A 121,896-nucleotide genomic window follows, 5' to 3' on the forward strand; every position below is an offset into this window, starting at 1 on the left:
CTCAAGTTATTGCACTTGGGGTGTTTGGACTAAAACAATCACCAGTTGCATCTGGATTTACCATTCCACTGCTGATTTGTACCATTCTATTTAACCAATATTGTAGGCAGCGATTTCTCCCAGTATTTCAGAGAAATGCAACACAGGTGCTGTCCCTTACCCTCACTATTTCTCCCACTACTCCGTTGTTTCTCTTTCTACCCTTTAAAACTAATTGACATGTTGTTTTAGGTTCTTATTGACATGGATCGGAGAGATGAACGGTGTGGGAGAATGGATCAGATTTATGAACAAGTGCAATCAGCATACTGCCAGGCCACTCATTCTACTCAATCCGAATGTTTCAGCAGTCATCAAGGAGACAGGGAACATGTTAGAACTCCAGAAGAATTGGAGACAGGTGTAATTTTTAATGTAATTATTATAAAAGTTAATAAATTACCATAAATGACAGTTTGCAATTGAATGATAGTATAATATCTCTTTACATTGTTTATATATATAAAAAAATCTCTTTACATTGTTAATTAGTACATAGGTTATTTTCTCTTTCACTTGAAATTAAGGATATGATAGTTTGACTATGATTATTTTTTATTTTTCAGGCAAGGAAATTAGCCAAAAAGATTTGTCATGGCCGCCAGTTCTTCGTAGTTTGAGTTTGGATAATTCGGTACTTGGCGGGAAGTAATTATAGAGTTGTTAGGCTTGCAGATGTTGTGAGAATCATCGTGATGTGCCCCCAAATAGGGGGTGGTGCATGGACAATTTTGATGATCATGAAGATAATCTGGGTTCCAAATACCTGCGAAGAAAATAGGAATTGGACTTTCCGGAAAGTTCAGTTGAGCGATAGAGTGGATATATGTATCTTTATGCTATTTATCCTATTTTCAATGTAATTGTAAATTGTAAATATGCATTATATGATAACAATACAAAGGCTAATTTTTTGTTAAGTGCTAAATATATACTGTATTTCTTTCTTATACTCAGGTTTCGTAAGAGAGATCAACCGTAAGTATTTCACCTCCCTATGCTCTTTTTAACGTAAATAAATATGCATGATAATTAAGGTAATTTAGAGAAGGCTACTTTGTTTGGATACGCGATATTGTAAGCACAAGGATTAAGAACGAAATTCTACTCAAAACATGTCAAAAAGGGAGATTTAAAGACTAACAGTTCTTGGGTTCTTTAATTTTATTTTATTGGGTATAATTCTTGGATGTTGTTTGTGTTATGTGTATGTTTAAGATTCAATCTAATATCAATTTTAGTAAATAATTATTTTAATTTTATTATCATATTTATTGTTTTATTAAATGGTAATTTGACAAGTTCATGATAAACATAACGATAATAGAAAAAGTTTTTTTTTTTAAATTTTAATTTAAATTATTTTTTATTGTTGAATTATTATGAATAAAACATTAATAATCTAGATAGATCAATATATATGTAATCATCTTTATTGAATAAAGATTAATAAATCTTATTTATTAAATTGTATATATGTACATGTGAATGTCATTCAATAGGAAGTTTTCAAAAAGAAATATAATAGTTTCCTTTGACTTAAGATTATCATGATAATTAACAAATTATTTTTTATATTTTAGTTTCAGACACCTAATGCATCATGACACTAATTGAATGAATATTAAATATGATTAAATACTTGTGAAATTAATGATTAATAAAAAAGAAATCTATCAACTCTAGATAATGAGTTTGAGCTCTATGACATATCTATGACATAACTAAGACTTTGACCTGGACAATTGAATGAAAAAAGAATATGTGTTAACTTACTAGAATACCTTAAGGAGTATTATTAGACGTCTATCTTGACTGGTAAATTAATTTAATATCGGTTTAGTATTGAACCTAAAGGATCACACAAATGAGTGTTCCAACCTTTGTAAAATAAAATAATTTATTTGATAATTAAATTAAAGAATTTAATTTAATCAAATAAATATTTTAGTGGAACATTATTATATTCTTTGCTAGTACTAAGAATATAATTAACATAAACAAAGAGTATTATTTTATATGCATGGAAATTCTCTATAAAATAAGAATAAGATTTTATTGTTACATATGAGGAGATCATGTGATTGTTTATCGTAATTAATCATGTGATTATTTAGATCTGAGATAGTTTTATTTTCAAATATAAAGATAAAAAGAAATGAAATTATTTTAAATAAAATTTATCCTTTTTAAAAATATTCAAACCCATATATTTTTAATATTATAAATAGAAGCATCTACCTCCTTAAAAGAGTGTACTAGACACAAATTAAAAAAATTTAAGTCTAATTTTAGACCTAAAAAATAGAAAGAGAATTTGCTCTTTAGATTTTTATTAATCAAATAGTTGATAATAGATATTTATCTTGATATAGATATATTTAGAATTTTCATATTATTGAAAAAAAAATTTACTTCAAGAACATGCTCATGCATCTAGATACATCAATCTATTTTTCTTTATTTATTATTTTTATATATTTTAAATAAAAAATAAATCCTGATTTTTTATCGCAAGTATTGAGAACAGTTTTATATAAGTGTCAATCTGTCATTTGTATTGCTTTAATTACGTGATTTTACTTTTCAAAATACTGGAGTTTTGCTATCGAATGCAAATTAAGGAATATTTAATATATTAAACATGATTCATTACTTAGAAGAAGAAAATAATATACATTTTCTTAAACATGATTATGCTTTTGTGTGTGTTACAGTAAACTGGATCACCCTATAGACGTGTTAGGAAAATAATGGTTATTCTTTTGACACTAAGCCAAAATTCACCAATTCATTTGCGAATAGTTAGTTCAATTGGAGAACATGATGAAAATAAATTTTCTACTGTGGAATTTGTCAAGGAACAAAGTGTACCAATTTTGACTCAGGACGAATACCAAGTCTGTTAATGTTATTACACACCATTCTCATTGTTTGTATCCCCCATTACTAAATCCTCTACTTTTGTTAAAGCTAGAATATATACACCAACGTTGGCTTGAAGCGATAAATGGATGATATAGAAACAAGGCTTTTGATGCAAACCGTACTTGGATTGTTGTGGATCTACCTCCTAATAATGTGATGCATATAGGTAACAATTAAGTGGGTCTATAGAATTAAATGGAAACGCAATGTTTCTACAAAGTGTTACAAAGCCTGGTTAGTTGCAAAGGGCTACAAGCAAACTGAAGGAATATATTTTGAGGACGAAAAATGAATAAAATTGTTAGAGGTAAAATTCAAATTATATTAACTTTATAAGAATAAAAAATACATTTTAACATAATTATTTAAAAGTTTTAAATTTAGAATAGAAGGAAAAATATACGAAAAAATTATCTTTATATATAAATAGATAAATGATAAAAGTCTTAAGGTTGCATCGTTTATAATTAGTTATTGGTGTAAAAATCATTAAAATAATAATATATCAACATAGAGTGGGTCAACGTGGGCTATCTTGGAAACGGTATTAAAAAAATAACACGAAAAATAGAGTGGGCCAAGCATTATTTTTTTTGAAGATATTAAATAACATGAGCCAAGGTGAGAAAAGAATGAATCACGATTCTAAGATATGATATATTATTTTTGGCACCTTTAACACACAAAAAATAGAGTGGGCCAACGTGGGCTATCTTGGAAACGGCATTAAAAATTGTCTGCAGCCATTCTGAGGCAATGCAAGAAATGCAATTAACGAACAAAACATGTTTGTCAGGTCTAAGGGCGAGACTGAATTTTGATATGTACATGTTAGTGAGTGTCATTATCACAACATAAACAAATAAGGCCATTTCAAATTCCAATTGATTATATGATACGGATTTAAATTTGCTTAGGATTCAGAATCCAGATAGAAGGGGACTTATTATTAAAAGAATGACAGATGAATTATGCTATAAGAGAAGTCGTCGTTTGGCTTTTGTCAGGTTTAGGGCATCCCCTTCCTATATGGCCTCAATCACGGATAGGTGTTTATTAGTTTTGTTTTGTTGTTCAATTATTAATTATTATATTTCTGTATAGTATGACCTAACTCACAAGTCAAGTTTTTAAATCCTTGTTTTATGTTGTAGGATTGTTCTTTCATATTTTTTCTGGCTTTGGGATATTCCTTTTTACTTTACAGAACGAAATTATTCATATTATAAACTTTATTTTCTAAATAATTACTAATTGCTTATAGTTTATTAAGCATGCGTTTTTTTTTAATGTTTTTTTTATTTTTTATTTTTTAGCTCTTTGACGTGCTTCAATAAAAGTTATGTAGCTGTGCAATGTTTAACCACTTGAAAGTTCAGTTACTGATGGTTATAGATATTATGTGTGCGTGTCATCAGTTAATTAGAACTAAGGCAAAAGTATTAATTGGAGCATTTTTTATAATGTGATTGAATAAAATGCTACTAGGTTCTTTCTAGAATCACTTTAACAACTCTCAAGCCCCTCATCCTACGCAACACACATACTCTTCTCTAATCAGTTACTTTAATGTTGATATATTATTAGTGAAAAGATTTATTCACACCATTAATTGAGGCTGTGAAAATAAAGGAAGGAAAGAGGATTTTAGAGGAATATTCTAAGAAATTAATTAAATTAGTATAATTATTGAAGAAGTTGGATCAGTTAATGGGACCGAAGTTTGAAACTGTTGACAAACTCATAATAGCTAACCAGTTTCACAAATATGTCAACCAATTCTAACAAATCATGACCATTACTTACCAGACAATATCCATAGTGATAAAAAATTCATCTAAAAATCATTACAACTGTAATCAACTACACATATGTCAGCCAAGATATATATGAGCTACTATATGACAATGACTGCTTTGACCTTTTGAGCAAACAAGTAAAAAATGGTAGCGGTTGGTCCATAGACTAAATATTTTGTGTTGGATGCCATATATGAGCGATGATGTAAAGCTGAATCATATCTTTGTTTCATCTATTCTTTGTTTTTCACACTAGCTGAAAGCTAATAGGCAGAATAAGTGAAAGTCATCAGCAATGGGAGGTTTCCATTCTGTGAGGATCGATGTAATGATCAAAATAAAATAAAAAAGTTATAATGTTAACATAATAATCAAAAAAAGAAAAAAAAAGTTGAGTTTAAATTTTTGTCGGAAACAAAATTAATACACCAACAGTTAATATTTATTGATAAAAAATATCAAAACCAAAAACTTTTCGTAATTTTGGGAAGTGTGTATAAAAATCAGTCATTGTTGGTTGAGTATATTATTAAAGTATCATTTTAGTTGACTCAGGTTCTTAAATTAACTTTTGAACTTGAGTATTAAAAACTTGATAAACTTCAAAACAATATATAACTGTAAAAGATGATAAAACCCGCACTAATACTTTTCTAGTATGGTGTCTTAATGATTTTTTTTTTAAAAAAAATTTCTATACTTAAAACGAGAATTGTTGTAAGCAAACATTAAGTAACGCAGAAATCAACGACTTTCGTAATAATGATGGAAACCAACTCTTAGAAGCTCCATGTGTTATCATCATCCATCAATGAGTCTTAAAATTTGAAGCACACATCACTGTTTATATCATCTATTATTTTCTCGGGGAAGGGGGAGAGAGAATAAAATACATGGGGGATATACCTTGTTTGTAGAGCATATAATCAAACGGAATTTCTCGAATTTACCGCAAATGCAAAACTAGCTAGCAATGACCGATTGAGCAAAGATACACAAATCAAGTATGGAGTATAAACTAATTAATCTGATTTTGGCAGCATTTACTATATAAATGCATTTCAATCTTGCAAAGCAAACAACCATTATTAGACGAATCTTCTTAAACTTTCAGCATTCCAGCAGATAATATACATAGCTACATGATCAGATGTGGTTGTTACTTGTTATTAGAAATATAAAATACTGAAACTTGTATTTGTTTTCGTGGTTAAAAACCATATCGTACGTCCAAATTAAAAGATAACTAATTGTGTACTTCGACTAATCTGATAAAATACATGATGAGATTAAAAATTAATGCATGCTTAGATACAGTCTCAAAGGGTAGTTTGAACTGATCAACATATGCACAATACCATTGCACTTTTACTACATGTACATTTTTTTTGTTTTAAACACTAGGATCAAGGTGTCGCATACTCTAAATCACAAGATATTTTGTTAAATTGTAGACGTTATAGGTAAAATCCGCTAATGATGTTTTTACTGTTGAATGGAAAGCTGCATCGATGTTAGATATTATATTAGTGATAATGAGGAACTCATCCCTAACAAGGTATTAGTGATAAGATAAGACTTAAGAATGATGATAGGTAGGTTAAGTTCTGTACAAAAAACCAATTATTTTCTCAGTGACCCCGAGTTTCAACTTTCAAGTTACAACTTACAACACAGCTCGAGACCACTCGTTTAGTATATATATAATGGTCTAACACAGCTTTTCATCCAAAGAAGACTACTCGCCAATAATATAGAATTAAGAAATGTATACAAGCTGCTTAATTACGTAAAAGTTACTTAACAATATAAAAGTTACTTATTGATTGCCAGAAATATAATGCTAAACAGAAATGAACTTCGTAGCATGTGCCCTTTGACCAAAAAAACCATCTTGCATTCAAGAGTCGCATATACCTATACCTACCATGTTATCAAGGGATGACTGCAGACTATATGGCACCGCCCCTATAGTGCCCCTTCCAACGATTACCTAGAATTTAATTTGATCTTCTGAAGGTAGATGAATAAATAAATAAACGTGTGAAAATAAAACAGTAAGTACATGCCAGTACGTAATAATGTGAACTAGTTTGTATACATGAATTTAGGTCCAATGCTGCAAAAGACCTAGTTAGACTTGGAACATAAAAGGATATATTTAAATGACTCTCAAGATTAACTAAATAATACACAGACAAATCAGATAATTAAACTGCACGGCCACTAAGGGATCAGCATATGTGAAAGTCTCAGAGAGCAGACATGTCGCTAGTTATATATAAATCAAGCTGATTTTATTATCTATATGGGAATCAAATACAAGCTTAATTCTCTTTTGCTAGCTTCAATTTGGATACACATAATTCCAACCTCCACCAATTGATAACAAATACTAGTAATGTACACATGCTATTGTGCCCCCGGGTAGCTTAACTCTTGAAAAACACATTCTCGTGGCATCTCTTGACGCACACCCTCGTAATTCGAAGCAACAAGAGGAGGATAAATCAGAGAACTGGTTTCACCCCAATCAGTACTTTGTCCACAACTTGAAGAAGCACAAGCACCACCCATTATCTTATCGGTAATCATTTCCTCCCCATAGAAGAACTCCAACGACCCACCTAATAACCTTTGAGAATAATCATTAGCAGAAACCATTTCCCCAACTGTAGTGGTAGTGAAACTGCTTTGTCCTTGCACCAACTCAGCACGGTACTCATTGCTCTGACCAAACTGTACTTGGTTGTTGCCAATAGAGTTCATGCACCCTGCAGAAGAAACAAAATGGACTTGCTCCTCTTGAAGAAGTTGTGTTGATGAGAGAGAACCATGTGGGAACTGAAGATTCAACCCGTCAAGGATGCGTTGATAATCATCGGAGAATCTCCCTCCAAGCTTGATTAGAAGCTTTCTAATAGAGTCTTGGTCGTTGAAACTTGGACTTTGGTTTGTGTAGGGTGAAAGTGGCAACACTGCAGGAATCTGTGGCCAACATGGATGTAATTGTTGAGCACTGTTTTCCTGAAGCAAGAGTGAGGAATTGTTCTCGTGCTCAACGACACCGTTTCCTTTGTTTCGTGCCTGTAGTTCCTTACGGCGCTTCCCTAGAAGCTTCTTCTTCAGCCTCGTGTTCCAATAGTTCTTTATGTCATTATCAGTTCTTCCTGGCAATTGTGCTGCAATGACCGACCACCTGCGTCACAAAAGGGTTCATTGCTCAAGCAAATATCAAACTCAGTTAAACTAAACCTGTTAATTACTTAAGTTCAGTTTATTTTGGAAATATAATATTGTTAATAAATTTTTAAAGAATATGTCTTTTTTTCTTTCGCACATGTATTTTTTTCTGAGACAAGACAATTATCGTCAAGAGTTTCCACCCCTTCTTAAAGTGTGTTGTGTGGTGATCTAACCCTGGACTCTTTTTGCAAATTCTGACATGCCTATGTTATCAACTGAATCGCACTCGTTAAGTTAGATTATATTGTAAGACCTACCTGCTTCCAATGCAAACGTAGAGGCTGCATATGATGTTGTCTTCTTCTTCAGAGAAACCACCGTGTTTGATATTAGGGCGGAGGTAGTTTAGCCACCTGAGACGGCAACTCTTGCCACATCGTTTGAGGCCTGATTTAGAAATGAAGATACATGAGAAGAAAAGTTAATTTGTTTGCTGAACAAGTTAATTGGTGGTGAAAAATAAATAGGGTTATTTGAGTAGTAGTGTGTAATATGTATGTGTATTATACCAATCTTTTGTGGCAAAGCAATCCAGTTCCCTCCGGTTCCGTGCTGGTCGATGTAGGATTTGAGTTTGGCATCTTCATCTGGCGACCAAGGGCCTTTCTTCACGTTTGATTTGTCACAGCAAGGTGCCCTCCCCATGTTGTTGTTGTTGCTTTCAGCTAGCTTAGATTGATTATTTGAGATAACCCTTGTCTATTTACGGCAGAAATAATTGAGAGAGAGAGTGTTATTTAATTATAAAACTAGGAGCGGATAAACATGATTCCAATTGAACATCCCATCGTACAAATTTTTTATATAAGGGTGTGGCAGAAAACAAAGGTGATTATATAGAAAATTCCAGCTATTTAGTATTGCTAGGGTAGGAGAATAAGGGTCGTTCTTCTTGTCTTTCTTAAACCGGAATCAAATTTTCTTGCACCTTTTTTGAGTCCACTCCACTCCACTCTGACCCCTTGATGTCCAAGGATATACGAGCATACGACATGCCTATAAATCTTTCTTTTGGTCACTATTTCCTGTTTCTATAGAAAATTAATTGCTATATGCATCGTACATTTTCTTCTTTTTTTTTTTTTTTGTGTAAACACATTGCACTCCTTAAACTTTTTAGCATCAATTATTGGAACATTATCTTAACATGAGATGCTGCTGACTTTTTTTATTTGGCCAGGGATCATAGGATGTAGAGATATTGATTTTATAAATTGCTTATGGAGTAAATTGTTCTACCATTTGATTCAAACAATTGTATTTGTTTTAACATTCACTCAAAAATACAAATAAACATTATTCTAGTATGGTTAGATAAACCAAAGTTCACTTTTGGCATTAAAAACGGAGGAGATCGAGTTTACTGTTCATCATATTGATTTCCCTCAACTTAATTTAGATTATTCCGATACCCAATATAGCGTTCGGATACTGGAAGTCATAAGAAATAAAAAAGATTTAACAAGTTAGAAAGTATGATTAGTTTTCTTTTATAACTCTTGCCTATATAGCCAATTAGCCATGATAAATTTTGTATCATTTTTGTTAACCACTATCCTCAATAAATCAATAGGTAAAAAAATTAAAATGTAATAAAAATGCATTGTAACATTATATTTTACATTAATAGTTATTTTTTATTCAATATTCAATTATTTGATTTTTTTTGTCCATAATTAAAATTTTTCTCACGTATTACGTTTCTGTAACGTTCTTTGAGTTGCTTTGTTGTATCACTTGAATAACGGGAAACTATAATTAAAAAAATGAAAATAAATAGAAAGATTTTTCTTTTGAGGGGGGGATTTATTAGGGGAATGAAATACAAGGAAAATACGGGTAAAAAACACTTTTTTCCCTTAACTATTATCTTATTAATTAATTAACTTTCCATCCTCCTATATCAAATTAAGTTTAATTAATACACCTTAACTTAACATAATTTATTGTAAAATTATTTTCCATCCATTTTAATAGTGAAGTTTAATTAACTAACCTTAATTTAACACAATTTATTGTAAATTTTCTTTTTCATTCATTTTAGCAGTTAATTTTAACAGGGTTACACGCACATGATATGCACATAATTTTTTGACAAAAAGATGTTAAAAGACGAAAACGCACTTATAGTATATTTGGAAAAGGGACTATGAGCTCTTTAAGCATAGGAAGCAAGCAATGCTAGAAGATATATAGATGTTGTTCTTGTAAGCTTCAAAGAGTACGTACGGTTTGACCCTGATTAATCTCCGACTAGTTTACAAGTGTAAGGGATTGAAAATGGTGACGAGTTTATGTAGATCTTTTTCATTCTTCCTTTTTTTGTTTTTTTGTTTTGTTTTTATGCCTTAATTGCAGGGAACATTTGGTAAAAGTTTCTTTTTTCTTTTAAACATATTTTTATAATAAAAAGTTATGCGCACAACATGTATATTAAATGGAAAGGTAAAAATTATAATAAGTTGAGTTAAATTAAAGTATACAATGCTTACTTTGAGACATGATAATGAAAATTAAAAGTAATTACAACGTACCTTTTAATTAATTTTTTTAAAATTTCATTAATTTGTTTCAAAAGTCCAATATTTTTGAAGCAATAGAGGAGGAACTTAGAATATAAGCGAACTTTATTCCATTGGTTTTTTTTTTCTCTTTCCATCGCCCCCCTCTTGTACGGGATAAAGACTTTCAAAAATTGTTGTGAAGGGAACTGCTGACACCCCAGCCTTCATGGGGAGGCCCTTCAAAAAAACCAAAGCCTCTTAATTCCTCTTTTCATAGCAGCCTTTTGAAAATAGAAAAGAAAAAAAAATACTATATACTTCAAAGGTTCATCTTTCTAATAGAATAAAAAATGAGAGACAAAATTGACGAACAAGGTATTACATAAGCCCATAACAACAAAACATTATAAGAGATGTATAATGTAACTCTCAAAAGGAGAAAAAGAATTTGCATGGTCGACTAAGAATTTGATAGAGAAGGAGAAAAGCCAGACTTGAGACAGAAAGAGAACTTGTTGGATGGTAATTTTGTAGGGCCAGTAACTCACTAACCAAACTTCACCCAAATGAGAAATTTAAAACTACGATGTTGAAAATTATCGTAAACTATAAAATCCATCTCTTTGCGTTTGCAATTCATGTATTTTAAAATTGGAAGGTTATAGAGTTTCTAGAAGCAAGAAATACAGGACACTAGAGGCATTGAAATTATATGGAAAATTTGTACGATTTTCTTGCTTTTGGTTGGTGAACAAATAAATGACCAACAAAGCAACAAGATAACCCGAGGCAGTAGGTTGACCCACGAGCATGCTTCCACTCTTCCCCCCTGTATACCGCCCCCAGTTGTGATTTTTAAAGTCCTAATTAACCATGACACTAATACACATAATTAAAAAGAAAAATAGGAAGGGTAGAAATAAAAAAAAGAAATACAAAAGAAATCTGTTTATTTGAATAAACGAAAAAAAGAATACAAAAAAATTATTTAAAAAATTAGTATTAATTATAAAATAATTTCTTACTCTATTAATAAAAAATATACTGAATTAAGAAATTAAGTATAACTTCAAAATTGGATTTCATTATATTTTTATTATAAAATTATTTTTATAATTTTTATATTATAAAAATAAATTATTTTTCAGTTCCTTAAATCAGGGAGTCTAAGTTTGAATCCCAACTAAAAATTTGCATTTTCCCCCTCAAATTTGAATTTTTTTTCTGTTTAGTCACTCTCCTCAAATAAAAATTTATATTTTTTCTTTCCTTCAAATTCTAGGAGAGAAAATAAAAAGAGCATTTTTTTAGAATTTAAGAAACTAAAAAAAATTTATTTAGGGAACTAAAATAAATAGATCTCCTAATTTAAGAGATTAAAAACATAATTAAATCTTACTCTTTTTATATATTTCACAAAAGGATAAAAATATCCCTATCACACATTTCTTCTCATCCGTACAATATTTCATGTCATTGGATGAGTAAAATTTAGAAAATTTTCCTTTTGGACACCCATGGATATAGACACCCATATATAGGGAGATAAAAAAAAAATACAAATTATTAATATAATTGATTATGTGATGTGATAAGAAGATAAAGATAAAAAAAAATGTCAATAGAATATATGTACTAATTAAATGTCCAAAAATCAAAACTCTAAAATATATCGAGTGCCATTTTATTCCTTTTCTCCCATTTTGATTTTAACTTTATGCTCTTATTTTACATTTATTTTTGTGTCTTTTGTTATTTTTTCTATCAAATACCTTATTTTATTTTTTTATATTAGGAAAAAAAGACACTTTGTATCTTTTTATTTTTTAAAAATAAAATAAAATAATATAGGAAGAGAGAGAATGGAAGTTATATATAAAATGAGAGTGTATTGTATACTATAAAGACAAACATGATTGACAAATAATCTTTTTCTTTAAACATATAGTAAATGATTTGATTATAAGTTTGTGCATATCAAAAAATATTAACTCCTTAAATAAATTTCAATGTCATGAGAAATAAGTCATTGACTTTAATTTGTTTGAGATATATCCTAGATTCTATAAAAAAAAAAAAATACTATAAACTATAGAGTAGTGGAGTTGTTGATGCACTTTAAAACAAAATAGATGAATAGTTTAAAGAATAACTGAAAGATTAAATTATCTAATAAAATATGTACATCAAATATGGGTGTTTCCTTTAATTATTATTAATGTAAACATGTTACCTTTTAACATTGGGTATACTGATCAATTAGCACACATTGTTATAATTTAAATTTTACTTTTCAATATGTAGTTATATTAAATGCTCGGATAGAAAACTCAGTCATCCCATATGGAATAACTTTTCATGGAAATTACTAGTGATCTCTGAAATATACATATCTTTTAGGGTGAAAAAAACATTTTTGTAGCCAAAATGGGAAATTATAATTTATACCCTATTTGGTAGTAAGGGAATAGGACCAAGATGGTAAAATAAAGAGAATGAAAGTAATATTGATTGTTTGGTGGAATGAAAATAAAATATATATTTCATCTTATTTTTGATATATTTTCATTCATCTCTCCATTTTTTTATATATATTTTCAATCAAATACTTTTAATTTCTAATTTACTTTTTATCTATTTTCATACAATTTTTTAACCACTTTATTTGTCTCCTGTGTGGCAAATAAACCCAAACTTTTCTACTGTCCAGTGGGTAGGGAAGCTAGTGTCACGCCAGGTACTCATTTTTTGGTTCTGTATATCCTCATTCCTCAGTGTTCAGGTTGGTTTGGTTTGGCCACATGTTAGTGCTTTACAGATTTGAATGAGCATGAGCGCAGCCATGTAATAGCTGCATTTGCCGGGTTTTTTTTTTCCAATTAGGATCTTTGTCTTATTAGTGACATCTCAAAATATTCTGGTATGTAACAAGCTTTGATTAAAAGCAGATTAATTTCTAGTTAGAAATTTAATCACACTTAAATATTTTTCCTCAAAAATATATTCTACAAGGATCCAGGATCAAGAATCCAAATTCTTCCTCATAAATTTAATCTATACTATCAATTCAACTATACCCATTAAAAAGTTAGTACGTATTTACAAGCTGGGCACGACGCAACAAAATCTGTTATTACACTCGCATTTCACATAAACTATTTTGTATAAGTCTAGCTATGTTTGGTCTGTTTAATCGTTTATGAAGACACAAAGGGCTGGTTGCTATGTTGACACTTGACAGCGCCAAAAAAGATTGTCATCACTATTTTCTGAAGTTTGAATTAAACAACACGTACCCCCTTAACAGATATCAAGCTAATTCATGCTTTTTTTTTCATATTTTTATATTTTTTATATGCATTAAAAATATTTTTTTATAATTAGAGATTAATTTATTTTTTATGCATAGACTTTACTAAAATAAGTTTTTATCAAATGTGACGGACTTTAATTATTAGTAAATGTCCTGTGTTTTTAACCCATAGTAATTAAGTAAGGAATTCCACTAGGACTTATAATATTTAAGTCCGAAGAGTTACCACAATAAGTCATGGCTGACACTTTTTCTTCTCCTAACGTTTGATTGTTTATGTCCAAATGAAACTTTAACGTACACAACGAATTACATAGAGAGTGAACGAAGCTATTATGGTGTCAATTAAAATAATTCATCAGACGAAGAATATCGTTGAGTAGTACTTGACTACTTGTTTTTATTGACCAATCATCATTTAAAACATAAAACAAAGATGGGGTAAAAAAAGATGCGATAGAAAAAACGATGAGATTGAGGGGAAAAAACATAAGCTTGTAGGACTTGCCCAAGGAATCCGATGGTTTAGGGGAAAATAGAAGAAAACTCTAACATATAATGGTAAATAAATAATTGAAGTGTAATGACAGAGGTCTGTGCTGACGATTTGGATTTTGGCTGGGCCATATAATCCTCGAATTTCCATGCTTGATTTGACCTGCAAGTTTGAAAAATCAGTCATTTCTTGACAATCTCATTCCTTAGTAGTCACTAGTCAGTAGTACAGCTGAAGCCAACTTTCTCTGGTTCCTTAGTAATCTTTTGAAGACTTAAGACTAAATAGTTAATTTAGTATTGAATTTATATTTTACTGTAATTTTAATCTTTAAAACTAAGGAAAAAACTTCAATAAATCTATGAAATATTTTTTTTTTTTAGAGAGAGAAAATCTATGAAATCTTCTAGAATTTCACTTCTAGTATTCCTAAAACACATATGGTTGCTTTCTGGTTAAAAGTAACGAGGACAATCATGCATATAAGTTAGTTAATTAAGAACGGAATTATGCTTAAATAAATAAATAATAATAAAAGGATTGATTGGGTCATATTCCATATTGAAGGAGAGAACCGAAGCTGGCTTAATTTAATTGTCATAAAGTGACTGCGGATTTGGAACCTCGTGGGAAACTTTTTGTGGGTGAAAATGAAGGGTTCAAGAGTCGGACAAGTTGACTTTTTCATAAAGTGACTAGTACGCTATCTATTCTACGTGACGGCTTCGAGTTACTTGGCTTTCTTTATGCATAACCATAGTGCATGCACTTGACCCAGCCAAGTTCTATATATTACTATGATTTATAGACAATGATGGATATCAAAATTCGGTGTAGGATCAAAATTCCAAATATCTCTTGGTTAGTTTTGTTTTTTTTTTTAATTATTTACACCTAGAATTAAGAATTAAATATGAGAAACATACATAATTAAAGTTCAAAAAAGAATATGATTGACATAATTAAAAGACTCACTATTTTCTAATTATATGAAGTTTTATTTGTAAAATTTGCAATTTATGTTTCCCGGCCGAGAGCGATCAATTTATTTTAAATTTCTCTTTTTAAAAAAATTGTGTCAAACATAATGTTACAAAAGATCTAAAAAGTAAAAATATCTTTATTAATTAAAAACATAAAATAATAGGTAAGCTAACTTTAAAAGCCTTTATTTTTCTTTTTTTATTCTAAATATTGAAATTCAAGAATATAATATCAATTAATTTTTTTCTTAAAAGTAAATTTTAAGTTAAAACATTATAAACGTATTGAATAGATCTATTTTATTATTTTTTACTTCAAAATAATTTTTGAAATTTAACAAAAACCAGTTCAAAACACTACACTTAAATATTGAACATGAGGAGTGTTGGAAATAAATTCTCTAACACACATTTTTTAATTGATTGAAATTTATTTAAAATTATAAAATCGGAGAAAAAAAATCATTGAATAAGATGCAAGACTACAAATTTTTATTATTTTAATAAATTTTAATTTATAAAACAAAATATGTTTAAAAGAATGTGTTTATATAACATTTCTCATTAAACATTATTACGCGGAGAAAAATCATGACAAAGTACCACCAAGCAAGCCGACTCAAGTGTTACAAGTTTGGCAGCTAGGAATCAAATTACATGTCTCATTTAAATACATTTCTTCTCTAATAAAAAATGAACACATTAGTGGGAAAAATTAGTTGATAATTAAAAGAGATAAATTGAGTAGTCAATTAAATTATTTTTCATTTAGCAAAAAAAAAAAAAAACAGAGAGATCAGGAAAAAGATAGAAGGTAATTCCGATGGAGGTTTCTTGCTAAAAAAATCCTATATTTGATCTCAATAGAAATAACTTCCATTTAGTAAGAGAGAAATACAGAAAAAAAAAATAAGAGCATGTCTGTGATTTTTTATTTATTTATCATTTAACCTTTTTATATGTATCTTTCTCATATTGAAATTTTTAATACTAGACAAAATACATACCCACTCACCCACAAAGCAAAAACATGCATTAATTAAATTGCTTATGAACCTACTGTATAGAAGTATATATCATGCCGAAGGTCGCAAAATAGATATATCGAAAAACAAGATAAACAAACTATAGTTTGGAGATATAAAGTTAATTCGATGATTGGAGAAGGATAAGGATGAAGGAAGAGGGGAGGAAAAAGAAATTATAAGTTTGAATATTTTCAATTAAACATTTCTAATAAAACTAATAGATTAATATTTGGGGGTAAAGAAAATAAAAACTATATAACTTACAAATGCCGTGTACAATTTGTGGCATTCACCCCGCGCAAGCAACAAAAATTAACGGCTAAAAAAACTTTATAATAGAGAGAAATGGAATTTAGAAAATACATTGAGGCATTAACAAAAATAGCTAGTTAGGGACCAGAGGAGATGAAATCAACTACAGATTGAGAACATGAATGGGAAACGGAAGGAGGGGTTGGAGTTGTCGCCGGGGTTGCTCACCGACCAAATGACGATATGATTGTGAAGTTGTCACTGTACTCGTGCATGCGATTATCAAGAGACAGGTGTGTGTGGAGGACAAGCAAATCAAGAGCGAAGCCCAAGAGATAAAATACCAGAAGATCATATGCGAGATGAATTTTCATATCGATCAGAAATGCTACTTTTCTACTTAATCAAGGGAAGAATGAATGTATCAGTGAGTAGAAGAAAAAAATTTAAAGGGGAAACTTATTCTGAAAAAATAAATTTCTTTTTTTTTTCAAATGTTGTGAAGCAAAAATCCCTTAATGGATTTCTAAGAAGGACATGTAGTATACGTTTTTTATTCATAAAAATAAAAGACGAATACGAAGAATATATAAAAATATATATCATATTTAACTAATTGAATTAGATTTTTTTAGTGACATATAATATATTGATACAATAAGATAAAGATATAAAAAAATGACATTTTAAGATTATATCACACAACATGATTATAATATAACAGAAAAATATTCTACAGTTAACATAAAATCAAACACTCGTGGTCTCCCAAGTTTCAAACTAACAAATTAGGTCTTTCAATTGTGTAATTATACAATTTTGATTCATTCATCAAAAGTGTAGGAGGTGATGATAGAACTAAATAAATTTATATAAACTCACAAGTAGGTAATTTTAATTTATACTACTAAATAAATTTATATTATATATATTAGTAGTTAGAATATTATTAATAATTGGTATATATTAATAAAACAATGTTTCGTATTACAAGTTGCAATTCGGTATACTTGCCAAGATTTACACATCACTTTAAAGTGATGACTATCATAAGTTTCATATATTAAAATTAAAGTTTAAATACTTTTTTCAACCTCATAAATATATCAATTTTTACTTTTAGTCTAAAATTATTTTACTTATGATGTGTGTAATGTTTAAATCTTTTGTTTTTTTTCCTATTACAAAACACTTATGTAACTCCTTAAGGGTTTCTACAAGATAATGTCACCTTACAAAAATATTTACATGATAATGTCACGAGATACACAATTGATTTTGTAACTGATACTAAGAGGAAAAGTAAAAAATAAAAAGTCTGGACATTATAATTAAACACCTTTTTTCACAAAGTTTTTTTTTAACCGAAATTAAAAAAAAAAAGTTTTTCACTTGATTGTACCAAAAGACACCATCTTTTCTCAATTTTACCATTTTCGGGACTCACTTATCTTCAACCGTGATGGTAGAATCATATTTATTAAAATGGAACCGGACACCTGAACTGATTTGATTAGGATCGATGTTTAGGACGGTCTACTTAAGATGTAGAACTAGAAATAAAAGTGATCTAATTTGATATGGTGAGGTTTAAAGAAATTTGATGACCAGCATTGGTTTGACGCAATCGACATTTTTTTTCCTTCAGTTTTTATAATATATTAAATTATTAATAACTAATTATTAAACGTCATATAATATGTTTTTATAATATTAATTTTTTTTATCTTGATAACTAATCATCTTCCCGTTCCCGTGTAACTGTGTAAGTGGCAGTGGAAAAGAGATTGAAGATGAGTATGATAAATTGAAGATGGGCATTGTAAATTTCAAGAAGCAAAGTACTAAAATGAAGACCAACTTGGCACTTGTTGAAGTTAATTTTGAATGGTTGAAGCAAAATGTAATTGCTTTCAAAATTGTAATTGTAACTGTTGCTGGCGTTATTATTATGGAAACTATATCTAAGTGACTAGGTTGGTTAAGGTAGTCGTAAGTTGAAGTGTAGATTGTCCTTATTAAGCATTTTATAACTAAGTTTAGTTGGTCCTTTAATTATAGTGGATTTTTTGTTCTGTCAGTGGTTATTTAGTCTAACGACTTGTCATGGTTTGTAATTTTGTTTACATGATATGTAATTAGAACTCAAACGTTATTGTACATCATGGTTCCTAAAAGAACCTGTATTATATGAAATTGGCAGTTTACATTTTTTGTCTTATGTTTTACTTCATTTTCGCATGAGAGAATATATATATATATATATATATATATATATATATATATATATATATATATATATATATATATATATATATATATATATGTATAAGGCAAAAGAGAGCTGACTATAACATAATAAGGAGTAAGACATGATAACATATTTTGCATATCATGAAATGTGATACTTCATTAATATAACAAGGCTCTTATAAATATAATAAGTTGTGCTTTTGAAACAAAAATGAAAGTAAAAATTATATAACAAAGAATATAGACCAATATATCATGTACCACACTATTTTTCAAAATGATATATTTACATAAGAAACCACTGCTACTAAACATTCTTAATCCACAGTCTGTATTACGGGCTTGGCTCTTCTCTTCCTCTTCTTTTTCTTTTTCTTTGCATTGTTGACTGTGTTGGCTAGTTGGTTGGAAGCAACAGTTGCATCTTGTACTTCAGAATGTGTTCCATGTTACATTTTAACATAAGCAAATCTTTAGCATGTGAATGGATTGATAAAACATCCATGTTCAGGATAAGCTATTTAAACAATATACTTGAGTGGTCAGCACAGATTGTTTAGATGCAAGTACATCATTTAGCACAGGTTCTGTATTTAAATTGTTGCCACTAGGTTGTGAAGTTGGTGGATCTTGGTTTTGTTGTCAATAAAAAGTTTCAACACATAAATATAAGTGAGATGAAATATAACTTCTGTTAAGACTAAGTAAGATTTTAGTTAATGCACTGAGATGTTTTTGAGAATTTTGTTATCTAGTAGGAGCCCTTTGGCATGTTCTATTGTTGAGACCAAATTGCTTGCAAGTAGAACATCTTACTGTGTTGGACCTTCTTGTTTGTTGGGGTCTCAAAGGTCCCTCAACATTACTTTTTCTTCTTGCTATTCTTGGACGACCTGGTTGTCTTTTCAAAGTTGGAGGACCAATATTAGGATAACCTCCCCTATCAGAATTAGCATCAACATCAGGCACAGGACGGATAACTTCACCATAAGCAACCAATAACTTGGAATTTGTAAGGGCTTCATCACAATAATTCACAACCAATAACTATGCATGCACATGCATGTTTGCATGACAATCCAGTGAGGTTCCATTGATTACATCCACACATGTTGTCCCTTAACTTAACCACAAAATTTGTATACACATCCATCACTTGAAACTCATCATTTCCAGCAAATGTCACAACCAAAGACCTCGTTGCCTGCAAAGTTTTATCCAAGTAGGTCTTCACTCTAGGTGGCATGAGATTTTGACAAGTGGTTACCCTTTCATATCTTTTTTGGAAAGTAACCATGAGCCTGCAAACTATAAATTGAAGCATGGACAATATTGTTTTCTTTCTATCGTCACCCAGCCAAGCCTTAAATACTTCACACACATTGTGACATGATCACTCCTACAAAGAGGGCGATATGTGTGCCTAGCCTACATTGTTTTTGATCTTTCTTCAGCTAATAACCAATCAGCAACCTCATTGTTGTTCTTTCTAAAAGCACAGTGTATGCCATGGCACATTCCCAAAATTGGGTAGTCAGCAAAAGAGATTTGAATCTACTCTTAAAGTCATTTAAGATCTGATTACAACAAAACCTGCTTGTTTAATCCCATTTACAACATAACCTTTGAAGTATAATTTTTTACAATACAGAACCACAATATAGCAGTATCAATATTTTTATCAGAATTTTCATGAAACAGAGACTGTACTAAAATTTCAGACCAAATTTCAGAGTGTACCAAAATTTACATCAATTTTAGAGTGTACAAGAATTTCAACCAGATTTCCGAGTGTACCAAATTACATGAAATATTTCAAATATGAGAAACAATTTCAGAATTTACATGAAACAATTTCAGTACCAAATTTCAAAATTTACATGAAACAATTTTAGTACCAGAATGCATGTTCACGACAACCAAGCATTAACTGATATATCAAAATTAACATGTCAAAAGCAGATTTAACTTGATACCACTATAACAAATCAAACTTGTGTTTTGCATATGGAAACATTTCTGCTATAGCTCGGTCTAAACCCTACAACACACAAGAATATCAGTAATTCTTATTAAACAAAATCCTTAAATTGGAAATAAAACTAGTCAAACTCAACATGTCCCGTACCTTTTGTTGATCTGACATGATAGTGACAAAATCATCCTTCCATTCAGGAACTAATTGTAAAACTTCCCTCAACAAAGTTAGAAAAAACTTCAAGGAATCCTTGTTTTCAATCTCAACCACTGTGAATGCAATAGGGAATATGCCCTTATTTCTGTCAAGCACAACAGATAATAATGTCCCTCCAAGTGGACCCTTCAAATGGCAACCATCAATGCCAAACCAGGGCCTGCACCCCCTTACAAATCCCTTTTTCATGGCATCCAGACAAACAAAAGTCCTCTTAAATTGGGAATCCATGCCCACCCTAGGTTCCAGTGCAAACTTTACAACACTCCCCTCATTTGTTTCTATGACTACACATGCCCAAGGAGGCAAAATATCATAAGATAAAGAGTGTACCCCTTTAGTGGTTTGGTGCACCCTTTGCTTGGCACAATACAATTGCATTTGATTAGTTGGTTCAACTCCATACCTGTCAAGCAAAGCTTGCTTCATTGTTGAATAACTAATATTTGGATCTGCCAAAATTCAGCTCTCAAGCTCTCTCGCAATCCATGTTGATGTTGCCTCAAAGATTTTTGTCGTTCAAATAGAAGTGTATTTAGCTCTATATGACTTGATTTGGTAGGTTATTTTATCTGCGGTTGGAGATGCATGGATACTCTGGGTGCATCCATTAGCATTACATTGACAAGTCACTCTTGATTGCTCAATTTTATGCCTATACAACTCAAATCCTTCTTGTATAGCAAAATCCTTCAAAATTTCCCTGAAATGAGATACGTTCAAGAACAATTGTCCTTTAACAAACTTGATTTTCCCATTTGCTTGCCTCTTAAAAGATTTTCCCATTAGCATTACATTGACAAGTCACTCTCTCAACATATATTTCATTCATATCATCATCCAAATGCACTTCCCTTATTACATCAACATTTTCCTCAAAGTCACTTAATTTATCACTCTCATTACCATCACTCCAATCAGCATCTTCTTCTATGTCATCATACTCATCTAAATATTTCACCTTTTGAAGGGGTTTTTTTTTTCCAGAAAAGAAGAGCCTATCAATTCTCTGAAAATCGTTCATCAAATCATACGAATTTTAATTTTAATATGTTATTCCAGTTATCACAAGGAACAAAAGTCCTTAAACAATTTTGAATTTCATGCATAAAATATAAGCAATTTTATTAGATAAAAGAAGCAAGAACATGAACGAAAAAACAATTAACTAACAACCATAAAATGTATCTAAGTTGGCTCTGATACCAATTGATGAAATATATAAAGGATAATAACACAGACACAAATTATAGCATGTAGATATAAGGCGATAATACTCAGATGGTTATGAACACTAACCTGAATTCGCATTCATCTCCATAATATCGTCGCTTCACACGATAAACCCCGAACAGGTACTTGAGAGTATTACTGCCCAATTTCTAAGGACTTGAGAGAGGATGTGAGTGTATGAATTTGTTAAATGGGATAACAAATTTATAATCTCCTAGCAGTGGGTAAGGACCTCTCAAATGCGTTAATTACTAATAATTGACCCTACCCATCACAGGGTCAATTTTATCTACAATTTCATATAAAATAATTATCGATTGATAATATTAAAATATAACATAATAATTATTGATTGATACTAATTCACAAATTATCTTAACACTACATAGAGTTCATCAGTAACACCAACATCATTAACTCCTTTTTAGTGCAGCAAACGGATTCCTAAAAACCGGTTCATAAGGGGGTAATCTACCCAACTATATAAACACTTATCATGTTCATGAATTATCCGACGTGGGACTATTCTTAATAAATTCATCGATATGAGTATTGGTCAGTATGGCCCCACAACAAAAATACTCCTCTGCACTTCGACAATGTTTGGCTTCGAACACCCTACGCACTTCGACAACATATACCCTGAGTTTCAACTCCGTTGCAATACCCCTGGTTTGACAGTTGCAGTAACCGCAAGAACCCCTTGCAACCAAAGAAATACGCTGTTTAACCCCAAACGTTCTCTAAACTGCAACCCTTTCTTCACAATTTCAGCGTCGCAATACTACTGGACCAACAATCAAACGAACCACACAGGAACCCCCTTATAGCAGCCAGAGAATCAATGCTTCTTAACCCATAACGTGGTTGTGTGATTTCCCTCTTCTTCACAGCCGTAAACCTAACTCCAATTCCAGACTCTGGGATGGCCTTTGAAATAAATAGTTGCAGTAATATGAAAAGCACACGAAGGAAAATTCCAAAATATTTAAATGGATTTAAAATTTTAGTGATTTATCAAGTCTGAAGTTATGTTTCGAAACAGAGGAGAAGTCCGTGTAATTGTTACAAACCTAGGGAGGTTTGTAAAATTTATTCTTTTTATCTTTTAAATCTAAAACTGATGTTTTTAATTTTGGTAATTTAAAAAGAAAATATGTGTGTCTCTATGCTAAATGTAATGTCATGCGCTTAAATTTGATGGTTTAAAGTGTTTGATGATAAAAAAATATAAGAGATTAAATTACACTGATGTAATTTTTAAAAAAATATTATATTATTTTATAATTTTTAATCATATAATATTTTTTAAAAAACTTATCGTTAGTCTTTTTCATAAATAATATATGTAAAATTTTATATTATTTCAACAATTATATATTATTTTAATAGAATTAAAATCAACTTAATATAAATATTTTAAAATATATTAAAATATTAATTATTTGATTATTTTTTTATTATTTAATTTTGACAATTTTTAAGACATACGATTTTAATAATATATAAATATAATTTAATAAATAAAAATTACATTTCATATACTGTAATTTTATCTCTTCTCAAAAACAAAATCAAAGTAAATTATTGCATAAACAACTTGTAGTTTGTTAGTAATGTATATAACAAAATTAATGATGTTGGAACAAAAAGACTAAAATAATATGTTTTCAAATTACACGGAGTATGATTTTCTAGTTTTTGCTTTATATAATGTGCATAACATTTTACATATATAACATGCATTTAGATAACGAACAACACAGTATTTCATTCACTTTAGGTATAGACAATCATTATAGTTTAAAATTTGTTTAATAACATTGGAATAAACAATTATAAACACGCGTTGTTAATCAACTTCAACAATCCATCCCTTCTTATCTTCAATAGTACCCGTTTGAATTCCTGAAATCGTATTGTTCAACTCTTGACAAATGGTTCCAGAACCTGTTATATATTCCATCCTGCAATTGCATATATAACATAATGTTTCATGAAATTTTGGAATCGTGTGACGCATTTATAAATTCAAATGTACATTATGAATAAAAACAAATTAAAGAAAATAATAAATACTTTTAGTATTAATAAAGTTCAAAATTCAAATTAGAATTAAATGGAAATATAACTTTAATTTGATACAATGCATCGAACAAATTAAAATAAAATAAAATTTAAGAAATAGTATTTGAAATGAATAAAAAATATATGATAAGTCCCTGTTTTTACTTTTTATTAGTTATGTATAAGCGTGGGTGTTACCATTATTTTACCTTTTATCCTGGTATGTGATACTCCCTACTGGAGCAACACCGACCGCAGTTCCTGTGCAGAAAACTTCATCAGCCTCAATTAATTCATCCACGTTAACAACACGCTCTTCTACCTGAACCAAATATTGGTCAATAATAAGTGAGTTTGAAAAAGAAAATGAGAAAAAGAATACACAAATTTCTAAGTTGGTAAAATCTATGTGTTTCTACTTTCTACTGTTTGTGTTTCGAATATCAGGCCAGAAAAAACTGCCTTATGATCAGTTTTCAACTTTTCTTTTTTTCTATTTTCTCTTCAACTAATACAAAAAAATTATCACTATTTCTATTTTCTCGCCTATATTTTCTTAGTCTCATCCAAATAGACAAATTTTCTTTTGCGGCTCATCCAAACAGACAATTAAAGAGAATTCTTTTTTAATGTGAGTAAATAAATAAAAAATTATAAATTTCAAATTAGTTTGAAGTATACCATGACTGCAATTCACCAAAATTTATAATAAAATAAAAGTTCCTACTTATTTTAAAATAAACTTGCCTTACAAGAATATTTTTCTTTTATCTATATAGCATTGCTTTTTCTTTGAAAATATTAAATAATCTTTTGTATTTTTTATTTTACTAGTTTAGACGACAAGATTAGCCTTGTACGTGTTTGCTGAAAACACCAACAAAAAGGGATTATTCAAGTTCGCACTGTATGTGAGAAAGGGTGGTCATGAACTTAAAAGGCTGATTGAGTATTAAGGTCCCGTCATCATGTGGTAGCCACATATATGTAACTAAGTAACACCTGATAGCCATGATCACGAGCAATTTCAATGACACTTTTTCGAGTAATTCCGGAAAGAATAGTTCCATTGGTAGCAGGTGTTGAGATGCATTTGCCCTGTGAAATTGGAAGCAAGTTAGATTGACCAGTTGATACACCTGATTAAAGGGGAAAAGATAAATAATTGGAAGAATACCTTGGCAATAAAAATGTTACAAGAAGAGACCTCCTCCAGATTTTTCTTTGTGGCTGAATCAAGGTATAGCACATCCGAAAATCCTCTTTTCTTGGCTTGAATTTGTGCCATCAAGACCTACACACGTCAAGACAATAAGTAAAATCGAGTACGTTAATCTGCATAGGATTTGAACCCCATCAAAGTCATCCCCGCTCCTTTTATTTTGTTATGTGTTTCATAATTAGATTAATTAAGGATAAAACTTATATCTAGTTTCATAGGTGTTTCTAGTGTTGTCTTTTTTAATTAAAATTTGAGTTTCATCTAGTAAATTTGTATTAACATTAAATGAAAATCTCACAGTGTTGGCCATTGTGGGTCATTTTATAAGTAAAATATCAACGTGAATCTCATTCAAAATAATTTACTAATACGAGTCTTTTGATCATTGATAGACCCATATTAATAATTTAACGGGTAGATTAAAGGAAATCATGACATGTAATATGTTCTTTGAATATGTTGGTTGAACATATAATTTTAACCGGTAAATGGTAAAAAAAAATAAAAATTGAGATACCGGTGCATAATTGGAAATGGTTTTAACGTTTCCAGTGCCGCGACTAGAAGCACGGTCAAAGTTCTCCTCCACGTACAAGTTGAGTGGAGCAGAGCCCTCCTGCATTGGAAATGTTGAAGTAATTGTTAGATATAGCTAACTAAGCTAACCAGAACGAGCACAAGAAAGAAATGACCTTGAAATAGTTACGAACAGGGGAAGCAAATATGAGGAATGTGTATTGAGGTGCAGGAGCCAAACCCAAAACTGGACCAGTTCCTAGGAGCAGAGGCCTAAGGTACAAGGATCCTTTGCCCGGTGGAGGAACCTGCATGCTTAGCGGTTACAATCATCAGTCCTACTACACATTTATTTTAGAATTGAAACTCGAGATGAATTAATATTAATTTATACCCAACGCTTATTAGCCAATACAGTTTGCTTCAAAGCATCAACAAAATTATCAATGGAAGGGGATGCCATGCACATTCTTTCGGCTCCAATCTTCATGCGAATGGCATTTTCTTCTGGACGGAAGAGTAGCAAGCCCCCATTTTCTTTTCTGTATGCTTTCGTGCCTTCGAATAATCCCTGTTTTCAGATTTCCATCATTGAAACATAAAAGAAAATAGTGTAAAAAGATTTAATATTATCTATCAGTTCATGCAAGAATTAATTGAGTTTGCGTTACATGAATCGTACGATAAGATACGTTTTTTCCTCTCTAAAATTCTAAAAGTTCGTTTTTAGACTCTAATTCTTAAATGTTAACTTTTCGTCTGTTTTGTTTAAATCATTTTTCATCCTTCTGTAAATTGTTATTTAAAATACTTTGACGAACAAAGGTAAAACATTTCAAATTTAGAGAAATAAAAAACAAATTAAAAGTTTTAGAAGAACTATAAGTGCGAGATTCCTAAGATAATCATGCATGGCTTAAGTTTGTTTTTTTTTTTTTTCATTTGTCAGAACGATTTGTTCCAAAAACTGAAGCTATCGTTCTTTTGGATTAATTTCTTGAAGTCTTTAACTGGTATACGTCCATATTCAACAACCATATATGATTTGACACCTTTAAAGTTGAAGTAATTATTTTCTTAATACCAAACCATACCTGACCATAGTTTAGGACCCCAGCTGATGGACTGAGTTCAATGTTCCCATAACGACTGAGCTGTCCTTGTCCAAAATTTTGGCCCTCACAACATTTAGTAATGTACATATAATCAGTGGTCATCAGTCCAAATCCAAGACTGTCCCAGTCCACATCAGCATACTCGTCATCACTGCTATTTAAAAAATAAAAACAGAATGAAGAGTAATTTAATACACATTAATCCCCCAAAAAAATATATTAACTTTTGTTTGAATAAATTTTGTATATATATTTGTAGGAGAAGAAAATAAAATAATTCAAGCTTCTCTCAAAAATTAAAATCATTGTATGTATTTAACTAACAGAAGCTCGGTTCATTTTGTATTCTTATTTTTTTTTTTCTTTTTTCTTGTATGAGTATATGTGAAGAAGTTATTCTAAACATAAACAAAAGCATAATCATTACTTATGTATTAATATTGTTAGTAGGTACTACTTTACTTTACCTGTGACTCCGAAGAGGGGAGGGCTGAGAAGCAAAGCAATTGTTCGTTCCGATCTGTTGCAATATAAATTTGTTTAGATCACAGTCTGAATTAATCTACCAATCAACTCCACGATAATAAGCAGACTCCTCAATCCCTTCCCTAATTGTTTTATTTTCTTATTTGGGTGGTGGTGAGTGGAAGTTCGGTAATTAATTGTTTTTTAAAAGAATATAGAACAATAATATTTTCTTTTTAACACGAGTGTGTATTTTATAAATAAAAAATAAAAAAAAATTATTTAATTAAAAGGGTTATAATAAATTTTAATAATTATAATTTATTGCGTGTGTGAACGCACACATATATAATTTTTAATAGTTAGATTTATAAGTGATGATTTGTCTAAGAGTGTCATGAGTTGGATTAATTTAAATTTAGGATAAATTTGGATGTAAAGCGACCATATTTAATTAAAATTGGATCTAGAATGACCAGTCTGATTGAGGAGCATTATTAAGTATAAAATATCAATATATATAGTCTAAAATATCTTTATTTAATGTAAGATGCATATAAATGTAACATATGATTTATTGAAGTGAATTTTAAATAAGATATAAGTGATTAAGAGTATTTCTTATTAATATCAAATCTAGTTGTTTTAAATAACGTACTATCGGCATAGTAATAAAGGTTAGGTATACATAAGGACTTAAGTTCCATCTTTATTATTGCTATTATACACACACAAAAATCTAATGTGGGTAAATTTTAAATAAATATAATTAATAAGACTTAAAATTTATAAGAACATCACTCGTTAAAGAAAAAAAACACTAAAACATTTTTAAAAAAATAGAATGGAAGAAGTAAGATAGAAGTAACAACAGAAACGTCTAATTAAAAAACACAAAACAATTAATAAAGCGAGAAAAGAAAAAACACTCGAAACGTCTTCCCAACAGATGAGGATAAGGGTGGTGGAAGCATCGTCATCCCCATGCCAAGTGAGGGAGCCTACCAGGATTAACAAGATTATCTGCATTCTGATTTGTCGATGATAATAAATTTCTCATTTGATTTTGTTCTATTGATTAGGTGCTCCACAGAAATAAAAAGGAATTCTTGAATTGAACGTATTCAAATACTTATTTCAGTTCAATAATAAAGAGATAATGACTTATTTTAAATTTCTTACACAAAATTTACCCACTACTTTGATGCCTAAGTTTGCCTTTTCCAAAAAAAACTTTTAAGATAACAATTATTATAAAAGTAAAAAAAAAAAAACTTAACATATCTAATAATTCATAACTAGACGATAATACAAAAAAATACAATATCAGTACATATATTATTCTCTTTAATAGTTAAATGACCAATGATAAAAGTTAACTACTAGTATTAGTCATAGGATCAGTAAAAATATTTATATTTTAATTTTGACCATTTAATCTAATTTAATAATAATTTATTTTTGGGACTAAATAGAGTTTTTATTTGATAAGGTTCAATCCAAATGTAAGATAAGGACAAATCTGTAAGTAGAGTTCAAAACGACAACAAGGTTCTGGTTCCACTTTAATTCAAGAAGCATGGGTATGCAGTCCTGTCTATCCTCCGGAATTCGTACACTTGTGCCCATATGCGCCTTACCAACCCATATTTATAAGACTTCTATCGTGTTTGGAAAAAAAACATCACATGCGTGTTTGGAAACACGTGGTATACTGACATAGTGACGTTATTAAGTGTATGCTTGAAAGAGTAGAAAAAAAAATTAATTTAAAATAAATTTGATTTTAATTATAATTAATTTTAAAATGATGTAATTATATTTAGATTATTTTTTATTAAAATTGATTTTAAAGTAAAATTTAATATATATATATATATATATATATATATCCAACGTTGAAATTACTCAAAATGTGTGTTTGGATAATTTTTAGCAAAATTAATTTTTAATGAAATTGATTTTAAAATAATATAATTTTATATTTAGATGTTTTATTATAAAATCAACTTACTAGTATAATTTACTATACAATTTTAGATCCACACAAGAGTTAAATTAAAATTGTTTCAACTTATGATGAAGCTTTAATTTATAATCAATTTTAAATTATTTTCTAAATTAAAATCAAACATATAAAAATATATTCAAAATAAGAACTTAAAATCAATTCTCTACTAACAAACTAAACACACATAAAGTTAATTAAGCTGATAATAAATTTTAGAGTTATAATCAAATATAAAATCTTATTTAACATAAAATCAAACATTATCAAAAAAAATTATTTAAAATCGATCAATTATGAATTTATAATCAATTTTATAACATAAAAACAAAGAGAGGCATGTCACTAAAATCACGTTCAGCAAGCACAAGTTACTTGGATTGACTCAACGTGATGCGGAATCAATCGTGTCTTCTTGCATTTATTTCACTACTCGACACAGAAGCTATTGAATGCTTCTTATATTTAAATTTAGAATGAGATTTTGAGTCACTATTATGGAATATGGACTGTAGTGGATTTGAGTTTGAATATAAGCCACCAAGGGACAGTGGTTTAAATCTAATGCATAAAAAAAAGTTGTATTGTTTTTATTTATTATTAATTTAGGTGATAATTTTGACTTTGATAATGTGTATTAAGCATATATTTTATGTTATCTTAAAATTAAATACCAATAAGTGTATTTTAAGAAATAAAAGTATAAAATAGTTATAAAAAATAATTATTTATTATATTAAAAATATATTTTTTATAATATATTAAAATATATTTAATGCTTACTTTTTAAATAATTAAAAACATTTATGAAGATCTGCATATTTATTAGTCAATGTCTTAAAATCACTTATTAGCATGGTTTTAAAACAATTCCTTGGTCAACATAATGAATAATGCTGGTTTTGAATCTTATAAATAAATTATTGTTATAATTATCTCAATAAATTATATTCTTAATAACTATTTTAATTATTATTTTGAAGCATTGTGAGCTGAAAATAATGCGAAATTATTTCAGTCGTTTTGACCTCTTCTTAAACTTAATTATTGTCATTAAAAATATGAAAGATAGAAATGAAATGAAAAAGATATACTGTATTATTCAATAAATAAAAATAAGAAATATAAATATAAAAATTTATCTCCACTAATGTAGATAAATGAAAGAAAATACAAAAAATATATATATTAAAAAAACTAAATTTTGCTCCGAAGTTTCTAAACTTTTATCCGGTATTCTTTTAGCATAAATTTATTATTTTTATTTTTATGCTATAACAAATAAAAAATTATTTAATTTTTAAAATTTTGAAAGAAAAATAAAAATAAAATACCGCCTACCGTTCTGGTATTTTGGGATTAAAAATGTTTTTTTGTGGGACCACCCATTATTAATTCACTCTTCGTATTTTCTTCAACACATCCAAATAAGAAGGAAAGTACTCTGTTTTTTTTTTTTTTTTCCACTTCTCTCTTCTTTAGTTTTGTTTTTCTTAGTTCAACACATCCAAGCAAACTATAAAAAAAGTTAAAATAAAAATCAATTTTATATTAATCATGGTTGGATACATTATTAGTTATTTACTTTAAATAATCCTGAATATTGAGAAGATAGTTTATATATATTGATAATGCAAAAAAGTTACATTATAATACAATCACAAATCATTATACAGGACAGTTTTTTTTTTTAAATTTTTAATTAACTAGAGTAATAGTACTAATTATTATTACAAGTTAATTTGTCATCGTTAAAAAACAAACGTGCCCATGCAACAGACAAGGAACAGCGGAAAACAGAGATAAGAATGTAACGTATTTCAATTTTCAGCCTTAAATGATAAATATGGATAAAAGAGAAAGCGTAAAAAAATAAGACATGGATCACCTTGGACGAAGCAGAATTAGAACCAGCCCGAAGAAGCAATTTCCTTAAACTGGGAAAGTACACAATTCTTTGAATCATTGTGCCCTATCCTTCTGGTAGGAGAAGCCCAACTTTAAAACGCAGTGGTGGTGGTGAGGTGTATGTGTCGGAAACAGGTATGAATGCGAGAGCATGCACACCAAATAATGGAGAGAAACTAAGAAAGTGATATGCACTATATATAGGAGTAAAGGGTAAAGCCAGCTCTACAATCTGAATAGCCATTTATACAACCTCGAGTGTTTTGCTCATTTTTTATTTTTTTTTGGAACATTGCATATGTAAAACATTATTTTCAATTTTATATTAAGGTTAGGGGCCACTTAAATACTTTTCCTAAAACAGGACTAACGTATTAATATCTTTTAACTATTAATAGTCCCTTATATATCAATGTAAACTATTCATATTAAGAAAGTGAATTGAATTTTGAGTGAATCCTTTTCTAATATAATTGAAGTAAGGATAAAGAAAAGTTTACCATCCAATTCGCTTGCAGGTTAGATACTAAGATGTAAAAGTAAAACGATGAATACTAGAAGGCCAGCACTGATAGAGGTGGCAGTACCTATCCAAAGTCGATCACTCGATCCATATCCTCTTTTAGCCGTTAGTGGAAGTTAATAATGCACAAATATAAATATCTGAATATAAACATCTTTTTATCAATTTTAATTTTTTATTGTCATTTTATATTATTATTTTAATTGAATATATGAAACAAAATTTATTACTACGGATTAAAACAAACACTTTACCCCAAAAAAAATACCTATCCTGCTCCGTCAAACTCTCTAACGATGTAGTGAGGTACTCAGCTACCAGCGTAAATGTTAGATCATAAGTTAACGGACAAAAAATATTAGACCTTAATTTATTTTACTATATCATTGAATATGATTGAATTAATAATTCATTAATATCAATTAATCTGGACCAAGTTTGATCTATGCGCAGGCCCAATTAAAATGAAGCAAAAAATATGAGAAGACAAGAAAAGAGAAACGCATGCTCAGCCCGACTTGTAGGTTCTAGCGGCGCAAGAAATGGGCTCTGATCCCAATCACGTGTTTCACAAAGAAAATAAGGCAAATAAATGGTTATACAAAAAATTAAAAAAAGAATAAGAAAATGAAATAAGCAGGGATGATGATGTTGTAGGGACTGGAGTTCAGTTTTTGTGTGGGCTTGATTGGATCGTGGCTCACTCAAGCGTCTCTGTTTTGTTTTGTTTTCTTTTTCTTTTTTCATTTTTATGTCTCTGTATTCGTGTGTGTGTGTGTGAGAGAGAGAGCAAATTTGAGATTGAAATTACAAGTACATGTATACACACAAGGATTAAAATAACGAGAGTTGTGTGTTCCAAGAATTCTTTACCATATTGTGGCTTTAATTTTCTGATATTTTTTCAGAGTCCCCAACCTTATTTAATTCAATGATATTTATTTATAGGCTCAAAAAGTGCCCAGGGTTAAATACGGTAAATTGGAGAAACGATTGGACAATTTTTCAGGATTTATTTTGGAAATTGAGTGAAGTTTGCAGGTAAATTAATGGGTGAAACTGAAAAAGTGTACGCTGCAGCAAGGAGTCGGTGAGAGCTGGCCTTTGTACCAGAAAAAAAACTGTTATTAATTTTTTTTGTTACAATAATAAAAATTAAACTTAATACCTTACGCAATTAAGCCTAGTTCATGGATCTGTTCTAAACACATGTGCAACTCGTTTTCTTTATAGTTTGGAAAACAAATTCTTCATCAAGGTGTCGTACGGTACGGAATTACGAATAGACTCCTCACTGAAAAAAGAATGTATATCAAGTTTTAAACGTTCTATTAATTTACAATGTTTTAAGCAAAATCTACAATTCAACTGTCCTTAAAATAATAAATATTGGAGATTCTGCACCTAATGTGGGTAGATAATTTACTTGAATGTGGAGGAAACTGCAGGCTTGTTTGGTAGTTTTGGTGTGGAAGTTGTGTTTGCAAACAAGTTGTAAACTTGTAATTCACTAGCGGCTCTTTGTATCACCAACCATGTGAAATTATTTAAGTTTAATCATTTAAATGTCTAGGATTTGAGTTTGAGACATGTAGTTATGTTAAATAGGTGAGAAAGAATTTTATTGTTTATATTAATATTATTCGATTTGAATAAAATTATTTCTCGTGAAAAATACTTATATTTTAGATAAAAATAACTAGTTACTCTTTATATTTTTTTTAGAAATTAAATAATAATTCTAATTTAATTTTATAAAATTTTAGTTACATCACCAATCAATGTGTGTTATAAGTTTAATTCAACTTTATAAAAATTATAAAATAAGAATTACCCTTTACTTATAGACTATTTTGACCATCCTCAATATAAAATCTCCAAAAATCTTTTTCCCAATCTTTTGTTCAATTTGTTGAATGAAAATGTGGTGGGACTCGTGGCCCTAGGCTATTGAGTGCGTGACTAGTGTGGGTGGTAGTGTATGGACAATTTTTTTGGAGACAATCGAACTTGAACTATGCAGTGGGATGTTTTTCATGAAGAAACAAAGTAGCATGATGCTCTGTATTCAACCTTGGAGTGCTTAGGTTGCTGAGATTCATTTGTTAGCGTATGGCCTGCGAGTTGGCGCGTAAAATTTTGGACAAGTGAACCCGACTCTGGGATGGTAAGCCCAATATAATCAGGCCTAATATATACTGAAAATTACCTAGACTAGAGGTACATAGAAGATAAAAATACTTGTATATGTTTCTTCATTGATTGGTTCCTTTCCAAAAAGATATACTCTTACATAAACCTAATTTGATGCCAATTAATGGATAATGCTCAATCATTTTTCAACATCTCATTATTTAAAATAAAAAAGTAATATAATTTATAATATGAATATCTAAGCTTATCCGATGGTGTCTTTTAACTACTTAAGTCATCAATGAATATTAGTAAGCTCATGATATTACAATAAAGCCAAGCTGTGATATAAACTCTTGAGTTGTTAAGGAATTTTTTCAAAAGAAAGTTACTTACCTTATTCTTAACCACTTGTGCCAACCTAGATTCACACATTACTGAATTATATGTATAAACACATGCTTTTTTCTATATTTAAACAAACATTCACTAGGTATTTTCAAAGTGATAATTTGAATTACAGCCAATGCAATCATTATTATAGTTGGTGACACATGCAAAAGTATTTGTGCAAATTTAATATAGTTATTTATAGTTATAATGAATAAAATATTTAAAATTGTCTTGAATAAGATTGCCTCTTAAAGAAGATATTTGTAAAGTTCAATTCATTCTATTTCAGAAAGTCCAATCCAAAATGGATTTTACATTCCCATTGAGTTTTCCAAAATGTAATGGGATGCAAGAAAAAAATTTAAAGGTGTAGAAAGCAATAGTCAACACGAGTAGTGTTTGCTTTTCTTAAAGATAGTACCAGCCTCCCTCATTAAAGAAAAAAATAGCTCCGGCCCAAAACGTAATCGTCTCCTAAACATTGAAGCTTATGTGTTATTTTAACTTATTTCATAAACTTATTTTCTTTTTTTAAAAAAATATTTAAAAATTTATTTAATTAATTGCATTTTCCAGTCTCTTTACTTTAAATTATTATATAATTCCGGTCTTCTAATTTTTTTAGCTACCTAAACCTTTTTTTAAAATAAATAAATTTGGTCTTCTCATTGATTTTTACTTATTTAAAACTTTCAAATTCTCATTTTCTAATCAAATTATTTTAATTGTTTTTAAATTGCCCTCTTTTACTTTAAAGTCACTATAGCCTTTCATATTTTCTTCATCTTATCATCCAATAAAGAAATGAATTGTCTCATGTTAAATTTTTAGATGATTTTATGGGGTGAAAATTTTGCATTTTTATCTCTTTTATAAATATTTATAAATTTCAATAAGGACTTGCTTATTTAAACTTTACAAGGAAATATATAAACTTTTTTTTTTTTCGTGAGATGGTGTAAAAATTTAAGTCCATTTTCATCTAATACTATTATCAGAAGGGACACCTTTGATCTCTTTTATATATTCTACATAATTTAGTGCAAATTTTACATCATAGGAACAGACATGGATTGAGAATTGTGTCTAGTATCATTTGCCAGTGATTAATGAACTTAAACACAACCTTAGTTGAAAGACAAACCTTTTCAACATACTTTTCTCTATTTCCCATGCCCACATATATATGACGCGTTTTGTGTATCCTTTTTACTCAATGAATGGGGTAGTGGATCCAAAGAGAAAGAACCAGATGCTATCTGATTAACGACAATAATGCGCAAAGGTTATACAGATGATTGCGTAGATTGCAATCAAAGCGAAGACCGTATTGTAAATGCAGACAAAAGTGATGGCTTTGTGGACATGGACTGTTAGTAAGGAGGAAAAGAAAAAGTGGAGATGTTGAAAAGCCTAACAACAAGCACAAACCCGATTTTCCACTGGTCGATGGAACATATCTGAAACCTTATCTAAAGCACTGTCTCTTCCTTCCGTCCAGATCATCACTTGTTTCTGATTCTACGTGTGTGATGCACATACAAGTTTTTAAATTTATGAGAATTAATTAATAATGCTTAGCTATATGTAATAAAGAAATTAGTGAAGACTCTTATATCACTCAATACTTTTTCTTTATTTTTCCTCTATCTGAATCTGGTATCTTTTCGTTGGAAATTAATAATTAATATCTTAAAATACTGAAATTTATTTAAAAAAATTGATCTTTAACAACAAATATTTTTTCTTAGACCAGAACATATGATATAGTATCTCTAACGTCCTATTTAAGAAGACAATCATGCCAAACCATATTAATTGGTTTTTCCTCCATCATTGCCAACTTCTTCGCTCCATAGTCATCATCAATTCATCGTCATAATCCTCCTTTAGAACCAAATACCCAATCATGCCAAATTATTGGTTGGTCCACCTACTCTATCCCTCGCACCCTGCCAACGTGGCACCGCAAATTCATTTTCATCTGTGGAACTAAAATCTAAATAAAAAGAATCAATGTGTACATGCTCCTTACTTTGTTCACCAACTTGCTAGCAAACTGCAAAGGAAATCAACATTAATTGGAGAACCAGCATCAATGCCATATATAGGACATCGATCCTTCAATTTGAAGTTATCTTATTTATTTTCTCTCTAATCTAGTTCAATCTTTTTGGTGTCTACTTTAGTACATTTCGAGTATCTTTTTTTTTTTTTTAATAATCCCAATTATTCCCAATCATACTTTGGTTTAATTAATGCTTTTAATTCTGTCGACTGTGCTTAAGTCAATACCTGTCTAATCGGGCAAGAGGTTTGTCGATATAGAGACTATATATACACTATATATTTTCATGATAGGAAATCCTTAGTTCACTTAATTAGTTACTATTCTTTATGTCTTAAAGTCTATGAAACCTATTTTATAAAATTTATTTCCACACAGAACAGTTAAAGGTGAAGAAAGTTCAAATAATTAAGGGTAACTCGTCATTCCAATTTCAATTTCTCAATCATGATCCATTGAACTAATTGATTCGTCGGTGATTCATATCAATCATGTCCTACCAAGTAGTATATTTTTTTAACCCGTATTATTTCGTTTCAACTATGTATGCATTGCTTTTCATTAAATTATCATAAATTCTCTTAAACTACATTATTATAAAGCATTAAATATACTATGTATTGACCTTTCTACACGGACATATTAACAAAAAAAAAATCATACATGAAACTAAGTAGAAAATCATATCCACAAGTCATTTTAAAGTAAGGTCTCGGTGACCTAAAAAAGCTAGAAAATCTTGCATAAACTGGGCTCAAATCTTAAAAGGGATCGATACTATTGTCTAAGAGATTTTTTTTGTGTAAAATAAAAGGAGAGTCATTTTCCATGCAACAAAGGTTGAGTGCAGTTTGGATAGACCATTGTTAAACGAACATCTATATAAATTGTGACAACATTGATTTGAAAAACACAGAAATCTGTAATACTACTGCCGAAGACAAAATTGAAGCAGATTTCCATATGTTCATATAATAGCTATAAATCATTTCTTTATGTTTATGAATTGTGTGTTTGTGTTCACTAGAAGTGAAGGATAGGATCATAAACACGAACATGATTGATGGCTTAATTTTGTGAATTTCTTTTATTTCGAATTTTCATTCACACCACCACTACGAAACGCAATATTCTTAACATCCTCTTCACGTCTCTTCTCTACAATATTTTATAGTTCTTTTAAAAAGAAACATTATATAGTTTTTCAATTTGTGACATTTAGATTTTACCATATAGTTAATTATTAGATGTGAAGTTCCTGAGGATCTCATAATTTCATATAATAATGGCTGTCTTTTTCTAACCCTAGAGAATTGAAAACAAATCACTGATGCTAGATTGCTAGTTGACTTTAATTTCACTCACAAGCAACTTGGCCTTGGTAGGAAATGCATATAAATAAATAAATTTGGTAAGAAATACATATAAATTATAGAACTTTATTCAAAGTAGTTAAATAAGTCCCCCCCCCCCCCCCCCAAAAAAAAAAAAAGAATTAATGATGATGATTCTGAACTGTTGGATGCAAAGATTAAGAGTGGGAAAACAAATGATAAACTAAGATGTGATCTGAAAGCTTGAGAAGCATGTTTCATAGTGGACGTTGCTTTCGTTTTTCACTTGTCATTCCTACTTGCTTCCTTGATGGATGGGTGCGTAGCTGCCTTTCACCTCTAACCACAACTCCGATATTTAATTAAAAAAATAAATAGAAATTTAAAAACCCAATTGAAAAAATAATAATTTAGAGATCTAATTAAAAATTGTCAAATAATTTATAGATCTAGGTTAATTTAACCAAATTTTTTTTCTGTGAATCCTCCTCATTAATAGTCCGATTAATATTTATGAGGCACAAAAATGATCAAAATAACTTATATTTTTTAATAAATTATGTTTTGATGAATATATGTTTAAGAGACTTAACTATTTATTATTTTTGTCAAACTATATTAATTAATAATATTTTTGTAAGCATATTAACAATATTAAATTTAACATTAATATTCGAGTATGTGCACAGCAAATTTCAATACATGGTGGCATAGATATAATTTTTTTTAATAAACACTTATTTTAGTTTCTAGAATTATAATTTAATTATTTAATAATTGATTTTATGAAAAAGATACTAAAATAAATATATAATATTTTTTATTATAGAAAATAAATAATATTTTATAAAATAAAGTATTAGTGAGACTTTATAAATTTAAAATTAAAGTAATAATTACTCCATGATTTTCTGTTATACACATTCGAATATGCACAATTTGTACTCTCGCATGTGCCGTGTGGACAAGGTTATAAGATTCTATACATCTTCTTTTAAAAAAAAATTATATATCCTATATTCTTATGCATGAAGCAAATTGATAAAATGTTTTAATCAAAAAAACACTTTTTGTGGTCAGCCAATTGAAGCGACCGTTCTACTGGTCAACCCACTATCGTCAAAGACAACGTTGTCCTGTCACACAGACAAACATTATAGAATGGCCAATGAGTGATTAGGGCATTCACAATGGTGGAACTTATTTTTTTCTTCTATTGGATACTACGTGTACATATTATTTATTTTATTATTGTCCAATACCAACACCTTTTAATCTTTAAATCTTTACAACTGTGCAACTTTCTTTTGATATTTCTAATGAGTCCTAAAAAAAACTCATTTCATTATATTTTATTAATAACCTATTTAATAGTCTATAATTATCTTATTTATAAATAATTAAAAATTCTAAATTAATAAACTTTTGAGACTATCATTACGTAAAATATTTTTTAACCTAATAATAAAATAAAAAAGGAAAAAAAAATTGACCTCAAATTTAACTACTGATTCACATGGAATGAATTTTGGTTTGAATCTATTGAATGAAAACAAACTAAAGTAGAAGTTGAAATTTTTTTAAGAATAAAAATTAGATAAATTTTAGAGGTTTTTGATTGTGTAAAAAAATTGAATTATATTCTATTTATATTATAAAAGAATATATCCGTCTCCCAATAGTATATTTGTTGCCAATACATCCGTTGGCAACAATATTTTTGCACTAATTAATATTAGTATAGTTGTTGAAATGAAATAACATTATAATAACTTCTGTTTTTTTTGCTTTTCTGTTTTAATTTTACGGGCAAAGAAACATTGTTTCACGAAGTCACTGTTGTCACCGAAGCACCCATTTAAATGTTGCAATATGAGAGGGTGTTATCCGAGCACATTGCTTCCTCTGACACATTGTTTCTAAAGCAACCCGTTGAGGATGGTCTTAGATAGGAGTAAGTTTAATAAAATTAATTTTGAATTATAAAATTTGTCAAAAAAAATTAAATCATAAAAGATAATTATATTTTTACCTCCAAATTAATTTCAACTACTTCTTTTACTTTCAAACATGTGCACAATGTAGGAAATGATTTTCTATGTAAACAATGAAGCCATAGGCAGGGACGAATTCAAAAGCCTGTCAAAGGAGTATTTTTTTTTTCTTTATAATTATTTAAATGTCTAACTTTTAATAAGTAATAATTTTTCAAGAAAATTATTTACTATTTTTACAAATAAAATTAAAATTAAATTTTATTTTAAATAATAATAACCTTAACCATTATCATAAAAATAACAACCAACAATTAATTTTACATGGTTTTATTTTGGTTATAAGCTTAATCATTACAATAACAATAAGAAACACAAATACATAACTAATTTTATACTAATTAATCTTAATCATTATGATAATAATAACATAGATAATTAATTTACACAATTTTACTCTAACTAACTTATATTTATGTATACGAAAAGTGTCAAGGGAGGAGCGAGGGCTCAGCCCTGCTTGTCCGTCCCTGGCCTTAGGTTTTTTTTTTTTTTTGTTATAACCCTAAACATTTAGTTACATCAAATTACTTTAAATAATTCTGCTAAAAAATCTAAAAGTAATTTTAGTAGAATTATTTCCTTTAATTACTCTTTTAATACATATTACATATATATAGTTAAAGTTTAATAATGTGTACGTCAAATTACAAATTCTTAATAGATAGATAAACAATTTTAGTTTTTATAAATTTTAATAATTTTATATTTAATAAATAAATTCTTTTTAATGTATAATATTTTAAAAATATATAAAAATGTAAACTATAAAATTATATAATTACAAATATCACATTTATTTAAAATTTGATATACATAATCATCGAGATTATATATAAAAAAATATTCAACAGTTGAAATTCGGAAAAAAAAAGTCAACAGTTAGATTATGAAGATTATATATATATATATATATATATATATATATATATATATATATATATATATATTTGAATTGCTACAAATTAATAGAAAAATTTAATATAAGAACGTGCATTTATTTTATTAATCTTTACTAAATACCTTAAGAAAAACAATTAAAAATCGATATCTATTAATTTTTATTAAAAATTACTAGAAACTAAATTGATAACATTAAATAATTTCTGTATAAAAATGTTATTTTTTAACCATCACTTTAAAAGTAATGGTTAACAACAAGACTGATAATTAATGTTGGTGAACCTTATAAAAAATGCTATAATGTCCTAAAGATATTAATTAAAAAATTAAAAATCATTATTAAATAGTTTAACTTAATGTATTTTTAAAATATTTTTAATAAAAATTTCTCTTTTTAGTTAATTCTTTATAATATCGGAGGCAGAAGTAAGACTTTGTATTTTTCTTTAATGCATTAACCATTTGGCTTAAATATAATTTTAATTTGTCTATTTTACTCAATAAATAATTTTTATTCCTTCATTTTACAATAAAGATATTTAATCTTTTTATTTTTAAAAATTCATAATTTTTATTTATTTTTCAATTTTATTTATGTTTTATTTATTTTATTTTAGTGCAATTAAATCATAAATTTAACATATTCATTTAAGATATTATTAAGAAACAATTTATTATTTAAAATATAAGAAATAATTTATTAATTAAAATATAAGAAATAAAAAATTTAAATGTAAACAAAATTAAAAATTTGATCAAATTTAAGAATTTTCTAAAATAAAATACCAAATTCAAATATTTTTTTTTAAAATAAAAAATTAAAATTATAAGTTTAATAATATTAAAAAATTATAATTATATTTAAACTTAATTATTTAATTTTTATTACTTAAAACATTCATCAATTTTATTAATAATTAATTTTTACAGAAAAATCTATCACCACCAATTGAACCATTGGAATTTCATTTCTGTCTTTGATAAACAATAAATGAGTCCCCACAAACCTATTAATCAATTATAAATTGTTCTCTCCGGACCCTCCCACAACTCTCTCCATTCTTTCATCTTCTACCTCACATCCTAGCTCTTTGCTCGTTATTACATACAGTATATACTATATTCAGAAGATTGCTAGCTACATACTGCATCAATTCAACGTTGTTCTTGTTCACCATAGCTTCTGTCCCCAGAAATATCATGGGCTTTGATATCTCTAAACCAGGGCTTCGACTTGGTCTTGGTCTCCATGATGATCACTCATCAGAAAATTGCATGATGAAGACCAATGAACAAAGGCAAAGGCAAAGACAAAGACAAAGCCAGAAGAAAAAGGAAGCAGATCCATGTAACAAGGCTTACCCATCACTTAAGTTAGGACCACCCGATGATGAGGCAAACAATAATAATCAACAAATTACAAATATTGAATCCGATGAATATTATTATTTCCACCCACATGCCTCTTCTAGATCTCCAAGTGCAGTGTCTTCATTTTCCAACTCATCTATCATCATCAAGAGAGAGAGAGAACAACTTGAGTTAGAGGTAGAGAAGATTTCGCTATCAAGAGATTTTGTCGAGGTTGACGAAAATGGTAACCCCAAGAAGAAACTTAGGCTCACCAAAGAACAATCTGCAGTCTTAGAAGATAGCTTCAAAGAGCATTATACTATCAGTCCGGTATGTTACATTTCTAAACTAATCAATAAATAACTCTAAATCCACCTCCAACATCTTTTTACTATTTTTTCCAACAACAAAGATTTGAATTATTTTTATGATTTTAAGATATTATAAATAATTTATTTAAGAATTAATAGGAATATAAGATATTTATGGCATCCACATAAATTTAAGGGTAGTGATACTGTTGTTGTTGTTGTTGGGAGTAGTAGAACAAGTTTTCGTTTAATGAAGTCCTCTCTCTCCCGATCTCTTTCCCTTGCACATCTCTATAAACTTATTCAACTATTAATCTAGATAATAATTGTACCAAAATTCTTAGATTTTTCTGGCTATCATATATAGCAGCTCTCTTATAATTATTTTTAATTATTACTAATGGATACTAATATGATTTTGAGTCTTAATTTCGATGATCTTGATGTTTTAAAATGATTATTGGTTTTTTGATCTGGAGTCTGAGGCTCTTTTAACATCCTTTCATTTACTTTGAGATTTGCTTCAGAAACAGAAGCAAGAATTGGCAAAGAAACTGAATCTTCGGACTAGACAAGTGGAGGTGTGGTTTCAGAACAGAAGAGCGAGGTTAACTAGTTTCTCAGATATTTGGACTACTTACATATGCTTTTATATATATATATTACAAATCTACGCATGATGCTCCCGTTCACAGTAGAGAAATGCTCACAATACACACATTCTTATACATTTTTTAAAACACACTTCTTATTATGGATTGACATTTATTAGAAATTATAAATTTATCTAAATCTCACATCATTTAAAAATTTCCAGTAAATTTTAATTAACCCAAGACAAAGAATATTGTGGTGTACTATAACAATGGTGTTGACAGTATATATGATATTATATATTATTGTTCTTGTATTAATGTAATTATATTAAGCATATACGTTTACATTACATATGTGTAGGACAAAACTGAAACAAACCGAAGTGGAGCGTGAGTTACTGAAAAAGTGCTGTGAAACTCTAACTGAGGAGAACAAGATGCTGGAAAAAGAGTTGCAAGAGCTCAAATCGACGAAAACATCGATGGGACCCTTTTATATGCAGCTTCCAGTGGAAAGCCTTAGAATATGCCCTTCGTGTGAGAGAATAAGCGGTGGCAACAATGGCTCCTCTCCCACAACGGCTTTGCTTGAAGCCCCAAAGGCCCATAAAGATCAGCCCTTCTATAAAAATAACTACACATTCACCCAATCATCCGCAGCTTTTGCTAGCTAGCTAGGGAGGCTAATGCAACTTCATATTTTACGGCAATCATTTTTATTATTCTGTTAACTTCTGTTTTAAAGATATCAATTAAGCATTTAATAAATATAACTTTTTTTTTTATTAAAAATCACGATCAGAATACATTTTAAATTAGAGTTTAATCACTATATACTAACAATATAAAATAATTTTACAGTATGATCCAATCATAAATCACCATTTAAATTATTTTAATATAATTATTTTAAAAATAAATAAATTTATCATATAATTATACATGTTAAATTATGAATAAATTATTATATAAAAAAATTACACTATCAATATATACTGCAATTCTTTTTCTCTTAAAATTATGATAAAAGTGTATTGATAACACTTTTGTGTAAATTGTTTTCTAATTTTAATTATTTTCTTAATGAGTATCTTATGTATACTTGTAGAAAAAAATTCACTAATATTTCACTTTACCAATCATGTATAAAGCATAATCCTTTATTAATTTAGATGGCATCTATCTTTGAATTATCAGAAAAGATATGTTTTTAGTACAAAACGAAATTCGTATTAACTTCTGATTGATTATTTATTCTTGTCTCCTACCCTGAACCTAAAATCCCTCCTCCCTTCATTTGCTACTGCTTTCATTTTATTAGTTATGATTTGCTTTGTGTAAATTCAAACCTGAATCATTTGTACTATAGCACTTCTCAAGTGCATGTGATTTACCTACAAGAAACTTTATCAACTTACCTGAATCCCATTGGTTATGAATTAATTACAGAGTAAGATTATCCATTGACCTTTAAATGGCCAGAACGATTTACTCACTGTATGTACCATGTCCCACTCGTCAAAAGTTGTACATAAACTTTTCTCTAATGTCAATTAAAGTTGGTACAAGTGATTAACAATTAAATAAAAAAATTTATTTTTTTATGTGTTTGTGTAGGTTCGAACTTTCTTATAAATACTTTATTCCCTCAATCCACTGAAAGAAATTCTTTGAGGCTTAACTAAGTCTAATTGAATAGTTACAATTGAGTGTCTTTTTATTCTAACTATTACTTTTGTGAATAAAATAAATATGTTTGGATTGGTAATAGATAATAAAATGTATTAGAATATAATGAAATAATTATGACTGATTGGAATGAAATAATAACTCATTCCATTATTTGGATATTTTATAACAGAACAAAATAAAGATTTAATTTCACTGTTTTAAAAAAGATAAAATAAAAGGAGTTATAAATTTTAATTATCATATTATTCTTATTTTAAACATATTATCCTTAAGAGATTGATAGTTAGGATAACTTTTGTATAGATAAATTAAATAGCCTTTTTACAATTTAAAAGTTTTATTCCATCAAGTGCACCTCAAATTTGGGGAGAAGAGAATTGAGGTTAAACAATGGAATGAAATTGATCAAAATCCATTTTCTTCAAGTATGTTCCATTTCTATTTTTAGAAACCAAATAAGGAACAACTTCTCCTTCTGCTCCATATATCCCTTTCCACTCCATCCTTTATTGCCACCAATTCAAAGCCAAAATATCCTTAAGAAACAAGTCATACAAATTTAACTAGTAATTATAACTTCATATTTGCTACTAGTTCAACAATTGAATCGTATATTATATTTAAAAAATAAAATTATTACTTTTTAAAAGAAAATACAATTATTATATTATATTATTTATTTATTTATTTCTACAAATGCTACATTTTTGCATTTTAAAAATTATTTTATAAAATAATCTTTTGAAAACTAATAAGAATAAGGAATATTAAATTTATAATTTAGAAATGACAAATCCAGAATTTTTTTAACAGTAAGAAATAATTTCTAATATTTTCACAACAGTAAAATATCACAAGATATTATAAAATATATAATATCATTGATAAAAGAAATCTAAATATTTAAGTTTCTACAAATTGTAATTATTATCCTTTACGTTTTTTCATACTTTAAAAATATTCTATGACTTTTTTTTATTATCAATACTATAAAAAATATTTTTCTTTATGTATGTAAGCAAACAATCATTCAATCATTTATCTTCCATACAAATCTGTATTCTATTATTCATTGCAGAGAAACATGTCTCCACTATAGTAGTATATGTTTCAACTATTATAGTTGTCACCGGCAAAATCAAAGCTAACTTTAAGTATATCATTTAATACAAAATATGCTTTTTAGTTTTCCTCAACATTTGAGAAAGATCAACAATCCCTTTTAACTTTAAAAACTGATCATGAAATTAAACATCTTTGATAAAAGTTGACTTTCAAGTCCTATAAGTTTCATACAAAAAAATTCTATTTTTCCTACATTGTATCCTATAGTCAATAAGAAAATTCTTCTAATCTCTATTTATACTAATTTCTAGCAATTTTAATTATCTACTATCAATTGCATCTTATCTTATATATATATAAAATAAATCTAATATCTTATCTTATATATAGATACAAAACAAATCTAATATCTTATCTTATTTTATTTATCTTATATATAAATATAAGATAAACTAATATTTTTTTTTAAAAAAATAGGAGATAAAACAAAAGTTATATTTTGTCTTGTCTAAACTATACATATGTGTTTTCTTTTTTGTCAATTTTTTTATAATAAATATTATTATTCTTTTTTGGGATGTTATATGAAATAGTATGCTTTATATAGTGTGATATGTATTTTTGTGTGTTAATGTAACAATAATGAGAACTGAACTAAATGATTTTAGCTTGAACATGTAGTTTTTGTATTAAATGACTTATGTTTGTTTGAGTTTTAGGTTAAAAAAAGTCGAATGGACAATGTATAATTTTTTAAGAGGACAATTTTTTTATACACATTAACAAATAAAAAAAATTTGAGGCCCCCCATAGCAGGTAACCTACATCCGCCCATGTGTGTGTCTTAAAATGTTATAATAGAAGCTTTTTATTTAATAATGTATTTTGAAAAATCCATGTGTAAAGACATTTAATTTTTAAAAATCCTAAATATTTTTTAATATACACTTGAATTTTTCTGTTTTAAAATATATTTAGAAACTATTTTTTCCAAAAATTAGTAAAGGTAAGGATATATTTAATGTACTTATATATACATTTCTTTGGGTATTTAGTTTTTTAATAATTCCTTTTTATTTAATAATATTTTTAACATATATAGATTCATATATTTAATATATATATATATATATATATATATATATATATATATATATATATATATACACACACACATGAATGTTAATTAAATATTATATTTAATAAACCAATATTATTATTATATAATGAAAAATCTAACTAGTTACATATTTGCATAAATGTTACATTTTTTGTTTTAAAATATATCTTATAAAGTAATTTTTTAAACAATAATAAATTTTTAATTTATATTTTACTATATATATAATTAATATACAGGTATTAAATCATATAATGTTAATTTTTATATAATAATATATTTTGAATATACATGTGTTCATAAGAAAATTCATGTTTAAGGTTAAACTACTTTCAAAGTCCCTAAATTATTTATCAATTTTTAATCATGTTCCTAAATAAATAAAAAATTAATTAAGTCCTTGAAGTTATATTTGTTTTCTAATTGAGTCATTTTGTTTAATTTTCATTACAAAAAATTAACTAGATACACCTAATTAATCCTTGAATCCACTATTGTCATCTTTGTAGATTTGTACTGAGTTTTCTCACTCTTGCTCATCCTAAACCTGATATTTTTAACCAGATTCTTTAACCAGTATTTTCACTTCCGAAACTCTACTCAACCCAACATTTTTTACAAACCTCTACAACCTTATTGCAAACTCCCACAATTGACTCAAGATGTTAATTTTTTTATAACGATTGTTAAACAAAAAAGACCTAGCTAATTAAAAAACAAATACAAGTTGAAAGATTCAATTGCAAAAAGAAATCAAAGACTTAATTAACAATTTTCTTATTAATTCTAACAAGATTGCATCTCATGTAAGATACTTGTGGTGTCGTAGAAAATAAACTTAACTATTATATTATAATGCACTTAAATTCTCTATTTTAAATTTCAAACTAATTTTTTTATACAATAATAAAAATGAGAAAATCTTTAATGTACATATATACATTTCTTTGGGCGTTTAATTTTTATTTAATAATTTCTTTTTAACATGTATAGATTCATATGAAACCGTTATACATTTAATAATAATTTAATATATTCATTAAATTTAGTAAATATAATATTTAATAACTATAAAATTAATTTTATATTATATTTAATAAATACAACGACTATTATAATATAAAAACATTTATTTACTTATTTATTTGAATAAATGCTGCACTTTTTAAAATATGAAAAGTCATATGTTTAACAAACATCTCAACTATATCATCGAATGTATAGATCAACGAGTATCACATTGTTCTAATTTAATTAGTGATATTTAGTTTGAGTCCTACATATAATTTCTAAGACATCTTATTTAGTGGTATCAAATTTGAGTCCTAAGCATAATCTCCAAGGCATTATGTTATTTTATAATTAGTGTGGTATATCAATTTAGGAGAAATGGTAACGATATTTTCTCTAATACTCTTTTTATAATGGGCTTAATAATCATCAATTTTGATAAATCTCATATTTAAATTAGGATATAAAATGATTAATAATAAGCGAGACTCATCAAAATTGTTGATGTTTAACATATTTCGGTCAATCACAGAAAAAATGTTAAAAAGAAAGTATTAGATATTATATGGCTAACATTTCTCAACAATTTTGACATACTAAGAAACATGCAATAATGGTCACTCTATTTCTAGTATAAATAAGAGATCATCACAACTCTTGATCATGAATAGGTACCGTTTTTCCTCTTTCACCGTCCGTGTCTTTCTCTGTATCTTTCCTCTACCACCAACATAGTCATTGTGTGCTGCCTTTGTGATATGTGACTTGTCTTTAGTTCAGTTCTAAATGTACGCAACTCATATGCTTCTTATGAATATCTTTGGTTAATATGCCACGGCTATTATCATCACAACTATTTAGAGAAATTTGCTGATCATAATCCATGAATAGTGAAACTTCTCTAAATGTTAGTCAAATACCATGGACTACGGTTCTCAAATTTCTCTTAACGATTGGTGTTATAATATCTAGGGTATATCCATCAAAGATATATGTTATTTGTCTGCTACATGGTGATTGTCCAATTTGCCTTCAAATTTTGCATACTAGTCTCTGTTTGACTAGCTTAAAGTACTCACAAGAAAGCAGGTCAGTTCAAGTACATTTAGAACTAGAACTAGAGAGAAAACACACCACAGGCGAATATACCGTGACTCTATGGGTGATAGAAGAAGATGGAGAGTTGTAATTATTCACATCTCCTATTTATACAAGAGATTCATAGAGTGGCCATGTTCTGATGCTTGTTTGCTGGTAAGCATAAATTGTTATACCACACTAACTATAAAATATTCAATGTCTTGGGAGATTATCTTACTACTTTCACTTTTTTTGTATGATCGAAACTTGTTGATATTATCATGTCATTGAAAAAAAAAACTATAACCATAAAAATTATAAAAGCATCGCCATGGAAATTATCATGGCAACCAATTTTGTACCTGCAGCAACTTAATTTGGGTTCATAATATATATTAAGGACATAATGGCACGTGTTTCTTTACATAACCAAATTTGTCCTGTTCATATCTTTTTTGGTTTAATTCTAGTGGTACTTTTTTTTATATGTCTCTATATAGATTTATCGACCCTTTTAATTTCAAGTGACCATTAAATTTAAAGGACTTAGATATTTGGAAACAGAGCTTTTTGTATTACCTCAATGGCATCTATTTACTGACCCCAAGCTTGTTCCTTTACTTTGTATGACAGAGGCATCAAAAAATTGATCTTAAATTTTTCTGCATTAGGAAGTGTCCACAATGTGATCCTATTTTCCGCATTAGAATTAGATGTATCTGAACATTTTCCACAAAACGCATTGACATTTTTGTTGAACTAACATGAAACTTGGCCTATTCTTTTCTGTTCAATAATTATCTCTTTAAATGTCCAACCCAACCTAAAGTAGTTACCAAGCAGTTACTCGGGTGCTAACATACACAAAAAGAATCCTTGGACTGGGATTATTCTTTCCTAGTAATTTTGAAGTTCAATTGAAGGGGTATAGTGACCGTGATTGGGCAGTGATCCTGAAAACTCATCACAAATTTCTCAATTTACCTTGTTTCCTCTTTGATGTCTTTGAAGTCAAAAAAGCAATTGACAATTTCTTGTGGCTCCTGTGAAGCCTACATATAGAGTCATGCAATTGCAACCTGTGAATTGCAATGGCTTACCCATCTCCTCACTAACTTGTGCATACCTTTCAGTATTCCTACTTCACTGTATTGTGACAATTAGTCATCAGCTCGTCACATATTAACAAAACAGAGTTTCATGAGAAAACAAAAAACACATTAAAATTGATTGACATAATGAGAGAAAAGGTAACTCAGGTCTAATCAAATGACTACCAGTTTCCGATAGTAATGTTCCAAGATGGAGCCACTAAACTTGCACTACCCTGCTTGAGGGGACTATTAGAGAAATAAATATTTGGGTGTTCTAATAGCTAGTTAGCTATTGTGGGCAAGTTAGTTGTCTAATGTATAAAAGTAGGACTTATTGTATCTTTTTGGTTTTAGACCAATGAATTTCTCTCAATTTGAAAATATCACGAGATTCATTTTCTCCGTTCATGGTTCTTGATTTCAATTCAAGGTTCTTGAATCTTTTACTTCATTGTTTTTAACCCTTTTCAATTTTCATTTTTGTTTGGCGACATTAATACATTCATTTCACTATAAAATTGTGTACAAAAAATGCATGCAACCAAGGTGTTAACATGGCTTCTAATTTATGAATATTATAAAATTGCATAGCTATGGTACGTTTATATATCTTTTTTATTCCCTCTTTTTCAACTTTCTTTATCATTAATGACATAGATTCTCTTACATGAGTTATGTAAACATGATCCATACAACAATATTTCCTAGAAATGAATGAGGATCACGAAGAAGCAGGACTTGCAAATGTTGAATCACCGTAGGATTCAAGAAGAATTTATTAACGTGTTCCTTGTATTCAATTAAATATGGTGCAAAAACTGTCACAAATTTTCTCTTCAATGAACTGCAAGCAAACAAAATTATGCACTAAACTCTAGTCAATGTACGATTGAAGAAAATCACAGGCGATCATGGTTATCAAAATCACAATTTAATTCGTAAAATTTGTATGAGTTTATGATTCCACAGTGCCTCCACAAATTAATCGTGAGTAGATTCACAAATCGAGTAGAATCGATAATAAACTCGATAGAATAGAATTAAATTCGGAGTTAAGTTATGAACTTCAATTTTCTATGTTATTTATAGGTTCATACAAAGAGGAGTTAGCGCTTGCATCAAAAGAAGATGAATGACTTAATTTATATAATGTACAACTTGAAGCTGAAAAGTAGACAAATAAAAAAAAATTATTGCTCCATTTTTCATTTGAAGATACAGAATCTAATAATGAATGGATAACAAAAGAGGGAGATGTTATTTTTGATGAAGACAATGTCCAAGTTGAGCAACCTCTAGGTGAAAGTGGTAGTGGAAGCAATAGTGACTTGGTTGGAGGAAGTTTAAGTGATCCAACTTTAGATGCATTTAATATTGACAATTTGATTTTAAATGATAATGTTGAAGATCACTTCTCAAACAAGGAAGAGTTTGAAGATGATGGAGATGAAGATGATGGAGATGAAGATGATATTGAAGTTGATTTAATTAGAGGATTGATAGACATTTGAACTATTTTTATGTTTTTTAAATGTTTTTATTTTAAGTATTTATGTTTTGTATTGTATGAATTTATGTTTGATTGGGTGTAGACTATGTTAGTTTATTGAATTATTTTTAAAGTTTGTTATGTTGATTTATTTTAGGATTGAAATATTTAGTTATGATTTTATATATATGAATATTAATATATTTTTTATATTGAGTAAACTGTTACGAATTTATGAATCGATTCTATGAATCGATTTTACAAGATCTCTACGAGAGAGCGAAGAATTATGACGTGATGAAAACCTGATCAAGATATTGAACAACGTGACATGTCATGAGTTACGGTTGCTACCAGATACTATTTACATACTTAAAACAATTGTAACCGTCATTAATAATTAATAAAAAAAAGGACCACCTTTCGCAACCTTCCCAAGTACTATAACATCTCACAAGCAAAATGGCAATGGCGTTCAACAAGTAAGTCAGACCAGGCAAATGATAAAGAGACAAATAGAATATCATCTCACACGTATTAGTTCATAAAATCAAATTAAGCCGGATGTGGTTCGAATTAAAGGGACTCTAGAAAAATAAAAAACACAATTGATCTAAAATTTAAATTTAAATTAACAAACTAAGTTTCAGAACAAAAGGGGCACATGAAAATTTATGTTAAAACATAGAATTCGATCAATGACAAAGATAACTAGGACATAGACTTCTTCAATGATTCATGTGATAAATGAACTCCTAACTAGTTCAAACAATATCTTATGACTTAAGACAGATTTCTGCTTGAGCAATTAATATCCAATTCCTAAGTATACAAATCATCTTGAACTTACACACAGATTAATTCCTCAATTTATCATTAAAACAAAATATGAATAACAAATTTACATCAAGCATTATTTCCCAAAAAAATCATATCGATCAAGCATTGAAAACGGATATACAATTAAGTTGAAGATCAAAAGAAAACCTAAACTAGTATTAAGAAAGTCATTACATACTATGCAATAGTGCTTATCAAACCCTATATACTAGTTATGAGTTTTGACTTGAATGTATAATTGTTGTTTTTAGAAAGGTATGAAGAGTAAAGATAAAAGGAACTTATGGAATATTTTGTAACTGCAGAAGGCTTTTTTTATTGATCTCAAAAGCATATTGCCTTTTACAAAGAGATACTAATATATATATATATATATATATATATATATATATATAAACTACTACGGGATAGTTGTCTAGAAGATAAACTAAAAAAAATATAATAATGGTCCTAAAAAATAGCAACAACTTATAAAATTTGTTTCAAACCGTCAACAATAATATTGGGCGGTTATGGCCATAAACGGTAATGGTCATTAGCCATGTAGTGGCCATCCATATAGAGAGTTGCATTCTGCGCATGCAAGCCATCCATAACCATAAATTGCATGTCTTCCGATGGTTTCCAGTGCCGTTTCCTTTGATTTATGAACCAGTTATTTATTTGCTTCTGATCCAAACCAGTTGCTTCAGCCAGCGCCACCTTCTCTGATTCCTAAGGTTAATCGCGGAACAATTTATTCAGAAGATCTAGAGAGAGAAATTGATGAGTTCTGAAGGATGAGTTATTCGTTAAAGCTATTAGATTAAGAGAAAATATATAAAAGGTGAAGATAAGAATAACTCGATAACATATATATATATATATATATATATATATATATATATATATATATATGAAGCTAAAAATTAGAAATTTACATACCGAAGGATATGGCCATTTGTAATGTAATTCCCACCAGCTAAGTAGCTTTTGCCTAGCATCTTTAGGCAGTTTTCCTTTTTTCTTTTTCTTAGAAAGTTCTTTCTTAAGGCTACCTAAGTAGCCACTGTACTTCTTGAGCAAGTGGCTTTTGAGTTCACGGTCTTCCGCTTGGGGATCAATCTCGATCAATTCTGTTTCTCGACCACTGTTGTCTTTATCCTCTTCCGATGATGAACCAATGTTTTCCCACTTATCATCTGCTCAACAACACATGTCTAGGTAAGGTAAGCAAGCATCTGAATACCTGATCATTAAACTGGCTGGGGGATGTACATCCAGCTAAATTGAAAATGAAATAAGTAATTAACTATACTATCTAGAAAAGTATATCGATGCTAAATGCTATAATTTTTTAAATATTTTGAGCGCATCCTGCAACACACAATTTGTGTTTAGGCAGGTTCATTAATAAAATTTTGTTTTTTCTTATAAAAAATATATATATTGAAAAATATCTCATTCCACTTATTCTAACTATCTGACAAACTCTGTGCCTATGTCCTCTCATCTCTTTAGAATTCTGATTGTTATTATTAACAACTAGTATAAATGATGCTTAACTCCAGGATCAAATTCGAAGTAGGAAAGTTCGATGGAACTGGAGATTTTGGATTGTGATGGCATAGGTGAGTTAAGGATATGTTGTATAGCAAGGTCTTTTGAAGGCCTTACACGACTTAGAACTTGATAAGATGGAGGCTTTGGATTGAGAGATGAGTTGCAAGAGAGGATTGTGGCAACCATATGCTTGTGTTTGGCAGACGAGATCCTCTGTCACGTGATGGATGGAGTTGACATCTCTAGAATGCCTATGAAAGAAATTAGAGCTAACGAAATATCTGAAACAGAAACTGCATGGAGCTCAAGTAGCAGCTAGGAGGATTCGGATCTCCAACAACATAATCAACACATCTGATGCATTTTATAATGGATATTATTTTTACTCAAATTGTCTACAATATTTCTTTATAATTTTTTTGAGTTAAATGGTCGTGCACTTATAGGTAAAATACTTTTATACTGCTGTCTAATTATAAATAACCATTAATATAAATAATTACCATAAAAATTAATAAAATTATCATATATGATATATTCTAATTAGATGATGATATAAAATTTTTTACATTGTTAATGTATAATTTTTTTCTCTTTTTTTATCTCTATTTCATCACACATTTTATGATGCATTTATATCTTTTCTTCTTATTTCTCTCCTCATGGTGAGATATCTTGGGAGAGTATGTTGTTATAACAACGCTTCCAATAAAAAAATATACTAGTTCTTGAATTCGATAAATGATTCTATCACTTGATTTCTCTGTATTCAAGTACTATAGTTAAGAACTATTTGATATTCTCGCCCTGCTAAAACTTTTCCTGGTTTTGTAAGGGTAGATGCAAATAACGGGGTACCATTATATTCATACGACCTGTAAATTCGTCGAACCGAGCTACTAAAAAATACCAAGCACTGGAAAGTGGGTTTTTTTCTTTTATAAAGGAAAGTGGTATTTTAGGAGCACACATCTACACCCACAGTTGAACATTAAAATAGAAACCGAGTAAGATTTGGCTGTAAATTTAAATTAAAGCTCTTGTCAGATTAAGCATATATACATTAGATACAAAGTCGTCAATCACAGTGAAATTAGCGTGGGAGAGTCTTACAGAAATTCTAGGTCTCATATCCATTATAAGGTTAATCAGCTATATATCTATTTGAAGATATATATGAGATATCAGTATTGAGTATTGACCAAAGTAGCGAGGCTTTCAGAAGAATCAGAACCCACAGTGCTGCTTACGCAGTCTATTAACTATAACTACTAAGTATAAAAAACAGGAGATCTTGCAAATAAGTTTCTTTAATGAATTAAATAAATAAATAAAAAATGGTCGCGAATATACTTTTAGACTTTTAGTGTAATCGCTAATTAATTTTTATTATAATTTCTAATAAAAATGATTTATTTATTTTATAACTATTACTCTTGTAACACTTGTTTTCAGAAACCTGGAAACTATTTGCAAATATTCAGATGCCCTGTCCTAACTAAAGCATTCGTTCCAAAAGGAGTAATTACGGGACCTGATGGGCAGAAATATACACAGAAATTTAAATGAGACGGTCAGTCCAACTGGGACTCATGTGTTCAACATTTATTGAGAATCTACAACACCTACAGTATTCTTGGTGATGCAGGTGATTGGAACAGCATCCAATGCGTTCATTCCAAGTAGACTAGTAGTAGTAGTAGTTACTACTTTGGACTCCAAAAGAAGAAAACAAATGTGACTTCCTCATGTGATTAAATAGTATTTTTGGTTGAGTAATGATTAATATATATCTATTTATTTTAAATATTTAATCAATTTTTTTTTGTCTTTTTTCTTATTATATCATAAATTTTATTATATTTATCATTTTTTTCTTTTTTAATTCTTTTTCTGAGTGTAAGATGTTCAGCAAACATTTTTCTTAGTTGTAAAATGCCCCGAACTGAACTGACCTCTGCAATGATGGGAATGTATGCGAAAGAATATTATCCCACAAAACCCATTGAATCCACGAAAAGCTAGCACAGCTCATAATAGGTTTAATTATCAAAATATGGAATGCGTTAAAGAAAAATAATCTATGACGACACCTAACAGTAAATTAACATTTAAAGAGAAAAGAAGAAATATATATATATATATATATATTACTAAATATGATAATAGTAAGATAAAAAATAAATAAGTGTATGAGTACTGTATACATATCATCACCAATATAATAATTAACTAGGAAATCCTAAAAGAATCATTTTTCAGTTCTTAGTAGTTTACAAAAGGAAGAGGGTGAGGAGAGACGCGAACGTGTGTGGTTTTACAGATAAAAACCAGTATTTCCAGTGAGGAGAGACGCGAACGTGTGTAATGGTTATAAATAAAAGTTGAATTAAAATTACTTATTATATAAAAAGCAGTTTAACACATACTTCTTAAATATATAGTTAAAAATACTTAATACTTTTTAAATAATATCTTTTAACACACTATTAGTTATTAACAAGATTCATAGAAAGTAGCTTTGTCAAATCTCAGAAACCCTTTTTTAACAAAAGACAAAGAAAAAGATTAAAGTAATAAACATAGTATAGGTGAGGTGATTAGGGTTGAATGCTTAATGAACGTCTTTTACTCTCCTGTCTCTTCTGGGTCCCTCACCAAGAGATATGAAGCTAGAACTTTCAGTCAAAATTTCCTGACTCCGAATGCAAAAATACCCAACCCAGTTTACGAAGGTCAAGAATCACACACACATATATATAGCTGATTATTGTATATTTTATAATTATTTAGTTTAAATAATGAAAATTTGTGTTGCAGAAATTGAAGGATATAGGCAACGAAAGTACAGTGGAACAGTGTCCTCCACTACTCCCACAAATAGAAAGATAAAATACCAGAGAAGATCCGCACGGTTCCATTGCAAAGCGTGTTCAGCTGAGATTCTATCCTCTGCATGAAATCCTTAGCCTCTTCTATAGGCCTCGTTAATTCCTCTCGATACTTCACTAGCATGTCATAGTAAGCTTCCTGTTTTCGACACACCATATTTCAAAGTTTAAAACTATTCACAATTAGCAAAATAAAACCCAAAAAATGGGGAAGTGGAGGAAATTAATAATAAGAATTAAAAAAGAAGAAGAAGAAGAAGAAAAACCACAAACAAATCACAAACCCACCATGAATTGATCAAGTTCTGGGTCCTTGCAAGTTTCCATTGACCTAACCAAAGATCGCTGCCGTGCCTCAAAATTCTCTCTAACCGCAGCAAAACGCGCCACCACTTCTGGCGGAGCTCCTACCTACAAAGAAGCCAGTCATATAATTAAAGAGGAAATTAAGAATATCCACACAAAAAAACTATTTAATTTATATGTGTATATACGGGGCATATATACATATATTCATAATCAAATATTTTTTATGCAAGCTAATGAGAAAATAATCAATTAATCATTGCGGACCTTTTGGCAATCCATGTAAACTTGTAAAAGATTTGAGTAGTGAGGATGGTCAATGATTTTGGCTTTTATGGCTTCAAGTTCGTTAGAGCTCTGGCTCCCTCCTTGCTGAGGATGCAGCATGTGGTGAAGATTTGATCTCATTAGAGGATAGTGAAGATGGGAATTGTTGGACTCGGTTTTCACACTAGGGTGTGGTGCTTGATCCGGTTGAAAACAGTGATCCGATCTACCCGTTTGACGATGAAAGGTGTTAAATGGAATTAGTTGGTGGTGGCGGTTTCCTACGCTTGAACCACCAGCCAAAGAATACAACAAATTTGCCCTTGGACTTGTGTTTTGGCTCAGGTGATTATTGGTGTATTCCTCCATTTATTCAATTAAAAAAAAACATTAAGAACTTAATTAATCAGCTATATGACCCAGCTGAACTAGAACTTCAACCAATAGGTACAACTATGTACAACTTCTCAATATCAAGAAGAAGCGATGGCCACAAACCCTACTTAATTGATGAGGTGTACAGCTTAAAACCCTAAAAGAGTAAGAGATTGGTGATGAAAAAATCTTATGATATGGACCACACCATCAACTGCGTAAGTCAGATTCAATTTATGTTGAAATCTAAGGTATCCAAGTGGAAAGGGTATACGGTTTTTGGGAGGATTTTAATGGAAAAGTAAGTGTGATGATTTGCACCACCAAATTTTGGGCAAAGACAGGGTAGAGAGAGAGAAAATCTTACAAGATTAGTTGTATAGGAGGTGAGAGAGAGAGAGAGAGGAGTGGTGCAATTAAATCCGGCAATGGCACTGTGTCTAGGACGCAGTTGACAAAAGCCTCTTTCATTTTGAAAATAAATAAATATTTTAACACTTATATATGCAAACTATTAGCCTAGAAGATACAGTAAGCCCATAACATTCGGGCATGGGTTTCTTGCTTTGATTCTATTTCTTACCCTCAATGTTGTTGTTTTTTAAGAAAAAAAAAATTACTGAGCAATTATTGCACATTCAAATATAAGTATATAACTCTTGTTTGTATATATGATGTTATGTTATATGTTATAATGTTTTATCTGTCATGTCTCTTGACTCTTGTACGTGAAGAACAGAAGAAACCATTTGTGTTCAACGCCTGATAATTATCATAATAGACGAAAAAAATTATGTGAAGATTTTTTTTACACTTTATTATAAGGAAATGAGCTGGAAAGTAAAAGGATGGATAATATTTAAACAATTTAAGAAATAAATTTGATTTAAATTTCTTGAACTAATTACAAATAACCTAGTATATGACTACTTATAGATATATAAGACACTTTTTGTTACGATAAACATACTTTGAATGACGTAAAAAAATACTTTGAAATAATATAACTTGAAAACTATAAAGTATTAAACGTAAGAGAAATGTGTAAGAAAAGTACTACAAACCTAAAAAATACATAAATCGAGTTTAAATAAATATTTATTCCTAAGTACCAGCAAAAAAAAAATATTTTTTTCACTTTAGAAAAAAAAAACTATTATTAAGTAAATACTACTATTAATACTTCATTTTTCAACGTCAAAAGGGATCAGACCATCTTACTCTTGATCCTAGCCCTCGTGAGTTAGAGCCATAAATTACACAGATCAATCCATATACTGGTTCCATAAAGAAAACATGGAATTTAGCTTACACCAAGGAATTTCAACATTAACCTTACAAATAAGCTCTTATTTAACTATAACGCAACTTATTAAAAATGGTTAATTAAATTTGTGAATTAATATTATATATATAATATTAAAAATATAAAATGTAGTGATTATTATAATATTAAAGATCTTAATTTATTTCTTAAAAATAAAATATTATAAAAAGTACAAAAAATAAGAATTTAATTTATATGCATTATTAATGTAAAACTTTATATATATTCAATAGAAATTCATCATATCGTAATATTATATTAATAGATAGAATTATGTGATAAAATAAGCAAGTTTTATTAGAAATTTGTTTTAAAAAAATTCTTTGACATTATATAAGTTAAATTTCAAAAAGAATTTATACTTCACTAAAAATATTAAATGATATAAAAAGATTATATTATTTTTTATAAGCATGTGTTGCTTCTAAAACACCATTGACAAACACTTGCAATAATTGTTATTGTTAAACTTTTTTAAAAATTGAAATTATTCAAATTTTATTTGATATTAACTATGCTAAAGGATAGATTGAATTTATATTTTTATATATTAATATTAAAATGTTAGAAATGGTTAATTATAAAACTTTGACCAATAATTCATAGCTGATAACAAAATAGGATGAGATTTGATAAAATTATATTAAATTAAATACTGAATCTAAATTTTATTTAAAAGTTTATATTGGTCACATGTAATAATAATGTTATAAAGCGACGCTCATATAAAAACAGAAAAAAGTGAATGTCAATAATGACAGATAATTAAAAGTGTTACACCAGTCATGCAAATTTAGCGGGAACTAAAAATAAAAAGTATAATTTAAAGAAACTAAAACTTAACAAAAAAAAATTACATGTACTAAAAGAAAAATGTGATATTTGTATAAATAAAAAAGATATTTAGATTTTAAGTTAGAATATTGATGTAAAATAAATACTTAAATATGAAATAGATTTATCTAAAAGTTTAAGATTAAATAAGAATTTAAGGATAAAAATAAACTAGACTTTGATAGACTTAATCAGTAGAGACTAATTCGTAATTATAAACTTCGAGTTTGTCTTTACTTGTTACAAGCTAATTGGGTTTGACTTATTTCAAGACGTAACTTAACCTAATAATAGTAAGTCTAGTGACTTCTTGATTGCATTGGTCTCGAAAAGCCCTCGGTACCGGGCTAAGGATGGAAGCAATTCCACCTTGATGGCACCATAATTTTTTTATTTGTAAATTTTTATCATAGTTAACTTAAGGTGTCATATTGTACTTCATTACATCACACTTGGATACCAAAGATTATCGTTCACACTCATACCACAACAAAACGACAGTACGCAATCATAAAACCATATTATTGAGTCATGATGTTGGTGACAAGGACAAGTCTCCTTTGATTTTTTTATTTTTTTTTAGGATTTTGTGCCTTTTTCATGAGGAGTTATGTGTAGTTTAATTGTGTGGTCAAATACTTGGCATTAATTCTAGAAGCCAACAGGGGCGAAGAGTTTCTTAATCAACAAGTTCAAAAGGAATGGATCAAGTTTGGAGGTGAAAACAATGTGAAAAATGGAAGAGAAAAAAAATAATTTTATACTTAAAATATGTAAGGTCTCTTGTAAGAATAAGTATACCACGTCCAGTAATAATAGTAGATTTAAAAGTTCGAATATCGAAGATCAATTGTATTTTTAGTTAGTCAAATTTATTACATTAATAGTTGAGGTGATTAAAAAAAGATTTAAATAATTTATGATTTTGATTTTTAGAAGAAAACAAATAAATTAATGTAAAGAGAGATTTGAGTGATAATAAAAGTGACTAGGGATTACTACCCATTAGTACCATTTTTTTCCAATCTTAATGCTAATGGAATTCTTTCTTTAGTTAATTATTAATTCCCAAAATCAACTAAAGTCTATGATCAAAGTCAGAAGATGTTCTTTGCCTTAAATCAATACCTGAATGATTATAAATTTATCAATTTAAGTTCAAAGATAAAATCTACTCTATGGATGATTAATTAAATATTAACTAATCTATTGAAGATTACTTAAACATTCTCTACCTAGATATACCAATTACATGTAGATTATCACTATTATGCAATAAATTAAGTATTAGAATGACCAGTTTCAAACAAATAGTAAGAACAAGGAAAAGAAATAATTAACATAAAACAATGAGAAATTTCATTAAAAATAAGAAGAGGAGTACATTTTGACTGTTACATCATAACCTTCGAACTAAGGGGACCAACTGCTCATGATCAAAGTAAAACTAGCAATCCTATATGAGATAAACATAGACATACCAATAGGTAGGAACGATGATCACAATTTGTTCTAACGATTGATGTGGCTCACATCTCACAGCTCTCAAAAGCCTTCAAAGTTTCCTCAAATTCATAAAAAGATAAAAGAAAACAAAAGATTGTTTTTACAAAGTGTAGAGACCTGTATATAACTTTCTAAAAATATCAGTCCAAAAAGTCAAACTACGGTCGTGGTAAAATCCACCACAGTTGTGATCGGAAGTGATGTTGAAACTCTGGGGCGTTGTGAATTGACTATGATCCTCATGGTTGACCATAATCCTCATGAGTTAATCGCGATCGTGATTAAGTTACCATGACCATTATCTGATTATTAATGTTGTTTTGAGGAATTATTATCATTGTATCATGATTTTCTATTTATCATGACCATGATAAATGTACCATGATCATAATCAAGTGTAGAGTCATTAAATTTTCATAAAATCGTATAATTTTTAACTTTTTTTCACTCAATTGATTGACTATACTTCTGTAATATAAAATTAATGTTCAAACATAAGTTTTATAAAAAAAAAAATGTATGCAAAATGATACAAAAGTTTACACAAAATATCGCTCAGAAAGTAATTTATTAATTGTAAATAAGGATGGAAACTTAATTTGATTTTGATAAGGCTTTACTTAAATATGTTTGTTATGTTAAAAAAAATTGAAGACCTGACATGAAAATATGTTAATAAGTCGGTCAAGGATTTAACTTTCAAATAAGTTATATTACGCCTTAAAAATTGACCGATAACAAGTAAATAAATAAAGTTCAAACTTTCTAATCACAAATTATATATGTGAGGCTCTAGCCTATCAAATCCTACATTTTTTGTAGTCCTAAATGTTTATTCCATATTAAAGTTTTTAATTAGGCTTGATTCATATTTAAACATTTATTTTATCTTAATTTTTAATCTAAGATTTAGATATTTTTTCATCCTTATAAATGTGACTTACTTGTTGATAGATATTAATTGTTGATGAAATTAATAAGTAACATAAAAATTCAAAAACATTTCGAACATGAGCATGAACATGTGCACATATTTAGATTAAAGTTAAAAGAATTAATTTAAAACACTTTCACTCTCAAAATAAAAAATAAATCTCATTTTATATGTTAGAACACGTATTTTTACGTTGAAATTAGAAAATACATGGTGAAGTAAAAATTCACCAAACATAGATCACATTGTGTATTAAAGTAAAAATTTATTTTTGCTTTATGATTTCCTTGGTGAAGCAGCACAGGACCGATGATGGAAAGTAAAATGAAGGTGCAAGGTATGCAGAATGGTGAAAACGGGTGGACATGTGTGGGTGTCATAGTTTGTGAATACCAGCAACGTGGCATTGAAAATGAATATATATATATATATATATATATATATATATATATATATATATATATATATATATATATATATATATCTGATATTATTTATCAATTTTATAAATAACTAATTTCTGTTGAAATATTTAACTAATATTTTTAATAATATTTTTTTAATTATATTTTTTATTCACAAAATTTATATTCAAAATCCTACTTAAAAGAATCAAATATAATATTACTTGTATCCCCGTACCCTTTAAGGTGGATTTATCCCTGTGTTTAATATAGAAAAAAGGTGTAAGAAAAGAAAGATATATGTGTATAAAATAACATAAATGCTATTTGTAAAGATAAAAAAATAACTAGTCTTTTAATTATAAAAGTTTTTTTTTCTTCTCATTTAGAATGGTTGAAAACATAGATACATCTTACAATTTTTTTTCTTCCTTCCCTTCTCAAGTAATACCAAACAATAAAAGGAATTAAACTTTGGTTATTTCCATTCCTCTAATTAAGCACTTTCATACCTTCCAAAGTGTAATAGTTCAACCTTCCAATAAAAACATCAATTATAGGTGGGTAAACAGGTTAGCTTGATTCATTTTGGTGCACGTTTAAATAGATCACACGATCCACTTACTAGATGAACCATATTTTTGTTTAGTCCATGCCCAACTCATTTATGATTTAACTCGCGAGCTAGTGAACTAGTATGTAGGACCAATATATAATAAAAAATATAAAAAATTGAAAAATTATAAAATGAAAAAAACAGAAAAATATAAGAAAATATACATAAATTAATGAAATATTAAAAGTTAAAATAAGAACATATCTATAACACTCAAACTTAAAACAAATTGCAGTAAAAAAGCATAAAATAAATCATAAAAAGTATTATTTATAACTTTTTATATCAAGAAATTATAAATATTCAAATACTAATTTATATATGCTGCACTCATTCTATATCTGCCAAATCTTCATTCAATTAATGTTTGGCATATTTCTTCATTCTTCTCTTTTTTTTTAAAAAGAATACCAAAAGGACTTCCAAAAAGTAAAACAGAAAAAGAAAAAAAATAATAAATAAAATAAAATAATATAATTATAAATATTATAGAAACTGGATCTAATGTCTATGATTTAAGTCTTATAGATTAATCACGGGGTGAATGATTGCGGAAAGTTTTCGTCCATTATTCTTATTCATACACTTCATTTGTTCAGTTGGCTACAGCCAAGCTGCATTATTGGGGCTTTAGCTTTACCTTTTGTCAATCACATCACCTTCTAATCATATTATGTGAATGAGCTGTTACGGACTTACGGTCATGTCATTCAGAATTACACATGCAAAAAATAATAATAATAATAATAAATAAAAGACTCCGACAGAGAATACCCGTTAAAATCAATTACGCTAACAATTTACATTAGAATAACAAAACATAGACCCGGTGTGATAAGTGACTAATAATTTAGACTTTTAAGTATATGTATTTAATTCCTAACTATCTGCATAAAATAATATTTGCAAGGAAAAGTCTCGCGATACTTTACTTTCTTAAAAATTAATCTTATGATTTTCTATTGTAAAAATATCTGGTTTTCAAAAAAAATAAAAAATAAAACATAGGACATTATTTCGATGGAACAGTAATATAAATGGTCCATGATGGACCATGTGATTTAATCCATAATATAGATTGTTTCGATAATTTTATTATTTTATACTTTTTAATCATGGATGTTTTATAAGTGGTAATGACGTTTATACCTTTAATGAAACTAAAACTTATAAAGTCCTATTGGGTTCATTTGGTCAGAATTTTTAGTTAATAACTTTTTTATAAACTAGTTAATAACTTAATAATACTTAAAATTTTAATGTTTAATTATTATCAATTTAATATCAAGATTTTAATAAAATTGTAATTAATTAGTCATACGTAACCCTAAACTTAAATCTCCAATATGAATCTTGCACATCCTCGTCGCGACAAGATGTGTACCTCGCACACGACTCCGAGCCAAGTCCCCCCACCACAAAGAGGATAGCGATGCGATCATCAGTGTCCAATCTCGCATCATAGTAACAAACAAAGTCCCGATTTTTAGCCTTCCAAACAGAACCCAAGTTTCTGGATACACTTCTTCGCACGAAAAAAGGACCTGAGAAAAAAACCTAAACATGGATCTGTTCTTTTTCTTCACCCCGCTTTGGTTTTGTGTTTGCCTCTTCCCCTTCCTCTGTGGTGAGAAAATTGCACATTTGAAGAAAAAAAATATAATAAAAAAACAGAGGGTAAAGCAAAAGTATCAATCTAGTTGTTTTGGGAGCAATGGATGTGGTGGTTGGGTTTCTCGGTATGACGATCCAGAAGACGGTGGCGGTACCGCCGATGACGGCAGCGACAACGACGGTCGTTGGTGCGGTTCTGATAAGAATCGTCGTGTGAAGTTGGTTTTGAATCCGACAACAATCCCACAGAAGATGGTGATAAAGAATTGTATGAAGATCTAAAGTCATTTGCATAAGTAAAGTTTTAAGTTTATGATAGTTACCAACCACCGTGGTGTGGTGGTTAGTAGCATTCCTAAACTTTACGTTTCATTGTACATCTAGGGTTTTAACTTAACAACTTTTGATGACTGCAAGTCTGCAATGACTAGAAATACATGTAGATAGATATATGTTGTAATTATATATAGGCAGCATATGTGGTACGTTAACTGTAGTTATATATTATAGTAAATTAATAATGTTGCCTCAATTTGTATGCGTAGATATCATGTTGTGGACGAAATTAATGACTTTAATTTAAAGAAATTAATGAAAGGTAATGTTAGCGTCCAAAAAGAAAATATTAATAATCTATAATTAAGAGAAAAAACACAAATTGAAAATTGTAAAGAGTGAGGGATGAGTGGGAGTAGAGTAACAATTTGTTGCGCGTGAAGAATTAAACAACTTTATTAAGAAACATACGTGGTAAAGAAACATCCGCAAAGAAAATGTAACGTGACGCTTTTATATCACAGAAACTAGTTTTTATAATGCATGGTCATTGGTTATATATTATCTTCTTTTGGTTTTGAGATTCCCTTTGAATGTTAGTGGCATAAGCTAACTTTGCACTTTTTAACCGAAGTTCCAAAAAATTAACTGAATAGTAAATTCAAGAGTGACAACAACTACTTTAAGAACAAAATCAGTAAATCTTATTTTTATTTCTTTTCCATAATGCAAGCAATCATAACATTACATAACAACTTTGTGTGCAGCAAACCGCACAAAGAATTAAGAAAATGTTCAAAACCACGAATGCATGACAACACAATCAATAAATGCGAATTCAGGGACGCTTATAAATCGATTGATACCACCAGTGATGAGTCACCCTTGTCAACAACGAAGGTCTTGGTAACTTTCTTTGCTAAGGTCACAACTTCAACGTTGTATGTTCCACTGAAGCCTCTGAAGCTGAATTGCCCTTGCTCATCAACATAACCATGGCTATGAGACAACCACTCTTGTTTGAGAGCAAGGTATCTTTTCCCAGCTTCGTTGAGTTCCCCTTCTGCATTCACTAAGTGCGAATTTTCCCTGCTCATAAACAACTCCCAAAATCCCCATAGCATAACACCATCTATAGCAGGGTGTGCCAAAGCTTCCCGCAGCATAACTTCAAGATCATCAGCTCTCACATATTCATTAGTGGAAGACACATCAAGCTCAGTGAACCATATTGGTATGCCAAGAGTTCCCATTTTATCAAGGGCAGAACAAACAATAGGCCCCACAGGACTATCTATGTGACCTTGAATTCCTATTCCTCCAACTGGGGCACCTTGCTCTTGCAAATCAAGAACATGTTGAATGTACTTTTCTGGTGATGATCTAGTGTCACATCCATCTTCAACATGATAATCATTCACAAAAAGGGTAGCAGATGGATCTAATTGGTGTGCAATCTTGAACATGTTTGCCCTTATATCCTTACCTAGTCTATCTTGATAAAACGTACCATGCAACATTTCATTGTTAACATCATAGTGCTTGAACTTGCCTATGTAGCGAGTTAATAAGCCATTTAAGCGGTTTTGGACAGCTGTCATCAAATCATTTTTATTCAGTGATTTGATCCATTGCTGAACGGTGCCGTCCACATCCCAGAAGATGCAATGACCCCGGGTGTCTATCTTGTTCTTCTGACATAAGTCTAACATTTCATCGGCATCCTTGTAATTCAGATTCCCTTGTTGTGGCTCAGTCCAATACCACTTCAACTCATTCCCGAAAACAGCCCAGTTAAAATGTTTCACAAAGAAGTCAACAAAATCTTCGTTGTCAATGTTGCTTCTACTAATGCACGATCCAATGGGGAAATCGTTTTGTACTTGTTTGACTCTCACCAAGGTTCCAAGATTTCCAATTGAGTCCAGCCCAGAGAATTTCAGGATGATTTCCCGCTTACGGATCTGCATAGGAGCAAGTGAGAAATACTTGAAATGAGAGACGGGGAAAAATTACAAAGAATGTAAATAATCACACTCACTTATCCTATAAATGCAGAATGAATATATAATTAAAAAAAAATAGGCATTATTGTCTGAACAAAGTATAATAGTAAGCTTCCTGTAACATTTTTTTACGCAGTGTATATAATTTTATTGTTATAATAAAAGGGGAATGAATTGTGTCAGTTGGCAAATCATACAGGGCATAGGAAATGGAAAGGAGATAAACATGTTTTCTGGTTTCATTTTTATGGACAAGACAACATGTTACATATTTAAACAATATTCTGGTCCCATGCCAATCTATTAATCATTTTCTAAACATGTTATGAGTCTTGTGACTACCCTAGGAAGATAAAAGTCAAGAAATTTTTTTAGGATTAAAATCAACTATAGTCATATATTCAGGGATTAGAAACATTTAAGTTTAATATTAGATGTATAACATGACTAGATTTTACCTTGTCTGTCTGTCTCCTTAAATATTTAAACCTTGCATGTCTATCAACAGCAAAAATCTGAAGTCCAGCAACCATCAAGTCTAAACCAGAAGCAGGACCTTGAATATAAACCATAACCTTAGATGGTTGCTTTTCAATTCTAAAAGACCCACCAATTTCATGCCACCTGTCATCAGCAACCTCAACTTGTCCTCCATTGACCCACTGGTTATCAACACTGAGGGCAACATTCACATTCTGAGGCCCTGTTGATCTAGAACCAATTCGGACCCAAGCAGATACTTGATAAGTTAAAAAAAGTTTCAATTTCTCAGTGATCATCTGAGCAGGACCCATCCATGTTTGTGTACGATTGGTTACAAGGATGTGGCGTCCACTTAAGGATTCATGAGGCCCAAGAGAGTCTCTTGCCATTGGTGGAATTATACGCGGTGAACCAGTTCCAACGCTCAAAGTACAATTACCCAGAGGAAACCATCCATTGGTGCCATTGGCCAGATTACTGTTTTCAATTATATTAACACCAAAAGCAGCACCCTGCAAAAAAAGAATCAATGTTTAGGCCCTTGAAAGTTGTAACATACATCATAATTGGCCATATAATACAACAAAAACTATATAAATATGTGCAGAAAATATGCTAACTTCTTTTATTTGAAGTTTAAACGACGAGTGAATACAAAGAAATTCCAGGAATTGCTAATTTTATACTATGTTAAAGTAATTTACAGACAATAATTAGAAAGTCCAACCTCACAATCCGGGGGTGTTGAAGGTGGTGTTTTATCTGCATGTTTTATAACCAAAGTATTGACAAGAATGTCAGCGCCTGGAGGAGGGCCTTCTAAGTAAACTACAACTTTTGATGGGGAACCATTTAGAAGGAACTTTCCCTGCATTTGAACCCAATCTTTATCTGTTGCCTGTACACTTTAAAACACAAGATTTTAATCAGCAATTGTAGAAGAAGCATTCTGATATCAATTATTCATGATTTTGAACTACTGCACCAAGTACCAAGAAAATAACCACTACAATCATATCATATAGAGTTTTTAATGAAAAGCAGTAATAAGGAAATGAGATAGGCTCATTGACACTAACTTGGCAATGCCTATATACTGCTCCCGAAAATCTGGTGCTTGAACATACAAAGTAGCCCTTACATCAGAAGTTGTAATATTGTTCCCAAATATCCGAACTACAGCAGTAACCTCGTAGGCAAGCTTGCGCTGCACTCTTCCGGTGATCTCCTGCTGAATACCGTTCCAGCTTTGCGTACGTTCTGTTGCAGATGCAAAGACTTTACCAGTCTTTGGAAGAATTTTCCCTTCTCCCATAGAATCATGTAATGCAATCTTGCAGCCTCTTCCAGACCAATTATTCAGGCCATCATCAAACTGGGGGTTTATTATGATGCTTTCTTCTTCAGTGGAAACGCATCCCTTGTTTGTTGTCTTTTGAAATTAAAGGCAAATGCATCACAATTCACAAGTTAGTGTGTAAATAATATAAAGATTTCACGAAACAAAAAAATATATGAAAAAATAACGTTACATACTATATTTATACTTACAAGAACAATAGTAGGTAATTTAGTTCTAAATAAACTGTTTGTAATTTTATATGATCCATTTATTTCCAATGTTATTATTTTCTATATATGGTTCCCTATTCACACACCTTAATGGGTTAATGCGGAACTCTTGTTAACAAACTAAATACGGTAAAGCAACACAAGCACATAAAAACTTGCTGAATAGTGAGTAGTAAAAGTGCATGCCTCAGAGTGGTTTCCTGCATTGATCTTCTGCAAGTTTTCCATAGCTTCTCCAAACTTCTAAGCCAATACAACAATCAATCAGGAGACCTTCAATTAGGAAGAAAAAAGAAAATTAACTCATCGTCAAACAAATATGACTCACTAAGAGAACACTCTTGATGAAGACAATTTTCTTACAGTGGGAGTGAAGGTTGGATGGAGACTCTGCTTGTGAAGCCAAAGGACCACAACCTCTTCAATATATATATATATATATATACTGAATCAGCAAATTTGCGAGTGAAGACTACGAAAAAGTGTGGGGCCAACCAGCCTAACTCATGAACGAGAACCCCATTGTAGGAAATGGGAATGTCGTTAGCTTTTCGTCTCAAATGAACTTCATAACTGGTTATTACTAAATACCCTTTTAAGTAATTAAGTAATCCCAATAAAAGGGAGAAAGAAAGAGTTTCCTTTCTGTTTTTGCTTTTAATTATGCTTCCCTGTTGCTTTGTCTTGCAGATAAGCAATGCTTGAATTGGAATGGAAGCCTAAGGCTCGCACGTTGAGGAAAAACGCTTTGGTTCCTTAATTTAACGTAACCTCTGATTCATTCGCACGAGACTTCAAGGTTTTGCCAGAGTTAGGTGGACATAGATGTTCGACCCATTTACAGTATTATATTGGCGAACTTAATTCACGTTCAATTTTCTGATATTAACATATAATCGAGTGTTGTAAATATTTTGCAACCGAAATAATGTCCGCCACTTTTAGCCAAAATAAATAAAATATTGAAAATCGGTATCATTAGGATATTGTTTAAGAAATTAAAAGAAAAAATAATAATTATTGTATAAATTACACAAGAATTTAAGAAAAATTGCGGACAACACAATTTTTCTTCTATAATAAAAATATTTGTACTTTAAGTTCTTTTACTAATATCCTTCTGACACTAATTAACATTTACTAAATAATAAATGCCTATTAAGACAGTAAAGTTGTTTTAGCTCAATAAATAATTTTAAATATATGACTAACTTAATATTTAGAAAGATATTTTTGACACTAGTTCTATCTAATTTAAACATAATTATTCTTTATAGAATATACCTGGGTTTCGTACATGAAAATAAATTGCCTTCAGCTAGGCTTTGTAAAATTATGATGTAACGGAACTCCTTAAGCATATCATATTATCATTCTGTTTTGCAAAAGCCAACTTGCAACCGAAAAAATGTCATGGTGCAAGGTAGCCATATTATCCAATTTAGATAAAAGAAAAATGAACCGTTGAAGTTAAGTGTTGTCTGTTTGTGTATGATGATCTAATGTATAATGTGGCAATAGATTCCTTGTCAGTTAGGTAAACCAAATATAGCCTTGTGCTTGTGCACACATTGAGGGTTCCTCCTTCTTGAAACTTGCAGTTATTAACAAGGATTCGATTATTCGCGAATGATGAGTGGGTTGACTTAACTAAAATTCATTTTCATTTTTCATTCAAGAATATACTTATTAGAGTGTGGAAGATAGTGAAATAGAAAGAAATCAAGGCTCCCATCATTAAGGGAAGGAACTGTTAACTCATTGATAACTGCACCAAATTTATTATAAGTAGTAAAGTATTCGGAAGTCCAAATGTCGAATTCACAAGGACTTTATTTATACTTAGATTAATACAAACCCAATTTACAAGCAAGAGATAATAAATTTAAAATAAAAGATAAAGAAAGATAGTAGATAAGATAAAGATTTGAAGATAAAAAAGATAAAAGATTTAAATTAAAAAATGATAAAGATAAAAAAGATAAGATAAGAAAATTAAAAGATAATAAAAAATAAAAGATGAAGATGAAGATAAAAAAATATAAATTCAGAATGTGATAATGTTGAGACCTAGTTTGCCTTATTTGTCTAAGATTTATTATTTTAGATTTTTCTCTTATCGATTTGGTGAATTTTTTCCTACCCACATTTGTTAGAATATTTGTTCCTTATGTCTCACGATGACAAGCCTATCTTACCTATCTATCTCTCAAATGTTTTTGAAAAGACTCAATAGATAAAATACATGAAGTTCTAATTCTAGATGTAATGCAATCACTCTATGTCTAGCAATAATTTTATTAAGATACCCCTTCCTTTTAGTTCTATTAGAAATTATTCCCCATCAAGCGACTAAGTCCTAAAACAAATGCATGCAAAACTTTCTTTGTTTTTCTATTAAGGATTAGCCTCTGTCGAGCATCTAACCCTTAAAGATGATGCAAAAATGAATGATACGTGAAATTAAAACAAGAAAGGATAATAGGAAGAAAAAAACACATGTTTGCATTGATAAATATGAAATGTACAATACATCTTTTGGGTTTTTAGGTCTGCCAGATCCTAACTAAGGGTTTAGTTTCTCATAGCCACAAGGGACCTTACACTTGAAAAGGGGTATAGAAATTGATGGAGGAGAAAGGATGGAAAAAGAACATAAAAAAAAAAGGATTTCCCCTATTAGAGATGTTCAGGTTTAGGATGTATTCATTAGAGAGCTATGAGTCTCTGGGGTGATGTCTTTTCTCCTTGGCTTGACTATTGTTGGAGTGGGCTTGAGCCTGATGTTAAAAATCTTTCTTATTCATATCTTTTATATTTTTTGAATCTTTTCCGCTTTTAATCCCTCTTTTTCATATCTGCAAGCTATAAATAAAAAATATTAATTCCTAACATTTAAACCAAAAATAACTGTCAAATAAATATTTTTAAAGATATTTTTAATATATTTTTATTATAAAAAATAATTTATATTTAACCGTTATCAGAACCAATAAACCAATATTTTATCCTTCCAATTCTAATCAAGGAAGGAAATAATTGATAATGAAATGGAAGATTCAATGTAAATAACGAACACACCTTCACTCCACTACATATCAAACAAGGAAATGCATATTAAATGAGTCTAATTTAATTGATTGAATAAAATATTCGAGTGTTGTAAATATTATATTACCATCTTTTATTCATACCGATAAAAAAAAAACAAGTAATTGCATGTGTAAATTTTGAAATTTAACAAAGGTTTTCTCAAACTGGTAATGGAGTGAATAAAAAAATAAAAATGGTCGTCAAAGACATCACCTAAGGGAGAAAGAAGAACACGGCATACCATGGTTTCAGCAGATTGTGGTTAAACAGGGTAGACGCCACACAAATTGTGTGTATCCCTTTCGTGGACAGTGGACATTGAAACACAAGCATTGTTCTTTCCCTTTTTGTCTTTTTTTAGCAGAGAAATATTTTTCTTTCTATCGACTCTGTTCTGACTTTGTTAGGTGCTGGGTTTGCTGTTGCTGGTTTCGAGGGTCCAACACCTCCAGAAGAAGAAGAGAAGAAGAGCTAAGGGAAGGAACTTGCTATTTTTCATTCATGCCTTTGTATATTGTATTACACTTATTTATACTAATTCAATTAACAAAATTGCTACCCCTTTGGAATATTCCATATCAAGTTTGTTAGCATTGTCTCCCACGTGCATGAATTACTCTAACAGAATTCCCATAGTGCCTATCCCATCCTCAAGGTATGCTGGTTGTTGCCTTACGTATCATTCCACGGCCCTTGGAAATTCACCTTGCCCTCAAGGTGATACGCTCAACCATCACTACCAAGGTAATACCAGGGTCCCAGGGTCTGTGGCGGCAAAACTCACTCTGCTCAACACCTGCCCGTAGTGCCAAGACAGTCGGTCTGCACTTGCATGAGACCATGATAGACCCAAAGAATTCAGGTCCCAGCTCAAACAACGCGATGGCTCGATGTTCTTCCTGCTTGGCGTGAGGAGCCGACAAGATTGTGGGTCGCGGCGAGGTTATGGGCTGGAGCTGTATGAGTGCCAAAGGTGGCGGCGGAGGTGTCGTGGCTGGTGGAGGTGGCGGCGGAAGCGTCGTGGCTGGCGGAGGTGGCGGCGGAGGCGTCGTGGCAGGCGAAGGTGGTACGATCGTGAATGCGGTGAGCGTTGGAGACAGAGTTGGCTTGAGTGGCGGAGGCAACGACGGAGGGGGCGATGGAGTTAACGGCTGTGGCGTCGGAAATGGCAGAGGTGGCAGTGGAGTCCGTGGCAGAGGTCCGGGTCGTCGAGGCAGTCGAAGGAGAAGGGCATCTAGTTGGGCGTCGAGGCGGCGTGTAACGGCATCAAGTTTGGCCAAGGCCGCCTCAAGGCGGTCCTCGGTGGCTGACGACGAGTAGTGTGGGTGGTGGTAGGCAGCCATGGAAGCTTCATATGGTGAGTGGCAGCCATGGAAGGTGGTCATGGGAGTTCCGTACGACGAGTGGTAGCCATGGACGACAGACATGGAAGCTTCGTATGGTGGTTGTTGAAATGAAGGAGGGGTTATCTCGGGATCAAACAAGCTCAGCAACCGTTGGCGGGTACTCTCAAAATCAATCCCAAGGGATTGAGCTGGATGTGCAAAGGGAGGAGGGGTGTGCAACAACGAAGGTGTGTGGAAATGGGTATGACAGCCATGGAAGGCGGCCATAGGCTCTCAATGAAAACACCAAATGTTAGGTGCTGGGTTTGCTGTTGCTGGTTTCGAGGGTCCAACACCTCCATAAGAAAAAGAGAAGAAGAACTAAGGGAAGGAACTTGCTGTTTTTCATTCATGCCTTTGTATATTGTATTACACTTGTTTATACTAATTCAATTAACAGAATTGCTACCCCTTTGGAATATTCCAGATCAAGTTTGTTAGCATTGTCTCCCACGTGCATGAATTACTCTAACAGAATTCCTATAGTGCCTATCCCACCCTCAAGGTATGCTGGTTGTTGCCTTACGTATCAGACTTTTTGGATTAGAACAGTTAAATCAGTTAATGGGAGGGATATGGACTAATAAGCCCAAGCCAGTAGTAATGCGGATCAAGATTTAAAATTGGGCATTGCTATTGGCATTTCTCGATGCTATTTAAACCCCCAATCAAAGTGAAAAGACAAAAGTATCTTTTTGGTGTTTAGTTAAAAGTACCTTGACTAAAACTTCATTATGCTTTTCTTAAAAATTTAATACAACGAAAACTTGTTTCAATTGTGTATTTTGAATTCACATTTCTTACTAATATATTGGAAACTTTTTTTTGCTGAAATACAAATATAAATAGGTTATCGGCTAAGATCAATGTTGCCTAAAAGACTAAAACAGTATAAATATTTGTTTTTCGTATTAACAAAGTCTGGTATAGTCAGGTAAATAATTAGTTTTCTTAAACAGGCTGTTAGATAGAAGTTTAATTTCTTTTATCATGTGTATAAAAAAAATTGGGAGACAAAATCACTTCCCCAAAAATATTAGTATTTCAGATTTACTTGGGCTGATTTTTTTTTTAAAAAAATATTTAGGCCAAACTTGGGTTGCTTTTAACCAAAAGAAAAATATGTTTCAACTCTTTGTAAGTAGCAGAGCTTAACGGATTAGATTTTTATAAAGTGACATGATACAATTTATAAATAATCATGTTTTTTAAGTATGAATTTAGAGATTCAATTTTCATATCTGTATTTAAAAGAGTCTCATCGAGAATTCAAGATGTTAACTTCCTAAGTAACTCTCAGTACTTTAAGATGCTAATTCTATGACCCAACAAATTCATGAATTCACCCAATCAAAATATTTGATTATACTTCAAATAAAATTATTTTTTATAAAACATACACATTAGGAATTTAAAAAGTCTTCTTTATTTGCGTTTTCCTTATTAATATAATAAAATGTAACTAAAATACTCTAAAAATATGATTTTTTTTTTCATTATTATCTAATTATAGATTTTATGTAATAAAAATTCTTAATTTTGTAATAATTATTTTTAAAATGACATGTTATGTAATTATTTTAATTAGTTGATTGAGAATCAAAAATCTTTAAACTGACAATATATCAAAATCAAACTTGAAATAATAATATATTTATTATTAATAATAAATATATGTACTATATATTATCTCAATTTATTTAATTTAATTTATTTTTATAATACTCGTGTTGCAGTACATGAAAAATGCAGACACTCAATCTCCACTTAACTGCGTACCGTTGGTCGATGAGAATCATTCTGGAACACTTAAGAAAGTCAATCACCAATTAAGTATTGAAATGTTGTTCCACTTGGCCAAGGTACTAATTATAACATCTTTCATTTCTTCAACCGATACTTACCAAACAAAATGTCAAAATCGATAAATACTCTTCTACATGCATCCAAAAGGTTAAGTGTTTATCATCGATCAACTCATGCTTTTTTTATTTATTAATTTAAAATTCAAATTAATCAAAGGTTAAAATACTAGATGTATCCACGCATCTTAACCTTTTAGGTGCGTTGTAGAATTCACCAGATACTTACTAATTCCTACCACTTTTAGTTAATTAGACGAAAATAACAATTATTAAAATAAAATATTTTTAATTAGAGAATGACACTGAAAGTATCTAAAGTTTATTATTTTTAAATTGTCTTATACTTAATGAATTTTTTTTAATGTTGGAAAAAATGTTCAATCATCATTGTTTGATTCAAGAACTAATTGATTGCAAGAATATAAGAAACTTAACTAGGTTTTAGCTATTGATTACATGTTTGGAAACAATTATATTGTGAGAAAATAATTGTCTAGTTTGCAAAAAACGTTAGAAAAAAAAAAAACTGGCAAAAATAAACAATTATTTTTTCAAAATAAGCTAAACCAAATACACACTATTCCCGGTATTCCCCAAAGGTGCATTACTCAAACGCAATGTTAAAATGTTACTTCATCACATGAATAGTAATATAGAATAAATGATTCGTTCAACGAGAGAATAGTCTTGCACCAGTGTAGAATCTCTCATGGTGTTAGAGATCTTAATTTAAAATATAGAAAGTCATACCCATTTGATTATTATTAATTTAGAAGAATAGCCGTACATGTCCCTTAAAGCCAGCGTTGGGACAACTCTGTTGAATAAATAACCATTAAAAAACCGTCCATTATTGAGTTTACATTAGCTTATGCTTCCTACAAGGAACCACAAAAGCAACTTTCATTTATTAATTTGCAAATGATCGCTATATATTGGGTCCTCAAATTCGCGAGTGTTAGGCTTAACTATTCCATCTTTTGAATAGAATAAATTAGAGAAGAAAAAGTCTTCAATTCGGTGGAATGGGTATCTGCATATCCTCTGAATCTTCAGCGATTCATGGATCCCCTGAAGAAGCTCGTGATGAAAAAATGTATTAGTGTTTGAAGCAACAACCAAGGTTCTAAGTGGACTTTGCTCTGCTTACACTAAGCAAGGTAGCAAAGGACTTAACCAAGTTATAATGAACTACCTTTAACTAAATTGTATAACTACTATACTATTATACTATGAAGCATTTAAATTAAAAATTATTGAATTAACTTAATTCTCTTCCCCTGACTCTTCCCTTAAGTTGCTCCTTTACAAGGGTTATGGAACGGAAAACGCGGCATTTTGTGGCGTATTTGATGGGCATGGAAAGAATGGTCACGTAGTAAGCAAAATAGTAAACAGCCGTTTGTCATCATCACTCATACGGAGCCAAAAGAAAGTGCATGCAAATATTGACACGGTTCGAAAGGGTGATAAAATAAACCATGTCATCAGCTCCAAACAAGAATTCTCACGAATGGGAAAGAGGCTATTCTTGATGCTTTCAGAGTGATGAACAAGGAGATCAAGCTACAAGAGAATCTAGACTGTTCTTGCAGTGGAACTACTGCTGTATTTGCGCTGAAGGAAGAACCACGCATCCAGCGAGTGTGGTTACCCAATGAGACCAGATATTTATTGTATTTGCAAGTGATGGGGTAATCAAGTGTTATTTGCTTGATTGATTAATTAAGATAGTTTTGTTTTGCATTTTGGTTTTAGGTGTGGGATGTACTAAGCAACAAGGAGGTTTGCTCAATTGTGTGGGGGCAGAAACTGAGAAAGAAGCAGCATGGAAACACAAGTATCCTTCTTCTAAGGTTGATGACTGCACTGTGGTTTGCCTCTTCCTCCACAAGAAACCACAGTTTCTTGGTAACTAACAAAGTTGCCATGTTGCTTGGGATGCTAGATGACAGATACAAGTTATAGAAACTAGAAAGTTGATAAGAGGATGTATTGCAGCTGTTTTTCTAGTAGTTTCTCTCTTTTACTTTATAAATATCCATGTATCTCTCCTATCATCATGTCTATCTCTCGTATCATATCATCTTTTATTCCATTTAATACACAATGAGTTACTTCTACACGACTTCTCTCTTATTTAGATTTATAGCCACACCGAGTTCATTTGTCATATATATCTTCTCTTAGAATTTTGATGCGTCATGTAATAGGATGATAATTGATGAGGCTTCTTTATATTATTGTATTTTTTTAATGATATTATTGTATTGTAATATCATTTGAAGAATTACTTTTTTAGAATGAATTTATAGAGAATTTTAAAGATAAATATAAAATAAGTGACGTAATAGAGAAAAATTAATATATATATATATATATATATATTATAAAAATTTACTAAACAAATAATATAACTCATCACTAATATAAAAAATTATATCTTCTCATCACGTACATAAAAAATTATGTGGTCATATATAATCGAATAAATAACAATTGTATGGAAAATATAAAACTTAGACTTCCCAAAAGGCCTTTTTAAGTTTTCAACTCTTACATAACGTTCAGTTAACAATAGATATCCACTTGGCATAAGTCCAGCGCTTAATATTAACACTAAATAAATTTTTGGTAATGATATCCAATTGATTTCGGGTAACTTTAAAACAAAAATCTCAACAAAATTATTTCTTCGAACAGAAGGAAACACTCACTAACCAAAATCGTTGACCAATTGGAATCAGAACACATCCTGCAGTAAATATCCTTTTTCTTTCTTTCCATTTTTTGGTTCTTATTTTTATTTTTTCCCTCGTAACTATATTAGAAAGAAGTGAGGCAAAGTAAATAAAGACCTCTATTTTTTAAGATAAATGTCAAATTTCCTTCGGGAACAAAAAATCAAAATGGAACCACTGCTCCATCCGTGAACTCGTTTAACACAGCGAAAAAAGAAAAACTAGAGGGACGGAGAGCAAAATGGAACAGAAGAAACGAGAATGTAGTATAGCCCTAGTCCCAGAGGGGAATGAGGGAGATGTATCGGTGGATCTCCATCTAAAAGGGAAGAAAATCTTGCCAAGTGGCCACTGTGACTGTACTACCAGATTCAGGTTGTATCATTGACTGGATTCTCTCCAAGCAGATCATCATCATATGATACGGGTATCCTTAACCTATCATGAACAGACATAGGCTTTTCTTCAGAAGTTGCCGGCTGATGTTGATTTTGCATCTGGGATGCAAGAATATCGCTGTCCGAAACATTGCCCAGATCCCTGCCAGAAAATGAAAAGGGTACTCCTTGAGAAGAATCCTCTTTCTTTGACGCGGGTCGTTGCATCACAGTAGGCTGCCTGAATTGTTTCTGCATTATGATAATCATGATGCACAGTGGCAAAAAACAAAAAGTTATTACAAAACAATGAACATAACATTGTCACTGCATAAACGGGAACATAACATTTTTTCCTCTTTAAAAGAGTGTATCGTCACAAAAAAAAAAAATTGAAGGTTAAATCACACCTCAAACTCCTTTGCTTTTTTCATTATCTCTTTGAAGACCTTTGGTTCCCTGACTTTTAAGATGCTCCACAATATTCCACCCCCAGTCCGGAATCGTCTACCATCAGCAGTTTTCTGGCCTCCACAAGCCTGTATTGCATCCACCTGCAACTTCCATACATCATTAAATGAATCAACTTGACCAGATTAAAAAATAACAAATAATTAGAACAAAATGGGTCCTTTCAGTCTGAAATTGAAATAAACAGGTCTCATTAATACACAATATGCAGATAGTGGATATGATCCACTGTGATTCCATACAAAGCACAAGGCACATATAACAAAATATAAGGCTTAATTGTACTTTTGATCCTTTTAGCATAGTCAATGCATGATTTCGGTGCCTTGGTAATTTTTTACTTAAGTTTAGTGCCATAGTATATTTCATCGTTACATCAAGTCCTTCCATCTGTTTTGCACAGCCTAAAAGCCAAAAAGTCTTCATTTCTCAAAAACAATGGTGGTTTAGGGTGAATTTAAGATATGAAATAATTTGAAAGGTTCATAAGCCATAAATTTATTGAAACTTTGATATTTGTGTAGAAAATGAGGATTTGGAGGGAACTGGATAGATACCCATCAGTAGTTAGTTGGGTGTCTGTTAGTGAGGGAATTAGTTAGTTGGGTTAGTTGGGCAGGCTGAGATAGTATAAAAAAAGAAAAGAAAAGAAACAAGACATTGCATATTGCCTATAAACAAAGAGGAGAGATTGAGATTTGAGAAAGGATTAGACTCCTAGAGAGAGTGAAGAGTCCTGATCTCTTGAATATTCAAGAAAATCATTCATTTTGTATCTTCTAACCCTAGTTTAAGGCTGCTACCACATTGGCACAGCAACTGGGATTTCAGGTTTATTATAAAATTATAAAAATCCATTCTTTCCTTTAGATTCTGAACCAGTTCTATCATAAACTGATGAAAGAACTTAACTATAGCAATTAAAAATTCAAGGGATTAATTTCATTAGGTGACCAAAATTAGCCATAGTAGAGGAACAAAAGGTGTAAGTAAACCAAAATACAACACCAAAGTCTTTACATCAAATAGAAAAGGAAGAAATAGAGAGTAACAGATAAAATAATCGGTTATAATATAACAAAATTACAATGAAGAAGTCCCCAGTCCCATTACTTGATAATGCTATGCTAGTGCAAAAATCCTAGCAGAGTAAATCCACAAATTTCAGGAAGCAGATGCCCAAAAGTCAAAGTCTGTTTCAACAAAAAAACTAGATACACAGTTAAATGCAGCTTCTGGCGTGATTAGCCCACTTTTAGGTTTTTGGGTAAAACCCATTTAAACTCAATGCTTCCTGCCCAGTCATATAAAAAATTCCTTATAATGCCTAGCATGTATAATCTAAAATCTTAGTTGTACCATCAATAGCTCCTTATCTGTTTGCCATTCAGCCATACAATTTAATTATGAAAAAATTGAATGTTAAAAAACAGAGATCATGTCAAAGTGAAATAATAATCACAATAATAAGCAGTAAATTTAAAGAGATTCAATTTTGGCTTTGAAATTGTTGGTTGCTACATTGAAGTGAACAAAAATTACTAATGCCCTGTTTGTTTGTGCTTTTCCTTTAAAGGAAAAATGTTTTATTGATTAATTTAAAGCACTTCTTTAGTTATTTTGCTGACATTTTTTCGAGAAGTCAAATGGCTTCTGGAAAGAAAATTATAAGAAATTGTACAACAGAATCAATTTTTTTTAGCTTAAACAATTTTGAGAAACATTAGATTCCCCTTCACCAGCACAACATTGCACATGCTTAGTAAATTCTTTATGGGGCCGAAAAGAGAAAATATTCTCCACACATGCACAACTGACAATATGAAGCAACAAATATTGACATCAACCTTCACAATTAGTAAATAATGAAGTGGTTTGGCCAGGAACATCGAAGCTCAAGCAGAGGGTTGGAAGGAGCAAACAAGCATCTTGAAGAAAAATCTGCAAGGTTAGGGACAAAATTGCACACATCAGAGAATATGGATAGCTGTATGGTGCTTGAAAGAGTGGATAACCAGCTCAAGGGTCACCCAAATCTTGTAGAACCTTAGCCCTACAACAAGTGAGCAAATTATGTCTCTTCCCAACCATAACCACATTTCTGTTGAAGAAATGAAAATAATTCGCAAAAGTAAAAATTTATTTCAAAGAACCGCAAAGCACGTTCCAATGGGAAATCAACAGAGAAGGCCATTAAGCCAGTGACTGATGCCAAGATTGGGAGTATTCAGAAAGTAGCCATAGGACCATGTAAACCCAACAACATTTGTAAGAATTAAGATTAGAACCAAGGTGGTGGAAACCATAATATGAGGAGTTCAAGTAGTTAATATAACAAAGACAAAACGGGAAATAAAATATATCATCACAACCGTGCAGCCGTACCTCAAGTAATCCCATCAAACTAACACCACCATAGAAAATCAATCTTAGCAACAAAAAGCTTAAATATAGTTGGCAAAAATAATTCAGACTCATGAAAACAGTGTACACCGTACAGACGACAGAAACAAGTAGTAGGTACTAAGACAAGAAACAAGGGTAAGAAATTTATTGAAGAGAGACAGTAAATTCCAGTACGGGAATATGCAATCAGAAGTAAATCATTGGGTTGGTAGATCCTCTGGGTAGACAGTAATTATCATACCAGTTATTAAACACTATTATCAAATATCAATATTATTCAAGTCATATGATGCACCGTTGAATATAAGGTTGACTTAGTGGATAAGGAAGAAGGAAAGGAGGGAGATGTTGTGGGTTCGAATCTCCCCACGAACAAAAACAAACTAACAACTAACATTTGCTGATAAAAAAATATGATGCATTATTGTTAGGTGGTTCTTAAATTATTTTTTAACTTCCAATTAGCCATGGTATTTCATAGAAAATCTAACAGAGAAACTAACAAACACAGTAAGTTGGCTTATTAAACCAAAATTGAGTACATACGACATAACAGGGTTTCAATACCTCATTGACGAGATCGCTTAATGCAGAGACACCAAGGCAACCCACAGCAGTGTATACCATGTATGACTTTTTCTCTTTGAGCCGTCGACACGTATCTAACACAAATCTGAAAAACAGACAGTTTGTTAGAAATTTAATCACAGGGACAGAAAAGCTGCTAATTTTTTTTTTAAAGGGACAAACAGAAAAACAACCTTATATGCATATTAATTCATACAGGGTTGAGGATTGTGAATGCTGCATTATATGACTATAAAAAAGAAGAAACAAATGCATAACTCTTGAATGCTTAATTATGACTTTTATATTGTTAATGATGAATGTCATTAATTTTGAGTATTTTTTATCATTTTTGAGAATTTACACGTATGTAGTATAAATTATATAAACTATAAAAATAAATTCAAAATAGTGGCTATCTCGCTATAGTGATTATGGGGTCGGCTGCTACATGCCACTATTCAAGATTTAAAACAGAGACAATTATAAAAATAATAAACAATTATGAACCTAACCATCCTATACAATAAATGTAATGAATCTCATAAACTCTATTATGTACAAGTACATTGTCAGGTCTAATCTAAACTGCAGTTTCCAAATTTTGGGGATTGGTATTGGTATTTGGTACTCCTCAGTAAGCAACAGGTGGAGCTCCACCTCTTCCCAAACCATGCCTTTCCCTAGGTCCCACTGTCACTTATGCTTCCATTTTCATAACACACGCATGATACAGCATGGAAACAAAATGAAACAAAAACGTCGGACAAGGTGTGAGAAAAACAAAGAAAAACTGAAAAAAATGCAAGGCTGAAGGGATTGGAACTGCATGTTCCAATTGTTGCTGAGCAAGATATTTGGAGCTCATGCAAAGAACTTTGAGCAGAAATTGGATATGAGGTGAATTGAAACAGTGTCTTCTTGGTGGTTTCAATGTCATTTATTTGGATGACATTTGTGAATAAGGGATTCCAATCTCTAGTAATAACTTCCAAGACATTTTATTACTCCTTAAAAGTTAGGGGTTAAACATACATGAACTAAAGTTTAAGTGGGTAAATCATATTTTAGCCAACATGAAAATTCCTTTCAAAACTAAAATTGGGCAGAATGTTAAACCTGTTTATGTCCATGGCATTAGATCCTGAACCCTTCCTCTTCTTCTTATTCTTCTTCTTATTAGCTCTACGTTTTTGGTTCTTACTGAGAGGTTCTTGATTTGCTTCATTGATATCTCCGGCACTGCTTTGTCCCAAAACATTTTGGGAATCAGGCTCCACCAACTCTCCTTCTTCAACATCAACCATGTCAACATCATCATCTAAGTTGTCCTCCTCGTATATGGCATCCAGAATGTTATCCCCGTCCTCCATAACAAACAGCTAAACTGCATTCAGAAACACAATCAAAGCACATAAAAAACACAACTCTAATCTCAACTACAATAGGAACAAGCCAAAACAATAAAAATGACGAAAGAGAAGAGAGATGAAACTGAGATTGTATATTGTCTTAAGTATTGGAGTGAAAAATAATGGACGAAAGTTCGCGTCCAATCTTCATCAAACAGAGAAAAACAATATTCATCCAAACCCTAACGCTGTATACATTTATTTCAAATAGAACAATTTAGAAAACTAATTAAATTTAAACAAAAGGCAAGCACGATTGCACGAGGGTATACACAAAACAATGGAGAAATGAAATTGAAAGGATTGGAGGGTTGCTTTGGAAGTGCAGTGCAAGGGTTGAGTGAAAAATCAAACCCGAAAGAAAGATGGGCACTTCTTCAATGTGAGCAAGCGGAGTTGTAGACAACTGCGGCAAGTCGAGTCCTACTCCTACTCTCGAAATTCAGATTTCAGAAGAAACAGAAAGGTCTCCGTTGAGAGTGCGGTGAAATTTGGTGTTAATGTTAGACTTAAATATACTTAGTTTTAATTTTTGTAATATAATTTTTTTCGTTTTTGAAAAAATAAATTATTTTTGTCTTTCTCTTCATATCTCATTCTAGACATCATCATTCGTTTAATGACATCATAATGTAACATTAGCATGAGTGATGAGTGAATATCACATCACTATTAAAGATAAAAATCAAAACAAATATAAAAGCATCACAATGGTAATTTCTTCCCAAAACTCTTAAACAACTTTATATGAATCATATGTATCACACCATCTTTTAAGATCTTTATAAACTTTTTATTCTAACAATAATGTTATTAAAAAGTTCAATTGGATCTCATGTTATCCCACATGTTTCAAATTACATATTTATATATTTTTGCTTTAAAATAATAATTCATTTATATTTTTACTTTGAAATAATAAATATACCAAAAATATATATTCTTGAAGCATAATTTATTTGTCCGAAAATTAATAAATTAAGAAAAAAGAAATACATTACATTAATTTTGGGTTCACAATAAATTAAAAATTAAAAAAAATACATAACAATAAATTTTAATTTGCATTTTCTTCTTGCCTGAAATATACCCAAATGTGTTCACCAAATCTGCTTGAAATTGCTGGTAAATTTTCTTTCAATGTCGAAATGATAACCATTAGTTACTGGATTGACTAACATGTCATTGTCTAAATGATCATAAGAATGTTCAAAATTACAATCATATGTGTTTCGTTCATCCTCAACAATCATATTATGCAAATATGATGCATGTGTATATTATATCTTTCATTGTATTCATTTGCCAAGCATGTGCTAGACTACGTATAATTGTGAATCGAGATTAAAACACTGCAAAAGCCTGTTCGACATCCTTCCTAGTTGATTCTTGTCACTAGACAAATATTTATCTCTTATCTCCTAGTGACATTGGGGTCATCTTCACAAATATAGCCCACTAAAGTTATATTCCATATGCTAGATAATATCTCATATTATATTGAGTTTCATTCACTCTATATTGCACCATTAGAGCTTCTCCTTGCATATTGTAATTAAACAAATGGGATTGGTTTACAAAGTTAATGTCATTATTTGCACCTGCAACACCAAAATATGCATGTCAAATCCTTAAGTCTTATAATGCAACTACTTTGAGTATAATTGTGGGTTTTCTATCATCACCTCGAGTATATTGACCTTTCCAAGTTAAAGGACAATTTTTTTTCATTCTCAATGTATACAATCAATTGAATCTAACATACTTAGGAAATCACATGCCTCCCCTATTTGTAGTAGGTATAGAATGTCGTTGTTGTTAGGTCTTCTTAGATACTTTGCCACAAATATCTCTTTCACGCCTTTTAGGCTTTTACAAGATTCTCTAAGAATTTTAGTATTATAGTTTCACCAATTTGAACATAATCATCTACAATGTTAGCAAGAGATCTGTATATCAATACTTGAATAGCAACAATGCATTTCTGCAATGGTGAAAAACCTATTCTCCCAATTGCATCGAACATTGTTTGGAAGTATTCATCATGATTGCCTAGCGTATCTACAATTCGAAGGAACAATTGCCTTTGCATTCGAAACATTCAACGAAATTGAATGTCTATGTATACTGGACTTTCAGCAAACTAGCCAACAAACAATCGTTGATGTCCTTTTTCACAACCTCAATCAATCACCATTCTTCTATTCCTTTGTCTACTAGAGTTGCTAGCTTCTTGTTATGCCTCTTAATTATTTTCATCATGTATTCTTCTTTCCTGTTATCCATCATTTCTTCTTTCATGAGTTGTCATTCTAGCAAGTTGTAGTGCTTTGAATTATTAGGATCCATTAGATGTTTAACACTATTTGGTAAGAAGAGAATAACACAAAATGAATAGGATGGAAATTTCATTCTATGTTTGGAGTATATGTAACACACTATTTAATAGCTAGTTCGACTAATGACTATTTTGATTAATGGCTAGTTTGAATAACGGCTAAAATATAAACTACAAATTAGTACAAGACAACAAATGCTAAAATATAAAACTACAAAACTACATTATATTTTTCTCTAATCATGTTACATAACATTTCATGAAATTTGAGTTGTCTCGCTATCATCCCCGATGTGTCCATGAATAAGATCTTCATCTCCTCCAACTTATTTTGTTCATTTCAAGCCTTGACCAACTTGTCCATCTTACTAATTTTTTCCTTATGTTGTTGTTGTAATGTAATGAATTCAACATCCTTAGAAGAACTTTTCGTAGATTTTGGTTTGTTCTTCCTTTTGCTGCCTTTTTCCAATTGAGTGGACTAACGGTGTTGTTGAGTCATGTTCAAAACTTGTTGGCGTGTCAGGGTTGTATCTTTTCGAGAAACCTTCATTAAGAAGTTCTTTGTATTGAGGTTGATCTTTCAAAATACGCCATGCATGCTCATAATTAAATGTGCCATTAGTGTATTGCTAATAAATAACATATGTTTTAGTCATGACGTTCTCATTTGAGCTTCCACTTTTCCTCCTCTGCACGACGTGCGTGTAACACCAACCAACTTGTCAACAACATTATGAATTATAGTCCATCCACCTTTTAGTTGTGTGAGCTCTCTTTGTAATAGTTGTTTGCTCCTCATGATTTTTGTTGTAATATTTGACAACTCTTAACCAAAAACCTCCACATCTACAATTGGATCATTTGAGACGTCAAGCCATGCTCCAATAAGAAGAATATCCTTTCTCAAGGACCATTTGACTTGTTTTTTCTTGTTGCTACCCCCTTCTTCATCAAGTGTGATATTTTCTATCCCAATTTGACTAGAAAATGGTGAAAATTGAGTAGACATGGACTCATTTGGTGATTCGAGGTTTTCATTGGTGGGTTCAACATAATTAGTATCCATCGTAGGCCTATAATATGGTGGCAGAAATATCGAAACAAATGGAGAATTTTTGAAAATTTTCAATGGAAGGAGATGAATAATTTTGTGGTGGTAGAAACATAGGATAACATGGAACATTTTCAGAATTTTAACTAGAAGAGATTGGGAATATTGCATGTAATTCAAGAAAGCATTATATTGATTTTGATCCATCTCAAAAATAATATAAAATAGATAACAAGAATAACAAGAAATTGCACAAATGCAGGAATAAAAAAAAAAAGGATATGAGATTGGCAAATTTTTAGGAACTTCGGGTCAAGATAAAGATTGGTTGTGGAAGTTATGAAAAAGGGAACCACAAATTTATAGGTTTCGCTCTAGCTTCAAAATTCACTTTTGCTTCAATTAAATGCAACGGTACATTCAAAACTTACTAGTCCATTAACAGATGTAGGAAATATTTAAATTTGAGCTACAATAGAATAACAAATGGTAAAATTCTCTTGTCATCTATCATTTCACTCTTTTCTTTCTCTCAAAATTTCAAAAACATATTTACTTTTTTTTTTCTTTCATTTTCACACACAATACACTCTCCCACTCTCCAAAACACTCTTCTTCCATCCACATACAAAAAAAAAAATCTTCCTCTTCCTCTCAATCTAAAAAACATACATTCCCACTTCTTTATTTTTGTTCTAAAAAATCTGAGTTCACGAACCATCGTGAACACTGCACACCACCACACAAACATTGTGCAACCAGATCGACATTACCACGGACACAATCGTAACTTTCTTGTCCTGCACAACCTAAATCGGCGTAGCCAAGGACACCATCGCGCCACCATACACCTACACGGCTCAAATCTACTCCACCACAAACACCATCGGGCAACTAGAAGCCTCCACCTATATATGAAATTTCTCTCTTTTTAATCCTCTTTATGTTGTTGTAATGGTCATGATTTTGGGTTTGCAGTTGGAATTTTTTATTGTTTTGGGATTGATTTTTAATTTTTGAATTCATTATTGATTTTGGGTCTGAGTTTGGATTGATCCTTTAATTTTCAGATTTGGTTTTGTTTAATTTGTTGTTCGTCCATGATTTCTTCTGTTCTTGTCGGTTCATTTGGGTTTTTCCTCCAAATTGTTTACAATTAGTTTTCCTCTTCTTCTTTGTTACTTTTTACAACTGAAATAAATTTATTTTTTATTCCTACGATCCCATTTGTGGTGACGAACTGTTCATCCAACGTGTCGAACTCCTTTAACACTACAATGGTCGAAGGCGACAAGAGTGAGTTTGTCCGTGTTCACTCTTGTCCGTGTTACTAACTATGGCAAACCCACTGCTCTAATTTACGGTGACTAAAATAAAAAAATGACATTTTGTGGGGACAAAAAATATTTAAGTTTTTAATTACACATTAAAATAAAATAAATACATTAATATTAATTTATTCATATCTCAATTGTTGCATCCCTTTTACCTTCAAACTCTTTTTCCTTATCCTGCTTTTTTCTCTTGTCTTCCTTCAAGCTGCACCTTTCACTACCTTTCTCACACCTTCACCCCCTTCAACCAATTGTAGTGGGGTGTAGTTATATTATTGGTGAAGATAATGACAATAATGGTTGTGATAGATGCGACAATAGCAGTGGTAGTGATAAAAATTATGGTGATAGAAGCAACAATAGTAAAATGACGATGGTCACAATGACAATGTAGTAATGGTGGCAACAACAATAAAGATAATGATAATTAATTTTTCACAGTAAGAATTTACAAAAACTTGATGGTGCTAAGTGTGCGAATTTTAATATTTAAGCCTTAATTTCAATTTTTAATTTGAGATATATATATATATATTTTTTGTCCCTAAAAATATGTCAATTTTTTGTTTTAGGCACGATAAATTATGTTTTCTTAGTCCTTGTAAATTAATGATGATGTGAAACTCTAACATGATAAGATGATGTCATCATTTTGTTTGTCATACTATCATTTTTGTAATAAAGATTGATGATAGTGACAAAAAATAAAACAAATATCACTTGTAAGGACTAAAGATATCACTTAAAAACCATTGTAAGAATGAAAAATAAAAAGAATACTAAATTACAAAGATAAAAAGTATATTTAAACTTTATTTTTATATATACAAAAATTATTAATGGGTACAATTTTTTTTGTTAAAATGTGAAAAAAATTATATTTTATACTTTATATTTTCATTTTTCCTTTATAAGATTCTTAAAACACGATTAAGTGTGTGTTTGAATTAGCATATGTGATCAATATTTTATCAATTTTTTATGTCAAGATATATCAAAATTAACTAAAAATTATTTTTATGATCCACGTTTGAGTTATATAAAGCAACATCATTAATTAATTTTATAGGCATAATTTTTGTATATTAAGCTTTTTTACTTAATTTAACGTGTTTTTTATAAAAAAAAACTTGAAAACCACATTGAATGTGGGATTACTTTTACAAATTTAATATAATTTTGTCAAAATTTAGTACTTTATAATAATGAATTAATAATATATATTTATGCATATGGATTAGTTTATTTTTTTAATTTTTTTTTATTAAAATTTTCTATAAACTTTTTAATAAAACTCTTTACAAATAAGTCAACGTTATGAATGAATATAATGTGCTTGAGAATAGAGAGCCCTCTTGAGAAAAGGTTAAGATAAGGGAATTGAGACTAAATTTTCATTACCAATACAAGACTGTATAACAATAAAATAACGCATTGCACCGACATATATAATGCTAGCAATGACAAATGCTAACGAACTATTATGGAACTTACAAAGTTATTATATACATAAAAAAAAAAATCTTTGGGTCTAATATCTAAATGAGAATATATAGGAATCTTGAGTTAGGCTTGGGCATAACAATACTTCTCCCATCCAAGACAACACTGCCCTCAAGGTTGTTAAAGGTTTGTAATGTATCCGTAACTACAAAGGGTATTCAAACTTGATTAAGCATGTTGGATGATCAAATAAAGGACCCGTTTTAGTTGGGTTGGGGGGTGGATCGTGACTAGAAGAAGATGAGTTTTGGGTGACAAAGAGTCAGAAGTTGGTTCCACAAAACATTGAATGTGGAGACACTAGTGATGAGACCAATGAGGCTCTATCCTAGGGCGAATGAGGCGAATAAAGATCTTGTAGTTTTTCTTCATGCAACCATGCCAACCCCGCAGCCCAGGACAAGGAGGGTTGTAGAGCGAGCACCTTTCGTTTCATCATTTTTACCCAAAATTCAGGATGACAACCCAACGATTCGATCAACAAAAGATTCAACAGGGATTATACGATTGATTTAATAGTAAAACGAGAAAAGAAGAAGATAAATCGCCAGTTTAAATTTTTCTCATTAACAATAACTTACAACAGATGAAGTTTGAGTGAGTTTCAACAAACTTAAAAATTATGTATGAAGGAATATTATGCAATTAAAAACTTGAAAATTGAATCAAACTATACATTGAAAAGAATATAAAAGTTAGCTGATGTAAGAATGAACATTATATGATTAAAAACTTGAAAATTTCACCATCAGAATTGATTAGTATAATACTATAGTACGTAGCAAGTGAAACAATCCAACATATATTCAATAAAAAAGTTTAAACAAAGTCAAACAAATTGAAACTTGAAAGCAAAGTTAGATTTAAGAAAAAGCGGAAAATGTTTACCCCAACCAAATATTTTATCCCATGATTTGTTTTTTAACAATAAGAGTTAGGGAGATGATACTAATAGGCTTTTTAATACAGTTTTATTTATTAAAAAAATTGTAGATTTTACTTTTCATGTGATGAATTTCATCTATAACTTTTAGTAAACTTTAATCAATGAGAAAATATATTATTTTAATAAAAGAGCGAGCGATGGGCCCTACAATAGAAAGAGAAGTCCGCAATCCGCATTCCGGTTGAGTAAGTTATAACCGAAAGCGAGGGAAGCTTCCCACAACACGCAACTGGGTGTTTTGTCCTTCCTTGAATTAAATAAATACTATGAAATTGTAGTTTAAGGAAGGAGATACTCTCACTCGTTCATTCCAACCTACCCTTATTCTTCTTCTTCAATTCCACACCCATCATGGACCGTTTTCCGATCCTCTTTCTCCTCGCCACCCTCATCACCCTCGCCTCCGGTGCCCGCCACGATATTCTCCGGTTACCCTCCGAAGCATCCACTTTTTTCAAAGCACCCGGTGGCGATCAAAACGATGAGGGCACGAGGTGGGCCGTTTTAATTGCCGGTTCCAATGGCTACTGGAATTACAGGCACCAGGTCACTTTCCTAATTTCCCCACTCTTAACTCTTCAATTCTTTCCTCAATTTCTCTGTCTTTTAGGTAGGACATGAAATTGAATCATTCCATCATAGTTATCGATCATTATTTTTTAATTTTGGTCATGAGCTCAGTTATATATTTTTTGTTTTGATTTGTCTTGTTGATTTCTAATTAGTTCATTACTGCACTCTTATAGATTACTTTTAGACACTGTATTCTAATGGTAAACTTGTGAGTTGTGACTTTTGACCCTTGGTTTTGAGTTTGATATTTTAGAGGAAGTCCTTCTACTTACATCATCCGGAATAGAACTCTACGAACTATGAATCATGGTATAAAAGCCTGGAACAATTGATCATTTAATTAAGTTTGTTGACTTTTATAATAAATCTTAAAAAGTCATTCTAACGGTGATTTCTTATTTCCTCAGTGAAAAAAGTACACATGATTTCTGAGTAGTTGATGGTGCAAAATAATTTACATAACAGTGGATAGAAATTAAACTCTTATTTGTATTGCTTTGTTAATTTTGAAGATGACTGATGAGCCTTTGTCATTTCATCAGTCTGATGTTTGCCATGCGTATCAACTACTGAGGAAAGGTGGTCTCAAAGAAGAAAATATTGTTGTATTTATGTATGATGACATTGCTTTCAACGAAGAGAACCCGCGACCTGGAGTCATTATTAACAGTCCACATGGAAATGATGTTTACAAGGGAGTCCCTAAGGTCTGTTGTCTTACTTTTAGGTATCCCATATCCTGTTTTCAATTATAGCTTTAAAGACTACTAATATGGACCTTGTTGTGGCAGGATTACATTGGTGAAGATGTAACTGTTGGCAACTTTTTTGCTGCTATACTTGGAAATAAGTCAGCTCTTACTGGTGGCAGTGGGAAGGTTGTGGATAGTGGTCCCAATGATCATATATTTATATATTACTCTGATCATGGCGGTCCGGGAGTGCTAGGTTGGTAGTTCTGAGTCCTTTCACCAAAACTTTGTTATGAAAATCAAGGAATGCGTATGTTTTACATGCATTTCAGCATGGTGTGAGCCTTCTTGTGTTAGAAATTATTAATGGCTAATGTGTGTTTCCTGTATTTTTTTGGTGGGTTGATTATGCGTGTTTTTGCTTGATTTTGAATGGAATGAAGTTATTGGAAATTTTAGCATAACCTATAACATTGTTTCCTCAAATTGGAACTTCTGTATACTTCCCAAGCTAAAACTTTCTATGGTTGTCAAGCTAAGCTCAATAAACTGAATATGTTGGTTAAGAACTTAAGATGATGGTTTAAAAATAATATATTTCAATTTTTTTTTGGTAACACATATTTCAAATTTCATACCAGTTTTATGGATTTTTTTATCCCTAAGATTGTCCCAAGTGCTTGATTTGGATTTTTATTTAAAGAGGGAACTTAGTATTTTATTATGCAGCATACTGAAACATTGTACCATATTTGTAGGTTGATTTCATAGTATGTTGTCTTATGGCCTTGACATTTACTCATCAAATACTTATACTATGAAAAGTCTGCTTTCTTTTTTTATTTGTTTATTTCTTCTTCCTTATGTGGGTAACATGAAGGGTAAACAATGAAACAAAGGAAAGCAACCCCCCCCCCCCCCCCCCCCAATAAAAAGAACAGAGAAGGAAAAGAAAAAAAGGAGTGAGTGGAAGAGTGAAGTAGAGTATATAGTCTTCATTGTCGGTGTCCTTATTATCCATTTTGTCTCAATCATTTTAGTGTTTATTCACACCTAATATCTGCCCTTTTCTATTTCTTATCCGGTATTTTTTCCTTGGGGGTGGGTTAACTGGGGATGAATTTCAGGGATGCCTACTAATCCATACATGTATGCATCTGATCTGATTGAAGTCTTGAAGAAGAAACATGCTTCTGGAAGTTATAAAAGCCTAGTAAGTCTCTAGTAATTATGATTTGCTTACTGTTTGTATCAATCTTCATTCTAGCTATTTACTTACTAACTCTTAGTATTTATGATTTATGCAATGATGGTGTAGGTATTTTATCTAGAGGCATGTGAATCTGGGAGTATCTTTGAAGGTCTTCTTCCTGAAGGTCTGAATATCTATGCAACAACAGCTTCAAATGCAGAAGAAAGCAGTTGGGGAACATATTGTCCTGGGGAGTATCCTAGTCCTCCCTCTGAATATGAAACCTGCCTGGGTGACCTGTACAGTGTTGCTTGGATGGAAGACAGGTATGACTATTTGAGCATAACAAAGAAGCATTACCTTGTATTAGTCATTACTCAAAATCTTAAATGATTATAAAAGTATATTGGGGCCATAAATAAGATATATTGGATGCAATTCTTTTGCCTAGGGAATTTCCATGACCTTGTTGAAGGCCTGTGACTGCTGTGACATGAACATGTTACTATGAAACTGTATTTCCCTATTATTTTGTACTTTACCAAACCCTTTTTTATATAAAAAAAACTTTTGCTTCATGCCCTTGATAACTTCTTTCTTGTTAGAAGATTATTTTTTCTAATGAGTAATGCTCTAAGGTCTTTTATGGACTGATCTTTTTCCCACTACACTCTTGAACAGTGACATACACAATTTGCAAACAGAAACTTTACATCAACAATACGAATTGGTAAGATCCCATTTCTAACTTAGTTCGTTTATGCAATGATTGCAATCAACTAATATAAACTGAATGCTATTTGATACCTTGGTTTCTTAAATACATGGGAAAAAATTGTCTGTTTTGATATAGTTTGTGGTCTAAAATTTGATGGGTCCAAGAATGTAGAAGATATGTTTCAGTTGTGTGACAGATATCTTCTTACTCCTATGCTCACAGGTCAAACAAAGGACTATGAATGGAAATTCAATTTATGGTTCCCACGTGATGCAGTATGGTGACATAGGGCTTAGCGAGAACAATCTCGTCTTATATTTGGGTACAAATCCTGCTAATGATAATTTTACTTTTGTGCATAAAAACTCATTGGTGCCACCTTCAAAAGCAGTCAACCAACGTGATGCAGATCTCATCCATTTTTGGGATAAGGTAACATATGTTTGAAACATAATTTTTTTATTATTTATTTTATGAAATAATTGCTTAATCATATCCTCATCACGATTTTGCTCCTGCAATTTAAATTTGGAGGGGTATATTCATAGTTAGAAGATAATCAATAGAATGGTGATTCCCATTGATTCCATTCCACATCCATTTCATGTACCAAACAATTAAGGGTCATCCCATTTTTGAAGCTGCCAAGCTTTAGACTGGGAATGACTATTCCATTTTAGCCCATTCCTTGTATAAAATGTGCCACTAGAGTAGATATATTGATTTTCATTATCCGTATATTTAGCTATTGGGATGCAGCAGAACTTTAACTAGCTAGATAAGAAATCTTGGAACAGATAATGATAAAACTAATTGGATAAATATGGAAAACTTGTGTGAATCCCATGCAGATATAACATGAGTAAGTGAAGAGAGGGGGGGGGGGGGGGGGGTTGTCTCTTCGATGCTTATTTTCTACTGTAAGCCTTTATTTTTGCTAATTATATTCTATCTTCTTGATTTCCTCTTCACTTCTTTGCCAGTTTCGCAAAGCTCCTGTGGGTTCTTCTAGGAAAGCTGCAGCTGAGAAACAAATTCTTGAAGCAATGTCTCACAGAATGCATATAGATGACAGCATGAAACGTATTGGAAAGCTCTTATTTGGCATTGAAAAGGGTCCAGAACTGCTTAGCAGTGTTAGACCTGCTGGGCAACCACTTGTTGATGATTGGGACTGCCTTAAAACATTGGTACCGTTTTCCTTGATTCACTTTGTTGAGTTTGTTAGTACAAGTCCCTTTCTATTTCTAACATGCACCTTTAATTTATAGCCATTGATTTGGCAAAAAAAGGCATCCACGATAGGTAGGCCACCTACAAGCTACAATAAGTCAATAACAAGTAAAAAATCTAGCAGCATGGATGCTTCAATTTAAGAATTGTGCTTGGAAGAATCCGTATGATTGAATCATTGCTTTTCTGTTTGTTATTAATTGTCCAGTATTATGAGATGTCAGCAGGGCCTCCAACAGTTTCTTCTTCCGATAAATGATGTTGGATTTGAACTATAAAGTATATAAATTAGCATTTGTTTCTTGATTGCACTAAAGCTCTTGATTTCTGACAGAGTTGTGTCTTAATCTATTGTTAATGCAGGTTAGGACTTTTGAGACACATTGTGGATCCCTGTCTCAGTATGGGATGAAACATATGAGGTCCTTTGCAAACTTCTGCAACGCTGGAATACGGAAAGAGCAAATGGCTGAGGCCTCAGCACAAGCATGTGTCAATATCCCTGCTAGTTCCTGGAGTTCTATGCACAGGGGTTTCAGTGCATAATTCCTAGAATGCGCTCCATTGAAGACCGAGTATAGTCGTTGTAACATTATTCGTTACGAGTGTTATGGACTGTACTCTCTGCTCATGATTTCTTATACCAACCCTGTAAATACAAATGGGACGCTGGGGAAACCTCTTTACATTGTAATTTCCTGCAAAATAGATGCTGTAACAAAGACATTTTACTTTTACTTGGGGAGAGGCAGTGGAACCATAAGGACCCTTGGAACTTCTAATTAATACGACAGGGCACAATACCGTGTTTGTAAGCCAACGCTTTGTTTCAATTTAATGGTAACCCCGTTGTGTAGATATTTCATTTTTAATAGAATTTATATTTGGTAAAAATATTTTTTAAAATCTATAATGATAACATAAAATAACACGCAGCTATAACTGTAAAATTCTATTAACAGCCCTTAGCCGCTAAGGACTAATTTCCGATTTTGAAAAGTATAAAAACATAGCCAAAAAAAAATAAATAAAATAAACTATAAAAGTATTAGAAATGAATAAAATTATAAAAACGTAAGGAGTAATTTGCTCAATATATTTTAGTGTATTTAATTTAAGAAATCTCATGTTTAAATTTTTATTTTAATTAGATGAAAAATGGATTTATGAATTAATGGGAACCCAAATTAAAGTGACGTATACATATCGATGGCCAGGATTTGGTCAATCCGTAGTTACTAGATTCAAGTAATCAGACTTAGCTACTTGCCAATGCCAGGTAACCGATGTTTTAGTTTGGTTTAGTACAAAAAGAGCAGGTTAACTAACCCTGGTTATTTCAGGGCGCGGGAATGCGATGAACTCAAGTGAGAGAGAAAGACTTTACAAGGGAGATAATTAGTTTTTTTTTTTTTAAGTATGTTATCCAGGAATTTGATTCTATATTAAAAGATTTATTAAACGATAGCAGTTTTATTTTTGCCTTTAATCATAAACTTTATTTGTAATATATGACTGTCCTTGATTCAATTTTTTTTTACACGCGACCAGAATTTAAATACGATTCTCCCATTAAATAGAATATAATAAAACCTTTTGAATCCATTTGAGTATATATATATATATATATATATATATATATATATATATATATATATATATATATATATGATGGCAAACTCAAAATGATTGAAATTCAAATAATAATTGGAACGTGAGGAGGAGTGTACAGATTCCGTTAACGTCGTGAGAAAGAGTAAACGGCGTGAGGGCATGGATGAGGGGATTGTAAGGGGAAACCGTGAATGGTTAGAGGGAGGAAAGAGGAAAGCCGTGAGATTGTTGATCTACGGTCATCAACTCCGAGAGAGTGTATATAAAACAGGCCCTTCAATGGAAACTCACCATTTCGTTCTTCCTCTTCGACCCTTTCTTCTCTTCTTTTGTTCTTTCCATCATCTCCCACAACTTTCTGGTTGCCCTGGAATTTCCAACTCTAATTCACATAACCCGAAGTTGAATGTTAAGGATCTGACACTTTTTTGAGATAGAATGAGGTTTGCTATTTAGACAGCCCCAATATCTCTTTCTTCTTCTTCTTTTGGTTCTCCTTTTGGCCACGTAGAATAATGAAACTTGTTTCTGTCTAGATTGACTCGAGTCCTTCTCTTCTTATTTTTTTTTTTGGATTCATTTTTGTTCACAGATGCATGTCCTAAGAGTATTTGCCAGACTTTGTCGGAATTCCATTGTAAATTTTCAAGTGAAATCTGTTCTGGAAATTTCCTTTGTTCATTGAGATTTTTAGAGGTGCATAAGATTTTTCAAGTTTTGAAGGTTGGTAAATAAGAGCCAAGAACTTTTGGTTTTGTTCCGTTCCTCTATGTTTGGCGTCTGTGCTAAGTTATTCCTGTTTTTTTTTTTCTTTTGTTTTTGGGCTTCTGCAGATATATTTCTCTTGAGAAAAAAAGACGGATTTTGAAACTCTGAACTTTGTGCAAGTCGTACGTTACAGGGACGATCGCTACTTGGCCATCGTCTCAGATAGAAGCTCTGAAGTGTCATTATTAGTTGAGTTTTCGGCATAGATTTACATTTTCCATAGCTTTGGAACTGAAATCTGGACAATTTTCCTAAACGGTTGAACCAGAGTTTCAGCAGGAGCAGATTTAGGTGAGAGAAACTAACGTATTTCATCAAAATAATTGACTTGATTCGCTGCAGCAGTTAATTCAGTTTTGATGTTCATTTCCTCCGTCTTTGTTTGTTCTCTAAATTCTCTCCCTTTCCTCATTTCCTGCAGGAAATAGAAAAATTGGCTCCTTTCCCCCTTAGTTTCAGAAGGAATTGATTGCTCGACGACTGTTAATTTTGTAAGGTAACATTCAGTTTTTCTGGATCTCTTCTTAATCTCAATCGCTCACAAGACAATATGAGTGTCGCTTTGAAAAGATGAGCCTTCCGAGACCAGTTGAATTGAATCAATCGATGCCTCGTTTTCACATTGTCTTAGCTATCCTTTCAAAAACATTGAACCTCTTTTTCCATGTATAAATTGAATCTCAAGATAATATAGTATACTGTATATCTTAGCCAGAAAATTTTCATGATCTCCGGTTCTCCCTCTCGTAACTGTCATCATCCATTTTTGTCTTGACCCAGATATAGAAGATGCTCACAGTGCACAATTCCCTTTCTTTTTCTTTTTTAATTTTCGGAATCCATGGACCGTCCGATGCACACATCCTGTAACCGTAGAGCCAATTTCAATTTGAGTTTGTTGGATAAAAATGTATCAATATATTTAATTCTTAATTTCAATTATTGTTGTTCTACCTAAGAGTTAACAATTACTCCAGTAAATTTATCTTTTCGATGATGATGATGATGGTGGTGGTGGCAGGCACGGGTTCAAGAGATGGAGAAAGAGTCATTTATTCGAAGCAATAACAATACGAACATAATGTCTAGTGTTAGAGAGAAAAACGGAGGGGATGGGTCGTTGTTGTTGAGGGCGAGTTCCGATAGCGCTAGGCAAGCAACGACGTCGAATTTGGTGTTGCAGTGGGGGAATCGGAAGCGGCTGAGGTGCATGAAGGTGCAGGTTAAGGACGATTCTTCCGGTCCGGTTCAGAGGACAACGGTTCGGGTGGATCGCCGGGTCGTTAGAACCGACAAGTATTCTTTAAATAAGGCCACGTTCGGTGTCAATTATAATAATAATCATCATCAGAGTAACGGGTATCCGAATCTCCGTGAACGTCCATCTTCGCCGCAACCACGAATTCTCAGGTAACGCTATTACTACCATTCACTTTTTTACTTTGTCTTTGTCTTGCTTTATAGATAAATGAAATGTGATTTAATGTTTGTTTTTTATTCCTTCTGATTGAGAGAGAATGAGACTGAGATGGGTTGAGATCTGAGATGAGGTTGAGGGCAATTTGGCTAGATTCCGGATTTTATATCCAAAAAAGAGGGGAAAATTAAGATTTTTGTGTTACCTTTCATAAAGTTTAAAATCGTTACTTAAATTAAATCTTAATCCATCTTTCTTTTTCTTTTCTTTTCTTTTCTTTTTTCTAGTTGAGTTTGCATACTTATCTTGAGAGCAAGGTTCGTGTTGGTGGTGCACTGCCTCGTGGGCCAGTGTTTTATTTTGTTTTTAATCTGTAAGGAGGAATTTTGAACTCATTTCCTCCTCTCTTTTTCTACTTTCACGATTAAGCCTCTCTTCCCAAGCCAATCTTATATTTCCACAAGTGTTTTGTTTTGTTTTATTTTGTTAAATAAATCAAATAAATAAATCAGAGTTAGGATTGCGGTCGTGGACTTGTCGTGTGCATGTATGTATTGTTGATGTATTTTCAGCAAAAGAAAAGATAGTGTTTTCTTCTTTGCTCTTATCAGCGATGATAAAAAATTCGCTGTTGTGATTAATTCCAAGCAAGCAGCACATGGGGTTTGTGTCAAATATCTGATAAAGAGTTGAAAGTACTTGGGGGCAGTGGAAATTTGGCAGTGCTCTTTAGTTTGGTTAGTGCCCATGTCTGCCACGAAATTTCCTTCGGGGCCATCTATATGCGATGGAGGCAACTTGTAAGTGACACATGTCAGGCAAAGAATCTTAAGCCTCAAATGTTATTATATAATATATAAAATAAAATTTGGGTGACTAGTCAAATGATTTTTGTTAAACTCATGGGCTGAATACATGAGGCTTATATTCTGTCCACTCTCCAATTGATCAGGTTCCTTGCGGATGTCTCATCCAAATTAAAGAATGAATAGGAACTCACGGTAAGTGCGTGAGATCCCCTTCTTTATTTCCTCAAAATTTATTTGGAGATATTATCATGACTAAGAATAAGAATATCACATTACTCTAATGTCTGCCTCACAAATAGGTAATAGGGTATTAAATTTGGGTTCTGAGTTTGGATTAATCTTATAATATTTAGGCACAAAAAATAAACAGAAATATAGTTGGGCGATGATTCTAGCTTAACTGTTGGTTCGGGGACATTAACTTGTAAGTTCTCAAAAGCCCAAAGGGGAATCCTTTAGACATTGCTTTAGCAGTGGGTATCTAGTTACTTTTCTTTTCTTTTAAATAAAAAACTAGATCACTTGTGTTGCTTTACATTCTAACTTAGAATCATTGGTAGCAACGGGCAAGTCTAATAATCTAAATCAAGTTAATAATCCAAACCTTGCTGCTTTGCTTCTGACGTCTAACAAGGAATTTGACATTTCTTGGGAGGTTTAAGGTTGGTCTTCTTGATTCTTAGCCGTTGACATTTTCTTTGCTAGATCTAATTTTTGTATATTTTCTGTCTTTACCATCTGTTAAATAAACCCAGAAGATGCGAGGATAATTATTTTCACTCTTTCAAATCTTCTTTGTCTGGTATTTTATTTATTGTGAAATTTAATTTAATTTCATGCTTTAATGAGTGTTATTCATGTGATTGCATTTATATGAAGATCAACAAATCCTTCAAATTTAAGAAAGAAAAAAAAGTAATTAAGGACAAGCATAGCATATTCAGTATCCTTCACCGCCCTATAGTTAGAAGAGAGGCATTTGCAGCTTCTGGAGGATGCGGTCATGCGAAGCAGAACTAGAACCTCATTATTCACATCAATTACTACTAGGACGGTTTCCTTGGAAACATGGAATGGACGGTTTCCTTCCACGTGTTCACGAAAAGTCCTTTTCCATTATAGCCGTCCGATTGGAGGGGCCACGTAGCACTCTTCATCTTCGTTACTCTAAATCCAACGGCCCCAAACACGCCGTGGAACCAGCTGTGCCCGTTATAGGGGAATCACACACACTTTCTCTCTTAGGTCCCTCAAATATCCAATTCTCATTCTCATAGGAAAATAAATTAAACTACCCTCCTTGAAAACAAAATACTTATACAAATACAAAGTCTGGGAAGGAGCCAAAAACCAACCCTTATTCTACGCAAAAAAAAAAAAAAAAAAAAAACTCAGTCTAGATTCCTGCTTCTCCCACCCACCCACCCTTGGATCTAGATCAACCCTCCCAAGGTTAATTCCGTAAACTCACCACTCCCTAGTTACTTTTTCATATATAATTATTATTTTTTAACTCTAAAATATAACCTCTCTGAATGCTTCTTTCTTTGCCCTATTTATTATTCCGTGTTATGTGATGTGATTCATGTTCCTACGATTAAGAATGATAATTACTTACTACATGTGACTTGTGTTTTGAAATTAGGAACTCAGAAAGTTCAAGTGCCATGAGAGGAGGACAAAGCAACGGGGGTGTTAGGGGAATTGCCTCCCCGGACAGGGGTGCGCACGATAAGAGAGGGGCCCATAACAACCTCCTTAATGACAATAACAAGTCCGCAGCCTCGTCGGATACTGCGCACGATAGCAAGAAGGGAGGGTCGCCGTCCGGCAGCGGAGACGCGGCTGCTCCGCCGGTCTGGCCACCCAAGTTCGTGATTGCCTTGACCAACAAGGAGAAGGAAGAAGATTTTCTCGCCATTAAGGGCTCAAAGCTGCCTCAGAGACCCAAGAAGAGAGCTAAATTCATTCAACGAACCCTCAATGTAAGCCCCTTTTCTGCTTTTTCATTTTTCCCAACTTTAATTATTATTCATTACATGAAACATTAATCTTAGCAGCTCGTATAAATTGATGCTCTAGTATGATTTATAGTTTTATACAATGACAACAATAAAAATTAATCTTAATAACCGATCCAAATTTAGAATTTGGATGAAGTGCTTTGGTAGAGTCTTTAAGACCTTAGCATATAATAATAATAGAGTGGGTGTGAATTGTGAAACCAACTAAAGAAAAGCATATTTTAATTTTAGTATGCGATTTGTGGTGATATTCTTTACTACGGTGGGTGAGTGCCCCTTTTTCCTTTGGTGTTTTACTTTTCCCTTTTGCTGGAAAAGCCATACATGGTTGGCAGCTGTGGAGTGACTTACACGCGTCAAGGGGAGCTTGGCTCACACCGAATAGTGACTGACCAAAATTATTATGTAGTCTGACACCACACCACCACCACCCGTATGTAGTTTTCTCGTAACACATTTTAATTTTTTAATTTATGAAAATAATTAATAACAACTAACTACCTTCCTTTGAAAGTTAAAAGTTAATAATAGCAACTGCCATTATCGAAACCAAAATTATAAAAAAATTAACAACAATCTTCTTTGCTAACAAGCTACAATAAAATAATAAAAATTAGGGTAGGGAAACTGAATAGTATATTTCAATTGATGTCTCACACCTACCCGGACTTGTATAATAATTTTTGTGCTGTACTTCTTTTTTCTTTTTTTTTAATTTCCGTTGCTCTTTTTGTGTCGTACGTGTCTTTTAATTTTTGCTTTATCCTAAACCAGGTAGTGAAAATCCGTATGCTTAATGAAGAACAAAAACTGTGTTCTTATTCAAACATTTTAATAAAAAAATATTATGCTATTATTAAATTATTATTAGGATCATGACAGAGGTTGATTTTTTATTGACATTCGGCCACTTGATGTCTATCTAATCAACACCACATTTGCTGGGCTCTGGTGGATTTGGTCATCACGAACAAAAACAAAAAAAGATGAATTAAGTGAAAGACACAAAGAAACAGCACACGATGTGCGTGAAAACACGTGTCAAGGGGTTTGGAATTGGATGCATATGTTAGAAAGTAGGAGCGAACATACTGGATTGCATCCTCAGTGATGCCTGTTGTAGTGGATGGCCCTGATGATGGAATAGTCTTTACTCTTTACAGAGACTTATCAACAAAAGACTACAAATTATTACTAACCGACAAATTGAGTCTCATTACCAGAGAAGAAACTCGTGTTTTGGTAGTGTTACTCTAATCTAGAGAAAAATACAGTATTACTCATGGTAAAGAAATAGTAGTTGTAAAAATTAAATTTATAACGCGTAATAATAAATTTTAAATGAGATTTAAATCATTCTTATTTCATTTTTATTGCTGTTTTAGAATATTTTTTATCTGAAACTATTTTTATTTCTGGGTTTTTGAATGATAAAAGGGTCTGGCTCATCACATTTTAAACTGTTTTTCCTGCTTTTAATTAAGTAAAGATGAAGCACACTTATCTATTATTTTAACTGCTGGCTTTCTTTTTAGTAAATTTTTCTTTTGGCATTTTCATGAAGGAAAAAGATTGGTTCACCACTTTTCTGTGTAGATATCCACCCATAAAAAGATATGAATAATTAATATAATTGATGATATGCTTAATAAGAAACAAAAATAAAGGGAGATGAGAAGTATACATTAGGTGGGAATACTATTTAGGTGGTGAGAGAATCATTACTCTTTTATAAATACTCAACCTCCCCCGTTTTCAAACCCTACTTGCTTGTAGTTTGTTGACAACTTTTCAACTACCATTTGTTTATTTGTGTTCCTTTTTTTTTTGTCTTATTTTGATGTTATGTATTGAAATTCTAGACAAATGCATGATTTGTGTTCCGAATATGCTTTGATTTGCTTTACAGCTTGTTAGTCCTGGCGCATGGTTGTGCGATCTTACCTTGGAACGATACGAGGTTAGGGAGAAGAAGATATCCAAAAAGGTAAATTGAAAGGGAGGAAAAGAAAAAGAATATCTGTTTCTACAATCTGTCTTTTTTATTACATGAAGAAATGAGAAGATATTATTTTTGTGGCACGTAAATAAATAAATATATTTTGTTTTGTTTTGATGCAGCAGAGACCAAGAGGTTTGAAAGCAATGGGAAACATGGACTCAGACTCTGAATAGAGACAGAAGTGAATGAGTAGAAGAGAGGGCTAAACTTTATGTTTGCTAAGGATGTGTAGGAAATGCACGGATGTTGTAAAGCACGGCATGGCATCTCAGCTGGGTGCCAACAAATCCAAATCCAAATATAAAATATTTTAGCTTTGCCACTGCTTAATCTCTTAGCCTTCATCATTTATTTTTTCCTGGCTGGAAAACTGCTTCGGAATTACGAATGACTAGGTGCCAATTTTACCGTCAAGGAGAGGCATTTTCACAGAAATAATGTCATTTTAAATAGAATTTCTCACAAATCTTTTAACAAGATGTTCTGTTTTTTAAATCATATTCATTTTATCACGCAATTTTACTTCCCCCCTCGTTTTTTATAATAATTTTAAGTAAAAAACAATATTTACTCTTTTGGCAATGGTTACGTCAGACACGAAAGCTTAGAAAAATTGACAGCTCAAGAGTGTAATATTCGTCAAATAAACATGGGTTGAAAAACAAAATTCACCTAATTTAATGGTGACTTGATGGGTTACCGTAAAAAAAAAAAAGAATTATGAATTATAAAACTAAAAATTTATTTTCATTTTCATAAAACTAATAAGAATTGAATTAAATTTTTTTATAAAATTAATAATAAGGACCATCACACAAGAGTGTGTTTCGTTTGTATTTTCATTCCTTGTTTTTATTTTATCCCATATGAGATTTTTGGTTTCAACGTAAAATAATGAAAACGAGATTTGATCGTTTTTAGTTTTTGGTTTGTTTGGGAAAATATTTTTACTGAAAATAAATACAAAAATCCAACCAAACATATTTTCATCACTGTTTAAAAATAGAGATAAAAAATAACCAAACTAAATACCCCTAATAAATTGATAACTCCAATCCATCTAAAAAATTAGGTTAAATGGGTTGGCCTAGGGAGCCAAACCCATTTTTCTACCCATACTTACTGGTTAAAATAATACTTACTGGTTAAAATAAAAGGTAATTATTATGTGTTGATGTTAATTTAGAATTTTTCTTAGATGACTATTGTTTCAACTAAACTATACTCCAGGAAAGAATGTTCCTGCAGATACTATTATTGGAAATATTATTTCCATCAACACGTTTTATAACTACTTAACATTCCATTCCTTGACATATTTTAAATTTTGTTTTAATTTAAAAAATAAAATAGAATAAAGTGAAAGTGGGAAGTTATCGTCCATTTACATGGAAATATAGTATTCCCATCCTTTTACGTCGGAGTAGAGAGGAGAAATAAGGTGGAATATATATTCATGTAATAAACATGAGAATGACACATTCTCGAGAATAAAGTTATATGACTTGAAACAAATAAACTAGTGTTAAAAATATTATTTTGAGATTGATAAATTTCAATTTTCTAAAAGGTCATAATATCTGAAGTCTGAAATTGATGTTTTTCAAACAATAATGGATTCCAGAAGGGATCAGTTTGAGTTTAAAGCAGGCTGATTTAGAGACAAACGTTCGAAAATTTTAAGTTACAAGATAGATACTAGTAGTGATCAAGTGTGTCTCTTTAGCTAGTCGATCCTGATTATTTAGACATATGTTTGTATTATATTTTTGAATCGTTAGAATAACATATCTATAAATAAGGCCCCTTATAAGCTATTTTCATGATTAAAACACACTACACAAATACTTTGTAATATCTAACATGGCTCGTAGATACAATGACTACTGGCTCAAAAAGTTAAACTGTATGTCTCATGTTTCCAACAAAATTAAAATACACGCCTGTATAGTTTTGCCAATTTTCTTCTACCTCTTCTGCTCGTCAGCCTCCTCTGTCAGTTTTTTGCATTCCAAGTCATTTAGATTCCTACAATTATATATTCTTCTGTCTTTGAATTTTCAATTTACATTTTGAGTATTTTATTTTATTTTCATAATTATTCTTTTTATTTTAAAAAATATTATTAAAAATTTATTCAAAGATTAAAAATAAATAATAATTTTTATTTAATTAAATTATATTTTTTTTAAAAAAAGAAATACATCACAAAAAACGAAATAATTTCTACTGGCAAGCCATTACTTTCAAAAGTTACATAACTCTACTAAAAAGGAATTAAACATAATCATCAATTTCTCATTACTGGCTGACCAAAATATAATTTGTTCATCTGAGTTTTTTTTTTTTTGAAAGGTAATCACTTATGTCCTATCCCACTAACCCATAGAGACTATTATCGTAAATAAGCGGGGTCCATTGCAGGTAGATCATCTTCTAAATATATATTAACTTTGATAATTCATTTATTAACTTGATCAGTGTCAAAGTGACTTTGTAGGTACCAGTCAAATAAGCTCAACATACCGAGGAGGAGATCAAATTACTGGTTGAGATTAGGTTGGAGAACACCTCGAAAGCCGGTAAGAACATTCATCTTATAATATAAAATTTAAAAATTATTATCCTAATTCATTTAACCGTTTCGATGCTTAATTGTGAACTATAGTGGGAAACAGAAAGAGGAACATTGGTTTGAGCGGTTAAGATTGTTTGGAATTATTCTTTTGGGGCCCACCTTCTCAACATAATTACAATCTCCAAAGAGAGTCCAGATGCTTCTAATTACGCCGCAATGATCGGAGACCTTTGTAAATTGTAAAGGAATTCATTGTTAAGATGGATGTCCTGTATGCCTTTAAATAAACCTTGGAACAATGTTCATCTTCAATGTTTAATCGTGGATTGTATTACCATTTCATAACCAAAAATTCAAACTTTTAATAATGTCATTCACTAACGCTGCAACGTGTCTCTGTTTGGCTCTTAACGCATTCTTTAATTTAATTGATGTATGTATGAGCACAAGTCAAGCAAGAATAACAGCGTTCGTTGACCCTTAATGAACAAGCTTCCGTTCTCAGCAGATATAAATTATACCCAAAAGAAAAAGGCACAATCGCATATTAGAAAGCATAATAAAAAAGCGACCACAAACTCATGTATTCTATTCTGTTCAAGAAAACGTCAACTACAAGTAAACTTCAATTTGAATAGACTTTATTTTATAAACTTAGTTTGTAAAAACAATTTTCTCTTTTCTCTCCCCTCTTTTTCTTTTATTTCAACTTTTTTTTTCGAAACAAAATTAAGACAAGACTTAATTTATAATCAGACCCAATTAAAAATCAGTACTAGACCTTTCAAATTTTATTTTATGAACATATCTCAGTGCTCCCAATTTGAAACCCAAACATGCCCGTAATTGTGTCTCTGTGAATGCAGTGTAACGTCTCCACAACAAAACCAACAATACTTATAGAATGCTCTGTGGCTATAAAAAAAATATACTCTTCTTCAATTCGAAATCATCGTTATTTTTGTGATGCTATAGAAATTTACAAAGTTATCATTCTGCCATTACATACACTATTAGTATTTATTATTTATTCATTATAAATTTAAGTGTCCACTAGGAACAACTAACCACACAGCAAGAATTCAAAGCAAAACTGAAAAATAATATATGATTGAAATTGAAAACAAAAACAAGAAAAAGAACCCAAAATAGAATATCAAATAAAATTCATTATGTACCAAACCCAATGTTAACAAATGATAATAGCCATGAGATAGCAAAATTACATAAGATCCTGAAACGAACACATGAAATCTCTGCACATCAATACAGGGGAAACTATACTCTACTACTAGTCAAGCCTCGATCTCTGATAAATCCACACAAAAAAATAGAAAAGAAAGTGAAAATCCAGAGGGCGGAGCGCAGCATGTTCAGATCCTGAGAGAAGAACCGAAGACGAGAGCAACAGCGGCGGTGAGAAAACCGACGGCGAAGGACGGAGAGATGACGGAGGCGGGAGAGGTGGGGCTAGGTGCCGGCGCATCGGCGGCGTGAGCGGCGGAGACGACGGCGAGAAGGAGCGCCATTGCTGTCATGATTACGACTTGAGAGGAAGCCATTGCTAGTCGCTGATTTAGGGTTTTGTTTGGAGCAGTGTAGTGAGGAAAGATAATGCGAATGAAGTTAGGAAGAAGGTGAAGGACTGCTTATATAGGAAATGAAAAGAGGAGGTAAGGGTAGTTTGGGAATGGCGATTAGGCATTATAGTTTGAGTGGGTGTTGTTGTCAAAATCAAAATTAGGCTTAGGCAACTGCAACTGCAACTGCAACTGTTTTTTCTATTCTACACTAAATTTTTTAATTCTCTGTGTTTATTTTTTTATAAATCAGATTGTTGTTGTAAATCTTAAAAAATAGTAAGAAAATTTATGCAATTTTGCGAAATTTAAGAGATGATTTATGATTGGTGTAATATATTTTCTTAAAAAAATTATTAAAAATTGACTTTGTAGGATTGTCAGGAGAGGGTATCTAGGGGCCAGGAGGACGTGGCTTCTAAGAGGGGAATCTCTTTGCAGCATGCGCCAGGTACAAAGAACAATATTTCCTGTACCTAACAAATAATTTCTCATTTCTTAAATATTTCTTTACTTTTATTTAGTTGTCATTTTAAAATTTTAAGGAAATATTAATTTTTTTAGAGTGCTCTTATGTATTAACATTTGAATTTGTAATACACTAATCAGTATTATTTACTATTTTATTAAATTTTTATAAAAGAAGAATACTTATCATAAAAAAAGTAGTATAATAAACTATTTTCTAAATGTGTATATTACTTTAAACAATACAAAATGAAATGAAAAAGAAACTAACATTTTGTATAACATTTTATTTTAAAAAATTTAAAAATATACATAAAAGATAATTAAATAATTTATTTATAAAAATAAAAAATCATTTATTTAAACAAAAAAAATAGATTATATACAAAATTTATACTGATTCCAAAATTTAAAATTTAAATTTAAATTTTTTAAAAAATGTGTTCTTTTATTTCTTTTAACACCATTTTTTATTTTTTACTTTTATTATAAAAATATTTAGTTTTTAAAGTTATAAAAAAACAATTAAATATTTTTTATGTTATTTTGTATTTATTAGTTAATATTATTATCTGATTTTAATTCAATCAACTGATTTATTAAATTTTAATTTTTCAAATCCTAATTTTTAAGTTATAAATTTTCAATTATCTTATAAATTAGTTTTTCCAAATACACCCAATGATAATATATATTTGTAGAAATTTAATTCATTAATTATTAAGATAAAAATGAGCTAAGTTTTACTTGACTTGACTTAGTTTTTAAATCGAAGTCTTGAGCTCGTTTTGATTAACTTGTACTATTTGTTTTTTTTTAAGGTTTGACTTTTTTAAAAGTATAATCTTTTTAAAAACTTATTTAAAAGTTAAAAATATAGCAAACATTTATTAAAGGTTGGTTTGGTAGGAAGATATACAATAGATGACAAATAAGATGGATGGAAATAAAAAAGTTGAGTTGAAATAAGTAAAAAAATAGAGGAAAAATAAATATATTTTGCTTAGAAAAATGAAAAATAAATAAGAAGAAGTAAGTAGGTGGGTAAAATTAATAAGTAAAAAAAAAAGGATGTGAACCCGTAACTTTAAATTTATTTTTCTTTTCATTTTCTTACAATCAAATACTTTATATATATATATATGATTGCTAATTAGTTAATCAAATACTTTTATATTAATATTTTGTCTCATTATAATTATAATTTTACGTTATTTTACACATATAAAAAAATATTAAATAAATAAAAGAGTAACAATTTTATAAAATTAACCATATCATCGTTAATTTATTTTTTATTTTTTAACACATATCATTAATATTATAAGAAATATACGTCAAAAAATAATTAATATTACATTAAAAAATTAAAATGATAATTATTTTAAAATAATTTTTCTCTTCTTACAAAATTGTTATTGGATGGAGGAAGTATTTTGTTTTCTTTAAATGTATTTTAACCGTACTTTATTAATGACTAATAGATACATTAAATACTTAATTATTAAATCATGTGTTCATATTATAAAAATATAATTATATAGTTGGTATTATAGTCAAACTTGATTACGCAATAATAAATAATGGTAATAGATAAATAGAATTGACCGCGAAAAATTATAATAGTACAAATGGACTAACTTTATATTGAATACTTTTTGTCAAGAAAAACTTTATATTGAATACATTAATAAATAACACTCATTAATTTTCATACGTCACATGCAAGCAAATGTAACTTGTGTGTATATATGTATCTTGTGGGTGCGATTTATATTAGCCGAGAAATTGAGAGAAGATATCAAAGTGGAATGGGGAAAATTAAGGGGTGTTTGATTTCATTGTTTTTTGTTTTCTTTTTCATTGAAGATAGATAAATGTTGATAAAAATGCGTTTGGTTGAATTTTTGAAAATATTTTAGTAAAAATATTTTCTCAAACGAACTAAAAATTGGAAATAATAAAATCTCATTTTTAGTATTTTCAGTTTAAATCAGGAACCTCATTTTGAATTATATGAAAACGTGATGACAAAAAATGTAATTTTAAACAAATCTAAAAATACATTTTTTTTTTAAATACTCATTATTTTTATTTCTTGAAAACAGGAAATAAAGAGTAAAACTAAACATATTTTTAAAATTCTAATTTTCAGAAAATAAAAACAATTTTTAAAAAATAAAAATATAAACTAAACACAACCTAATGTTAAGGTTGCAATCTTGTTGCTTTGCGTCTTGCTTGCCTTGTGTATCAGATTGCAGTTAACTGTTGAAGCAAGAGCATCATCACCTTTAGAAAGAGAAATCGAAGCCAAATTGAAGCAACCCAACAAGCCTGCCGTGAAAACCACTAAGGTTTGCAATTAATCTTTTGGATTACAGTTGTCATTCTAGATTTTACCTTACTAAATCCTCTCAAAATATTTACTAGTATTTTATTTAATGTAAGATAAAAAAAAATTAATAGTCACAAGGAGAAAGTGCTAATTTTAAAAATAAATTTTCAAGTGAAAAGAATAACCAATAACGAATATTAAATTTTTTTTTTAACATTATACTTACGCATATGAAGGTTTTGATAAAAAAAAAGTTTATTTTAAAATCTTAATTTATTATATAAAAGTTAAACAAAACAAATTTTTATAATGATAAATAAAAAATATTTAATTAATCATTTGATCGATATACTTGTGTTAATTTTTAGTTTTAGTTCTTATACCTAAAAATTCTGTTTTAATTCAATTAAGCACAGAAGATGCTTCTGAGTCAGTGATATATACATGGCAAAAAAGTGGAAGCTGCCCAAAAGGAACCATCCCTATTCGCAGAATTCTAAAGGAGGACTTACTCAGAGCTGCTTCTCTTGACCGCTTTGGGCAGAAACCCCCTTCTTCTCTTCAGAAAATCAATTAATACATGTCATGTGAAGACACATATATGATCTTTGATTTCGCAAGCTAACTTAATGCAGCATAAATCATAAATGTATATAAAATATACAATTTATACTGGTAGTAGATACAATTCAATTAATGCTATATATGGTGATGTGATCATCATGCAGTCACATTGGGATACAATTATATGTATATATGTTACTGTTGAAGAAATTACCCTTCAACTCTTTCACGTCATCCTTCTCAATTCTCATTACACATTAATCATTACTCTTCTCAAACCTTGATGACACGACCGTCACATCCAAACATATCTCCGGCGAAGTCATAGCCATCATTGTCACCATCTCTAGTGAAGGGGAATAGTCTGCACCCTAGTGGAGCCACCGGGTTTTTTGCCTACTGGACTGTAAGTATTCATTTTATTTTGTTCGTTGATCTTCTTAACTTAACTTAGTTCATTTAACCTCAAATATTGCCAAGGAGAAAATCAGACATTGGTTTTGGTTACTTAATTAATTTCGTGGTATATATGTGGTGCAGACGGATTCATACAGGTCAACAGGTTGCTTTGATCTTATTTGTCCAGGATTTGTGCAAACAGGCCAAGTAGCCCTTGGGGTACCACAGGACCTATATAATCCATTATGGGCCCACAGTATGATCTTAACGTTGGACTGTTCCTGGTAATTAATGTTCTCAAGTATATTTATATTTAGGCAAATCTGTGTCTAGTGTCATATCTCGAATTAGGACACTGTTTGAAAAATTATGCTGCTCATATTTTTTTTATAATTTTTATAATAAATATATTTTCATTTTAGTTCCTTCACTAATATATTAAGGACACTGGTTAATAATATCCTTATATTTATATTATGTGCCACTATTGAATTATCTTAAACATTGATGATAAAACATTAACATGTGAATTTATGTTGGGGTGTGATATGGGAATCAGACTCAGGAAATTGGTATCTTAAAATTAAGAACAACGTCGCTGAAATATTGGGTTCTTTAACGCACAGTGCCATATTGGTGGAATGGGGAGGACAAGTGTGAAGCAGGAATATAAAGAAGCATGAAACCCCTCACAAGGGAACAGCAATGGGAAGAGGTCGGTTTCAGAACGCATGCTTCATGCGCAATGTGAGGGGGTTAAGGATTATTCGCAACAGCTGAAGTATCCTGATCAAGGATATGCTATGGCTGAAGAGCCCTACTGTTACACCTCTTTTGCAATTTAGTGCCACACAACTAATTTTGAACGCATTATTATTAATTGTAGAACTTTTAGAAGATGAAATAATTAAACATCCCTGTTGTTAATGTTGGAGTTTTGTCTAGAGTTTGTCTTTACCATCAAAATCTCAAAATTAACAGTATGAATTTAAAACTAGTTGTTGGTTATGTTAAAAGTCACGTAAAAAGAAAATAATCCCTAAAAATTTGTTTACAATATCAACAAAAGTTTAATAAAAAAAACGAAGCTCATTATATGACAGCTGTGGGATTTGAACCCAAACTCTTTCGGACCAGAGCGTAAATCTGGGGCCTTAGACTACTCGGCCAAACTGTCGCTGTTTAATAGTTGCTTACACTATATTAAATTATTAATGTAATATTTGTCTTTAACAGAATGTGAAATTTATTCGATGTTTCTGTGCTTTGGAATAGAATTGAGCATGGGTTAGGTTAAATCAAGTTTATTTAGATTCAAACTGATCAATTTTGTTTGGATTGACTCAAAATTTATTTATTTATTTTATTTTATTTGATCATATTCGAATTGGATGGAGTCATTAGACATTAGGTCTATAAATAAAATAAAATAGTAAAATGAAACAAAAAAACATAGCAAATTGAAAAAAAATAATAGAAGAGAGCTGGTGAAACATGAAAGTCTCAACAATTAAGATAATATAATTACATAAATAAAAAAATATAGTTACACAATTTATAACAAAAAGTGTATCCTTAAAAAAATGTTTACACAATTTACGTGTTCCTAAATTTGATACCAAACCGATATCATTAGATTTGTAATTTTAAAATTCGAAACGATTAAAATTTTCTCCTTCAGTCCAGTTCAAATCATCAAGTCGTGTACTCCTGTGTAGAATCTAGATGTGATTTAACGATATGTTGTAATTACATATTCAAGAAACTAAAGCTAATAATTGGAATGGTGTGCACGCTTACCATGGGAAGAAAATGTTAAAAGATGTTACACTAAATATTTATCACATCCAAATCGAGTGGAGTAATATTTCCACTGGCAGATCGATGACATGAAACAATCAATTAGAATAACAGCTAATGTGTATGACAATCACTAGTCTTCTAGGCAAGCAATATAAAACCTCCTCCCATGCACAGAGGAAGCAGAGCACCTACTCTTTCGGGTAAAGCAATTACTACTGTGTAAAACGAACACTTATGTATGGAAACAACATGATACCATAAAATAATGTTACATTTTGACCAGTTTTGATATGCCAGATATATCTACATACCAATGTGCTGTATGTAACAAGGTCAAAAACCAAAACAAAAATTATAAAATACAACAGCTCGTTACATGACATACTCCAAGAAAGTACAGGAACTAGACAAACTACTTGAACCATCACTACACTGAGTCATTCTGTTTTCTCCCTTCTTGAATTGATTGGAAAATTCTAGCTGCTGATGCAGTTGCAGATCTTCGGTTATGAGGCACGACTTTGATCACTCGCGTATGCTGTCCAGTTTCAAGAGACTGAGGAACAGACTCTGGTTCTGCTGGAACCATAGGGAAAAGAGGAAGAACATCTCTTCCTTCTGCAACTTGCCCAGTGCTTAATCCCTGTGCCATTTCACTAGGACTACTGGCTGAAGTCTCCTGCAACTCAAAATCCTTAGATGTCTGATGTTTCAGGACATGCGATATTGCTCCATTTCTCTGAACTGGTAAATTACAAGAGCTTTTGTTGTTTGTGTTATGATTGGCTTTCCCTCCTCCGGGTAAATGACCATTATGCCCGTGAGAACCTAGTGCAGAGAATTGGTTCCCCTGTTCAACAACTGACTCTGACATTGATGAATTCATAACTGGCATGCCATATGGAGGGAGGTAACCATGACTGCCAGGATGAGTGTCTGGTGGAACCCCAACTCCTTGATGAGAAGTTGGGATTCCATAACCAGGATTCATGAAAGAACCACCCAACAGAGCAGGCACAAAAGGCCCGCATCCTCCTCCACAACCAGTTCCTGTGAATCCAGGCCCCGGATATGGCTTGTAGACAAGTCCTTCAGAAGGAGTCATAACAGGAATTAGCCACGGGTGCCCAGGTGGTGACTGATTGAAACACCAGGGACCCATCCCACTGTCAGCAGCCACATTTGTCTGGTGCTGATTTCCAGGGAAAGGGGTGCATTTTGAAAGGTGGCTACCGTCTTTCACAGATGAAAGAGATGTTTTGCCAACCGCATTCTCTGCAGAACATTCCATTTTATGATTTAGCTTTTCAGAATCATCTTTGCGCTTAAGGTTTTGTTGCCGAGGTTTTACAACATATTCAAGTGCAAGTTTTTTGGGAGTAGATCCCTTTGGAGGAGACTTTCCCAGAAAAGCGCCATCTTCAAGCAAAATATCTGGTGATCCAGCAATTAGCTGTTGGACCTGCTTAAATAAAAAGGAATTAATCAGTATGAACAGACTCCAAGAGTGTGTGTGCAAGAAAAGCTAATAAGCTTCCCATTTTGGACTAACACGAGATGCTGAACAGTGCCAGAGATAATTTACCTTTATCAGTCTATGCAACTCAAACACTTGGACAGCAAACACTCTCTGTTGACTGTAGAGAGGAACAGGAGTTGGATCAAGAAAATTGCACAATACTCGTCCTATTAGGACTTGAGAAATATACAGTTGAAATAAAAGGGAAATATTAAGCGTTTGGAGCTATCTATAATCATGTTGGAACATGGAAGCACCGATATATAAACCACTAACTACCAAAATCAGAGGCTCCGATCACATCACAAAACCGGTTAGCAGTTAAGCGGAATATCTTCCGTTCTACAATTTATATCATATCATCATACAAATCTTAACATGGTTTTTTCAGGAGGACTCGACATATTAACAAGACATAAATATGATAACTAAAACTGTTTCACAAAGATATCGTGCCTATGTTACATCATAAAAATCCTTCTCACATGGTTTAAGACAATAAAAACTTGTATTTAAGGCTCATTAAAATTAAAGCCGAAAAAACATTATATAATTCAAAAGAAATATTTGCCAATTTCCTTGTCCCTGTCCAGGATAAAGACTAGATAACAAGGAGATTGGGGCATACAATTGTGGGAACATTAGCATTCAGTAGTCACAATAGATCAACTACTCTGGACAAATTTGTAAAACTTCAAACTTATTTTCTGGGGTTGGGGATAAGCACATATACATCAAAATCATAAAAAAAAACATGTATATGATATGAAATCAGTCAGAGGTATAGAGGCAGGACACCTTAATTAACAACAGTGTATCATAAAAAATATCCCAACCCAAAATCGAAAATAGAAAACCAAGACACTAGATAAGTTGGAGAAAGGGGGGGGGGGGGGGGCAGAAATCCCCTTGTCATCATAATTTCAATTGAGGACTCATCATAACTCTCCAAGTGTCCCCTACCACCATACATCCAGGATCATCCTCCATTACTTGGTCCCCTTCAGTGTAGTTTAAGGAAAAGTGCCCAGTGGTGACATGGAGAACCAAGCAAGAGGAAACCAAGACAGGAATATATCCAACATCCAGTTGCTAGAAGACAGTGAATCATGAGATGATATGCTGTCACAAGGGTCCCCTCCAACATAGTATAACATTAAGACTGCTCACTGCCCTGTTGTAACCAGTACCCACCATTAAAACACTGTTAAGGACTTTGAACGTATACAGCAACAACAATAGCCATATCCCACTAAGGACTTTGAATGTACAAAAAGAAAAATTAGAAGGGACCCCAGGACAATCAAATTTCCTTTCTTCAAAGCCACATATACAGCAACTTAATTGAAATGAAAACATACAGCCCACTTGCCTAGTGTATAACTAATGATGCATAAAGGATACCTTACATTTGTAGCAAAGGCAGAAAACAAAAATCATTAAGTAACAGTTTCCAAAAATTCCAAGGGAATTTTTTTACATATTTTAGCTAATCAACCATGAAGAAAAAAATAAGAAAGGTATGAAGAAATTTCACCATTCCACCAAAATCAAGATGATAAAATCAGTGGACATATCAAGCTTCCACCAAAAATAGGGCTTTTGGGTTTTGTATTCTAAATCTTTATGGTTGTTTATGGAAAGCAAGTTAAGGATATTAATATTCACAAAATCAACATTTAAGAACTTGTCAGGTCCAAGCAATTAAAATAATTCACTATTTATATGACAGAAAAATATTTCACAAGGAAAATACTTCTTTAAGACCACCATAGGAACCGCCAATGCTATTGGCAAGCAACATGACTTACTTGGCAATTGCTCTTCTTGCTTTCCAGAAATGTTTTTGACCTATTATTCCAACAACATCATCTGGAGAAATTCTCACTGTCGACAAATTTTCTACCATGGAGATCTTGGAAGCATTGTCACTTTCATTTAAGTTTCCCATCTGTATCGGACTGCCCATCCTGGTATCATGATGTTCAGTGTCATTGATTGCATCAGCTGGACTAGTTTGGTTTGCTGTAGGGGCATTTCCCTTGTCTGTCTCCCTTGCAGATTCAACAAGACAACCATTATCTCCAATGTCATTGGATCGGGACTCCACTCCACACTCCAGCTGTAAGCAAGTCTCACCTTGTTGTAATCTGTTAAACTTTGATACATGACAATCTTGAAACTCCCGATTCGGAGTCACCTTGGCTTGCCTTAGTAAGGTGTGGATATTTTCTCTAGTCGATATGCTTCTGACAGACATTGATGCCTGCTCCTTACTTGTACTTACTTGTGGAAGCACATCAATCTCACTTCTGACATCTTTTCTCATATTGACAACTGAGGAGCCAAACTGCTTTGGATCTCTTTCACAATCACTTTGCCCTGATATGGAACCACCAAAATACCTAGAGCCTGTAGGAGTGAGTTTTTTCCCATTGAAACTCTCAACACTCTTATCATTACATTGACCAGTCCTGGAGTGAAAGTATACAGGAACCCTAAAGTCGTCTTCATCTACCTTCTTTCTCTGTTCAAGAGAAGCACTCAAATTTGTCCCTTCTGATTGGCGTGAGTTACATTTTTCAGCTCGATGAATAGGTCTTTGTGGTGGCAAATGAACAGGGTAGACACAATTTCTCTCAGGGACAGTCCCCTGCAAAAATGTTAATCCAATTCCAAGCATTCAGAAAGAAACACAACCATTGCGCGCACACACAAAACCAGAATAACACCAACTATTAGTCAGAACATACAAAGGAATAGAATCAGTGAATCACAAATTGGCAAATTAAACTTCTCTTATGCTAAAAAATACTAAACAAAAATCATAACAACAATAATTAGGACTATAAGCAAAAGTCACAGTAACAGAATGCAAAAATTACCAGACTTGAGGATGCAGGGGGAACTGTATTACTTGAAATATTTGGGTTGAGTGGCAGAACACCTGAATTGAACCTTTGAGAAGGAATACTAAACTGCTCGTAGAGGGCCATCTTATTCCTAGGTGGTGCTCTTGGGCCTCCCTTCTCTGTATCATTGACATGTAGTCTAGGGAACATTGGCCCCATCACCTTCTCATCATCCTTCCCTCTCTTCATCCTTACACTTCCTAATCCTAATCCTAATAATAATAAAAAAAAAAAACTTCCCTTTATTTCTTGTCTTTTTATGTTAAATTGCAATACATGATTCTCTTATCCACAAATCCAAATCAATCTCACTCACACAATAGCAATTACAATTTACAATCAAATTAAACAAGCAAGTGATTGTGATGGACGTACAGAACTGAACTCGTGAGTATCGAATCTACTCACTTCTGGATATGATATCAAATCTCAACTATTTTCAATTGGGTACCCGGAGAACCTATGCACGGGCTCGATCTTGCTGCCAGATGCAATAATTCAAAAATATCAGAATTCAAATCAAGAGAAAGGGAAAAAGATAATGAAAATAAAATTGCTTAAGACTACCGAAGAGAGCTTGCGGTAGTGAGTGACGAGTTACGGAAGGGGAAGCCGGTCAGAGCACAAGTACTTGGTGTGGACAAAAAAAATGGCGGAAATTAGCAGAGAACCCGAGAATTTCGGAACAAAAGAGGATGATGTTGGGAGGGGACCAAGGAGAGGGAACAAATTCGAGGAGAGAAAAAAGCGCACACACGTACGAGAATTGGATTAGATGCAGCGTTGTTGTGTTTAGGGATTCCTCATAGATGAGAGAAGAAGAGGGAGGAAAAAGAATAAGAATGGATCATAAGGAAAAGAAAGAGAAAAGTGCGAACTATGTGGGGCCCTTTGGATAGAACTAGAACCCTTTTCTTGCACTAAATTTTTTAACTGGATTTTCTTGTCCAAGTCTACTCTTTCCGGATAAAATGCATTACATTTATGGGTACTTACATGGCACTTACTTTATAATATAAAAACATAACACTTTTCTTTTCTTTTTTCTCATACTCACCAAAGATCGTCCTACTCACCACCTGATTTATTCCCTTTAAGCGGCAATCTGACACCTAATCAAATACTAATTCCTTTTCTTAATATTTTCCGCTCATGGTTTCTGTTTATTCTTTTTAATTGGGGACAGAAAACAGCGCGCCCAAAATATCTTATGCGCATAGATATTTTGTACAATGTTTGATATTCGCATTTAAGTATATTTGAAATTTTGTATTTATGAAAAAGTTTGTCGAAAATAATTTTATTATAATGTTTCTAGTTTCTTTTTCTTTGTAATTAAGTAATTAATATATTAAAGTCAAGACCAAAAGATTTGAGTATTATTTGAGTTTGATTTTTAATAGAAATAATTATTAATTAGACTTAATTATTGTTTGATTGAAATTTGAATTAATCAGAATTTTTTTCTGATAAAAGAAAGAGTTAAAAAAATAATGATAAAAATTCTCTTTTTATGGTTGAAATTAGAAGAAGGAACGAATATCGTAGCTTTGTGTACCAAAAAATTCTCAGTTAGTGGAATGTGATAGTGAACAATGCTGAATTATTGGTCTGTAATTGGACAAACCGAAAGTTAATGTAATCTTAATAATAAAAGGATCCTTATTTACATTAATGTCATGACAATAATTAATATATTTAATGTTTAATTAGATATATATTTTTATTATATTTTATAAAATCTATAATTATGGTAGAATAATTATTTATTTAGTTTAAACTGGATTGAGTAATTAGTACTGCAATTTATAATTACTAACACGGTATAAGTACATTGAACTTTTTTGTAAGAAAATCACGGGAACATTTGTAAATCCAGGTGTTGGGTTATGATTGTTGCAGGTCATTCTGGGTTGTTCCCTTTTGGGTCCATGGGGGACTGTGAAAAGCACCAAATAAAGCAGATTCCATGAAATTCGCAATCGTCAACTGGCACTGGGATCATGTTATCTGTTCTGTACGAACAGAAATACAGTGGCTGTGGTGGCTAATACGCACTGAAATAATTAAACTTTTTCATGCACTGTTTACTAGTGATTATTATAGTCACTTCTAAATTATAATCCTGCCCGAGTGAAAATAAATTGTGTTCGCCATTTTGTAAGTATTTTAAATCATGCTATATTTGTGTAATTAATTATGCTGATTGAATTGCAAGAAAAAAAAAATAATATATATATATATATATATATTAAATTTTCATAATAAAATTATTTAATGACTTTATAGTTTATACAACGTCAAAACAATTTAGGGATGTAAAACATAAAAAAATATTATGTGTCTTAAATATTTTTTTTGTCTCTTAAATTGACATCACACCTGATATTAATTTATTTTGTTATTCTATCACTCTTTTAAAAAAAAAAGAAAAAAGAATAGCTATGTATTAAAGTTTGTGTTTTAAATCCTATGTAATGAGTGTGAGCCTTCGGATGAACTTTGTTTTTAATATTTTTTTTGTGCATTTTAAATTCTTGATAAGAAGAACCTAAAATGTTGTGATTAAAAAAATTAATGCTGCAATAAGATTAAAATTATTTCATAAAAAGTTGAAATCATAAAAAATATCGTTTGGTTTAAGAAAAAAAAATGTGTTTCTAAATATAACAATGTGACTTTATTTTAATTTGTTCTTTGTTTTAAAATTTTATATAAGAAATAATAAGAATAAAATTAAATTATAAAATAAAAATTTGCATTTCATTATTAAAAGAATTTAAAAGTAAAACATAAACTATCATTTTTATTTTAAAAAATGACAGCGCTAATCATTTTTTTAATAGAAAAAAAAATTAAAAAAAAACATTTTTTTAAACGAAACGATCCTAACCGATAATATAAATGAATATTTAAATATTCAGAACCATATTTCTGCGATAAATCTCAATTGTAGTTCTCAAACTTCGTATACTTGTTTGTGTGTACGTTTTAAAGATAAGAAAACTTAGTTTACGCGCATTATTGTTCGACATATTTTTCCACTGCCAATAATTGTCTTGCCTGAGATGAAAAATATTAATAAATTAATTTTATTAACAACACTTCTTATAAAAAAATTGACATATGGATAAGCACAAGTAAGTTGTCAATGACAACCGGTTGAGAATGACAGTATTGTTAATAAATATTTTTTTATTCGCGAGACAACTACATTTTTATATACTTATATTCGTATGATATAATGTGTTGTAATTAAGGAAGGATGATGTATGACCAACAAGACAACGTTGGCTTAATTAATTGTCATGGATAAATACCGAATTTTAAGTGCATGCTTTGTTTTTTAAGTCAAAGCTCTTGTTTATTTAAGGAAACTTAAGTGCATACTTATGTTAAGGTTATGTTAGTTTTTTTTTATCAGTAGGTTATGTTAGTTCAATTTAGTTTATGATCACCCTTTACGGAGGAAGTTGTTTTTCTCCCATGTAAGGATGTATTAATCTTTCAACTATTTATTGAGATTTTTAGTATTAAAAAAATATATTACGGGCATGTTTGGATATTACAAAAAAATGCACATATTATTAGATTTCCTCGTCTAATTTACCATTTGTTTA

General features: G+C 30.8%; 9 protein-coding genes, 2 long non-coding RNA genes and 2 pseudogenes across 18 annotated transcripts; 5 read left to right on the plus strand and 8 right to left on the minus strand.

The window, feature by feature from the left end:
* Positions 1–7,041: 7,041 nt before the first annotated feature.
* Positions 7,042–8,844, minus strand: LOC114408797 (transcription factor RAX3-like). The gene is made up of 3 exons (XM_028371966.1): positions 8,522–8,844; positions 8,270–8,399; positions 7,042–7,965 (listed from the first exon to the last, which is right to left on the minus strand). The coding sequence occupies exons 1-3, from the start codon at positions 8,655–8,657 to the stop codon at positions 7,179–7,181; spliced, it is 1,053 nt and encodes a 350-aa protein (XP_028227767.1). The 5' UTR covers positions 8,658–8,844; the 3' UTR covers positions 7,042–7,178.
* Positions 8,845–18,978: 10,134 nt separating this feature from the next.
* LOC114408799 lies at positions 18,979–23,319 on the minus strand. Its single transcript, XR_003665939.1, has 2 exons — positions 22,335–23,319; positions 18,979–19,271 (listed from the first exon to the last, which is right to left on the minus strand). It is a non-coding gene; the product is annotated as an uncharacterized LOC114408799 (long non-coding RNA).
* Positions 23,320–23,955: 636 nt separating this feature from the next.
* LOC114408798 (branched-chain-amino-acid aminotransferase 2, chloroplastic-like) lies at positions 23,956–31,784 on the minus strand. 2 transcript variants are annotated; one of them, XM_028371967.1, is made up of 10 exons: positions 31,550–31,784; positions 27,656–27,708; positions 27,168–27,342; positions 26,468–26,644; positions 26,250–26,381; positions 26,075–26,173; positions 25,513–25,629; positions 25,338–25,433; positions 24,545–24,657; positions 23,956–24,235 (listed from the first exon to the last, which is right to left on the minus strand). In XM_028371967.1, exons 1-10 carry the CDS (start codon positions 31,625–31,627, stop codon positions 24,121–24,123), a joined length of 1,155 nt encoding a protein of 384 aa, XP_028227768.1. In that variant the 5' UTR covers positions 31,628–31,784; the 3' UTR covers positions 23,956–24,120. The 2 variants fall into 2 exon arrangements, with proteins under 2 accessions (XP_028227768.1, XP_028227769.1); XM_028371968.1 differs by having other exon boundaries at positions 27,168–27,339; positions 31,550–31,783.
* Positions 31,785–42,010: 10,226 nt separating this feature from the next.
* LOC114408800 (homeobox-leucine zipper protein HOX15-like) lies at positions 42,011–43,989 on the plus strand. Its single transcript, XM_028371969.1, has 3 exons — positions 42,011–42,660; positions 43,169–43,248; positions 43,599–43,989. The coding sequence occupies exons 1-3, from the start codon at positions 42,178–42,180 to the stop codon at positions 43,909–43,911; spliced, it is 876 nt and encodes a 291-aa protein (XP_028227770.1). The 5' UTR covers positions 42,011–42,177; the 3' UTR covers positions 43,912–43,989.
* An 8,938-nt stretch (positions 43,990–52,927) lies between these two features.
* Positions 52,928–58,477, minus strand: LOC114408801 (homeobox protein knotted-1-like 2). 2 transcript variants are annotated; one of them, XM_028371970.1, is made up of 5 exons: positions 57,635–58,477; positions 57,350–57,472; positions 57,068–57,200; positions 53,553–53,809; positions 52,928–53,342 (listed from the first exon to the last, which is right to left on the minus strand). In XM_028371970.1, the coding sequence occupies exons 1-5, from the start codon at positions 58,001–58,003 to the stop codon at positions 53,139–53,141; spliced, it is 1,086 nt and encodes a 361-aa protein (XP_028227771.1). In that variant the 5' UTR covers positions 58,004–58,477; the 3' UTR covers positions 52,928–53,138. The 2 variants fall into 2 exon arrangements, with proteins under 2 accessions (XP_028227771.1, XP_028227772.1); XM_028371971.1 differs by having other exon boundaries at positions 53,291–53,377.
* Positions 58,478–66,201: 7,724 nt separating this feature from the next.
* On the minus strand, positions 66,202–70,061 carry LOC114408803 (endo-1,4-beta-xylanase 1-like). The gene is made up of 6 exons (XM_028371972.1): positions 69,945–70,061; positions 69,768–69,854; positions 69,089–69,441; positions 68,737–68,914; positions 67,985–68,521; positions 66,202–67,484 (listed from the first exon to the last, which is right to left on the minus strand). Exons 2-6 carry the CDS (start codon positions 69,807–69,809, stop codon positions 66,369–66,371), a joined length of 2,226 nt encoding a protein of 741 aa, XP_028227773.1. The 5' UTR covers positions 69,810–69,854; positions 69,945–70,061; the 3' UTR covers positions 66,202–66,368.
* A 6,810-nt stretch (positions 70,062–76,871) lies between these two features.
* Positions 76,872–78,047, plus strand: LOC114408804. 2 transcript variants are annotated; one of them, XR_003665940.1, is made up of 2 exons: positions 76,872–77,084; positions 77,222–78,047. It is a non-coding gene; the product is annotated as an uncharacterized LOC114408804 (long non-coding RNA). The 2 variants fall into 2 exon arrangements; XR_003665941.1 differs by having other exon boundaries at positions 77,237–78,047.
* Positions 78,048–78,761: 714 nt separating this feature from the next.
* Positions 78,762–84,399, minus strand: LOC114408806. 2 transcript variants are annotated; one of them, XM_028371975.1, is made up of 5 exons: positions 84,253–84,399; positions 83,606–83,873; positions 82,487–82,592; positions 79,453–79,596; positions 78,762–79,294 (listed from the first exon to the last, which is right to left on the minus strand). In XM_028371975.1, exons 2-5 carry the CDS (start codon positions 83,857–83,859, stop codon positions 79,037–79,039), a joined length of 762 nt encoding a protein of 253 aa, XP_028227776.1. In that variant the 5' UTR covers positions 83,860–83,873; positions 84,253–84,399; the 3' UTR covers positions 78,762–79,036. The 2 variants fall into 2 exon arrangements, with proteins under 2 accessions (XP_028227776.1, XP_028227777.1); XM_028371976.1 differs by having other exon boundaries at positions 84,171–84,399.
* A 2,048-nt stretch (positions 84,400–86,447) lies between these two features.
* Positions 86,448–87,305, minus strand: LOC114408316 (annotated as a pseudogene).
* A 3,996-nt stretch (positions 87,306–91,301) lies between these two features.
* Positions 91,302–96,341, plus strand: LOC114408805 (vacuolar-processing enzyme-like). The gene is made up of 9 exons (XM_028371973.1): positions 91,302–91,619; positions 92,189–92,353; positions 92,438–92,594; positions 93,466–93,551; positions 93,657–93,856; positions 94,212–94,260; positions 94,471–94,680; positions 95,232–95,438; positions 95,845–96,341. The coding sequence occupies exons 1-9, from the start codon at positions 91,425–91,427 to the stop codon at positions 96,025–96,027; spliced, it is 1,452 nt and encodes a 483-aa protein (XP_028227774.1). The 5' UTR covers positions 91,302–91,424; the 3' UTR covers positions 96,028–96,341.
* A 964-nt stretch (positions 96,342–97,305) lies between these two features.
* Positions 97,306–104,610, plus strand: LOC114408807. 3 transcript variants are annotated; one of them, XM_028371979.1, is made up of 8 exons: positions 97,306–97,538; positions 97,688–97,818; positions 97,929–98,154; positions 98,285–98,359; positions 98,885–99,273; positions 101,735–102,074; positions 104,023–104,100; positions 104,235–104,610. In XM_028371979.1, exons 5-8 carry the CDS (start codon positions 98,900–98,902, stop codon positions 104,286–104,288), a joined length of 846 nt encoding a protein of 281 aa, XP_028227780.1. In that variant the 5' UTR covers positions 97,306–97,538; positions 97,688–97,818; positions 97,929–98,154; positions 98,285–98,359; positions 98,885–98,899; the 3' UTR covers positions 104,289–104,610. The 3 variants fall into 3 exon arrangements, with proteins under 3 accessions (XP_028227780.1, XP_028227778.1, XP_028227779.1); XM_028371977.1 differs by lacking the exons at positions 97,306–97,538; positions 97,688–97,818; positions 97,929–98,154; positions 98,285–98,359 and adding an exon at positions 98,405–98,773; XM_028371978.1 differs by lacking the exons at positions 97,306–97,538; positions 97,688–97,818; positions 97,929–98,154; positions 98,285–98,359 and adding an exon at positions 98,410–98,773 and having other exon boundaries at positions 104,238–104,610.
* Positions 104,611–108,353: 3,743 nt separating this feature from the next.
* Positions 108,354–112,954, plus strand: LOC114408317 (annotated as a pseudogene).
* A 1,107-nt stretch (positions 112,955–114,061) lies between these two features.
* LOC114408808 (protein EARLY FLOWERING 3-like) lies at positions 114,062–119,232 on the minus strand. Of its 2 annotated transcripts, none has more exons than XM_028371981.1 (6): positions 118,844–119,232; positions 118,685–118,757; positions 118,250–118,488; positions 117,176–118,017; positions 115,431–115,482; positions 114,062–115,307 (listed from the first exon to the last, which is right to left on the minus strand). In XM_028371981.1, the coding sequence occupies exons 3-6, from the start codon at positions 118,463–118,465 to the stop codon at positions 114,273–114,275; spliced, it is 2,145 nt and encodes a 714-aa protein (XP_028227782.1). In that variant the 5' UTR covers positions 118,466–118,488; positions 118,685–118,757; positions 118,844–119,232; the 3' UTR covers positions 114,062–114,272. The 2 variants fall into 2 exon arrangements, with proteins under 2 accessions (XP_028227782.1, XP_028227781.1); XM_028371980.1 differs by having other exon boundaries at positions 118,652–118,757.
* Between the last annotated feature and the right edge of the window lie 2,664 nt (positions 119,233–121,896).

This window comes from Glycine soja, chromosome 4, assembly GCF_004193775.1.
Source record: "Glycine soja cultivar W05 chromosome 4, ASM419377v2, whole genome shotgun sequence".
NCBI classification, from domain to species: domain Eukaryota; kingdom Viridiplantae; phylum Streptophyta; class Magnoliopsida; order Fabales; family Fabaceae; genus Glycine; species Glycine soja.

Excerpts from the sequence above, each read along its gene's own strand:
- LOC114408797 (XM_028371966.1), bottom strand. The coding sequence starts at position 8,657 with ATGGGGAGGGCACCTTGCTGTGACAAATCAAACGTGAAGAAAGGCCCT. Across the intron at positions 8,400-8,521 it reads TGCTTTGCCACAAAAGATTG|GCCTCAAACGATGTGGCAAG; the intron begins GTATAATACACA and ends TTTCTAAATCAG. Across the intron at positions 7,966-8,269 it reads TACGTTTGCATTGGAAGCAG|GTGGTCGGTCATTGCAGCAC; the intron begins GTAGGTCTTACA and ends TTTGTGACGCAG.
- LOC114408798 (XM_028371967.1), bottom strand. The coding sequence starts at position 31,627 with ATGATTCAAAGAATTGTGTACTTTCCCAGTTTAAGGAAATTGCTTCTT. Across the intron at positions 24,658-25,337 it reads CTCGTGATCATGGCTATCAG|GTAGAAGAGCGTGTTGTTAA; the intron begins GTGTTACTTAGT and ends TATTTGGTTCAG. Across the intron at positions 24,236-24,544 it reads ATCACATACCAGGATAAAAG|GATGGAATATATAACAGGTT; the intron begins GTAAAATAATGG and ends ATGCAATTGCAG.
- LOC114408800 (XM_028371969.1), top strand. The coding sequence starts at position 42,178 with ATGGGCTTTGATATCTCTAAACCAGGGCTTCGACTTGGTCTTGGTCTC. Across the intron at positions 42,661-43,168 it reads AGCATTATACTATCAGTCCG|AAACAGAAGCAAGAATTGGC; the intron begins GTATGTTACATT and ends GATTTGCTTCAG. Across the intron at positions 43,249-43,598 it reads TTTCAGAACAGAAGAGCGAG|GACAAAACTGAAACAAACCG; the intron begins GTTAACTAGTTT and ends ACATATGTGTAG.
- LOC114408801 (XM_028371970.1), bottom strand. The coding sequence starts at position 58,003 with ATGGAGGAATACACCAATAATCACCTGAGCCAAAACACAAGTCCAAGG. Across the intron at positions 53,810-57,067 it reads AACCGTGCGGATCTTCTCTG|ATGATAAGTGGGAAAACATT; the intron begins GTATTTTATCTT and ends GTTGTTGAGCAG. Across the intron at positions 53,343-53,552 it reads ACAAATGGCCATATCCTTCG|GAATCAGAGAAGGTGGCGCT; the intron begins GTATGTAAATTT and ends GATTAACCTTAG.
- LOC114408803 (XM_028371972.1), bottom strand. The coding sequence starts at position 69,809 with ATGGAAAACTTGCAGAAGATCAATGCAGGAAACCACTCTGAG. Across the intron at positions 68,915-69,088 it reads CAGTATATAGGCATTGCCAA|TGTACAGGCAACAGATAAAG; the intron begins GTTAGTGTCAAT and ends TGTGTTTTAAAG. Across the intron at positions 68,522-68,736 it reads CAACACCCCCGGATTGTGAG|GGTGCTGCTTTTGGTGTTAA; the intron begins GTTGGACTTTCT and ends CTTTTTTTGCAG.
- LOC114408806 (XM_028371975.1), bottom strand. The coding sequence starts at position 83,859 with ATGGAGGACGGGGATAACATTCTGGATGCCATATACGAGGAGGACAAC. Across the intron at positions 82,593-83,605 it reads AATGCCATGGACATAAACAG|ATTTGTGTTAGATACGTGTC; the intron begins GTTTAACATTCT and ends TCTGTTTTTCAG. Across the intron at positions 79,295-79,452 it reads AAAAAGCAAAGGAGTTTGAG|AAACAATTCAGGCAGCCTAC; the intron begins GTGTGATTTAAC and ends ATCATAATGCAG.
- LOC114408805 (XM_028371973.1), top strand. The coding sequence starts at position 91,425 with ATGGACCGTTTTCCGATCCTCTTTCTCCTCGCCACCCTCATCACCCTC. Across the intron at positions 91,620-92,188 it reads ACTGGAATTACAGGCACCAG|TCTGATGTTTGCCATGCGTA; the intron begins GTCACTTTCCTA and ends TCATTTCATCAG. Across the intron at positions 92,354-92,437 it reads TTTACAAGGGAGTCCCTAAG|GATTACATTGGTGAAGATGT; the intron begins GTCTGTTGTCTT and ends TTGTTGTGGCAG.
- LOC114408807 (XM_028371977.1), top strand. The coding sequence starts at position 98,705 with ATGGACCGTCCGATGCACACATCCTGTAACCGTAGAGCCAATTTCAAT. Across the intron at positions 98,774-98,884 it reads TGAGTTTGTTGGATAAAAAT|GCACGGGTTCAAGAGATGGA; the intron begins GTATCAATATAT and ends TGGTGGTGGCAG. Across the intron at positions 99,274-101,734 it reads CCGCAACCACGAATTCTCAG|GAACTCAGAAAGTTCAAGTG; the intron begins GTAACGCTATTA and ends TTTTGAAATTAG.
- LOC114408808 (XM_028371981.1), bottom strand. The coding sequence starts at position 118,465 with ATGAAGAGAGGGAAGGATGATGAGAAGGTGATGGGGCCAATGTTCCCT. Across the intron at positions 115,483-117,175 it reads GCAAGAAGAGCAATTGCCAA|TCAACAGAGAGTGTTTGCTG; the intron begins GTAAGTCATGTT and ends TCCTCTCTACAG. Across the intron at positions 115,308-115,430 it reads AGTTGCATAGACTGATAAAG|GTCCAACAGCTAATTGCTGG; the intron begins GTAAATTATCTC and ends TTATTTAAGCAG.